This window comes from Silurus aristotelis (assembly GCF_946808225.1).
Source record: "Silurus aristotelis genome assembly, chromosome: 23".
Classification (NCBI taxonomy): domain Eukaryota; kingdom Metazoa; phylum Chordata; class Actinopteri; order Siluriformes; family Siluridae; genus Silurus; species Silurus aristotelis.
The window spans coordinates 12,779,057-12,909,056 of NC_139596.1; the positions used below are offsets into that span (position 1 = coordinate 12,779,057).

General features: G+C 37.4%; 8 protein-coding genes across 9 annotated transcripts in view; 5 read left to right on the plus strand and 3 right to left on the minus strand.

Annotated features, from left to right (window-relative positions):
- Nucleotides 1–356: 356 nt before the first annotated feature.
- On the plus strand, nucleotides 357–10,628 carry cdk7 (cyclin-dependent kinase 7). The gene is made up of 12 exons (XM_083526645.1): nucleotides 357–514; nucleotides 2,128–2,187; nucleotides 4,403–4,436; nucleotides 4,543–4,610; nucleotides 5,508–5,576; nucleotides 6,353–6,463; nucleotides 6,655–6,773; nucleotides 6,906–7,005; nucleotides 7,687–7,773; nucleotides 8,274–8,423; nucleotides 9,310–9,454; nucleotides 10,383–10,628. The coding sequence occupies exons 1-12, from the start codon at nucleotides 449–451 to the stop codon at nucleotides 10,409–10,411; spliced, it is 1,038 nt and encodes a 345-aa protein (XP_083382771.1). The 5' UTR covers nucleotides 357–448; the 3' UTR covers nucleotides 10,412–10,628.
- A 2,574-nt stretch (nucleotides 10,629–13,202) lies between these two features.
- serinc5 (serine incorporator 5) lies at nucleotides 13,203–32,549 on the plus strand. The gene is made up of 12 exons (XM_083526638.1): nucleotides 13,203–13,396; nucleotides 20,464–20,631; nucleotides 23,122–23,300; nucleotides 23,909–23,991; nucleotides 24,854–24,947; nucleotides 26,648–26,859; nucleotides 28,475–28,567; nucleotides 28,819–28,942; nucleotides 29,864–29,933; nucleotides 30,251–30,287; nucleotides 30,470–30,617; nucleotides 32,024–32,549. The coding sequence occupies exons 1-12, from the start codon at nucleotides 13,370–13,372 to the stop codon at nucleotides 32,166–32,168; spliced, it is 1,380 nt and encodes a 459-aa protein (XP_083382764.1). The 5' UTR covers nucleotides 13,203–13,369; the 3' UTR covers nucleotides 32,169–32,549.
- Nucleotides 32,550–34,166: 1,617 nt separating this feature from the next.
- thbs4a (thrombospondin 4a) lies at nucleotides 34,167–46,141 on the minus strand. Its single transcript, XM_083526633.1, has 21 exons — nucleotides 45,925–46,141; nucleotides 45,222–45,419; nucleotides 44,845–45,092; nucleotides 44,652–44,754; nucleotides 44,481–44,563; nucleotides 44,265–44,316; nucleotides 44,008–44,162; nucleotides 42,641–42,778; nucleotides 42,147–42,224; nucleotides 41,864–42,049; nucleotides 41,677–41,781; nucleotides 41,169–41,276; nucleotides 40,932–41,091; nucleotides 39,005–39,123; nucleotides 37,447–37,499; nucleotides 37,172–37,353; nucleotides 36,847–37,074; nucleotides 36,461–36,657; nucleotides 36,059–36,231; nucleotides 35,121–35,260; nucleotides 34,167–35,033 (listed from the first exon to the last, which is right to left on the minus strand). Exons 1-21 carry the CDS (start codon nucleotides 46,001–46,003, stop codon nucleotides 34,951–34,953), a joined length of 2,868 nt encoding a protein of 955 aa, XP_083382759.1. The 5' UTR covers nucleotides 46,004–46,141; the 3' UTR covers nucleotides 34,167–34,950.
- Nucleotides 46,142–50,980: 4,839 nt separating this feature from the next.
- mtx3 (metaxin 3) lies at nucleotides 50,981–61,413 on the plus strand. Its single transcript, XM_083526646.1, has 9 exons — nucleotides 50,981–51,123; nucleotides 51,711–51,780; nucleotides 53,134–53,210; nucleotides 55,570–55,662; nucleotides 55,751–55,933; nucleotides 57,096–57,172; nucleotides 57,400–57,557; nucleotides 58,196–58,284; nucleotides 60,307–61,413. The coding sequence occupies exons 1-9, from the start codon at nucleotides 51,043–51,045 to the stop codon at nucleotides 60,412–60,414; spliced, it is 936 nt and encodes a 311-aa protein (XP_083382772.1). The 5' UTR covers nucleotides 50,981–51,042; the 3' UTR covers nucleotides 60,415–61,413.
- A 921-nt stretch (nucleotides 61,414–62,334) lies between these two features.
- Nucleotides 62,335–75,777, minus strand: cmya5 (cardiomyopathy associated 5). Its single transcript, XM_083526612.1, has 13 exons — nucleotides 75,529–75,777; nucleotides 71,529–75,093; nucleotides 70,862–70,957; nucleotides 70,536–70,769; nucleotides 70,028–70,050; nucleotides 69,512–69,633; nucleotides 69,216–69,350; nucleotides 68,393–68,539; nucleotides 67,420–67,567; nucleotides 66,119–66,252; nucleotides 65,502–65,616; nucleotides 64,645–64,821; nucleotides 62,335–64,531 (listed from the first exon to the last, which is right to left on the minus strand). The coding sequence occupies exons 1-13, from the start codon at nucleotides 75,636–75,638 to the stop codon at nucleotides 64,279–64,281; spliced, it is 5,259 nt and encodes a 1,752-aa protein (XP_083382738.1). The 5' UTR covers nucleotides 75,639–75,777; the 3' UTR covers nucleotides 62,335–64,278.
- A 3,041-nt stretch (nucleotides 75,778–78,818) lies between these two features.
- tent2 (terminal nucleotidyltransferase 2) lies at nucleotides 78,819–85,817 on the minus strand. Of its 2 annotated transcripts, none has more exons than XM_083526637.1 (15): nucleotides 85,754–85,817; nucleotides 85,189–85,351; nucleotides 84,988–85,086; nucleotides 84,640–84,892; nucleotides 84,444–84,558; nucleotides 84,278–84,369; nucleotides 84,128–84,191; nucleotides 83,975–84,041; nucleotides 83,203–83,279; nucleotides 81,664–81,792; nucleotides 80,617–80,660; nucleotides 80,385–80,521; nucleotides 79,752–79,843; nucleotides 79,552–79,631; nucleotides 78,819–79,420 (listed from the first exon to the last, which is right to left on the minus strand). In XM_083526637.1, exons 2-15 carry the CDS (start codon nucleotides 85,317–85,319, stop codon nucleotides 79,346–79,348), a joined length of 1,455 nt encoding a protein of 484 aa, XP_083382763.1. In that variant the 5' UTR covers nucleotides 85,320–85,351; nucleotides 85,754–85,817; the 3' UTR covers nucleotides 78,819–79,345. The 2 variants fall into 2 exon arrangements, with proteins under 2 accessions (XP_083382763.1, XP_083382762.1); XM_083526636.1 differs by having other exon boundaries at nucleotides 85,675–85,793.
- Nucleotides 85,818–86,666: 849 nt separating this feature from the next.
- Nucleotides 86,667–114,587, plus strand: homer1b (homer scaffold protein 1b). Its single transcript, XM_083526644.1, has 8 exons — nucleotides 86,667–87,103; nucleotides 91,372–91,528; nucleotides 97,380–97,511; nucleotides 100,020–100,112; nucleotides 100,636–100,793; nucleotides 110,677–110,833; nucleotides 111,904–112,095; nucleotides 112,222–114,587. Exons 1-8 carry the CDS (start codon nucleotides 87,099–87,101, stop codon nucleotides 112,408–112,410), a joined length of 1,083 nt encoding a protein of 360 aa, XP_083382770.1. The 5' UTR covers nucleotides 86,667–87,098; the 3' UTR covers nucleotides 112,411–114,587.
- Nucleotides 114,588–124,415: 9,828 nt separating this feature from the next.
- Nucleotides 124,416–130,000, plus strand: part of lhfpl2b (LHFPL tetraspan subfamily member 2b) — a 14,005-nt gene continuing 8,420 nt past the window's right edge. Inside the window, exon 1 of the mRNA XM_083526674.1 lies at nucleotides 124,416–124,592. The gene's annotated coding sequence lies outside the window, so the exon portion shown is untranslated. The remainder of the gene's footprint in view (nucleotides 124,593–130,000) is intronic.

Here is a 130,000-nt window from a genome sequence, read left to right on the forward strand (position 1 = left end):
GTATATTTTATTTTTTTTATATTCATATATTACTCTAATGTATTGATTTGAAATTATATCAAAGTTTTATAATGTATTTTTAACTACCCTGATTTTGAATGTAACTTTAAAATCAAATGTTTTTGTTGCGTCTAGAACCCGTTCCGCGTGCCTTTTGTTTCACCCGGAAGTATTAGGAAAACTTTCAAACGTTTGAATTTATATAATTTTTTTAATTTATATATGTCTAACTCGAATTTCTGAAATTATATCAGAGTTTTTAGGGTGTACTTTTTAATAACATTGATTTGGAAATTTAACTTTAGAATCACATGTTTGTGTCGCTTTAAAAAAATAAAAAAAAATTAAAAAAAAACTGTTCCGCAGGACTCTTGTTTTACCCGGAAATATTTGGAGAGCTTTAACTTAACAGTAGGTCGGCGTTTAACAAAGAGCTGAAACGGAAAACATGGCTTTGGATGTCAGATCCAGGGCGAAACGATACGAAAAGTTGGACTTTCTCGGAGAGGGTCAGGTAAATGGCATTGTTGGCAGGAGGGTGTGCTTAATTTGCTTTCCAGAATGGCTTCTGTGCAGTGATAGCGTGTAATTGGGTACATTAGATATTATTAGCTTAGCAGTGGAGCTACATAATAAACTCCATAAACAGATAGAGAGATAGAGATATGGAGATTTTCTCATTTATTAAGTCCTGCAGTGTGACTTGAGGGCATTTGTTAAGAAACAGAACAGCTTTCCAAATTATGGGAAGATTTTGAATGAACAGGTAAAACTTAAATCTGATGCAGCATGAAAATATCCAAGGTTTCTATAGAAATATAACTATCATGGGATTAGTTGCCACAAGTTTGTTTGTTTGTTTGTGTGTGTGTGGTGTGTGTGTGTGTGTGTGTGTGTGTGTGTGTGTGTGTGTGTGTGTGTGTGTGTTTGATAAACAAATTTATTTAACATTTCCATTTTTCATAATTCCCCACTTCTCAAGCGAGATATAATCAAATATATGATTATTATTGTTAATAACAATAATAATTAAGAATTTACACACCAAATCTGGCATTCATAAATAAATATTAATTTCCTTTTCTGTTTGAGTGTATGCATATACGTATTTACTTTAAAATCACATAATTCGCTTGTATCTTTTAATGGTTTAATATACAGTATTAATTTAATATCTGAAATATATTGTTGAGTTTCGACTGTGTTTTAAAGAATTTGGAAGATACGTTGATCCAGAATGATTTATTCTTGGGTTCTTGGGTCTCTAATGGGACCACTGAAAATATTAATTAATTAAAGGTTATGAAGAGGGGGGAAAAAAAGCAAGCTAGTCATTTTCAAGCAAATTATTGTTCATTTATGAAGGAACTGTATGGATAAAAGTTTGTGGACACTTGACCATAAGATTGTTGAACATCCCATTCTTCTTTTTGTCCCCTTTTACTGTTATAATAGCTCTCACTGTTATGTGGAAAATGTTCCACTGGATTTTGGAGTGTACTTGTGGAGGTTTGTGCTCATTCAGCCGCAAGGATGTTTGTGAAGTCAGGTACTGATGTAGGTGAGGTGAGGAGACCTGGAGTGCAGTCAGCATTTCAGTTCATCCCAAAAGGTGTTCGTAAAGGCTGGAGGTCAGAAATCTATAGCAGGCCATTCAAGATCTTACACTCCAAACCATGTAAAGCAGATCTTCATGGAACTGGCTTTGTGCACGTTGTCATTCTGGAACAGATTTCGGTCTTCTTGTTCAACTGAACTAATACTAATATTAGTGCATCCAAAAACATCCTTTACAGTTGTTTGTCTCCAGCTTTGTGGTAAGCTAGGAAAAGAACCACATATGCCTGGAAAAGTCAGGTGTCCCAATACTTTTGTCCTTATAGTGTATCTTTGTGAGGAATATTGTTAGAAAACTGAATGTAAGAAAGCCTGTGAAAGGAATTAATAAAAAAAAACACACATTAAATAGTAATCCTCGGAAAATGTTCATATATAACGTAATTGTCATATCATTTTTTCCCCACTATGTCACCGGTTAGAATCAAATTCTGATCAGATGATCACGAAGGTTGTTTCCTCTCAGTGTATTTTTGTTTTACAATGTCTGCTGTTTTGTATCTTTTACAGTTTGCAACAGTTTACAAGGCGAGAGACAAAACAAACAACACCATTGTTGCGATTAAAAAGGTAAAAACATTACACACTATGTGGCTGTGTTTACTTTAAGTTTCATTGTAGTCGTGACAAGGTCAATGAGGCATAAACCCTCATGTAGGTTGCTGTGAGCAGCTTTTGTATGACTTTCAGCAAAATGATCATCTTGTGATTGTGACCCCCAAAGTCACATGTTTGCCCTTTACTTACTTGTAGAACCGTCATCATTTTTATTTCTTGTGAAAGAAATATCATTATCAGGGCTCTGAACATATCCTGATGGAGGACCCAAACATAAAGATGAAAATCGCTCAAATGCACCACATGGAAAGTAAAGAAGTCAAATCAAAAATCGAATAATTTACGTATAGTCCTTGATAGGCTTGGAAGATATAATGATATATTGTCCCAATGCTGTATCCAAGTTGGAGGTTTTATAGTTGATTTTGCAAATTTACCAGACCTGACATCTCGTACGTCCACCGATCAGGCATAACATTATGACCACCTGCCTAATATTGTGTTGCTCCCCTTTTGCTGCCATAACAGTCCTGACCAGTCGAGCAGCAACAGCGTAGACTTCTTCAGCAGTTTAACTTACAGGACCTCGTTTGTTGGATCAGACCTTCGCTCCCCACATACATCAATGAGCCTCGTCCACCAATGACCCTGTCGCCTGTTCACCACTGCTCCTTTCTTGGACCACTTTCGATTGATAACTGACTAGTGCAGACCGAGAACATCCCACAAGAGCTGCAGGTTTGGAGATTCTCTGACCCAGTCGTCCAGACATCCCAATTTGTCAAACTCGCTCTTCCTTGCGCTTGCCCATTTTTCCTGCTTCTAAAACATCAACTTTGTGTTAGACCCCAGTGTTCTCTTACGTTTAAGAGAAATATGTTAATACTTCAGTGCAGTGCATTATGGATACTGTTTTTTTTTTTTTGTTGTTGTTGTTTTTTATGTTCACTGCCTCTCTGTACAATCCCCAAAATTTCCACAATGCAACCCAGAATTTGTGATTGCTCTCTTTGAGCCTCTTTGCTTCTATGTGCTGTTTTGTTGATGATTTGACTTATGCTACTGCAGTAATGGCACCGATTTTGCTGTAATAAGCCAGAAAAGGAAGAATACGTTTTCTTTTTCTTTTATCAGCAGCCGCAGCCATGCCTGCAGTTTACATCACTCCTTCTGCACTTGCATCGTGAATAGTCAGCAGTTTCCCCCTAGTCTGAAATGTCTACTTCACACCTTTCTGTTAGCATTACGACTGCTTTTATCACTGATCACATCCATCATCCAACTCTTTTTACAATCAGCTTTACCAGCCAGTTTCGCCAGTTTCTTCTGGATTTGCAGTATCCACATTTCTACATGCTGATCAAATAATCTGCCACGTGCCTGTTGTACTGACAGTCAGATATTGAAATTAAGAGTCAGTGATTGCTGTCACTAAGAAGGTGAACTCGTCTGATTAAGCTGATTTATCTTTAATTACTATATTTACCTATGTTGATTAGCAAGAAAGGATTTGAGCTTAACTACTCAAAATGAGGTGAGCAAGAAAAGGATGAACGTTGCATCCAAGGGTTCAAAGGTCACGGTCAGGAGGTGACAGATTGATACTCATCAAAATCCATCAATCTATTAGTTCTGAAGGAAGTCACAAACCACAATAGTTGGAAGAATTTTTACTGGAAAAAATTGCAGCAAGGGTAAAAAAAAAAAAAAAACCCAAATATATAAAACAAAGCTAAAATTATTTCTAATATTTGTAATATTTTAAGCTATGCCTTTTATTTATTTTAATAAATACCCGTTTTTTTGTTTTTTAAAACAATGACAGGACTGAAAAATGTGCAAAAGAACTTACATCGATTACATGTTGAAATGATCATTTTTGGGATAAAGGTATACAAACATTTTTACACAAGTGTACACCGATGTTAACTTAAACTTACTTATAAAGAACATATTCAATTTTATTTACCACATTACCTGTGTAAAGCTACTTAAAGACAATGTTCATTGTTAAAAGCGCTATACAAAAAAATTGAATTGAATTGTTAACAAAAGCCATGAGTTTGTGTAATCAAAGACTTTGGTAGTCCTTCCCGAATATTGAATATTCTTCTGAAGTTGCAAAGAAAGTATGTTGTGGAATTAGTGATTATTTGAGTGAACAGTCCATGTACATGGCGAGAGAATTATTTTAAACCCTGCATGATTATTTTTTTCCTTCTCACAGATTAAAGTCGGACACAGAACAGAGGCAAAAGATGGTTTGTGCATTGAGCGAACTTATCTGCTTGAAATATTCAATATAGAAATATAACCGTCAGGCGTTATATCAAAAATATAACAAATATACATTCTGTCTTTCATCAGGAATCAACAGAACAGCCCTCCGAGAAATCAAGCTGCTGCAGGAGTTGAGTCATCCCAATATTATTGGAGTAAGTGCATGTATACGTTTTCACTGACACCGAAAATATATAACCAATAAATCACTTCACCTGTAATAGGATCCATTGGTGTTGAATCCTCAGTTCAGATTATTTCCCAAAAACTGTAGTTTAATTGTCTTATAAAACAGTGCTTCGCCAGCGACTACAATTAAGTTAGTCACTGAAAGATATCAAGCTGTTTGGTTATCTACATTACATGCTATTAAAGTTCTGCTAAAAAATTCCTCTTATCACCGAGATTATTGCAGCAAAAGAGTTTTTTTTTTTTTCTTCTCTTTATTTTCTCTCCTATCCGGTTCCCTGGTGGTCTAGTGGTTAGGATGAGGCGCTCTCACCGCTCACCCGGGTTCGAGCCCCGGTCAGGGAACCAACCCCAGCCATTAGGGTTGCACAAGCCTTAGTGCCGGTCCCAAGCCCGGATAAATGGGGAGGGTTGCGTAAGGAAGGGCATCCAGCGTAAAAACGTGCCAAATAATACATGCGGATGGTCCGCTGTGGCGACCCCTAATGGGAGAAGCCGAAAGAAAGTTTATTTTCTCTCCTATCCTGAAGACTTTGCCTTGCAACCTCTTTCTATAAATGCTATATGAATGACCTTCAACAGCAACCTTAAACTTTAAATGAAACACTTTGTGTGGATGTATTGCTAGTGTACAAGTGATAGCACGAGTACAGGCGCATCAACACGAGTTATTCCCGTTCGAGGCAGATTTCTCGTTAGAGCTGCAGTCTTCCCGTAAGTCTGCAGTGTTGAATCGAACGGTGCTGTGGAGTAGATGCATTATAGCAAAATCCTGGGGGTTTGTTGATGTGGGGTTGTACAGTACGTATCATACGACTGACATTTTTTGTTTATAAAGCCTCAATCTTTTCACATCTCTGCAGCTCCTCGATGCCTTTGGTCACAAATCCAACATCAGTCTTGTGTTTGACTACATGGAGACTGACCTGGAGGTAAATAAACGTTTTTTTGTTTTTTTTTTGTGTGTGTGCATGCCAATTTCTTGATCATCCTAAATATTGCTGGCTATTGTATAATCATATTCTAAGAAAGTGACCCTCTCAGACTTCAGCCTAAGTCCTAATTGGATTTTAGCAGGAGCACAGAGAAGGCAAATAGTTTCCTAATAGCACTTTAAAAATCAATCAATTTTATATTTCAGTTGTTATGAGTCTAGAGGACAGATTTTGAAAGCAGGCATTTGATGTGATGTGCCTCCTTTATTTATGTATAAACTTTGAATTATAGTTATGGTTGGTTTGTGTGAAAAAAATGCTTTCATGAATTTTTATTTTGTGTAGTGGACAAAAATAGCAAATCACTGTTTTATATTTTATTTATAGGCAAATATATCCTAGAATTGCACATTACGCTGTTTGTGACGCAGTTAAAAAAAAAAAATTTATACAGTCATGCATATACATATAATTTTTTTTTTTTCCAGTTTATAAATGTGTGGTTTTCAACCAAACGTCTTCCCTTTCCGTGTTAAATAATAGATGTGCAATATATCATCTGATGGTTTAAGATCAGGTTTGCTGACTTTGTCACTATCAGAGTACAAAATCAGATACAAAGAAATGCCGTATCCAAGCAGTAGTGCAAGTGAAATGAAACTAGTGCAACTAAATGAAATATTAATGGTGTAATAGTAATTATAGCATTGTACAGTTTAAGGTAAACAGTATGATGCATGCTATTTAATAAAAATGGCAATTTTCTGTTTCAGGTCATAATAAAGGACACAAGTCTTGTACTTACACCAGCCAACATTAAAGCCTACATCCTGATGACACTGCAGGGTCTGGAGTACTTACACCATCACTGGATCTTACACAGGGTCCGCACAAACATTTATTCAAACTTAAGGGTGAAAACTCGCTCTTCTTTCTGTTGGCCCACATCATACCAACGTTCTCACCGATGATTTCCCCCTAATGTTTCATACTGTCATGATTCGTTGCTTTGTTTTTGTGTATCTCTTAGTTAGACCACACACTTTAAAGTAACTGTTCCTGTCTGCTTTTTCAGGATCTGAAGCCAAATAATTTACTGCTAGATGAATCTGGGGTTCTGAAACTTGCTGATTTTGGATTGGCTAAAGCATTTGGGAGTCCTAACAGAGTTTATACACATCAAGTTGTGACCAGGTACATACCAAGATATGTTTATCAAATTGTATCATAAGTCTCCCCATTTTCACACTGATGGATGTAAAGATATTGTTTTAATTAAACTGTTTAGATGTGATCATTAGAATCAAGTTCAAAATCTTGTTTCAGATGGTACCGTGCCCCAGAGCTGCTCTTCGGGGCCAGGATGTACGGGGTGGGTGTGGATATGTGGGCTGTGGGCTGCATCCTTGCAGAGCTCTTGCTCCGGGTAAGTCACAGGGTGTTGTTCATTTGTTGTTCAGCGATTGTGTATCGTCATAGTAATGGGTGTTTTCACTTACGGTTCATCAGTTCAGTAAATGTTTCATTTCACTGTTCATGTTCTATAACTACATCTAGACCAACTTCTAATATTTAATCTTTAATAAGGATAACCGTGTTAATGAAATCCTGATGGGATTAAATCAATAGCTACTGAAATGAAAACAGCTTTGTGAGATGAGGCCTTCTATTTTCATTATATATTCATAAATGATTTTCATAGCTCACGATGGAAGAGGATTCAAGAAGTTTGGGCGTACAGTGAAAATCAGGGCTGCACATTTTTTAGTATGCTGCATTGTAGCAAAAAAACAGGAAAGCTTGTTGCAGTGATATAGATCAGTGGTCCCCAACCCCCGGGCCACGGACCGGCACCGGCACACGACTCTTAGTGAGTCTAAGACTCACTCTTGATTCATGTCATGATGCCTCAGTCACATGTCTCACCAACATCCGCTACCTTCTTAAAGGGGCTGCTCCGGCCACTAACACATAATACAATAGCCCTAAATTCAAACCCCCAAGCGAGCAAAATGACCAAAACAATGTTTGTCTATTTGGACACATTTAAGCTGGAATGTTTAGCACATTTTATTGTCTGTATTAAATTGAAATGTTATGTTTTAAGCTCCCCTTTCTTGCTGGAGATTCCGACCTGGATCAGCTGACGAAGATATTTGAAACACTGGGGACTCCAACAGAAGAGAACTGGCCTGTAAATGCATTAAGTCATCACCGTGCTACCCTTATAGAACCAAACTTTACATTGTGTGCACACTTGACCATTACACCCATATGTTGTTGTTCTTCATCTGTTGCCACATATATGGAAGTGCACAAGTCCCAATAATATCCTTACATGCTATGTGATTTAGAGTTTTTCCCAGGATGTAAGAAACTTAAACCTGTTTTGAGCATGTTGGTGCACCCGTACACTAAGATTAGAGTGCCTCAGGCTTTTTCACTTGAATTCACTAATGCTTTTGTGGCTGAACGAGCAAATTCCCACAGCTACGCTCCAGAATCTAGTGGAAAGCCTTCTCAGAAGAGCTGAGCTTCCTGTAACAGCAGCTTTGGAACATGTTCAGCAAGCATAGAGTTGTAATGGTCGTGTCCACAAACTGTTGTCTGTTTTTCCTTTCAATATATATATATATATTTTAGACGTAAATATCAAACATGGTCTAACTGCTTCACTGTGCTGCATTGTTCTAGGGGATGACCAATCTACCAGATTACATTTCATTTAAAATGTTTCCTGGCACACCATTGGAGCACATTTTCAGTGCGGCGAGCGACGACCTGTTGGACCTCCTGAAGGGCTTGTTTACCTTTAACCCCTGCGCTCGTCTCACAGCCTCAAGGGTAACCATCACAGAGCTGCTTTCATTGCCTCAGATTAAGAGATGGTCTAAATTTTTAGTGTCCCTTGATCTCATTTCTATAACTGCATCAGCTGTTCTTATGCACACTGCATGACTTTTAAAATCCCAGAATTGCTGTTGCATTCAAACTACGTGACTAGAATCGCTTGGGATCGGATGTTTGAGTGTGCACACGCTGTCCAAATGCGTTGGGTTACTTGTAGTAATTGGGGCACTTCTTTCTAAAACCCTTATGGTAGTTTTGTGTAGAAACAATTAGCAACTAATGGCGTTCCTACATGTTTTGGCCCCTAATTTGTAAAACAGTGAAACACTTTCCTGCACAGATTCACTTTTTCGAAATCACAAATGAGCTTATAAATCTAACAAATTACTGCAGCCACGATGATAACGAACCGTTCGCAAGTCTATGCAAACGTAAATGGAGATGCCTACCTGGATGGCGAGACAAAATATGTCGCCTATCTGAGAAATGGAACTGCATGATGGGAAGAAGTCAATCAATACTCCCACTGAATGAAAGTTCACACCAGAATTCACACTTTTTCCTGAAGGAATGAAGAGTCTCCTCTAATAGGAAAGAAATTAGGATCCATTTATGCTCGATCATTTGTATTTGCATCACTTCGCAACCCTTTCTATGAATCTCTCGCTCTCGCTCTCTCTCTCTCTCCCTCTCTCTCTCTCTTTGTGTTTGTGTGTACTGCTTATAAATGTGGCTTATTCAGCTTTTTTGTTGTTGTATATAAAGAAGGCGGTTAGTGAATCAAGAGAAAAGCATGTGTTGTATTATTTTGGATTGTGATCGTATCCTGTTTGTGTGTTCAAGTATTTACAACCAATTTTTCCTCGCTATTTTTTTCAAGGCCTTGAAGATGCAATACTTCAGCCAAAAACCAGCGCCTACCCCGGGTTCTCAGCTTCCCCGCCCGAACTGTTCAGCAGAAGCCCTAAAAGAAAAAGAAAATCTCGCCATCGGCATTAAAAGAAAACGCGATGGTATTGAACAAGGTGAGTGACTGAAAGGTTTGCTTTTATAACAAATATTTGTTTTTTTTATTGTAAGTAGCTTTAGATGTAGATGCTCCGTCAGCTAACATGCCAAAGTGTATCTATAAGAATTGTGACCGTAACCTGTTCAATTCTCAAATCTGATTAGTCAGAATGTGTTGGGTCAGTTTTCTGTTATGTCATGATTTCTATGGGAACACTATTGCTAAAATAATGTACAAGACTAAAAATAAAAACGATTGTGGTTTTTTTTTTAAAATTTATTAAGAAAAACACAAACATTTACACACTAAATGGAAATATTTACACTGTATGACTGTTCCAGCCGTATGTGGTTCTTCCCCAAACTGTTATCACAAAGTTGGCTTTAGATGTGGTATCATTACATTTTCCCTGCACTCGAACAAGGAAACCTAAACATGTTCCAGCATGACAAAGCCCCTGTGCACAAAGCCAGCTCCATAAAGATATGCTTTATGTGAGTTTGAGTGGAAGATCTTGAGTGGGCTGCTATAGAGCTCTGACCTCAAACCTACTAAACACCTTTGGAATTAATTGGAACACTGACTGCACCCCAAGTCTCCTCACCTCACCTACATCAGTACCTGACTTTACTAACACTCTTGTAGCTGAATGAACAAATCTCCACCTGCACACTCCAGTCTAGTGGAACATTTTCCAAGAGTGAAGGTGGTTATAACAGCAAACTGGGCCTACATGTGGCATGGGATGTTCAAAAAACACATGAATCTTATAGCCAGGTTTCCACAACCTTCTGTCCTTATATTGTACCTTGCATTTAGGGAAAGGATGGTTCAATGTCTGTGCTTGTAATAGTTAGTAAGTTCGATTTCTTTTGTAGATCTTTTGTAAATGGTTTTTCGAACAATGACTTATTTCTATCTTGTTTATTTATTTCTTTTTCTAGGAACCCTGAAGAAAAAGTTGGTGTTTTAGGTGACGTGGTTTGGAGACCCTTGCCTGGTTTTTGCGTCATGTGACCCGTAGTGCTGCTGCAGACATCCACTAATAAATAATAATGCATTGGTCAACCTTTCATGTAATTAAGTGTGACTGCTGGAACGGACATATTTATGTTTTGATTGAACTTTTTTTTTTTTTTCCTCTCGTTATTTTTATACACAGGGTATGTAATTAAATTATGCTGATGACATGCTGGCTTTTGGTTTATTGATTGAATTTTAAAAGTTTGACAGCACAAGCGTAATTTATTCAGACACAGATCAAGTAAAATAATTTATTTATTATTATTTTATGGCTTTCTCAATTGTTCGTTGAGTTCATAGATATCAAGACAATAGAATATTATATTGAATTGTGTATTGTTTTTGTTTGTCTTGCACTGGTATTTATTTTCCTGCAGATGAGATTTCTTATCCTGCGTAATTAGATTTGATTTGGATCTTATATAATTCATGATACAGACTGTCTTCCAGGGAAAATTAGGTTTGACTCTTGGGGGATTTTTTATTCTTTTATCGAAAATCAACATTCAATGACATTTTGTCAACGATTTGAACTTTCAGCCTTCGGATCGGTAGCACAGGAACTTTTTCCAACCAAAAGACTTCCAAGCGCCATTTGCATTTATGGTATTTGACAGGCGCTCTTATCCAGAGCAACTTACAATAAGTAGTTTAGGGGTAAGGGGCTTTGCTCAAGTCCCCAGCAGTGGCAGCTTGGTGGAGCTGGGATTTGAACTTGTGACCACCTGCTTCAGAGACTAACGTAACCACTGAACTATAAACTCACAGATAAATGTCTAAAATCTTTCAGGTAAACACTTCTAATAAATATGTGGAATAGAATTCTACACTTCTCAGAAGCTAAACGTGCTCTAAAATTCAGTTCAAATTCACTACAATAATAAATACCATTATAGAAATGTTCACTAAAGACATACACAACGACCAGGCATGGCATAATGACATAACATTATGACAGGTGAAGTGAATGACACTGATTATCTCTTCATCATGGCACCTGTTAGTGGGTGTGATATATCAGGCAGCATGTAAAGATTTTGTCCTCAAAGGTAATTTGTTGAAAGTAGGAAAATGGATTATGGATTTGAGTGAGTTTGACAAGGGACAAAATGTGATAGCTAGACAACTGGGTCAGAGTGTCTCCAAAACTGCAGCTCTTTAAAGGAATCTATCAAAAGTGGCCCAAGGAAGGAACAGTGGTAAACCGGCGACAGGGTTAACCAAGGCCAATGCACGTAGGGAGCAAAGGTGGTCCAATCCAACCGACTGTAGCTCATATTGTTGAAGTTACTGGTGTTAATGCTCAATGAGTCAGGAATGTTTTGGCAGCAAAAGACGACTAACACAATATTAGGCAATTTCCTGATACAATTTACGGGTTCTAATGAATAAACCAAAGATGACAATGATAATGAAAGTCTCCTCAAGACCATTTCGAAGTCTTTTAGAGGATCCAGACTCCAAACTGAACCCGGTGTTCTCTGGGTCAGACAGAATTCAATGGTTTATAAATCAGATGAGAACAGGGTTGTATTTATATCATCAAACAATTCTTAGCTGCAAGTGCACAGCATGATGGATGAACATGTACTTTTTAAAAATGAATCATTTACATGTCTAAATTAAGGTTTCAGATCTAATCAAATCTATCTCAAAAATGAAAGAAAAACTTCCTTGATGCACTGCCTGTCACTCAGTTTATTGCTGCTAGTTATGTAAACATTTCCACACTGATTCATTACTTGGCAGTAAATCCCTTAAGGGAGGTGCTGTTCTACACCAGACACCATCTCATTTGCCAGATAAGTGTTGGGCTTGACGCAGATTTTCATCACATCCTGATGTGAAGGGCATCCAAAAAAAGAACAACAGCAATACACTAGATTGTGGCTGGCGGCTCTCCTCTACCTCTGCATTTTTTTTTTCTCAAGGACATCTGACTGGCACTGAATAGAAAACCATTTTCACAAGCAAACATTGCCACTTTCCATTCCTTCACTGGCCTCATGTTGAAATATGTGTCCTTTATGAGACCTTAGTACAGTAATTGAGCATTGCAGAAATCACATTACAGTTACAGGTTTTCCATATATGAAGAAATTATGGTTCTTTTTTACCTTATTGTGTGTTTCTGTCATGCATGAAATGCATATTTTCTGGTATAAAACCAAGTCAGCACATTCAAGGAAGCACTTAATGAGTAATTAGAATCAGCACACTTAAAGCAGTCATGAGCACAACATATTTTGAGGGGTGAGAAAGGATATATGAAGACTATGTGCTGACTGTGCTTTTTGATACCTGCATGTCACTGCCTGGCTTTATTTCTGCTGAATACAGTCTTCTCCTTTGACACAACAACCCCAGATCCTGAACTTGGTTCATTTCTTTTTATATTATTTTCACTATGTTATTGGATTTGTTGCAATTCATAATAATTGGCCATGGATATAAATAATGCAATGGATAATAACAGTAGGGAGAAAAAAAAAAACATCGTTTAAAGTTGGTCCAGATCTTAAAACTTGCTTTAATATAGTACACAAATAAAAGAAAAACAACATCAACCAATTGCAGGTTACAAACAATACTAGAAAAAAAATGCTCTAACGTAGACCAATATGTCTGAATTATGGCTGAGTTCTATTGTCTCACGATTAAGAGTTTAAGCGCCCTAAATAGGGTGCACACTCCATACACCTAAACGCGCTTATATAGGGAACACGCAGCTATTTGGAATCGAGCCCGGGAATCTCCAGCTCACCGGTGGTTTATTGTGTGCTGTTGGAGGAGAAACGAGGGCGTTCAGCTGGTGGAGCGCTGCTGTACTCTACTGTACTCTGGATTTTCATTTTTCGGGGACGAACATCTGTATATGTGAAAGCTAAATTTTGGTTTTATTTTCAAGATGTGTACCCCTTGCTGTTTAACCCAGGTGAGTGTCAGGCATGTTTTCTGCGTGGTTCAGTGATTTGTACGGTGTGTTTCAGGAAGCGAGAAGCCGCAGCGTGCTCCAGGAGCCTTCACCCGCTGGATCAGCTGTATTATATATTTGTTTGTTTGTTTGTTTGGAATTCAATACGACCGTTTTAAACATCTCGTCTCGGTCCTTATGTGTAGTTGTTGTGGACAAACCCCGAGCTGGAGGTGGTGTTGTCATTGTCCTGGACGACATCCAGGCTTGGGAAGTTGTCTCATCACACCAGGCTTTTGTTCGGTTAGGAAATGAAAATGGAGTTGGATTGCTCTTAGCCTGTTGGCTAACAAGCCGTGGTGGCGTTTTTATATACGTACAGATATAAAAGATTGACTTTGTAATTATTATTTGATTTAGTGTTAATGGGGTTTGCTGAACAGACTTCGAGCAGCTCCTTCTTCATCTCCATTCCACTTTGAGGACTTTGTTTACAGCCAGATGTTACTGCTGCTGTTTCAAACACATCCTCACAAACAAAAGATATGAACACTTCAGTTTATTACAACCCTCTGTTTTAATTAAGAGACTGGTATTGTTGTGTTCAGACCTCATTTGACTGATACCATCTCCTATGGATCTCCATCTGAAGCCAAAAATGATCAATTGGAATCTATATTTCTATAATCACAGATTATCTATCTATCTATCTATCTATCTATCTGTCTGTCTGTCTGTCTGTCTGTCTGTCTAATCATATATCTCTATCACTGTGTCCTGCTTTAATCGACACCAAGTGGAAGCTCTTTTTTTTTTCTGTTTCCTTTTTCAGAGGTCATTACAGGAAGCACAATTAGGCAACATTCAACTTAAGACCCAAGCAAAAGCCCTCTGAAAAGCGAGAACAAAACATTTGTCAACATGGTCTAACCACGTTCTCGGTGTGCTAATTTCTGCCTCGAGTGGCCCACATTTGCTTGTAGCTCCCTATTGTGTGTTGCGGGGTCTGCGGGTGGTCTTTTCATTTCCTTGTTGGGTCCATGAGGCTGCTTGTTTGCATTAGATTAGCTGTGGAGAACCGTGGGGCTGGCAGGCCTGGCTCATTAAAAGCTAAGCCTGTCAGGAGTCACCGGGCCACAGACGCCGGAGACGCCGGAGCCACTGCTTTACGAGGCAATGATGGGATCAACCCGGACCCTTTTTGTGCTTGTTCACATGATGTCTCGGAAACACTTTTCTTTAAAAAAGGAAAGCAAAAGGTTAGAGATGTCTTTTAGACTTAAACTTCACTGTGGAAAAGAATGCATACGGATTAGTTTTGAATAAGATGAGCGCCTTTGTTTAAACCTCTTTTTCTTTCGGCTGCTCCCGTTAGGATTATCCATCTCCATACCCCCTGTCCTCTACATCTGCCTCTTTCACACCAACTACCCGCATGTCTTCCTTCACCACGTCCATAAACCTCCTCCTTGGTCTTCCTCTTTTCCTCCTTCCTGGTGGCTCCATAATCAGCATTCTCCTGCTGTTATACCCCATGTCCCTCCTCTGCAAACAATCTCAATCGGGCTTCTCTAACTTTGTCCCCTAAACGTCCTACATGCGCTGTCCCTCTAATAAACTCGTTTCTACTCCTGTCCATCGTCGTCACTCCCAACGAAAATCTCGTCTTTTTGTTTAAAACAAAAAAAAAACCCAAAACAAAGCCATGAACCATGAAACCAGACCTGACGTGTCACTTTTTTCTTTTTTTTGATTTGTGGCTGCGTGACATTCAGGTTAGACTGTAGACATTACATCCTGTTTTTCAAACAAACAAACAAACCAGCATGTTCTCGGTGTCCTTTTGAGAACTGCGTTGCTGGCGATGAGTTGTTGTCTACTTCGTGATTCAGACACCGAGTGATGCAATCTGCATACAACAGCGAGATCTCGCAGGCCAGTGAAATTTCAGTGCTGGTTTTGAAAGAGATTTGTTAAGATTGTGATCCAAGAATTGTTGTTTTAGATACACATTACTGGAAACACTGTATGAAGGATCGTATTGAGTAGTGGCATTTATATAAAGCAACTTGAGTACAAGGAAAGCAAGTAACCTGGAAATGGCGAGAACCGGTTTATAGCCATTATCAGTTAAAAGTGATCGTTTTGCTGAACAGCTGTGCTTCATGTTGCCACCGTGACTAGTGCCATTGACAGATAAGCTAATACACACACAAACTACAGTCAATCAGTTGATCACCCCCTTTTTAGACATTTAGTTGTTACGATCACAATGAGCAAATACTCCTTGGTTAAAAAGCAGTTTTATATTTTCTAGTATATTATATAGTTTTATTATTTAATCAGGAATGATTCTAAATGGCTGATGAAATGGCATGAAATGTGGCCCTGCACTTTAGTATAAGATTTAATGGGTTGATTGCAAAATTACATTAGTCCCTTATTGTAGTATGTGTTTGTATGGCCTAGTGTTACTGGTCGTGTGTGTGTGTGTGTGTGTGTGTGTGTGTGTGTGTGTGTGTGTGTGTGTGTGTGTAAAACACATTTAGACCAGGGAAAGTCTTTTAGATCGACTGTAGTGTGGTAGTAACACCTCTACAGCAGTGGTTTGGGAAAGCATTGTGAAAATGCAATCTGTTGTCAGCCTGCTGTGCATTTCACACACATTAGCACCTCTCAGCTACGTGAGGCCACAGACAGAAGTCTGACGGTGAAAGAAAATCGTTTCTCTCTAACGCTTCCCATTTGCAACTGAAAACACCGTCAAACAAACGAGTGCAGACCAAACTCTATCCATCCATCAACGTCTTTTAACCCATTGATCAGGCTCTGAGGTGGTTGCTTGAATGTTTGGTGTAACTATGGCCTCTGAAACAGAGGAAAGTGTGTGTGTTGTGTGTAAACGGCGAAGTAATAAGTTTTTCACAGAGCTGTGTCCTTTCCCAAATAACATGCCGGGGAGGTTCTTGTTTCATTACTAGGTTTAAAGTTTTTTATGCGATAAGAATTTGTGTTTGGGGGCATTTACTAAAAAGAAATTGTAGTTTCCATGTGTTTTATTCAAATTTTTATTTAAATGTATTTAAATTTTAGTCACATGCATACGACATGCAGTGAAATGCTTTACACGACTGTCCAACATTTAAACATGAAAACAATAAAGTTTTGTCTTTGGGGCATTCTTTCCAAAGGTTTGTTTAATTAGTAGCACCCTGTCTGGAAAGAGAAGAAACTGACTGCTTTGAATTATTTGGAAAAGTTTGTTTCTATTGTTATTTCTAGGCATGAAATGAACCAAAAAAATGTTTTTGGTTTTTACATGGAAACGCCGTCTTTTAAATTTTTCCGGATAATCGGATAAGGATATTGGAGACTGCATTATTCCATCTTGTTGCTGGTTCTTGTAAGTTGCATTGATTAGTGTTTTGTTTTTTTTTTTAATGGAAAAAACTATTAAATAGCTCAGTTTAAAAAAGAAAAGAAGATTTTTGTTTAATATTTAAAATATACCTCATTTATAGTTTCTTCTCATCTTATATATTAACTTTTAAAACATTTCGTTTTATGGGTTGACCTGAATGTGAAATCATCCAGCGGCACAAAATCCATCAGTGTCTTCATCAAATATTCTGGCTTCGCTCCAAAAAGTTACCACAGATCGCTTTGTGCTCTTTAAACGGAATGACGGTAAAAGGGAGTTCGACACGTTCTCTTCTTGCAATGTTCTGCAGAAAATCTTTGGACACTCATAGCAGAACCACGCCAACCCTTAAACTACTGATTTTCAACTGCGTTTTTATTTCTTGCTACATTACGTTACAGTGGTACAACCGAAAATACCCTTCTCTTAATTCGAAGCGAACCCTTTCTTTGCGCATGTTCTGTTTAAACACAATGTGCTTCTTCATGGTGCGAGTTCTGTAACCACAGGGTTTCCTATTTCGAATCCCACCACCTGCTTTACAACTCACATTAATCTGACTTAAGAAATATAATTTGTGCAAATGTGAAGAGAACCACCACACCACAGTTTATAGCTAAAATCTCCACTAATGACTTGAAAGTGTAAAGATGATATATTTAAAAACTTCACTAGAAGGCAGTAATGATTGAATGATAGTTAGTTTTTAGTTTAGTTTCCAGGTTAGAGTCTGAATGGGTTCCTAATTGACAAAAAAAATGGGGTCTTTTTACATAAATTTTTTAAGAATAGTACTTTATTGATCACACAGGGAATTTATTTAATCTCATATCCCAGCGATGTAGGAAGCTGAGGTCAGAGCATAGGGTCAGCCATGTTACAGCACTCCTGGGGCACAAATGGTTTAGGGTTTAAGGGCCCCAGGAGTGGCAGCTTGGTGATACTGGTGCTTGAACCCCGGACCTTCTAATCAGTCACTCGGAGCCTTAAACACTGAGCCACCACATCAAGACAATTTGGACATTTTGATTTCACCATTCCTGACGTACTTCTCCCAGAGCAAACGTGTCTTTAGTGCCGTTTTAGCCTAAAGAGGAGCAGCTTATAATCTGACGGTCAACATACCGAGAGAATCACATTGTGGACAAAAACAGTGTTCTCCACCAAACAGAGAGACAGTGTAGAACATTTCAGCAAATGGTAACTTCAAAGTGAAATCATGATTTCAGTCATAAATTTTCTGGAATTCTGGAAGTCGTTATTCTCCCTCAAACTTTTTGTTCTGTCCAGTTGTATAAATTTCAGCGCAAACAAACGATACATAGAACCTCGGACATGTGAAGCTCTCAGGCTTCATTGTGTAGAAGTCAGCGTGCAGGTTATCGGCCCCGTCACCTTTAACCCCAACCTCTTTGGACAAAGAGCTGGAAAGCACAAAAGGTTTGGGAAAGGGCTTTGTAAGGGTTTTATTACTGTCTCAGTCGGAGGTAGGGGGGGGGGGGGTCTTGGGCTGTCTCAAGGACAAACAAGCCTCTTCTGAGCAGGGTTTGATTCTTCATAGCTTTTGAAAGACAAGCTGAGACTGAGGAAGGTCTTTCAGACCAGCCACCTGTCATTGTTAGGAGAGGAAGACACTATCAGGTTTTCTAAACGCTCTTCGGGTCACATTACTTTGGAATTTCTTTCCCCCTTTGCGGCACTTGTTGGATTCTCGTTCCACATGGATTAGATCCTTAGCACTCCGATAAACCTGTGATTTTTAAGGAGAGATGCAGGTAAATACCTTTCTGTCAGTTCTTAGTACAAGATCTTTCTCCAAGTTAGTTCTTTCTATAACTTTTTTATTAAGTTTTTACGCTTGGGATTTGTGTGTGGGTTGTGTGTTTTTATTTATAATCGCAATACATAAAGGTCTTTTCTATATAACTTGTTGTTATTTTTATGTTAACAAAGCGATGCTCCATGTGTCAGAAGTTCTCATTTAAATCAGTAATAATTCAACATGAGTCAACTCAACACCAGTTCTATTCGAATCCGGCATTAACAATAGGTTCCAGTCGAGTTTTTTACTTTTAGGGAAGTGTTCAGGACGGAGGAGTGGATACTTTTTGGTTAATGTGACCAGCTGCATCTTTTTCTTATTAACACTTGGTAACGGAAAGAACTATGTATAACTGTAATGCACATAATAACAGGAACTGACCATCCCGGTTGTGTTTTATATTGCTAGTTTAACAAAAAGCACTTTTTGTCAAGATTTTCCTGTCGAAATTTAAGTTCAAACCAAAGTATTTCCAAACGTTTGAATTGGTGCTTTGCTCCCCCATCAATCACAGCAAAGCATGGGAGTAGTTCAACAAGATGTGGTTGGGTGGCTTTACGTGTCTCGGAGAAAACATGCGATTAGATTTTTTCCTCCTCTGGTTGATAGCCGCCGTATGATAGGGGAACGCGAAATTCTGGGAATCGGCCAATTAGGAACAAAATTCTGAGGATAAAATATATAAGCTTGCAGAAGAAATGTGCGCCTCTTGACCACACAACCCTTCATTGGAAATGTAACATGATGGTGAGGGACCCGTGACCCTGCCTCACATGGATTTTGGCTCCAATCTCTCTAACAGGATGATTGTCTTGATTAAGACTGAGGGAAGTAATTATAGAACCCTCAAAACATTTATTCATAAAATCAACTATTTGTTCGATGCATTTCTAAGCCCTTGTATGGCAGTGTTCGTGTTTTGATCTGAAAAAACAAAGACTTTTCTGCTATTTGTTTGATTTGAATTCTATTTTAAATCTTGAAAAAAAATTTAATACATTCAAGCATCTATAGGAAGGTTTTTTTTTTTGTTTGTTTTAAGGATTTGCTTTATTACATGTCTAGACGGACGTTACAGATAAAGCTAAAACGCTTATCTGTCGTTGGCCAATTAGCTAAACTTAGCTAAACTTAGCTAAGCTGATGAATATTGCTGGTGTTTGTTTCTTTAAGATAAACACCATGGAGTCATATCTAGTCTTCTTTCCGCTCCTCAACAACTTCTGCCCTTCCCTGTCTGCAGACAAGAGATAAACAGCACACTCCCAGACCGCATACTGTGTATACTGATCATAAAAGCACTTAGCTGTATGTAATGGTGTTTCAGGCTTTCAGTTTGTGTGTGAACTCTCTGTGCTGATGATCTCAGGTTCATAGTAACAGCCTTGTCCTAGTGTGGCTCATCTGTCCAATAGGAGCTCACTATTTCTGCTACTAGGAGGGATAGCAACCAATGAGGTGTTCTCGTGTGTGTGTGTGTGCGCGTGCGTGCGTGCGTGCGTGCGTGCGCACACGTGTTCTCAGCACTATAATACTGCTGCTGAATTTAGAAACCGGTTTAGCTGATTATTAGAAAAAAAATTCATAATTTAAAGCAGAATATCTCAGGAGATGGAGATCAGCCTGGACTGGACTCTTCATATTATTAGTCTTTGTTGAATCCTAAGTGGAAAATGGTAAAGAATTTCAGGTTGAGCACCAGGGTTCTGGAGGAACCTTGTCTCGCTTTTACTGTGTACCACTGTTTATAGTAGAAATGACAATAAAAGCCTTTTGACTTGACAAACCAAACAATTACTATGCCTGAATTCAAAGCTGACATGTCTTCTGTCTTCCTTCCTGTAGCTGGCCTGCTGCTGCGGCTCGGCCGCATGCTCGTTCTGCTGCTCCTGCTGTCCCAAGATCAAGCAATCAACAGGGACGCGCTTCATGTACGCTCTCTACTTCATGCTGGTCACCATCACCTGCGTGATCATGATGTCCCCCACCGTGGAGATGCAAATGCGTGATAATGTGAGTTTTTCAGGTCTTTCGAGCACTTATCACTCCATCCCCATGCTGTGATTTGAACATCCAAACATCATATGCTTTCAGAAAGACAACCTTTGGTCTTGTAGATAGATCTATGAAAATACCTGAACGTGAAAAAAGGTGCGTGGCCGACCGCTTGTGGCCACATGCACTTATCGCTATACACTTTCCTCATCCTGCTTTCACAGATATACAGAATTGTTTTTTTTTTTTATTAGACCACGTCATAAAACCTTCCATAAAAACATATTATCACATCAGGTTCTGATGTAGGTGAGGAGACCTGGGGTGCAGTCAGCTTTCCAATTCATCTCAAAAGGTGTTCAGTAGGGATGAGATCAGAGCTCTATAGCAGGCCACTCAAGATCTTCCTCTCCAAAGCATGTAAACCAGATCTTCAAGGAGCTCACTTTGTGCACAAGCGCATTGCCATGCTGGAAAAGATTTTGGGTTTCCAAGTTCAAGTGAATACATCATTATTTATAGCGCATCTAAAGACGTCCTGTATAATTGAGTGCCTTCAGCTTTGTGGTAAAAGTTTGGAGAAGAACCACATACAGCAGGAGAGGTCAGGTGACCCAATACTTTTGGAAATATAGTGTTTGTTGATTGTGTATTTCTCTCTCACATATTCCCTTCGTTGCAGGTATTTATTGGATGGCGTGTATCTGAAAGTGTGGGAAAAATGGGTCTCTTTCCTTAAGCAAAAGATAAACTAATTAATAATAATAAAGAAAACACTGTTGCTATGGCCTTTTAAGACCCTCATGAGGAAGACTAGCTTCAGACATGTGAAGTCTTTATCTACAGCCAGACAGTACAGCAATCCAAACCACAGCAGGCTGCAGAACTGTACAGCACTACAGGAGCCTAAAAGGCATAGTGACGCTCGTAGAGCCGGCAGCATAACGCCACGAGTATGAATTTTTAGACTTTACAATGTACACAGAACAGACTGCTTATTATTTTCTTCCCTCTACACTGAAACTGGGATGAATCCATGCCAGCGCAGTGTAATGTGGACCCAGCCATTATATTCTGGCCAAGCCTCTCTTTTTGTCCTTCCACTCGCCCTTTCACTGCCCGCTGTGTAAATGCCAAGCAAGAACAAGAACCAGGGGGGGTGGAGAGTCGAGCTCGGCTGAAGGCTGCCTTTTGTAAAAAGCATCAAACGAGTTTCGAGGTGGTTGAATTGATAAAAGAATGAGAAACCGATCTCCTGAATGTGTTTAAGGAATATTAAAAGCTAAAAATACAGAGCAAATTACAGTAATGTAGAAAGTGTTTCGTTTCACAGACCACAAGTAGGAAACTAAAATATAGAGCCGCACCCAGCGTAGCTTTTATCTAGATAAAAATGTTTATAGTGCTTATTCTCTTAGGACCCGACACTACAACGGCTGCTTGTATGGTTATTTCTAAAATGTATCGTGACCCTCAGTGTTAATGGATGTGTCTTGTCAAAGGGTAGAGCATGATTCATTCATTCACATTGATTCTTCATTCATCATTCATTTTTTTTTTTTTGCTTGCAAATGAACAAGTCGAGAACAAAAGCGTTGGGAGGTAGACAAGCTTTACAAAAGAAATTCATCCCGATCCAATTTCTGTTATCAAATAATGTGTATTTTATACACACACACACACACACACACACACACACACACACACACACACACACACACACACACACACACACACACACACATTAATACACATTATTTTATATAATATAATTATATAAATATGAATTATATTATATTATAAATTAAATATAGATAGATAGATAGATAGATAGATAGATAGATAGATAGATAGATAGATAGATAGATAGATAGATAGATCTTTTTATACATTTTTATAATTTTTTTTATTACTAAATACAAAATATTGTATACAGGATTTCGATTTGTTTTAGTCTATTTTATTGTTTATTTGATCGTATTTATATCTCTTACATCATTAGAAGATGTGTGTGTGTGTGTGTGTGTGTATGTATGTATATATATATATATATATATATATATATATATATATATATATAAAATATATAATTTTCTTTTCTTTAATCCCTGATAAGTTTAAGATTTAACACAGATGACACACATTCTTAAATCTTTATTGTTTTGTTTTTACATTTTTAAACAAAACAGTTTAACATTGACATTAAAACATTTTTATTCTTCCTGTTCAGAGTGATGAGCACTGTGCCGTGTTCATTTCAGATGATTATCCTCTTAAACTTCTTTATAGTATAATAGAATAAAAATGTAATATAGAGTTTATATGAAAAAAATTTCATTTATGCTGTAGTTAGTTTATTTATAACTATTTCAACTGATGAATTTATGTTTATGAACAAGAGTTTTTAAAGTATGTATTATCCTGCAGTAAAGTGTAATTGACTTGAGCATATCCAAAATATTGTTCTTGTTCTTTACCACCAGTAATTTTGTATCATTCTGTTTTTAGATTCCATATTACTCAGAGATTTGTAAGAAGCTGAATGCTGGCGAGAACTGCAGCACCCTGGTCGGATACTCGGCCGTCTACAAAGTTTGTTTTGGCATGGCATGCTTCTTCTTCTTCTTCTTCGTGTTCACCATACGAATACGGAGCAGCACAGGGTGTCGGGCGGCCATACACAACGGGTAAGCAGTACAATCGTGTTTTCTCTACAAGCTTGTCTTGTTTTTCCTTGGCCCCCTGCAGCCATCTTAGTTTTACAGGAGGTTTGCAAGGCCATGTGTCATTTGGCCGTTTTTTTTTACTTTCACTCCCCATGGGCACTGTGCTGTTCCATGCTCCTCCTTAAACACCATTACCCACCCACTCCCACTGCACTGAATAGTGGTGTTAATTAAAAGCCCAGTCCAGAGGAAATTTCATTAGGAAGTGAGCTTTATTCTCCTAAAGCGCAATGGTTTAGGTCCCAGCAAGAGCCCTTCACTCTGCCATAATCAGATCTTTGTGTTGTATGCAAATGATGTGAAGAAGAGGAGGAACTCGCTGAAGTGCAGGAAAGAACAGCGTAAAAGCCTGCTCTTCTAAACATTCATTCAGAACAGAACTCTGCCTTTCTAAACCTTTTACCCAAATGCATGTCGAAGTAAACAAGTACAGGAAATACTCACTAACAGAGAGTTTACGGAGTAAAACCAGGCAACTGGATATTAAAACATAGCAGTGTAAATGTAAATTTTTTTTCTTTTCCCTTTCTTTCTTTAATTTTTTTTCCACTTTCTCTTTGTCCATCCAGATTCTGGTTCTTGAAATTTTTGGCTTTGCTAGCCTGCTGTGCAGGAGGCTTCTACCTGCCTGGAGAAGAAAAGTTTCTCGAAGGTATAGTATAGCTCAGTTACATCCTGTTCTCTCATAGCCGCATTGCATCGCATGCAACTTTCTCTTGATTTGAGCCCGGCGAGAAAAGAGATACCCGTGGGCCTGAACTGAGATCTTGAGTTTCAAGAGTTCAGAAAGGCCTTTGAAGTGTGCATGAAACCATTTGATTCAAACATCTGTGCTCTGAACCGTCCATAACAACTCCACCCTGTGACTAAAGAGAAAAAGGGGAAACTCATTTATTTTTTTTATTTTTTTTTTCTCATGCTTGCTCATGTTCACATTAAGATTTTAACTGGAATAATAGACTTTGACATCTAATTTACCTCAGTGCTGTCGATTTCTCGATTTCTGTTTTGTCACAAGATGGTTCTGGTTCTGTCAAAACTTAATTCTATGACGGCTTAAGTCCATCTTCAAGATGGATTTAACGCATCATTGTTTCTGTGCTAAATCGCAGTACCACTGTAGTGAATACACAGGATATTAAAGTGTATTGAAGCCTGAAGGAACGTTTAGTTTTAATGTAACATGGCATAGTTTGTCCTGCTTTTTAAACATCAAACTAGCAGCACCTTCAGGGCACTCGTGTGATACTTCATGTCAGAACGTCTCCTTGGCTTGTTTCTGTGCGAGTTTTATGCAGTTATTTGGACGTTGAATCGTGTAGTTGTTGTCAGCGGAACCGAGCAGCAACAGTCTGGAGAGCTGCCATCTACACAGAAAGATGACTGTCTGTGGGAGTCACAGAAATAAAGGAACTGTTGAGGATGACAGCTCAATGTTCCTTCATACACACACTCTCACTCCCTCTCCCCCTCCTCCCTCTTTCTATCCATCACTCTCTTTCGCTATTCTACAGTGTGGCGTTATGTGGGAGCTGCCGGAGGCTTCCTCTTCCTCGTAATCCAGCTCATGCTCCTAGTTCAGTTTGCTCACAGATGGAACCAGAACTGGTAAGACGAATCTTTGGCTCCATCCAACATTGCCATTGTTTTCTAATTCTCTCTCAGACATGCCATATTGATGACTAAAAAGAATTCACTGGGAACATGATTGGATTTTTCTGTTTCCATCTCTGCATCCAATTTTTTTTATTATTATTTCTTTTGGAAACATAGGCTGCAGGCACAACTGGAATTCATTACAGACAGTAGAGATCCAGCCAGCCATCATTTCCATAGTAATAAAGTCCGTTGCCTCTCCAGGTGGTCTGGTTTTATACAGCATATTTTATAAACGTAGAATGTATAAAGCTGTAATAAGTGAGGGGGGAACAACTTGCTTGTAAACCGAACTTTAAGAATACTGAAGTACTTTAGGAGCAGTGTCCGAGCACTTTGTGTTGCGGCGTATGAGGCATAAAAAATTGGAATAAGGAAAAAGGTCAAAGTAGGAGCCAGGAACCAGCTCCACGAACATATGGTTTACATAGGTTAGAGTAGAAGATCTTGTGTGGCCTGTTATAGAGCTCTGACTTTAACCCCACTGGACACTTTCAGATTAATTAGAATGCCGGTTGCACCCCAGGCCTCCTCACACTTTTCCTTGAAGAGGATATTATAAGGGCAAATGGCAACCTAACGTCGAATAGGATTTTCTAAAAGCGCGCGCGAACCTTATGGTGAGATGCCCACAAACTTTTGTACAATATTCGACGTGAGAGACATTCGTGTCTCTGATAAAGACTACGGCAGAATCGTCTCCAACACTGGACTTTATATACTTGTTTGTCTCTGGATGAATGCACTTCTAGGTCTCTCTGTATACAACGGTTAGGTTTCCAGGCAACCAAAACATGGAGCTGGGCATCACACTAGAGCGTTTACTTGCCCGATTGACAAGATGATGGATTTATGATTTGTTCAGCCCGTCAGTGCATAGCCTATTTCAGGAATCCGCTTGATATGATGAATATGAGTAGCCACTATAAATAGTACTGTACATTAACCACAGGTTCCTCAGACTGAACAGTTTCCTAATTATTTAATTTAATTACAACATTTTAGCTCTCATTTCTGTTCACTGAAGCATTACGTTCTCCCGTGGGACTTTTGCAGCCATACCAAGTGTTTCTGGGTAATGTCTGTTTACTTTTATTACATCGCAATACATGTGGCCAAGTTAGGATTGTTTTTACCGATGCCTTTTAGTAGAACCTGAGGAGGGCAGCTAAAAAAAACAGACAAAGAAATAGAGGAAGTGGAAGCATATGAACCAAAGGGCAGACTGGTTTCCTCTCCTAAAGTTTACAATAAGCAAATCAAAACTCAATGTGGCAAAAATACTCCCGTTCCTGAGCGAATGTGTTGGAAGACGGCTGTACACCGTGTCTCCCTGTGTGAGAAAAGGACAGTGCGGATATGCTGTAAAATAAAGCAGACACTTCATGTAAACACTGCTAAAAGGATTTCTTTTAGCCACCGGATGCCTGTAAGTGGCTGTATATTTGAGCACCCTGTAACTGGTTTGGGTTTTGTGGTGCAAAGTTCAGGATTTGTTTGATTGCTCGAGTAAATATTTGTTGTAGCATAAAAAAAAGGCCCAAATTTCCATTTGCTAGATTATGTTCATAAAATAAATGTATAAAAAGATACACAAGAAAAAAGTAAGAAGAACTTCATGAATAAATAATTTTCTTCCTTTTCCTCTGCAGGAGTGCAGGTGTAGACCACAACAAGCTTTGGTACGCAGCACTATCCCTGGCTGCTTTGGTGCTCTTCTCCATTGCAGTGGGCGCTCTGATCTTTATGGCCATTTACTACACGCATTCTCAGGCCTGCTTCCTCAACAAGATCTTTTTGGGTTTGAACTCGGGTTTATGCTTCATCGTTTCACTGCTGGCCATTTCACCCTGCATTCAGACATGTGAGTCAATGTGATGGCAATTCCCAGCATTCACTTCTTTTTTTTTTTTTTTTTTCTTTTTCCTTCCTTTTTTTAATTTTTGTATTATTGTTTTTTTTTTTTTACATTTATTTTGGCGGTTTGCATGTTTGAATAGTTCTTATAGCGAAACTAATACCATTTACCTGTTTGACATGACCAAAAGTTTGTTTAGAGTAATTTATTACTATGTGAATCTTCCAGATGAAGATTTGGTGTAAGGGTTGATGGCTCAAGTCCCACATGCCATTTCTGGAGCGATAACATCAGATTACAGTAATCCTTCCTTTGTTGAGCATGTTTTGGGTTCCCATGATACAGTTCCCTTTTCCCTTGTTAAATTTATGGGTAATAACTTATGGGTCAGCAGCTTTGGAAGTTTTGAAAAACTTAAGGGGATTTTTTTTAAAACTAAAAATCCACCGCCCAAATATGTGCAACCTATTGGCAGGTTTATATCTGATTTGTTGTAAGAGACACAAAGATGTGCGAGATGGAAATTAACTCCCACCCTGACTATACATAAAGAGTGTAAGTGTGTAAGACTATACATAAAGAGTGTAAGTGGACACGTACTGATCAGAAATTGTTCAATTTCGGAGAGAGGCTGATGCCAGAAATATACATCAAGGTTTAATCTCTGTTCTCCTTGTTTAGTTAATTGGACTAAACTATTAATTAATTTTTGTGATCGAATTACTCGAAGAATCATTACAGCCCTATTCCATAGTAATAAATGCTATTGGTTACCTGTGTGGTCCGGTTTTATACAGTTATTTTATTTTATTTTTCTTTTATAGGTATCGCACATATATAAAGCTGTAATAAATGGGGCTTGTAAAATGAGCTTTCAAAAAGCTGAGCCTTAAATATGGCGCGGTAAAAGTGTTGTCTGAAATCTTCAAGTGTGTGAGGCTGAGGATGGTCATTTACAGAATATAAACACACAAATACTTCCTGTTTGGTGTAACGTTTATGATGCATGAGAAACAGAATGAGGGACAATTTGAACTAGGAGACCCAAACCTGTTAAAGCATGATGCACAAATCAGAGCTCCATTAAGATATAGTTTATATGGTTTCGACTAGAAGATCTTGAGTGGGCTTGCTGTAGAGCTCTGACCTCAACCCTAGTGAACACCTTTGTGATGAATTAGAATGCTGACTGCAGGTTTCCTCAAACTAGTGGAACATCTTTCTAGAAGACTAAAGGTGGTTATAACAGCAAACAGGAACTAAACTAGGAATGGGCTCTCCAAATGTCCACCACCCTTTGTCCATATAGTTTCCGGAGATACCCTTCTAAATTCTTACACAGCAGGCAAAGTTTAGCACGAGGCAGAGGCGCTTTCTACTCGACTGCAAGTCTAACCCAGGCAGTGCACAGTTCCAAGAGGCAAACATCAATGACGGTCAACACAATGCGGAAACAAAGAAACCAGCCGTAGACTAGAATATCTAAGCGTTTCAATTCCAGAGTCGTCTAAAAAAAAGAAAGAAAGAAAATGTTTCAAAGGCACATGGTGTAACTGAATGTTGTTTCGTGGTAGGTTTACTTCAAGTAAAATTAAACATGTTTCATGTGTTGTTCTTGCAGTCCAACCTACCTCAGGCCTTCTCCAGCCAGCCATCATCAGCGTCTACGTCATGTACCTCACCTTCTCAGCCCTGTCTAGCAAGCCTATTGAAAGTAAGTGTGTGTGTGTGTGTGTGTGTGTGTGTGTGTGTGTGTGTGTGTGTGTGTGTGTGTGTGTGTGTGTGTGCTATCTTTCTTTCACTGTGTGTACGCTTTTGCAGTGGGATCATTTTTCTGTGTGTGTGTGTGTGTGTGTGTGTGTGTGTGTGTGTAAATGGAGATGTAAATGGAGTTTAATAGAATCTCTTTTGCCACCTCTTTCCACATTAAATCTCCTGTCTTTCCCTCTGCTGTCTATCTCTCAGTGGTGGAGCAGGATGGAAAGAACATCACTGTCTGCGTACTTCCTTTCTCCGGATCAGAGGGCGACAGAAAAATCGCGACAGGAGTAGGAACGGCCATTTTGTTCGGCTGCGTGCTTTATTCATGGTATTGTTATCAGAGTTCCTTTTTTTTTTTTTCATTCAAATGCTCCTTTCCATTTTTGCTCCTTTGCCATTTTCATCCCCGTCGTAACGACCATGAATTTCTGCTATTAAAGCAAATCCCCTCACAAAACTACCAGGTGGTTTAAAAGGGTGTGTCAAGAGACCAGTCCCAGAAGGACTATAAACATGCAATTATCTGGTTAAGACTGTGTGATCATTTGGACATAAAAAAAGGTATCCCTGCTTTAGCCGAGGCACAGATTAAAGCCTTCTTCATTTAGCTCGTACAAAATGGAGGCGCCTTACATGTGTTTCCCATTAAGAACAGACATGTCTATTCAAGATGTCTCGGAGGCCTGAGCTTCCATTTACACACACACACACACACACACACACACACACACACACACACACACACACACACACACACACACACGGTATTGGTGGAGACATGCGTATATACTCGGCTCAAACTCAAAATGATTTTTCCAATGTGTTTCCAGGGTGTTTTTTTTCCACCCACAAAATGCAGAGGGGAAATATACTTCAACAGAAAGAATACTTCAACTAGGGCTGTTATAAAGGTTTCCTGACACCATAGAGCATAAAAGGCCTAAATTCAGAAGAATGGTCGAAACAATTCTGATTATTTTTGTTGTTAAAGATAAGAACAATGTTCAGCACTGATACCATGAACATATGGTGAACAAACGAGCAACCCTGAGGAGACTGTGGCATTAAAAAAAAAATTGAAGTACCCTTGAAAGGAACCGAATAAACAAAAGAATTACAAGTATTTTGACTTGGCCTGCGTTTTAATGAAATTTCATTTTGAGATTTATTTATTTATTTATTTATTTATTTATTTATTTATTTATTTATTTATTTATTTATTTTTAATAAACTCTGGCTTTGATTGCAGTTTGACCTCAACAACGAAGAGGAGCTCAGCAGCGTTACGAGTGTACAGAAACTCCATGCAAGAAAATGAGGTCTGTATTCTTTCCCATAGAAAATGTATTGTGTATGAAAATACCGGTGCTTTGGATTAAATACTGCAACTATATAATGGGAGGTGGTAGATTAGTGGTTAAGGTATTGAACTTTTAAACTGAACGTCATGAGTTCAAATCCTAACCATACCACCTGCCACTTCTGGGCTCCTGAGAAAGGCCCTCAACCCTACTGCTGCTTAGTTGTATGAATGAGATAAATGTAAGTCGCTCTGAATAAGGGCGTCTGCCAAATTCCATAAATGTGACTGTTTAATTAAACATGACTTATTTTTTCTTTTTCATCATCCTTTTAGAGGGCCCGCTGCTGCTTCTGCTGCGCCGACTTTGCAGGTCAGAATTAATTGATTATTTCTTTAGTCATTCATTTTTATCTATTTTTTCTGCAAGAAAAACAAAAGACCTACGATTTTCTAACAGACCGTGCCAGAAAGCTCGATGGTGCTTCCTGGTGGTCATGTCGGGATATTACACCCTTCATTTTGACTGCTTAATGCATTTTGGATTTGTTACAGATGATGCAGATGACGAGGAGAAGACCGCAGGAGGACAGAACGTCATTTACGACGAGCAAGAGGGCACGGTCTACAGCTATACCTACTTTCATTTCGTCTTCTTCCTTGGCTCACTCTATGTTATGATGACCGTCACAAACTGGTTCCAGTGAGTTATTTCCCAAGGAACTTTATTACAGATTTCATTTATTGGATTGTTTTTTAAGCACGAAACATCAAATCAACATATAACAACTGAATTAATATTTCATGCTATTAAAATCCCCCAGAAGAAAAAAAACGTCCTCAAAGAAATACCTACAACCGAGCCCATAAAAACAATAATATTAATGCCCTAGAAAACAAAGGAGAAAGGAATTTTATTCTGTTCTCATCACCGCAGTCTGAATTTATCTTTCATTGTGTGTGGATGTGAAGGTAAAGTCTAGGCTATTTTCGACTACAGTCTCTCTATTACATAACAGTGTAATCTCAATAAGCAAAATCGGTTCCATTTTGATTTGTATAGCACTTTTACCAATAGACATCGTCCCATTTTGCCATAAAAAAACCCCTATGATGTAAATGACTTGCTTAGCCCATTCGAAATTTGCACTGAGCAGCTGCTTCAACATATTTGCTGCTCCTGTATAATGTTTTCTCCTGCTAAGCATTGCACTGATGTTGCAGACCATCATGCTTAAGACATTAACACCATTTAGCAGCAGACATTTCTCAGTGGACAGCTTTTTTGCCCGGTGCCGTCAATGTTGACTGGGAAACAGCAGTGTTTCCCAAACAGGAGATAATTTAGGCTGTTCCAGCTCAGCTTTACATTCCTCTATCATTATTTCAGAGAACTGAGCTAATCAACTAATGCTTTCCTGAAATTAAAGAATTTATTTAAATTATTAGTGTAAGTATGAACAGATTTCAGTCTTTTTTTTTTTTTCTTGGCTATTTCTATAATTTTCATGTGTTTTTTTAATATCAAAATTAACATTAACAACATTATGAGTGGTGAGTGAATAACAGTGATTATCTCATGGCACCTGTTAGTGGGTGGGATTTATTTGGCAGTTACTGAACATTTTGTCCCCAAATTTGATGTGTTAGAAGCAGGAAAAATGGGCAAGTTTAAGGATGTGAGCGAGTTTGACAAATGCCAAATTGTGATGTCTAGACGTCTGGGTCAGAACATCTCCAAAACTGCAGCTCTTGTGGGATGTTCCCAGTCTGCAGTGATCAGAATCTATCAAAAGTGCTCCAAGGGAGGAACAGTGATAAACCGGGGACAGGGTCACGGGCGGATGAGGCTCATTGCTGCACGTGAGGAATGAAGGCTGGACCATGTGAGATCCTGTAGCTCACATTACTGAAGAAGTTAATGCTGTTAATGTTCTATGGGTCAGGACTGATTTGGTAGCAAAAGGGGGTCCAACACAATATTAGGCAGGTGGTCATAATGTTATGCCTGTTTATTCTTGAATGTGCACAGTATTGTGAACACTATTGTAATAAACGCTTTGAGACACATGTGCCCTGATTTCCTGTGCAATCTGTGTTTCTTTGCAGTTATGACAACGCTAAGATTGAGAGATTGCTGGAAGGGAGCTGGTCAGTGTTCTGGATCAAGATGGCATCTTGTTGGGTTTGTCTCTTCCTCTACATGTGGACTCTGGTGGCCCCAGTGCTCTTTCCAAAGAGATTTGAAGCATAAAGCCAGTACACGTCCAAATACATCGCTCTCTCCTAAAACTATTATGTCTAGTAGATTTCATGTTACTGTTCCTTCAAAAGGTTTAACTTGTGTGTAAGGCATAAACCACCTGACACTCTAATGACAGATCAGTGGAGATTCGTTACGTCATTTTGATTACTTGGTGATCTTTTTCTTTTTTGTTTATATAAAGGACTAGAAAACATAAAGGTGTAAAAGCAGATCATTGCTCAGGCTCATTTTACTTTTACTGTCTTGTGTGTGTTCACATATTTTGATCAATATAGTATTCTATGCAAGTCAAACAATAGCATGGTGGTAATTCCAATGTGTATTTTTTTTTTTTCCCCTCGTAGTTTTTTTTTTTTTTTACACATAACAAACATTTGTTTATAATATTTTCAATATTATATACTGTTCACACCAAAATAATAGCTATCTATGAAGAACATTATTTCACAAATGGATTAGCGATGTCTTAGCTTAGCCTAATAGATTCAAACGATTGTTTGGGAACGCGAACATTCCTGCTGCACTCTCCCTTTAATTTTAGGTTTAGGAAATTGTAGGCTTGTGAACAATGCAAAAGAAAAGAACTAATTAAAAAAAAAAAAAAAAAAAAAAAAGAAAGAAAATGAAAAGAAAAGAAAAAAAGCATGAATATAGTTAGCTTGGTGGTGATCATGTTCTTTCTATTATTATTATTATTATTAGTCCAAATGTGCCTTGAATGCTCTACATTTGTTTTGAATGTATTAGAGCCGTGCTCATGCTCCAGACTTGCATGGATCCATCTCAGTGTAAATAATTCACTTCACACTGCCGTGTACGGTCAGTTTACACAAACTGTTCCAAAGTTGTTAGCTTTGTCACTTTTTTCTAATTTGTAAGAAATAATAATAAAAAAAAAGGTTTATTATTATTATATATTTGTTGTTAAACTGTGCACTTCAAGGGTTATGTTGCATTAACTTTTTTTTTGTTACTTGTTTATTATTGGAGAAAAATGTGTTCTAAAGAACTGGATTTGTTTTAATGGTTAAAACTTTTACAATCTGAAAGAAAAAAAAACACTTATTTTGCTTTTTATCGAACACGCATGTAACATACCGGATTGGAACACAAGCATCATCTCTAATAATCAAATAATAGGAACAATTTGTGATCTTTTGCTATTTGCCTTAAACACAGCGTGAAGCAGCTCAAAATACAAAGCAATGTGAACTGCCTTTTTCTTTAGGTAAAATTATATAAACACTGTATTCAATTTGATCTCAATATTAGTATAAACTAATGAATCAGAAAATCAAACGCAAGCTAAAACATATATTAAATTGTGTACGCTTTGCTTTGTGTAATAACATTTTGTTACTTAACTTTTTCCTTACAACAGTATTAAGGAATTGCTGTCAGTATCCATGACCACAAAGAACACACAGGTTTTAGTTTAAAACCTCAGTTGATACAGATGCTGAAAAAACCATGCAATTCCTGATTTCTGAGTAACAATAACTCTGACAAAATATGTGCAGACTTACTTTATTCTCTTTCGACATGTATATCTGTGAATAATTTGGTGCTCTATATTGTGATATTTGTGTCTAAAAAAATGTTCTAGATGAAGGCTAGATCTTTGAAGAAAAAAAAAATCTTATTTTTATTTAAGTTTTTTAAGTTTTCTTTTATTGTTTAAAGAGGACCACTATACACGTTCACCCTATTTACAATGCTGTAATTTCTCGTTTTCCTCTGATTCTACTAATGTTGCATGCCATAATTGTATGTTATTTGTTTTTTTTCCCCTTTTCCAAAAGTGTACATATGTTTACAAAAATCTGACCATCATTTTAAAATATACCTTTTTATGTTGTTTTCTTACCTGGTGAAGATTTTCAGATAATTATAAAAGGACTCGAGCCTAACTGTGTGAACCTGTACTTTTGAGGTTTAAACTTTTAAATTAAAAACAAAAAAAAAAAAAACTAAATGTTATGATCATTTTCTGTGGAAAAAGGCTTTTAATTGCATTTTGGTTCATCATGACACTGAACTGGTTTAAAAAAAAAAGTGAGGAAAAGATTCGATAATGTTTTTTGAAGCTAGAACAGTCATAAAATTGAATATTTTCTCTTTTTTAGACCAATTTTTTCATGTATACAGATAAAACAACCACCAATAACAACAAACTTTGGATCTTTTACAACAGAATTTGACATGTACACAGACAGACTGCTCTAAACATGAATTTCTTCAATTTCATTTTCCTTATATAGCATTCAACCCTATAAACCCCTAGCATATTAGTCAACATTCATCTTAAAGCATATTATTCAGCAACTATTCTGTATTATTATTATAATTACTATTAATAGGGATTATTAATTCATTAATTACTAATAATTGTGTACAAGATTCTCATGTCCCAAAGTGACCATTAGTTACTGTCAAGCTCACTGACTGTTTGTTTTCTACTGAACACTGAATACATCTATTATGTGAGTAAACACAATGAAGTATTTCTGCTCACTTGAACTCCGTAGCTGACTCATAGCTGACTCGTTTTGTAACCTAAAGCAGACTTTACCAAAGAATTCTTCCAAAGCAACTGCAGCTTGGTTATCATACTCTTACATAACTGGTTTATTTGTAGCCTGCTTAATTATAAGGGACAATATTATGATTATTAAATAAACACTAACCAGCTCATTATATTTAACCAACACACCCTTTTGCTTCCCTCAAACGATTGGCCACATAAGATTTTCTTAGCCATTCCGCTGTGTTACTGTGCAGTATTATCCTGTGTATCCTCTTTCCTGGTGGAGTTCTGTGTAGTGTAATCCTGGTAGTCTTCAGGGATTGTGTCTGTAATTGCAACATGTATGTTCTATTAAATATTCAGTTCCTTCAGGAAATCCGAGGTGCCGAATTGTTCAAAAGCAGTTCGCTTACCGTTGCAGCGATATTTCAGGTTGGACCAGATGATGTTTTCCTGAGAGAAGCAGAACACTCCGAGACGGCCACCTCTCATGCTTGTGTCGATGACCACGCCGGAGTCAGCCACCAGGTTGGCGCCTTCATAAAAACGCACCCTTTCCAGAAAAAAAAAATCAAGGATGTGGTTGATAAAAGACATTATTTCTACCAAATGGTGTGTAAAAGTATTGATAGTTTTTCAGGGTTGCGTACGTTGTTGAAAAGGTCTGCTGTCATGATAAAAAGCGTCCTCTGGAGGCGAATCAGTGGAAAGAGCACGGTGCATGGAGAGCACTATGTATTATTAGGTATAATTGATAGTTTATATCTTTATATTTAGTAATAAAAATGGTCATATTTATTTCATTTAGCACATTTTCATGTTTTTTTTATTTTGTAATTTTTGTAATAAAATTCAGTACTAGTTTACATGGAGTTTTTTTTCTTTTTATCCCATTTTAAAAATTAAATAATCATTTGTGTAATTGGTTATTAGCAATCCAACCTAGCTATCGGTATCAGTAAAATCCACTATCGGTCGACTTTTATAAGTTCAATCTTATATCACAATAAAACATCCAGCTCAGAGAGCAATTTCACTGAATGTTTTTATTTTAGACTTCAAAAAACATTGACTTCTCCTTTGTGTTCTCTTTAAAGCAGATGCACATGTGCTTTCCAAACCACTTGAACGCTGGTTTCAGAAGAGAACCTATCTGATTGACAAAAAAACTGACCGGTTGGGATTCAAGTTCGTTAGTTTAGACTAGTTTACAGAAGCTTGGGTTCAAACAGATATGAATTTTCCATTGATGTAACTATTTCATGAGTAAATGTCACAATTTTCAATATTACAAAATTGTACTGACCTAAAAAACATTGAGACCTTGTACTTCATGGCTGAGCCTTCTTACCTGATGTATCCAACTTGAGGTCGATGCTGCAGGTTCCAGCGGTATGAGACCTTGTCCTTCCAGCCCACATTGCGAGGATCTTTCCACAGCAGCTGCACTTGATCCTTGGTGTTTCCCGTGTGCCACAGAGAATTCCTCAAAAATTCACCCGGCCCAGTTTTGGATTTCACAGCCTTGGTGGAAAAAGAAGACATATTAATCTAAATCCCTATATTTATCGTTGGCAAATATTATTTTGTTTACTCTGAGTTGTACTGCACATCATTTAAGGTCAGTACTCAAGCTCTGAAATTAATAATAGTTAATAATAATAATCACAGAGACTGATGATATTCCCAGCATTGTAATTATAATTTCATGTCAAAAGCTAATGGAAATGTAAGTGAGGGACAGCCGCGGAACCTTGAGCTGGATGCCAGGTTCAGCCACGGCTCTGAACGGCACAGCCTGCCAGTAGGTCTGCTCGGTCTGCTTCCACATAACCACATAAAAACTGGACGAGTCCTGGTAGCCAAAGATGAATCCAGCGTAATCATCATCAGTCACAGTGTTCACATGGAAAGTTCCCTCGAAATCCACACCACTGAAGGCTGTGTAACCTGAGAGGAGCATCAAGAACAACCTGAAGTGTTTTATTTAGATTATCTTGACATTTTATTGCTGCCATTTAAAAAAGCTGCTCTCACTGATTTATGATATTCTTACTGCTCTATTTTACTCAACATAATTAATCCCTGCTGTGGTTCACATTGTGTATTTTGTATTTGATTAATGCCAGCCAGACCTACCCACAGCGAGTCCTGGATCGCTGTTCATCGTCTGAACGATCTCCATGCCCTGATTGAGAACAACCCAGTTGGGGTCAATCTGAGCCTCGCCTTCTGGGTCAAGCACCACAGTCTGATACGCTCTGAAGTCCGTTAATGTGATCTCGGCATTTTCAGGACATGGGTCGATCCTGTCAATCATCCGGTCTTGGTCGTAGTCTCCAGTACAGGCATCTCCTATACTGTCATCTAGTCAGGGTACAGAAAAACAGAACTACATACCAAGAGAAAATGTATAATGAGGGGTAAACATATACATACATAATCCATATTGTTGTTTATGTACTGTCTTTATCAGCTTGGTCTGGATTGGGCACCAGTCTGCAGTTGTCTACGTTATCCGGAATGCCATCGTTATCATCATCATCATCGCATTCGTCTCCAAGCCCATCCTTATCTGTGTCTAACTGAGCACTATTGATGACTGTAGGGCAATTATCTTTGGTGTTCTGGTGTCCATCCCCATCACTGCAATCACATGTAGTTTTAGGAATGGTGTATAAACAGAGAAACAGCCAAAAGTCAATTCACAATATGGTAAATCTACAGTAATTGCTTTACCTGTCAGTATTCGTATCACAAGTGTCTCCTACAAGGTCATCGTCCACATCTGACTAGAAGACCAAGCAACCAAAAGCAGTGAGTATAACAACCAAGTGAAGTTTTTCTCCATCCCATTTCATTTTTTTTTACTTGTGCAAATAAAAGTTCGTTTCACATACAATCGTGTATTGGTCAAAAAGTGCAGGATCCTTAACAGTAACTAGAATAAAGACAATAGCAGGGTGTACAGCATTTTACAACAAATCATCTAACTTGACCTAGAAACTGCCACTGTTATCATAAAGGATATGATGCTCATCCTAAACATCATCTCAACATGGTAAGTACTTTATGACTACTTAAATTAATGTTTTTCTTTTCTACTGTTGAATCTTGCCTTATATTTTATATACCAAGACTATTATACTGCACCTTTGCACTGCCAAACTTTTATATACCCTGCACTAATTGTACAGTCAATGTCTTTATTTTTATTTCTTACTTTATTACTTCATTTGTTTTTTCCTAGTTTTTATAGCACCAGCACACCATGACAAATTCATTGTACATGCAGTGGTGGATAAAGTACACAAAGCATGTACTTGAGTTACAATAGAGATACACCTAGTGCTCCTTTCACTTGAATAACAGTACAAAAGTATTTGCATTCAAATGTACTTAAGTATCCAAAGTACTATAATTTATTATGGCTAAAATTTCCGTCCTTATAATGGTTTTCACAAGTCTCTTGCTTAATGTAAAAATATGTTTGTTATCCTTAACACACCGATCTAGTAATAGAATGATATTTATGAGTCAAACACTGATTGATATTTATTACAATTATCATGAACCCAAAACCTTTTGAACTACAAAGAGGTCACGGGTGATGTGGCAAGTTCAGTCATGAGTTTTCTTCTTCATTTATTCCTCTCAGAATGATCTGTTTGCTGTTGAACTGATGCAAACTGTATGTAAGTGTAAGTAGATACACCAAGCGCCAATCAAAACAAGTTTACAACAGAGCGTGTGCCTGATTGGTGGCTTGATGTTTGACTGATGTTTGATGTTTGACTGATTTCGCCAAATGTATTTGAGTAAAAAGTAAGATATTAGGCCTTGAAATGTAGTGAAGTTAACATAAAAGTTTCCCTAAATTGAAATACTTTAGTCAAATATCAATGCATGAAAAGGCTTCTTAAGTATGTAAGTAAATAGATGTGTACATGTGTCTACATGTAACCCGCGAATAAAGGTAATTCTGATTTCTGAGTGTAGAATTCTAAATCTACACTAAGACTATAAGAATACTACGCACCCTAAACCTCTAAAATGCCTATTGTTTAAAGTTAGACATTATCTATTGTTAAAAGTGCTATACCTAAATGCCGAATTGTATTGATCGTGTATCATCTGGAACCAAAACATCTGGAACCAGAGCATTCCTAGATTTCTTTTCTGAATTTTAAGCCCAACTGTTTTCCAGGAACTTTATAAGCGCTATACAGATAAAAAAAATTTATTGAATTGAATAATGGCACTACTTAAAGCAACTATGAAGTGGAGTGTATTGTACCTGGTTGGGGTTGTGTGCATCAGGGCAGCTGTCACAGGAATCTCCCACACCATCATTATCCCTGTCAAGCTGGTCATAATTGGGAACTCTTGGGCAGTTGTCCAAAATATTTTTTATCCCTACCCCCCAAAAAAACACACACATGCAAACACAGTTAAACGTGAATTCCTCAAATAAATGGATGGTGCAAACGGATAAGAATTTTGGTGTACACAGCACAATAATGCCTTGTGTATGTGTTGCATATTTCAAGCCATGTGTCACAAGGTGGCAATGTTTCCATTAGACCTTTTCCAAAAATAGTTTCCACTGGTCATTAGCTCCTGGCTAGGCTTCAGGGTGAAAATGTGGTTTGTGCCCACAGAGACATGACCAGCATGTGAAAGATCGAGTCAAGTGTCTGGAGTCAGGCCTTTATGAACAGACTATAAATGTCGAGCTCTGCCTGGGCTTTACTATCGCTGTGCTTCAGAGGCGCTTTATCGATACAGCACTTAAAATGGATTGGCAGTAAAATTGCCCCTTAGGCTAACTGAAAATTTAATAAGGAACCTCTTGAGGGGAAAAAAGTTACTTCTAATTGGAGTTTTGAAGTATGCAGTTGCAGTGTTTCTTTTATTTTAACTCCACAAAAATGACAAGGAAGTGCAAATCTGTAGGGGGGGATAACAGGCTGACAGAAAGAAGGTATTATAAAACACAGTTTCTGTGTCTAAAAGAAAACAAATGTGCCTGGAAAAAATGAGCAGGAGCTGTGTGTTTCTGTAGCAGCACATTTAAACCCTTCACATGCTCAAATGTCGACTCGAAAACGTTGTGTAGTTCTAAAAACCTGAGTTAAATAGATGAATTGTACATGTAAAGTACAGAAGTAAAGTTATACCCGAGTTAATAAATTCCCCTAAAAGTAAATGAGGTTTATACATTTACAGGTTACATTTTACAGGCTTGTTTCCAATTCCACGGAATAATTATCCTAATAATCAAATCTATTTATAAAAACACACCCTGACATATTAAAAGCACCTTAACTTTACAATAGGAATACTTTCTCATGTTATCATCACTACTAAAGACTGTAGAAAGGACATTATTTATAATCTTACACTCCAGTGCTCATGTTAGATCTCACTCTCCAGTGTTCTGTGTTGTTTTAAAGACTATAATCAGACTCTTGATGTCACTCAAATGAGGATGGGTTTCCCTTTTGAGTCTGGTTCCTCTCCAGGTTTCTTCCTCATAACATCTAAGGGAGTTTTTTCTTGCCACAGTCGCCATGGCTGCTCATCAGGGATAAATACACATTGTTCACCTTTACTCTTAAATTCTGTAAAGCTGCTTTGAGACAATGTCTGTTGTGAAAAGCGCTATAGAAATAAACTTGACTTGACTTGACTACTACTCTGTCTCATCTCCTAAGGTAAAAATAAGTCATGACAGTTTAACATGAGTCTCATCACCTATTAACCTGACTGATCTCTGTACACACTAATATTTTTGAGGAGATCATTTCTCATGAATTATTATTTGTACATTTGAAACCTACTGTTGTCTATAATTGTAATGAGTAGAAAGTGCACTTCTCTGGTTGATAATGACAACTAAAAGGATGTGACAGCTCATTATTATTACGGGAATTCTGAAAGCTGGTATATGATTAGAAATGGAATTAATTGTTTATTTCCTTTTTTGCTTTTGGCTCTGATCAATCATGATTATTTAGCTTGTGGGGGTAAAAAAAAAAATCACTCTTGGTAGCTTATGAGGTCTGTTTGTTTAACTGGCTCCTAAAAGAGGCTACAAGACATTTTTACTTGCTCTACCCACAGTATAGAAAAAACATACATCCAAGCAGACAGCAGCAGATCTCTGTTGTCCTAATCAGGTTTCTAAATGTGCCTTAGATCGCAGTGTGCAGCTTTATTACCATCGCCATCCATATCATCATCACAACTATCTCCCCGTCCATCCTGGTCCGTGTCCCGCTGGTCTGGGTTATTTACATTTCTGCAATTGTCACATGCGTCACCATGAACATCTTCGTCACTGTTTTTTTGGTTTATGTTTGGGGTCAACCAGCAATTGTCCTGTTTTGTAGAAGAAACATTCATTTAAAAGGTAACAAAATCTGCTGTATTAGGAGGAGATGATTACTGGTGTATACCTTCTCATTGATGATCCCATCGCTGTCTGCGTCTTCATCGCAGGTGTCGCCTTTTCCATCACCGTCTGCATCTTCCTGGCCTGAATTTGGTACATACATACAGTTGTCCTGGAAACAACAACATTAATGTGATCAGTCATTCACATAGAAGAAGCTAAAAATTAAGAGAAGCCCATATTTAATTTCAATCACATGCACAACCATGCATTTAATGACTAGTGTGGTGAGATAAAATGTAATATAAATGTAGAAAAGATAAAAGTTAAACAGTAAAAATGACAATTATTTTTAATTTACAAATACAATGAGAAGAATGAAATATAATTTCAACTATAACAAAACTGGAAAATGGAACGAAGTAAAATAAAAAAAAAAATAGGAATAGAATTTACATACAAAGCAGCATTTACATTCAAGAATGAAAAAACAATATGCAGCTGTGCAAGATCTGAAGACATGATATTATTTGTGCAGTAGTATGAAATAGAGAATGCCCAATATTGTTCACCTTTTTACAGTATGTATCCTGGCAAGGAAGTTTCGTGTCAGGGTAAGCGTCGATGTCCGTATCCTTTCCACACACGTAGCCATTACCAGCCCAGCCGATGTTGCACTGATTTAAGAGACAGATATTACAAAATGCCTGCTTTAAACGAGGCTAATTCACACCACTGCCACTGATCTGAACACCTCACCAAACAACTGATGCTTCCATCTCTCTCCACGATACACTCTGCGTTAATGTCACAGGGGTTGTGCTGACCGTTTGCACACAGCCTTGTAGACAGTCCAGCAGGATGATCAGGATCAGTGATCTGCCTGCAGCCATTGTTTTGGTCTCCAGTGAAACCAGGCTTGCACACTCCACAGTAGAATGAACCCTAAAATTGGCTTGTTTGATTTATTAACACTGTGTGCAGGAGGAAAACAAAATATAGACCGAATCATGATTAGTGAGATGATCTGTATATATCTTACCATCGTATTGTGGCAATAGGAATTAGGAGTGCAGCCTCCGTTGTCCACACTTTGGCATTCTTCTATATCGTTACACACCTGACGCATAGATTCATAGATGCATAGAAGGTAATGTTTTTGCAAGAGCCAAAATATAACAGGATTTTTGATAGACAGTGGATTGAACAGCAATAAATAAATAAATAAAAATACCCTCTGTTGAACTTTGCATGTCTGATTGTGGAATTGCAGTGGCCTTAAATCCAGGAAGGAGTGCAGAATTAAAAAATTATATCAATTGTCCAGAAATTTACTTCTAACCCCTGAGTGGTTCTTTTGTTTGTCAACTGATATAAACTTGATAAAAGTTTTTCCCTTTCAAAAAACTTTTGAGTGAATGATCATTGGGTTGTGCATCACTCATATCAAAACCTCAGCTGAGAAATAATTAATTGTTTTTCTTTAGAAATAGTTCCAAACATGTGTATGAAGTTGCACAGTAACAATTTCCTCACCTGCTTACGTAACTGAGCCTGCTCGATGCCTGCACCGTGCAATTCCGGCCCACTGTATCCACTGGGGCATTTTTCACACCGGAACCCTGGGACCGTGTTAATGCACCGCACACCAGTGAAACAAGGGCTGTACTGACACTACAAGCACACAAACCACAAGACACCAAAAAGAAAATCTCTATATATCTTCATTTGATTACAGCATGCCAGTATTTAAATGAGTGTGTTTGGAAGTGATTTGCACTTGTAGAGAGAGATTAACTTAATCGTTCATAAAAATCTCTTTTAAATCCAAATTGCTCGACTCAAACAATGACTGTCTTAATGAAGCGCAAATGTAGTCATAATAAAGTGCTATTATGTTGGTTTTATTGAAAGGTTTGTTTGTTCCCCTGAAGCAGAGCCATGAGAGGTAGCATAGCATTCTGCTGTGTAATGGAAAGAACACTGAATAACCGTTTGATCACTTACGCCGCTTACGAGAGAAAACTGGTGTGCAACGAATCTTTTCAAATCAAGATTATATCAAATCAAGTCCTATCTTTTTAAAGACGGACTTGATTTGATATATTCATGTATAATGGGGTGTAGCATAATGCACAATTCTCTTTTTCTGTATCTGTGTAGTGCTTCAAAAATTACTTCTGGTTTCCAATTTAAACCTGACTAGGTGTGGCCTAAACCAGTAAGGTTTTATTAAATTTTTTTGTATACAGACATGTGCAGTTACCGCCCCTCGCCCCCTTTTCCCTGTCATATTTGAGCTAATAAAAAACATAAACAATGAATATGAAAGATTTAGAAAGTCATTACTAAGGATGAATTACATGAACGTCTTAAAGTTTATTAATCACTCGCAGCCACAAACTACAAATCTGAGTGCTCACCTGCATAAACATAAAAACCTCTTACCCATGTGTGATGCCAAGTAACCCTTTATTTCTCTTTTTTAAACAAAATTATCAGTGTATTTGTATTAGATTGTAACATAGAATTAGTTTATAGCATTCATATTTAGTTACATGTCAAGTGAATTATAACCAACACACCAAGGTCTACAGTCTCCTTCTTTTTTCGGCTGCTCCTATTAGGGGGTCACCACAGTGGATCATCCGTCTCCATACCCCCCCTGTCCTCTACATCTGCCTCTTTCAAATCAACCACCTGCATGTCTTCCCTCACCACATCCATAAACCTCCTACTTGTTTTTTGTGGGTGTCACTACAATTTAAAGAGGCTGACAAAACATTTACATTCTGCTCCTGTTAATATTGTAATACTGATCACAATATCATAATCACAATAAAATGATTGCAATCATTTTTATGCAGCATTTTGTATTTTCTTGGAAATTTTGAAAGTTTTACCTCATCCACATCCTCACAGTGGACTCCATCACCAGTATAGCCTTCAGGACATGGGTCACACTTGGCACCATGCTCTGTGTCAGTACACATACTTTGCTGGAAGCAGACTCCTGGACCACACTTGGTTGATGTGTCTGTCTCTGGGTTCTGCCCATCTATATATGAACCCGACACATAAGATTGCAAACGCGTATATCACTGGATTGAGTGGATGCAATTGAGCATATGACTGTATCAGGTCTGTGCAAAAGACTTACCACATGGAACACACTCCATAATTATTCTCCTTAAATTTGCAGTCTCCTGGAGCTGGAAAAATAATAATAATAATAATAATAATAATAATAATAATAATAATAATGTAAAAAAGAACAAAAAGGCGAAGAAAAGGAAGAATCTAGACAATCATTCTATTTGTGTCTATTTTTTTTACATTCAAGGTCTTAATATATACTTCTCAAAAAACATGCCACCTGACGGTCCATTTTCTCTTTCAGTTCTTGGATCATCTGTACAAGCTCAAACATGGGGCCTGGCTCCAGCTTTGATGAGAGGCCTGTTGGAATCATTGGGCTATTATAATGCTTTTCCTTCATGCTATAATGGCAGATCAGAAACTAATGACACCATAAAAAGCCACTCACCTACAAGCTGCAGTGTTTCACCCTGCTGCAGAGAACAATCTTGAAGCTCCACGACATTCTCTATGGATTCACCCAGGACTAGCTTAAGGTCTGACACACTATCCTGAAATAATGGCATTTGGCATTTGGAAATATAAGGTCAAACCAGTCAGTATCAACAATTAATATTCAGACCTAAAAGATAAAGGTTTACCTCTGATGTAGTGGGCATGGTTTTTAGTGCCACTCGATTATGGCCAGAAGGTAGTGTCTTAAACGCAGCTGGCAGTTCATTTACTATCTCCACCAACCTACAGTCCACATACAGAGCCATGCGAGGAGTGCCATGTGTCAGCCCACTGAAGTGCAGCAGCACGTTGTGTGTCTGACCATCAGCCAACAGCACTTTAATGAAGCTGGCTGTACCTATCTTTCCATTACTTTTCAGATACCTCAGAGAGACTGAAAGCAAGAAACAGAGAGTTCTGAATGTGTCCAGACATTTGAATTTATCATAAAGACTATGAAAAATTTCAACAATTCCCAACTAGTACTTTTTTTATAAAAACCCAAATGATAAAGCAAAGTTACCTTTGTTGAATTTTCCATGTACAGTGAATTCAAAAAGATCGCTGTTATCTGAAGGGTTGTAAATATGAAAAACGCGCACGGGAGCTTTATTCTGGACCTGAAAAGTTGTCAGGATGTAAGCGTCATTCACGTTCTTATTCTTCAATCCTCCTTGCAGTAGATCAGGCAAACAATCAGGAGACACCAGAAGATCATAGACTGCACATACAGAGATCTGATTATTCTCATTTTCCAGAGTAGATAACCATAAGGTAATGCAACAAAATACAGACTATTTAATTCAGTTTCAATTTAGTTTTCACTTTGCTGAAACAAAAAAAGTAAAAAAAAAAAAGCCCTATATTTATGGGCTAATTCAGGTCTGAACTTTCATATTGTACTTTCATAAGAAATGCTGTGTTTGCAAATGTGCCTCATTTCAGTGGAATGCATGTGAAATATACAACCACTGCTCACTTCTAGGTTTGCATTGAGTTCTTTAAGCCATTTTTAATTCTCACCAATCAGGTTCAGATGGAATATTCCTGAATATTTTCCTATCAATTATTAGACTTTTTATTCTATAAAATATCTAATAATAGCACAAGAAAGAGCACAGCATTGTATTTCTGCGGTTCTTAATACCATTCCTTATAACTAAAACTGTTCTAGACTGGGCATAACTTCAACAAGAAAATATAAAATGTTAAAGTCATTCACTTACTAATTCCTTGGGAAGTCACAATATGGGTTAGCTGCATAACCACATTTACACTGAACAATACTTTTGCCCATATGACCATCTTGATGATTCACGTGGATAGAATAGAAGAAATGTTGCCTTTCCAGTCCAGTGAATCGAGATCCTACAGAAGTCTCAGCTGCAGCATCCGCATATGTGGAGTAGCACTCAAAACAGCAGTGTTTTTTCCTTTGGATCACTGCAGCCCAGCTGCTGAATAAGAACCAGATAGGTGCCTGGGAGATTTATGCTTTTCAGATGACATTCAACATGGAAGGTGTGACCAAGTACCTCCTCCAGTAGGTTCTCCAGCTCTTTTTCCCAGGATGTATCCATTTTACAGAAAGGCTTGCATCCTGAAAAGAGATTTTAAACTAGGATTAGTTTATCATGAGGTTTAAATGATCTGATTAAATATCCCTGTATTTAAAATTCATATTATTTATCAAAACTAAAATTGAGAGTTAAATATAGTTCATCTGAAAATGTATTTGGTTAAACTAATATAATTTTACTGTTACGTGTAACTCTAAAGAAAGAGGACAAATGCAGTTTATCCCTGTACTTTCCACTATTAAACTTAATACTAGATAGTTGCTAGTATGGTGGTATTTAGACCATGTAGTAGCAAAACTATGTTTTGTTAAAAAAAAAAATCTGTTGGAATCTGGCTCACAGATATCATTTGACTTTGTGCCTTGTACTCTGAAGTCTGCTTTAACTATCTGTTAAAGGCAGACAAATATAATAGATATCTTTGAATAATTGCCACACAGACTTGTTACTTGCCATTTGGCAATTGGCAATTCTTCTATGAAATGCACCATTTCTAGTGAGTAATGTCATTTTAATTAGCATAAGCTGTACCCCTTTATTTAAGCAATACAGCAGCTATACTGCACAAGCATATTATATACTTATATCATTTGAAAGTGAGTTGAATATGGTGGTTATTGACATTAAATGCACTTAAAATACATATGATTTAGATGTGTACTTACCCAGTAGTGAACTATTAACAATCCTTTTTTTTTTCAGCAAAAGGAAATAAATAAAATATCGAATATAATGTATTTGCACAAACAAAAAATTGTGAGATTACTCTTCATTCAAGCAACAAATGTGGGTTAAATGGTTCATTTAAAGTTTGTCTGGAGGTGGACATTTAATTTAATCTTAAAAAAAATAAATGTAAACTATTGGGCATCACACTGTTCAACAGCAATTTAACACACTATAAAAAAAGGCTTTAAGGGGACAAGCAGATTAACATACATTTAATGAAGTAGCCCAGTCCATATATTCCAATTTATTCTTCTTTTTCTATCTTTATTTATCTTTAATAATCTCATACATCAATCTAAACAGTGTTTCAGTATTCTTGCTGGATGGGAAATGCAACAAAATTGGAAGATCCCACTGGCATATGACGGCCAGATGTGTCCCTTTTCCCTTTTATTTGACCTTTTGGTTTTTATATTGTAGTTAAATTTAGCCCTCTGTACCTGGCAAATTTAGTAGGTAAACGTAAAGTCTAGCTCATAAAGATTTTTATAGGAGTGAGCAAAAAAAGGTGGTAACAAAACCCTGGCTTTAGAGAAACTCTCCCAACTGTGAATCTTTTTTGTAGACACTGTTAATCACCTGGAGTTAATGAAACAGATGCCCATTACTTTGTGTTTACAAAGAGATAAGGATGAAAATTCATTGTGAAAAGTGGCATTTTTACCGCAAAAGAAAGACAAAAGTAAATGCGCATACTTAGTCATTTATTTGTATATGTATCTCATTTGTATTATTCTAGCCCTACTTGTATCATAAACCGGAATTTTTTATTTTGTATAAATAAACAGCAAAATTGATTATTTCATATTTCTAATAGTATCCAGATCCAGGTTTTGTCTTGCACCACATATTATTTAAGATTATATCTTCAGATCGTCAGAATCATTTTTGTGTAGTATAGAACTACTAGGGTAGTTTTGTTTGTAACTAAGGTTGGATTTCCAAATGCTCATTTTCACTGAAAATTCAGTATCTTGAAATGAGCCCAAAGGGGGAGACTGTAAAAGGTTATCATTATATGATGTTTGACTCTCACTAGTCTAAATAAACCAGGTCTGGTAATGGAAAACTTAAAGTAATAGAAAGAGTTTTTTATGAAACCTTCCTTTCTACTCTGCTAAAACCAGGGGAGAAATTATTTAGCATCTGTATAGCAATGTTGTTAGAAAGGTGACCTGTCACGTAAAAATGTAACACACTTATGAATTAGTTAGAGACATAGTTAGAGAATGTTTTTATTGATATTAATAATCAGTAGAAAGAAATAGCATTCTCCGAGGCTTTGATGCAATTTTACAGAGGCAACAGGCAGCAGTGTACATGAAAAATTCTTATCTTTTTTTCAATGAGGATTTAAATGGCTCAGAATTGATACCCTACTGGAAATGAGAAATACTTAAACTCACAATAAAAAACATCTGGCAATTTAAACGATAAACTCCAGGTCACCACTTCTCTTTTTTTTCTCTTCAAAATAAGTTAAGCTTTCTGAATATTGTGTTTTGTGGGTGATTCAACTTCAGTTTCATGGTAAGAGCATTGCAGCACATTTTCTAATCGTCAGGATGCTCTGATGGTGGGCCTTTTACACGAGTGGGCTTAATAAGGAAATGAGAAGCAGCGAGTGCAGGAGGGTGTGTCTCTGTATATAAGGCAGCTGTAGTTACTTCTTCGAGAGTCGAGTTTGAACTTGAACAAAATTAGCAAAGAATAAAGGATTACGGTGCTGTACAAAGTGTTTGGCTTTGAATCCAAGAGAATGAGAACGTACTGGTGGTTGTGTTTATGGCTGTGGGTTCAAGACATGATTTTGTAAAATGTGCTTGGCAAGAGGCTGAGCAGACAAGATCATTACACAAAAAGGGAAAAGAGAAGTGAAAAGCCAGAGAAATAAATTAAAAACTACAAGGGAAAAGTAAAATAAAATGGAAAGTTAGGCATGGATTATAGGGATGTGCATCTCCATAAATGACGACGAAATGATTCTTATCTCGATGCATAGCCAACGATACGATACATTCAAGATACATATGAAGCGATGTGATACGATTTATACCTTTTAGAATGCAGTGTGATCCAACCCAGCCATTATGGATGCACAAGCCAGTGCACTCTTAGTGCCGGTCCCAAGCCCAGATAAATGGGGAGGGTTGTGTTAGGAAGGGCATCCAGCGTAAAACATGTGCCAAATCAAATATGCAGATCACAAATGAGAATTTCATACCGGATCGGTCGAGGCCCGGGTTAACAATGATTGCCACAGGTATCGTTAGCCGACAGGGTACCGGTGGAAATTGGGCTACTGTTGGCCGAAGGAGGAGAAGGAGAGGAGGAAGATGTCTACAGAGACAGCAGGGAAAGGAGCAGTGTAGGAGAGTAGAGGTTCGGGTTGGTACTTTAAATGTTGGTACTATGACGGGTAAAGGGAGAGAGGTAGCTGATATGATGGAGAGAAGAAAGGTAGATATGTTGTGTGTTCAGGAGACCAAGTGGAAAGGGAGTAAGGCCAGGAACATTGGAGGTGGGTTTAAACTGTTCTATCATGGTGTGGATGGAAAGAGAAATGTTGTAGGGGTGATTCTGAAGGAAGAGTACAGTAAGAGTGTAGTGGAGGTGAAGAGAGTTTCTGATAGGGTGATGATCGTGAAGGTGGAAGTTAAAGGGATGATGATAAATGTCATCAGTGCCTATGCTCCACAAGTTGGCTGTGAGATGGAGGAGAAGGAAAAATTCTGGAGTGAATTAGATGAAGTGGTAGATGGTGTACCTAGGAAAGAACGATTGGTGATTGGGGCAGACTTTAATGGGCATGTAGGTGAAGGGAACAGAAGTATGAGGATGTTGATGGAGAAGTATAAAGAAGGACAGAAGGAATTGCATTGTGGATTTGTGGATTTAGAGAAAGCGTACGACAGGGTGCCGAGAGAGAAGCTGTGGTACTGTATGAGGAAGTCAGGTGTGGCAGAGAAGTATGTGAGGGTGGTGCAGGACATGTATGAGGACAGTGTGACAGCAGTGAAGTGTGCAGTAGGAACGACAGACTGGTTCAGGGTGCGGGTTGGACTACATCAAGGATCAGCCCTGAGCCCTTTCCTGTTTGCAATGGTGATGAACAGGTTGACGGACAGATGTAGAGGACAGGCTGGTATGGAGACGGATGATCCGCTGTGGCGACCCCTAATGGGAGCAGCCGAAAGAAGAAGAAGAAGAAGAATGCAGTGTGATCCGATTCCATTCGATTTGATTCAACACAATGTGATTCAATGCAATACGATAAATTGCATAAAAATGATGCTATGCAACTTAATATGGTACAGATAATTCCCTTTATTTCTTTGGTCCAAACAGACAGCAAATTATAAAAAAAGTGCCGTCTGACCTCTAACGTATGGCCTTTCACAAACAGGCCTTTGTATCGCAAAAAAAAGAAAAGAAAAGAAAAAAGACGTTCTTTTCTTGTTCTGTCTTCAGGAAGATGCAGCTCTACCTCTGCCATGTTAATCAATACGGACACACCTCCATAGTGTTGTGATAAGTCATATTCACGTAGCAGCAGTGGTTCTAAGAGAACACGCTTGAGAAACAGTTTAGCAAGGAGAAATCAAGTCAAGTCACCAATTTTTGGTCACTTTCCGAATAATATAAGTATAGCATTTGCTAATAATGATATATAAATTAATCGTTTATATTTTTATTTTAAGTTGTATCCGATGCACACGGTTTTAAATCGATGCATCATATCGTTAAATTGTATACTGATGCCAGAAGCAAATCGGTAAATCTCACCATCCCTGGTGGATAGGGAAAGAAATGGGGGCAATACAATATTCATTGGTACAAAGAACAATGTCTAAAGTCTGCATGCATTTATTAAATTGTATTTGGTTTCATAGGTGTGCATTTATTTGCCACTATATTATTTTAATATAACAGTTTTAGCATTTTCTAAACATTTCTGTTTATATACAGCTCTCCGAGGTTGGAAAAACGGGGCGGGGCTCCGTCTGTTGTCATTGGTGTTCCAGCCAAACAAACATGGCGGCACCCATGGAGCTGTTGTGCTGGGGAGGCGACTGGGACTTGCCTTCTGTACACGCGGAATCGTTAATAGTGCTGGTAACTGACTTAATATCTATAAAGTCTGACATTTGTATTTGCAATATAGCAGCTAATGAGACCACTTTTTCGATCCGATTTTGCAAGATTTCCGCTAAATCGCTGAGTAGCTAGCATTATTGCTATTACCTGTAACAATCACATCGTTCATTTTCTTTGCTGAAGTCTCTAATATCGAGTGTTTCTTTCTATTAAATAACTACAAATCACTCAAACACGTGATTAGCGATACCTAGCTATTCGTTTTTATGTTCTGGGACATTATATCGGATACATTTTGATCAGGTTGTTGTGTAAATAAAAGCTTTTGTGCAGCTTTTCCCTGCTCAAGGTCAGATTATATTGGCTGGATGGAGACTTGGTAGGTTTAAAGCTTCTGAGTCTTCACTATATTTCTTTTGCCATTTATTTTTACTTTGTTGTGTTGAAGTAGAAATGTAGGCAGATAACTAGACCTTGTTCGAGTATTAATCCCCTCCAAGTGCATATTTGATTGTATTATAAGTCTTATTATTGACTGAAAGGTTTTCTAACTTTACAGTGTACTGCTCATCTCAAATATGTCTGGTATCAATGCTTCACTGTAGGCATATGCTAAATTTGCTGGTGCCAAACTTACAGTCAAGCTAGTGGACTGGACATGGAGGACTCTCACAGGTAACCCTTTAATTACACCTGGATGATTTAAAGATTAAAGAGTTTCTATGTCTTTCTCTGTTACACCATATACCAACCAGGCATAACTTTACACAACACGATCAGGCATTATGACCCCCTGCATTCTATTGTGTTGTTCCCCTTTTTGCTGCCAAAACATTCCTGACCTGTCGTAATTTGAGCTACAAGAGCTTGTCTTTTGGATCAGACCACACGGTCCAACCTTCACTCCCCCACGTACATCAATGACCCTTGGCTGCTTATGACCCTGCTGCCGGTTCACTACTGTTCCTTCCTTGGAACGCTTTTAATAGATACTGACCAGTGCAGACTGGGAACATCCCACAAGAGCTGCAGTTTTGGAGATGCTCTGACAGTCGTCTAGCCATCACAATTTGGTCTTTGTCAAACTCACTCAAATAGGTTTATGTTGAAATATTTGTTAGCCTCTCATACATAGTGTATATGTATATTAGTTTTTATTGTTCGTTCCTCCAAACCAAAGGGCAAGAGCACATTTTTCAGCAGTATTTACTATCATGTTGATGAGAAATAGTTGGGCTTACATTTTTAATTACAGTTGACACAATTGAGTTGCTGAGCGACATGATTTGATGCATTGATCTGCTGACACAGGAGTCGCTGAATGGGTAATTAATCCACATGCACACTCATTCAGAATGAGAGTGTTTAGATGCTTCAACATTACTGAAAAGACACTAGTTAGTTAGGCTAGTTAGTAATAGACAGGAAGACAGTAACACACTGGTGTTACACATGAAATGTTAAATCTGTGGGAGCTGAGTGTCTAGATGAGGACATTAGAGAGGCGGATGACTAAAGGAGTAAAGCACTGCTGCATCACTTTCTCTGGATAGCGATGAAGCAAGAGCTGGTACAGCATTGGTGACTCTGTTAGCAAGTAGTCCCACATGTAGAAAAAGTTTCAGTACAGCTCCATAAAAAATCTAAAGTTAACTATCAACATTACCATGCATGTCATCCAGTCATGGACCAGTCCTTAAGAAAGCAGTCGCATTCATGATGTATAAACTACTTTCAACTCTTTTAATCTGAATATATGCACATTAGTTTCTTTTTCTTGTTTTCAGTCTATTAACCATCACAGTCAGCTCACATTATATTCAAATGCATGGATTTTGCACTATGTAGGCTTTATTGTATAAAAGTCTTTCTTTTCAAATATAATTGGATGGTGTAAAACATGGCTTAACACGCATGCCTTTGTTTTCCGTGCTGGAATTGTATATGTTGGCACTGATTATAAAGGTATAGATTATACATTGTTTCCTAAAGCTGTCACAGTTGTGTTTTTAAACTCTACTTTGACAGCCACCATTCCACAACTGTACTATGAGGGATCTTCAGTAACAGAACCTACACAGATTCTCAACTTTCTGAGGCAAAATGTAAGTCACAGCTGAAACAGACATATTCTAAAATTATTTTACATGTACACTTGTGGTAGATGCCCTTAGATGCATTCGGTAGACACTTGGTGGTCCTGGGATTTGAAAACACTAAGCTGTTACTTCCTCTGCAGATTTATTATTACCACAGATCAAGACATTGTTCATGATGTTTTATGCCAAATTTTTTATCATGTATTTATCCTAAGAAAGGATTTGTTTGTAGAACTAACTTTTTACACACTCCCTCTCAGGCCTTTGTTACCAATATCAAACCTCTATTTGAATGAGAGACTTTAAGTTCTCCACATTATAAAAATGATAAATGAATTGTACAAAAAAAGTCGAGACCTGCCTTGAACTACATTAGCTGCACATTAGCTGAAAATAAATCCATACTGTAGAAAGACACCAAATCAGATAAACCATGCTGTGGTAAAGAAGGGAATTAATCATGTAATTAACGCTGGGTGGCAAGTAGACCTTTTCAGTTTGCATGTTTTTAAGCTTTAATGCCTTCTTACTTCCCACAGATTTTGATATTTACTTTTAAATTTGGGTAAAACTCCAGAAATGGGAATTGTATAGCTGTTAAAAAGACATTGTGTGGATTAGTGTGTGTGATTGATCAGCTCAGTGTGGTGCATTTACTTATAACAGACAGAGTTCTATCTGGGTGGCAAATCTGCCTTTGCTGTGTAATTATATTTAATATTTTTACAGTAGATTGTCATAAAGCAGCTTCACCCAGTTTTTTTAAGAGACACGTTTATGTTCCTTTCGTTTCTATGCAGCAAGGTAATTTAACATTGTGGACATTTACTTTGACCAAACACAAATAAATGCACAGATGTTAACCAGATGTTAAATGTACAAGATGCTTATTTTCATTTCATCCTTCCTTTAGCATGAATAACAGCTTTACGCACGTTTGGATGCTGGACAGTTTGTTTCTCCAAATATTCAGCTGAAATACTTTGCCATGCCTCTCGCAAAACTTGCCAAAGGTGTTTTACACTAGTTTGTTTCTGACCTCGTGATCCGAGAGCAATTCAATAGGATTTGGATCCAGTCACTGAGCCGGCCAATCCACGATAGATAACATCCAGCCGACTATTTACTTTTTTAAAATAACGGTTACAGAGCTCGGACATATGCTTCAGTTCATTGTCTTGTATGGTGAATTTGGTTCCAATGAGCCGCAATACAGACGGAATTGCATGGAAGTATGGAATGGCAGCCATGTTGGTTCAGGATTTCTTTCAGCCTGAATAAGTTTTCAACCTTCCCTGCTTCAAAAAACCCCCAATCTATTAATCTCCCACCTCCATGTTGGACTGTGGGTGTGAGGCAGTCTGCTAACATCTGTTCTCTGTCTCACATAGGTTCTTCTGTTATGTCAAAATTTGACTCCTTTGTCCATGGAACTTTCTTTCAGTCATTTACTGTCCAATTCTTGCATGTTTGTGTATTTTGTGTGTCTTATGTGTCTTAAAAACAATAAAACAGTGGTCCCCAGTACCAGCATGCCGGTCCGCGGGTTAATCGGTACCGGGCCGCACAGAAAGTATACATAAGCTACATTATTTCCGTTTGATTTATTATCTGATACTGAACGATGTTTTATTTTGGAAAATCACCAGATTCTCTCTGCCACATCTGTCTATGACTCAATCTTGATGCATGTCATGATGCCTCGGTCACATGTCTTACCTCCATCTGCTACCTTCTTAAAGGGACTGCTCCGGCCGCTAACACATAATACATTACCGCTAAATTGAAACCCCCAAGCTAACGAAATGAACAAAAAACAACATAGTGGATTCACGTTTATTATTATGTTTAGAAAATACCAGTTTTTATGGTCGTATCATTTTATTTAGTTGTATTTATCCCCCACAGGCCGGTCCGTGAAAATGTACATGTCTGATGTTAATCCGGTCTGTGGTGCAAAAAAGGCTGGGGACCACTGCAATAAAAGACTAGGTGTTCCCAGACACTGTAGAACTTTTTTTCAGACACTGTAGATAATCAAGTTGACAATAGGAGGTAAAACCCTCTCTCAGATGCCATGTATCTTTGAGAGAAAGAACTCAAAATGGAGTGATTATACGTCGTTATTCTTTTACAACAGTACAACGTGAAATAGTAATAAATATGCTGAAAGGTTGTTCACTATAAATAGATTGTGTGGAGGAGAAATAGGATTAACACAGGACGGTCTTAAAATTTATAGCAGCAGTATATTAATGCAAGTCCAAAGATTATCTGAAGCAAGTCTTGTGCATAAACTTTTTGAGATCAGCCACTGACACTGAATAAACGTATTAACCACGAGCTCTGTTTATTCCCTGAAAAGAGATTCAACGCAGATTACGAGCTTTCCGCTAAGCAGGGAGCTGACACAATGGCCTACATTGCTCTCCTGGAGGAAAAACTGCGTCCAGCTTTGGTTAATACATTTGCAATTCCTAAACCAATTCCTCAATTCTAATCTCATTCTGTTGTGTGGAGACTTTAACTGCCATGTGTTTTTACAGCTCCATACATTCTGGGTGGATGCGGAGAACTACGCCAACCTGACAAGGCCTTGGTTTGCTTCTCGCTCTCCATTCCCTCTCAACTTTTTTGTCCCAGCTCGCCAGGCGAGCGTGGCTCTCTCCAGGATCCTCCTGACCAAAGCGGAAGCTCCACTGCATTCAGTTGCAGAGGTGGAAGGAAAGGTAGTGCCGATTACAGTTTAGTTGCTTTGGAGCGAATCTTTCTCGAAAAGAGCATTTCTGAAAACAATTTGTACAAAAACAGCACATTGGACACATTGGATTTCTTGCAAAAGCCTGTACTTTTCCCAAAATCTTTAGTTCATCTCTCAAACGTATGTATTTGCATCAATGAACATCTCATTGCCATCAGAATAACAAGTCATTGGTTGACAAGCAAGATCTTCCAAATGTTTAGTCATGTCAGTATGATGCCCCATCATTAGTGAAATTCAAGATTCATCTGCACACGTCATCATCTCAAGACACAATTACAAAAAAAAAAGTGTAATAGAAATGTGAAGCTTGACAGGTTATGACAACTGGTTTAACAATTTTGACTGCAATGACTTATGCAATGAACCAAAGCCTAGATGTTTTTAAACTATTCAGGTGAGATCCAGTATAATCTATTTTGATCAACATGACAAACAATTGATAATGTAGGAATCAACAGAAAATTGTACACAATCAATTTTAAACAAATGTACCAAAGCATTCACAATTTGTTAAAAGCAACGATATATATATATATATATATATATATATATTATACATACAGTGAGGAAAATAAGTATTTGAACACCCTGCTATTTTGCAAGTTCTCCCACTTAGAAATCATGGAGGGGTCTGAAATTGTCATCGTAGGTGCATGTCCACTGTGAGAGACATAATCTAAAAAAAATAATCCAGAAATCATATATATATATATTGTGTGTGTGTGTGTGTGTGTGTGTTATATGTATATGTCATTTTTAATATGATTAGATTTGGGAATGTTTAAATTCAGCCTAAAACCACTCTTTAGCTAAAGAGACAAGCAGGTCTATTCTAAACGAACTCCACTAATCGAGTAACATTTGATTTGATGGGAGTCTGCTTTTAAACGTCTCCCGGGCTGTCGGCGTTCTGTCTGCGGTTTCCAAGAAGCAGATGGAAAATAGTTTAGCACCCTTAGGATTGCAGCTACTGCTGCTTTGTGCTCAAAGCAGCCCGAATTTTTTTGCACCTCCGAATCCTGCCAACTCCATACGACTGTAGAAGACATTGTGATCCGAGTCCAGCAGTCTGTGTATTTTCTTTGTTAATTGTGTCTGGTTTGTCGACGTTGTGATTTTGTGTGCAGATCTACAGTGAAGCCAAGGAGTGTCTGAATTTGCTTTCACACAGATTAGGGTCTTCAAACTTCTTCTTTGGAAACACGTAAGTTAAAGTGGGCGCCAGCATTCATGTGCAGCAGCGGCTCGGCTTTTAAACCTGAGCAGGATTTTATGGACATACGTGTTTATACACATCATCATCTATCTTTTATTCACTTTGACCTCAAGCTTTCCTGTGACATTGAGCACGTGCATTGAGTGTGAACGACTGAAATAAGAATGACACACTGTTGTGATATATTAAACTTTCCTCTGTTTGCTGTCCTGTAGGCCTACAAGTTTGGATGCCTTTGTTTTTGGCTACCTTGCACCACTCCATAAGGCCAATCTGCCCAGTGCTCAGCTCCAGCAGCACTTAAAACAGCTTCACAATCTCTGCCAGTTCTGCACTAACATCCTTAAAAACTACTTTTCCGAAGCCACCTCTGGTAAGACAACAGCTTGTGGTTTTGTTTTGGCACTTGAACTTTTTATTAAGCTTTTAGACAGACATATAGATGGCATTATAAACACTCTATGAACACCAACAGCGCTGTCTATGTATCCAAAGTCTGTGTATGTTTTAAACATTGAAAATGTATGAATATTTAGGATTGACAGATTCTGCAAAAAGCATTAATGATAAAAATGTGTGAGTATTTGCAGTGAACCAGTTTTAGGGTGTATTTATTGATAGAGACTTCTGTAAGAATTGGAATAAGGTCATATAACTATTGGCATAAATGAAAATGCAGGAAAACAAATATCAATAGACGATATAAAACTAATTGAAAGTTCAAACTTAAAGGTAGTGAAATACCTCATTTGTTGCTTGCGATACCTCCATTCTAAAAAATGTCATGTTGCTGGATCTCGACCATCAAAAGCCTGATACCTCATTGTCCTAAGAAGCACAAAGTTTACTTCCTTGTCATGATTCACAACTACTTCCTTTCATGTGCACTATTCATAGATGAGTACATGGGGATTCTTTCTACTAACATTTCTTCCATGTGATTAAAGTGTACTTTCACTCACAATTTCAAGCTTCTTTCTTCTTCTCTGCCTGTCTCCATCCTCTTGCTAGGCTCTTCTTCTGCTAGCCAGGATGCAGTCGATGCAAACCTCCAGAAACTGACGCAGCTTGTTAACAAAGAGTCCAACCTTATTGAAAAGGTCCTGCTTAAACCTGCTTGTACTTTACTTTTAAATTGTTTGGAGCATTAAAGCAAACAAGCTGTATGTTCATGTCTGTACATGACTCGTCACAATACACAATGTGTGTGTATTAAAGCTGACAAAAATATTCACAGCGCTTATGATCCCATGGTTTAAATTTAGTAACCTACGAAATCCTTTAACTTTTTTCCATTTACATGTATTAGTTAAATAAAATATTTTATTTAGTGAACAACAGATTTTTATTTTTATTTATAATTTTTTTTTTATAGTATCTGTAGTTATAGTTACCTGCATATATCCCAGCAACAACCTGTGCAGCTCTGGTGAATTCCATGCCCACTTGTTATGTTCACTTAGGATATAGTCACATAGTCACTTTTAGACAATAATGGCTATATGTTGTTATTTTTAGAGGACAGTAAATCTGTACTGCTGTACAAGCTGCACATTGACTACTCTAAAATATATCAAATTTTAATTTCTATAGTATTGTCCCTTTAGAAAAAATACTAAAATAGGTACTAAAGTACTGTAAGGGGGGAACTTACTTTAGTGAGATACTGTAGATTTATATTTATATATATAATTTAGTATATATAAACTGTGTGTGTGTGTGTGTGTGTGTGTGTGTGTGTGTGTGTGTGTGTGTGTGTGTGTGTGTGTGTGTGTGTGTGTGAAATATATATATATGTGTGTGTGTGTGTGTGTGTGTGTGTGTGTGTGTGTGTGTGTGTGTGTGTGTGTGTGTGTGTGTGAGAGAGAGAGAAATATGTATATATATTATATTATACAGGTAGTCCCAGACTTACGGTGGAGTTGACCCCAATGTAACCTAAAAATTGGCCTTAAAGAATGTTGATTAGTATGGGGTAGTATAGTATAGTTAATAATTTAACAAATTACAGCACATAATTTAGCAAAACAGACAATTTACAGTACCGTAACGTATAACCTATTCAGAATATATGTATGTGGCAGTGGATGTGTGGATGCGCACCCGTTTGCGAGTGGAGGGCGGAGCATATGCTGCTATATTTGTCTGCCAAGCAAAATGTAAATATTTGTATAATTTTGTTGTATCGTTATCATCATCGTATGATCGCAAATTCGCTAGTCGAACCATCATAACTCAGGGATCATCTGTGTATGTGTGTATGTAGACTATATTTCCAAAATATGGGTCACCTGGTCATCAGTAGGGTATGTGATTTTTATTTTTTTTTTGAGCATTGCATTCCACATTTAGTCCCAACTTGCTCTTATAATTCCCTCCAATCTTCTGAGAAGATGTTCCACTAGATTTTGGATTGTGCTAATGGATATTTGTGTTCATCTGCCACAAGGGTATTATGAGGGCAGGTAATGATGTAGGTAAGGAGACCTGGGGTGCAGCCAGCGATCCAATTCATCCCAAAGGTGTTCAGTAGGGATGAGATCAGAGCTCTATAGCAGACCACTCAAGATCTTCCTCTCCAAAGAATGTAAACCATGTTCAAGGAGCTCACTTTGTGCACAGGGGCACTGCCATGCTGGAACAGTGAAGTCAAGTGAATGCAAAAATGGTATTATAGCACATCTAAAGATGTCCTGTACAATTATGTCCCTCCAGCTTTGTAGTAACAGTTTGGAGAAGGACCACATATAGCAGGAAAGGTCAGGTGACCCAATACTTTTGGAAATGTAGTTTGTGTGTGTTCAATAGTCAATATCACAAGAAGTTTCACAAGAAATGGACCACTACTAAACAGGTATTATTCATAGGACTGTGTGACGATGGCCTGTGTGTATCTCAATCACTCAGTCAATGTTCCTGGAGTCGATTCTGGAGTCAAAAAACGAACCACTATTGAAGAAATGGAATGGGCCAGTCAATAACAATATATACAATATGATATACATCTATGTTTCATTTATTAAAATGACCATTCAGTGTATTAGACTTAGGCATATAAAGTGGCAACTACTCACATATAGCCCTTTTATTGTGTCTCAATGACAGTTTCATGTGTTTGACAGATGGATGATAATCTGCGCAGTAGCCCGCAGCACAGGCCCAGACGGCCCCATAAACCTGAAACCAAACCTCCATCTCTGGCCACTGAGAGGAACTTGACCCCCGCTTGAAAACCTCACGTGGTATCATTCTTTATCTATTTATGCTCTGATTATCCAAGTGGCACTAAAATGAGCATGTACGCAAAAGTTATACGTTTCCTCAATCACTGTATATTTATACACATTCGTTGAACAAAGGTAGTAATTATTGAATGTTTTTTTTTTTTTCTCTTACTGAGTTATATTATTGTCCTGATCTATAAGATTGTGTTTATACATCAGTAATAAATCATTGGTGGTTAGCCAAATACTAATCACAGCAATGAAATATCATTGTCTGTTGCCATGACTAACACACTTTGCCATTAGTGAAATTATATATTTTGTAATACGCGCTGTGTACACACATATCTGATAACATCTTCCCATCATCGGTGTGTCAAAACAGATTCTTTGAGACGTGTTAATACGTGTCGAACCTGATTTACCATTCATTTTGTTCAGCTTCTCATTTTTTTCCAGTTTTTATTTTTTATTTTTTATTATGGCTGTCATTATATATTAAGGGTTGGGCTTAAACAGTTCGCACCACATCATAACAGTTAATCAATGTGTCGGCGCGTCACAGTCAGAAATCATCAGCCAGTGGCAAGTTAAATATAACACAATTATAGCTTCTCCATTCAGGTAAAAATATAGTTCAGCTTTAAGCTCCTGAACACATCAACACAAACAGTAACTAACATATATGGACTATTCTGTTTTTTTTATTATTGTTATTATTATTATTATTATTATTGTTGCACACCGCTTCTATTATTGATTTTTGTATATTTTTTGTTATAAACTGCTATATTTTAAACCAAACTGATCTCTTTTTTGTTGTTTTTTTTGTATACGTGCCTTTCCTAATATCCAATATCCAAATGTAATTTCATGACCATGAACATGGTTAAAATGAAATGAGAATATTTTCACATTGTGAGCATGCCAGAAGTGCTCAGGCGATGCACTGCACAGTTTATTGTACTGAAGAAATAAATTCATTAAAACTATAAATTCACTTCACCATGCACATGCAACTGGGTCCAGTTTTTTTTTCTTTTTCTTTTTCATTTTACATAATCACTTTGTATGCTTGTAAACTTTTGTTATGAAATCATGTATCCAGAATTCCTTTATTTATGACATTTTTTTAAAGGCTCACCATAATTTACCAGGATCACCATCCTTTAAAAATGTCAAGCAAAGGAATGTAATAAAATTGGAGTTTATAATTGTTTTGGTTCTGAAGAGTCCACTGTTGAAGAGAGTGCTGCAAAAAGTCAAGAATATGAACAAACAGGATTGTAGGGACAGTAGAATAAAACCCTCAAGCAATGTCCTTTTAATTGGTTTTCTCTTTTAACCTTTTTTTCCCTCTCCTATGATGTTTGCATGAGCCACCCAGCTCGAAAAGCACACGAGCCCTTGTAACGTTGCCTGTCCTGTTTTTCTTACTCCTTAAGTATTTTCACATCTTCGTTCTTTACCAGGAATGAGGTGACGGCAGAAATGTCAGGTATGAGAAGATGCTCAGAACAATCACCAAATTATTCTCGAAGTACTGCAAGTGATTCTGGGAAACGAAAACACGTCTTACATTTACAGACAGACGAGCATACTTGTATGTTTTAATAAACTTGCAAATTTAGCAAAAGGACAAACAGTTCTAAGGAGAATCAAGAGCTGTTCTTTGGAAGAACTGAGATGATTACCATTAGGAATTTCTTTGTCTCTTTCAAAAGCCTGGCAGTGTTTTGAAGGCGCAGGGCAACCTGTTTTTGACTGTAAAGCAGATGTCTAATTCCTCTGCTCATAAAATGACTTTTTTTTTTCCTTGTTTTTTTTTTTTTTTACTGACTGAGGTTCTGTGTTGCAGGCTAGAAAACACATTTTGTTCATTTCTCCGGTTTGTGTAAAGGCATTCAAAGGAACAAAAAGAAGAACTGAATTACTGCGTGTGGTTTTTATTCTGTTTTTGCTATATGTGCACATTTCACTAGGGACAATCACTGAGTAAATCCAAGTGTGCTTTCAATTCAGATATTTCTCAGCCTGTAAACTGCTCTCAAAGCTGTGATCTCAGATTTCTGCTTGCACATGGCTTGGAGCTTATATTATTCCAAATGTAGAAGTCATTAGTGAAAATCAAGGCTCATTAACAAAACAGTGAATTAAAGCCTACTTTTTAAGGGCCCACATTATGCACAATGACCTCTTGTGGTAAATAGAATGGTAGTTTAACACGCTATAAACCTGCAATTATACTGTAAAACTATAAAAAGGGAAGTATAGAACTGCTCTGAAATTAATCCCTCTGAATCACAAACAACATATAAATATACAATCTATAATCCATGTGAAACAATTTAAATTCGTATTTTTAAGCGTTTTCAAGCTGTCAATGAAACGGATCACTTTTAGTCTGTTTTTGCTTCAAACAGTTACAAAGAAATAAAGAGAAAAATACCTTTACAAATTGACGATTAATAACAGCTGGTTACAAGAAAAGAAAATGTTGGGTTTATGAACAATATAATACATTGTGTATGCAAAAAAGGGAATATTAGTAATCAAATCACTAAAAAGAATAAATATAAATAAAATCTGTATTCTTGTTTGTTGGAAATGTACATTCGGACGTCTTATCTTGAATCTGTAAAACGAACTTTGACTAAATCACTGTCAATACAGAAATAAAGACCGGCATAGCCAGGCTTCAACATGCAAAAACACTTCAAGAACATTTTAATGTATAGGTGAACAGGAAAAACTATTCGAAATTCGAGATTTGGGGTGAAAATACGAAAAACGAAGTGGCGTTCAAACTAAATGCTAAAAGTATCCACTCCACTTTTTGTGTATTAAAGACATCTAGAAAATATAAGGCAGTAATCATTTTAGAGCCATATCTGCAAAATAAAAAGATTATATATGGGACTGCAATCAAATGTTGCTAAAGAACAAAAAAGACAGTAGGAATTAGCGAGTGAGAAATTTGCCCCTGAACAGAGCAGAAGGACAAAAATAACAACTGCAAAGACCACAGCAGCATCTACTGGTCAGCTATGATGTCAATGGTGCAGGCAAAAGATAGTGATCGTGATTAGCTGTGCAATATAATCCTGTACAATTATATACTATAATACTACTACCCTATAACACTATACTCCAGCAAACTATTCTATACACTACACATACTATAGTATACACCTTACACTACATTGCTTTTAGTAATGCTAATGCTACAAGATGCATCTAGTAATAATAAATGATAGAATAGATAGTATACATTCCCCTTCTCCTTATTTACAACACAGAAAACAAAAAAAGTAATAAACCCTTATACCACATTAATCAATAAAACAAAATAACAAATAGCAATTTTTGAAAACAATACAAAAGTGAGAAGAATTGCTTTGCACTGTAAAACTATATAAATCCTTTGCGGGAACCTCTAATAAAAATCTCCCTCCCAAGAGTTTTGGTATAAAATGATTCATGTCATGTTTTGAATTTGTGTTATATATTTGCATAGAATTAAACAAGAACCTTATGGCTTCTATTATGAAGTTGTTGGTTTTTTTTATTTTAAAAGAAGGTTCCTTTTTGTCAGAACAATAAATAATTTAACACTAAAGATTATTGTTAATTCCAGGCAATTGGTTTTTCGTTCTTGTCCCAGTACAATTCTTTGTTTAGATAAAGATTAGGTTGATTTTTTCCAAATACTGTATATCATGTACAAAGAGAGAAACCTTGAGAAAACGCAAAATCTCTAATTTCTTTCCAAGAACCTAATAAAAATTACACACACACAGTGTAACAGATTGCAGATCCCAAGGCCAAGAAGATAAATATGGATTGTCCAGAAATCCAGCGTTGTCTGTGCTACCAGTGCTTGGCAAACTCTGGGACCTCCGTGGTCATCTTAAGCTCCAGGTTGCCAGGTCTCTCCAGGGTAAATACAGGGTAGCAGGGCTGGCTGAAGGCTTGCTGGAATGAGCCCAGACACTGGCCATTCAGAGCGTTGAAGAAGACCAAGCGGCCCTGTGTGAAGTCCAGCAGAGTGCCGATACGAGCAGGAACGTTCGTCACAAAGATATCCGATTCCACGTTGTCATGCAGCAGCTCGAACCTACAGCTTTGAAAATGAACAAGGAAGTGGAATGAGGATAGAGAAACACTCGCATTTCAGCTAAAATAATGATGATGATGATGATGATGATGATTGCGGCATGGGTGCAAGTATCAAACCTGATGGATGTGGGCACACAGTGCAGACACCAGGAGGTGCTGCTGTCACCTACAGTGCTGTCTTGTGGTTCTGTCTGATAGGCAACACCAACGCGGTAGGCTGTACAGCCAGCTACCACTGTTTCCCAGTAGTGATATCCAACATGCGGCAGGAGCTCGCCCCTCACTGCTGGACATCTGTCAAGAATAGTGAATATGGAAAGAACAGCAATCAATTTCTTAAATGTTACATTCCTATTTACTCATTTACCTTTAAACTCATATAGAAATAAAGTCTAAAGGTAGCTGTTTAATCCTGAAAATGTGACTATGTGACTATAGGTGTTAAGGCCAATTGTTAACAACGTATTTGTGTTTGTCTTTGATACCACATTTTCTTAAATGTAATATAATTTACTATACACTATTTTTAAAGAATATTAAAGAATCACTTGTAAACATACAACACCAAAGTAGACTTCTAATACACACTAAGTGTGTTCTGGAAAAACATCAAATTTCTTTGTCCCTGGTAATCACTCATGCTAATTTTACATTTACTACATTTAGCAGACATCCTTATCCAGACCATCTTCCAGAAGCACTTAGCGAAGAAGTCCAGATCTTCGTGATAGTATAAATAGATCAGGATCTAAGAATACTATCAGCTAAAATTATATTAGCAAGGAATTCTTTTCAGTTTGTACAGCAATGAAAATCATAAAATTCATCTTTTTTTCATTTGTTTGTTTGGTCTTTTAGGTAGTTCTTTTAAACAAAAAAAAATTGACCAGTGGTAAATACATGTTAGATAAAAACCAATAAGCATGGAAGGAGCTATTGCTTAAAAATAAAGTCAAATAAATGTTAGCTCTTACTCGATAAGGGTGGGCATCTTATTGTAGGATTTCACAGGATACTGCACAGAGTTCTTGTCCTCAGAAATTTTAAGCACAATATTAGCTGTTTCACTCAGTAAGTGGAACCTGGTACCTTAACAGTAAAAAAAATAAAAATAAATAAATAAAACCAGACTGAAAATTTTGCATCGACACAGAGACTCATGGGACAACAATTCATTATATCTATTAATCTGTCTATATTCTATATGCAGCAAAGTTTGTGGACACCAGACAATAAGCTTCTTATATGCGTTTCAAACAGTTTATTAACAGATTGAGCCACAGGGGTGTTAAAGTCAGGTACTGATGAAGGATGAAGATGTCTGGGGTGCAATCAAAATTCCAATTCATCCTAAAGATGTTTAATAGGGTTGAGCTCAGAGCTCAAGATCTTTCACATCAAACCATGTAAACCATATCCACATGGAGACCGCTTTGTGAACAGGGGTATGTATATGTATATGTATGTATGTATGTATGTATGTATGTATGTATGTATGTATGTATGTGTGCATGTGCATAGTATATGAAACAACAACACAAACACCGATAACGTTAAAGAAATAAAATACTGAGATGGTCTCAGCTCTAACCTCGTGTCGAGATGAGAGCTGCCTCGCTCTGGTCACTGGCTCCGGCCCTGTTCACTGATTTGATGTAAAAGAGGAAGTTCTCATTGGGCTGCAAGAGGACCTTGTGCTCATAGCCTTTTATCCCAGACACAGACCTGTGAGGAAAGAAGATGATTATCAGTCAGCATCATCTTATTCTAAAGTATCCAATTATGTATGCTGTTTGAGGCATAACTGCAAATAGCAGTAGTCCTGACTCATAGATGTCAATAGGTTTCGCTTGACACAGTTAGGTCAGAAAGTCTATTATATATATGTCTGTATTTGTTAGTACTTTATAGGGCAATACCTATGAACAGCAAGACATTGTTAAAAAAAAATCCTAATAGTATAAACCAAATTATATTTTAAAAAGTATTAAAATTAGTATAATGCAAATATGTAATATATACTGCAGAATATTTTTTTTCTTCTTTCTACTCCATATATAATGTTACCACCACAAAGTAGATATTTTTTTAGCATGTCCGGACTTTTCTATTTTTCTTATACCACAGCAAATTGCCAACAACTGTTTTTTTTTAGATATGTTAATGAATGACAATTTCTTTTTTTTTTTTTTTTTATCATTTATACAGACATATAAAGTTTGTTTAATCATTTACATCATAGCATTTTTTTAATTATATTCCCTCACTCATTTTTTCTCTCTCAAATTTGCTACAAAAAAAAAAAAACCTTGTCATGTTAACGACTCTATTTTGCTTTTGTTTCCATGAAAGTTTTAAATTGATGAAATTCATCCCTTCAGACACAGGAGTCATTTTTCAGCCTTCCCAATGGCCAGCATAGACTGGCCCTGCGTCAATACCACAAATAGAAAATGTTTTGACATTTGAGTGCCATCCACTTTTGCAAAAAAAAATACAACTAGAATTTTTTTTTTTTTTTACTTTATTTGAAAAGTTGGGGCAAAAACCCTGTAAGAAAAGGATCTCTCAACTCTGTCATTTCTCATTCTCTCATTTCTGTCTCATCTTGAGTGCTACTGAGTGTACTATAATTTTATATTATAAAGTATACAGTGTAATCATGTAATTTCAACATTTGTTCATTTCTTACATTTCCATTATAGATGAGAACTCTGCATACAGTTCTCACTCCTGGAAAACATTTTTGTCATTCACACTATCACATACTCCCCAGAACCAACAGACTGAGAATACGTAGAAAAAGACTGAAGTATTGTTTAACAAGAATCGTATGGGTGAATCTTTCCGGTTCATGATGAGTAGCTATAGAGTGTAGTATTTTAAATGTACCTGAGACCCTCTCCCTCAAGGGCATATTGGCGGCAATACTCTAGTGTGAAACTCTCTGCAGCACTGGGCTGAGATGAGCTCCAGCGGATTGTAGCAGAGTCCCACAATACTGTGCAAGCTTCTGGGTTAATCACTGGAACAGATGGGGCTGTCCAGACAAAAAGAGAAGGATTAACAGTACTCTAAATAAATGGATAAGAAAATACAGTATTAAGTATTACTAATTTGCATTAACAGATTTCTATAATATACGGTATACATATTCAATCAGTATATAGTGTTGTGACACTATTTGTGTGTGTGTGTATATATACGAAAAGTAAGGTTTTTCACAAACCTACAACCTGTCAATCACAATGTGTTTATATTCCTGTTATATCTGTTTATATTTATAGAATGGAATAGAGTTTATTTGTCACATATACATTACAGCACAGTTAAAATCTTTACTTCACATAAACCTGGGGTCAGCCATGATACAGCACACCTGTATTTACTCTACTGTAAAGGATTTTCTTTCACAACCCCACAACTGCAGTTGGGCAGATTGGCTATAATATACTGCCCCCTGCAGAATTAATGCAGTAAATTGTTTACTGAAAAGGTAAATTTGCAATAGTTGCTCTGTGTCTTTTTTGTATATTATGGTCTCTAACATCTCTCTGGCTTCTACCATTTCCACAGAAAAATGACTGAAACACGCCCTACAATGCTATTTCTAGAAGAGCTCTCAGACTCGAAGCATTTACTTTTAATGCAGAATAAATATTTGACTATATTTGACTTGACTAGTGTCCTAAAAATATGACTATTGAGAAGACTTTTGCAGTATTGTGTATATTTGTTGGACTGCATCTCTTCTAATGTCAGATTGAATTTTATTTTAAATACATTAGCAATTACCATTTTAGATAATTTTCTATAAAAATAATTAGCATGAATAAGTACAACTTATACTGTACACCCCACTGACCTGTTCTGAAAGAAAGTCTTGTGCTGGGCAGACTGCATCCAGTGTAGTTCACTGCCATCACCCACACCTTATAGCACTTATCTGGCTCCAGCTCTTCTAGATTACAGTGACTCTCCTTCACCGTCACTCTGTATTCCTCAGAGATGGCTACAGGTAATAATGACATAAAATGACCAAAACAACCAGAACAGCCATCTAATTAATTTTAAACAAATATAACTTTATCTAATAATAGGTAGTGGTTCAGAAAGGAACAGAACACAATGGGGGAAAATATTCCATATTTTCCATTAGTTAAAGTTCCTACTAGAACATTCTTGATCATTTGTTTTATTTAACAGCACAAAACAACTCATTAGGACAGCACACTGTACAACTTATCCACTTATAATTACATTTGATGTTACTAAACATCTATGAAACATGTTATTATAAGCCTTATAAGCCTTTTTTTTTTTCATCTTAAATGTGTATCACGTGAAAATTGTGCTAAGTTCCAAGAAAAATAAACCCAAGTACAATATAAATGCAAAATGTAAGTATTAAAGGCGAAGATTTTTTTTTTGAAAGGAAATGCTGTGTAAATAAAATATGTTTTGAGAGTTAATGTCCAGAAACAGCTCATTAACTCTCTGAACCAATAAATTAATAATTCTTTGCATTAAACTCAATCATAGCAGTTATAAGCTAGTAGCAATTTCCATATTCACTATCTAGTCCTAGGACATCTAACTAGTTCTCATCCAATTTCCTTCAGACAAGAGCAAACACTGGTAAAGCATGTCAGTAGTGTTGCTATAAATTTGATGTCACACTGTCGTACCTCCTTGAGGCTCTTCCATGCAGTAGACCTGAAAACAGTCAATGATGTCTCCTTCATTTACTGTCCAGTACACAGTGACGGAGGTGCTTGTGGCAGAATTAGCCTCCTGTAGCTGAAGATGGGGTTGCTGGGGCACTATTAATAGCAGAAGCAAACAGAATGTTCACAATCTGATAGATTGATAGCATGTTGGGTTAAACTGGAATAAGTAGATTTAGTTTTTCCTTTTTAATAACAATGTTATATCTTTGCTCAAGTCATGATTCAAGAGAGTCTATGGTATATTAAGAACATACCTGGAATCACTTGACGGTTTTTCTTCTCATTTCCAGTGGTGCCTTTGGCATAATCTTCAAATACAAGCAAGCCTCGTGGGCCAAGCTCTAGAGACATGGCCGAGTCTAAAGCTGTTTTTAACCTGCCATAAATCAATAACACATTTAAGTATAAAAAGTTATTTATTTACAGTATATAAATGTGTATTATCCTGCATGGCTCTCACATGCTGTATAATTATTAACTCACATGCTCACATTTCTAATTCTAAAATACAGTGTAAACTCCCACATTCATTTTAGCTTCTGAACTACAGTGCTGTATTTACATGCAGAATAGAAAAATCAAAAAAGGAAAAATAAACCCCGAGCAAATAATTAGACACATCAGAAAAGCTGCAATAAAAGACATCAGCAAACACTTCATTTTCTTTACTGCAGACATTTCAAATTTGAAACATATTGTATTCATAATATATCAAGCACTGTGACAGAGTTTACTGAGATCAATCCAAGTGCAACACACTCATTAGTTACCTCATTTCAATGTTTTTGTATGACTGGGGATGGAAGAAAAAGACATCTGATTTAATACAGTTCCTTCTGATGAATTAATTTCACATCCAGCAATATGATAATCAAATCAGTTCTATGTTATTCTTTTACGCAATATCAGGGAGATCATTTTACAAGAAAATGACCAAACTACACAGTGTTGGCAGAGCTTAAAGGTGCAGGCTACTAGAGCAAACCTGCAAAATATGTAGAATATGGTTTACAAAAATCATTATTTTGTACTATGTGGCTGAGAAAACCATATGTGAAAGTGTTATAGTCCATATTGCATGTACTGTATGTTGGTACATGGGTGTCTGTTTCATAGACCAAAAGAAAAACAATTAAGAAAAATTAATGTTGCCTCATTATTCTCTAAGCTAAATAGCAGCATTTAAAGTATATTGAATATTGGTGATATAATTAAGCATGGCTTGAAATATTAACTAATTATTAAGTAAATTATACCAATTAAAATGAAAACACTCACCAACAAAAATGCTAACTCATCTGTCTCTTCCATCTCCTTTGTTGTCATCTCCATTGCCTCTTTGGCAGAGTCATTGTTCTCTTGGAAAGACACAATTTGATCGTAAAGCTGCTCAAGTTTGGCCTTCTTTTCCTCTTCCATACTCAGCGACATTTCATTGTACCTCTCCATCACTAGCTTTAATGTCTCCTCATTTTGCTCATCTAAGACTTTCTCACCATCCTTGCACTTATCCTTTGTGACAAGACATTGACACATTTACATCTATTTGGTCTTTGCTACGATCAAAGGTTTTTAATATTAACTCAGCATTTAAATAAATATACCTCCACAGAGTTGTACGCCAGCTCAAGTTCAGATACCATATCCTCAATATTTTCTGATCTTTCTTGTAAAACTGAGATCCAGTTACTCAACTGATCCTAGAAATAGAATAAAATAATAAAAAATACTTTTCATATCTTGATATTAACATACACAGTTTTACATAGTCACCATATCCTTCTTGGATGTGGGACGTTTCTGTGCTTTTTAAAGATCAAAATCTTCAAAATCAAGACAAAATCTTCTGACAGACAAAATCTGTTTGTTTTCAAAGATGAATTATATATGTCTATTTCTGCAATGTGTTTCCTCAGAACTTACTGAGTTATGTTAACAGTATTTTAAAAACTATCAACAGGCATTGAAATGAAAAGTAAGTAATAAATACTGCATGTAAGTTGTTCTGTCAAGTTATACAAGGCTTTAAATGTGAAGAGTCACTGGCTCTGCATCAAAAGAAATAACTGTTGGTGAATTCATGATCCAAGTTTTCCCAAGAGAACTCGATATAGATCAGATTTCAGCCTGCTGTCAAGAGATGATGTCATGGAGGACCATGGAGGAACATTCCTACCGATATACACCATAATTTCCATCGGGTTATGATCATATCACGGTGAAAACAATTGGGTGTATAGGTAGGAATGTTTGAAGTGAAAAGGAACTTACCTTAATGTCTTCGAATGCTTTGTCCAGTGTTGACACCTTATGATTTTCATGGCCGCCATCACTCACTAATATCGGGCAATGGCAGACAAGGCAGAATGCATCCATTGGCTGTATTTCTTTTTTTTCCTCCAGTTGCTTGAGCTCTGATATTTGGGTATCATCCAAGTCCTCGATAAACTCATAGTCTGTTTCAGTTGTTGGCACAAGAGCTTGATCCTGAAAGCGTTTCTTATATTCTTTACCTGCAGTTACTTCAGACTCTGATTGTCTTGCATCTTGCTCAGTGACCACCTCATAATCTAGCTCCTCGTATATTTCCTTTTGCAATTCTGGCTCTGCCAAATCTTGGCAAAACCCAGAGAGGTCTTCCAGTGGACTGAAACTACGTAACGTTGAAAATCCTTTATCCATTTTTTTGTTTAGCTCCAGAGCAAAGTTATCATTTTCTTTAATGTATTTAACTTCTTCTAAAGGTGAAGTTCTCATTGTTAAGTCTTCTTTTTCCATTGGAGGGGAAGGACTTGCAGACTCCAGAGTTCTCCATAACTCTTCTTTGTGTGTATCCTTTAGAAGTATTTTTTTCGATTTACTTTTACTTTTTCCCTTCACCTCTTGTACCACTTTAGAGACCCCATCTACTTTTTCTACAGCTACTGGATACAGAGGTTTAAGGGCCTCAACGGTGGTCTCTAAGTTTCTTCTGCCTGTTGCTACCTCCCTCATCTCACCGTCCGGTTCCTTTCGTACAGGTGGTGGCGCAATAACATGGCATGAGTCATCTGTTTTTGTAGCAGGAACGGGTGAAATCATCTTAATTTCAGCATGTGAGTTTAAAATACAGATATCTGTCAACTTAAGGTTTTCTTCCTTGCTTACTTCCCCATCGACCACTGCTGCTGCCACATCTCTTTCTGTGATTTCTGGAACAGGACATGCTACAGAAATTTCTTGTTTTATTGTTACAACATCGCTTTCAGCCTCCTTGGGTTCTCCATAGATCGCTATGAATTTATCATTACTTGTTGGTATCTCTGAGCTTTTCTCCAATTTATCAAACTTTTTAGTTTTAACGACAAATTTGGCTGCATTATTTGAACTTTCCACCGCTGAGGCTGGATCTATGGTTTCTGTGCTCTCTCTTGTTACATTGTCTGAAATCTTTCTATCAAACACTATGTCTTTTTTAGTCCGTTCTTTTATATTTTCTGTGGCTTCAACCTTGATTTCTTGAACTTTCTCTTTACTTCTAGCTGCGTCGCTTACCAGTAATTCCTCCAAAACTTTCTGTTCACTTATAGTTTTAATATCAGTTTTGATGTCACTGTCCAGAGCTCCTCTTGCATCATCGCCTTTTGTCTCTTGTACTATGCTTTTGTCAGTGACTTTCTCCTGCTTCTTACTTTCAGGGAAAATGGACTGGGCCACATTATCTTTCGGGCCTTCCACTACATCAGGTGTTATCTTACTTTTGAGAACTTCAGATTTGCTTTCTGGTTCTGCTTTAAGAACTTTCACTTGTTCAGGAATTGTTTCACCAGAGTGCTTGGTCACATCTTCACTTTTTACTAGTTTGCAGATCTTTTCTTGATGTACACATTCAGTTTCTTCAGCTAAAGTTGTTGCTGATGTATCTTTTACATGTTCATGTATATCATTCACTAAATTAGGTTTAGCTATATCTTGTGTTGTAGATGAAACTTGCTGACCCTGGTCTGATGCTTCTTCCTTGTTGATAATAATGGTATCTTGAAGTTCAGCTATCTTATCAGTCACTTTTTTTTCGTAATTTTTTACTGGCTGTTCCTGCAGGACCTCAGGTTTATCATGCAAATCAGTCTCTGCTTTGTTTACCAAACTTCTAAAACCCTGTTTCTCCATGAGCTTTATTTCTTGAACTTTGCTCTGTTTTCCATCTCCAATTGACATAATTTTATCTGATTCCCTATATGCTTTTAAAGGAATTTTGTCAGATAAGACAATTTTTGGGAATTTACAGCCAGTTTTCATATCACAATCTTCACATCCCTCCAAAGTTTCACATTTAACTGCCATACAACCAGTCTTCAGTCCCTTACAACCTTCACAGTCCTGTGCAGAATATGAAGGCTGGCATTCATCTTTAATAACATCTTTGCTCTCTATCTCCACTTGATTGGCACCAGCATCCTCTTCTTGAGGAGCATCATCTTCCTTAACACGTATTAAACATCCAGTGATTTCAAATTTATTTTGTGGCCAAATTACTCGGTCACCCTCTGGAGTATCCACGTCATGTAGGTCTTCGACCACTGGAGTGTCATCTTTCAATATGAATTTCTCCAGGTAGCCATCACCATCATCTGAATCAGAAAAGCGTCTTTTAAATGACTTTTCAGAAACAACACTTTCGACGTCAGAGGAATCTTCATCCCTTTTTATGGTTCCAGTGGCATCCTCATACAGGTCTGAGTAATGGAAGGACATGGCTCTTGGCTCATCGAGGAGATCTTGATCTATGATCTTGGGTGGACCAGGAGGAAGGAAAATAGGAGTAAGGATAGTCTCCTGGCTATCGAATAAATCTGAACCACACTCTTTGAGTTTTTTTACACTTCTACTTGCATGTTCCTTGTCTTCTTTATGGTGTGATTGATATTCAGGTTCTGCATTGCAACTTGCTCCATAAAACACTTCATCGAGATGATCATCTGCAATTTCGACCTCAGTGACAATGACAAAGGTATCCTCATCAACTGAGTCCTCTGCCTCTTGTTCTTCTGCAGGCATCTGTGTTTCGTCTTGCTCTGTACCTTGTGTAGACTCAGCCCTCTTAGACTTACCATCTGCTGCACGTTGATCAAGCAGTGTGAATTTCTCTAAGTAGTCCATATCAGTTTCATCTTTCTTTAGCTGCTTATTAGCAGGGGTCTGAGATAAGCCGCTTTGACGATCATCTTGAATTTCCTGATTGTCTATGACCTCAGGAATGGTGGTGGGTACTCGCCTTTGATGTTTGCATTTAGTTTTGATCTTTGGTGTGTCCTCCAAGTAGGACAAATTATCCGCCAATTCTGTACTGCATTCCTCGTCCACTGTAGGAAGTTTAGAAGGTACTACAATATTGAGGATTTCAAAGCCCTCAGAAATCAGGTTAAAAAGCTCTTGATCCTTGTCTGGTTTTCCCTCTGCTGTTTGACCATCCTCTGAATCTTCACATCTTATATTTGGCAATGACACCTCAATCATTGCAGGTCTCTCCTCTCCTATTGCAGTGCCTGACAATCTGGAGCCTGGGCGGCGAAACCTGTCTCCCAGCTTCCCTCTGCTGCTGGTTTTTTTCCTTCTTCTCACCTTGTCTTCATCCATAATGATAACTATATTACCCTGTGTCCCCGAACCCTCCAGGCTGAATGAATCTGATGGAGAGCTTGCTTCTGAGGCCCATGGTGTTGAACATCTGCTTGATGCAGTCTCCCAAACAATCCCGCTGTCCTCACTCTGCACCGTCACCATGGAGAATGATGGGTCCACCATCAGACACTGAAACTTTGGTTTTACAGCTGGATCTTGGACAACTTCCTTTAAACTGTTTAAAAGCAAAGCAGGGGTTATAACACATGTTCACTATGATGTGAAAAGGTATGTTGGAGAACATGGTACAGCAACTTGAGAACATTTTGAGTGACGAGCGGTTAACTAAACGTGTTGCGACACTGAAATTTGTATCTCTGCAAAACATTAGATATTTTGCTGGCTAAAAAATAGATTATTATAATATTTACATACAGTAATGCCCTATTTGTGTTCTATTATGGATAACAGGTGTTGTATGAGACGTAAGAGATATAAGTTGGGTTGTGTTTCATTTTCCTTAATTAATTGATAATTTTTGAAATAACAATTTGAAACAAATATTTAAACCAAATTCATTAATAAATAGTTAAATCTAGGGTTTTGTTTGTAGCCTACCCATAGTTTTTAATGTTTTTCAATGAAGCTAGAAACATGCATCAGTCACTACCTGTTGTGAAGTTCCTCAACCTCTTCGTCGACTATATTGGAAGCCTCTGTCCCATCGTCCTGAATCTCTGGATCAATCCGGTCTCCGTCTTCTTGCATACGAGACTCCATTTTGTCAGCCAAAAAAAATAATAAAATGTAAAAAACCCAGTGGAAGTTATTTAACTTTTTTATTTAAAGGAGTGCAGCTTCGTGTCGGGACCATCGCAAGTAGAGTGCGGTTCGCCTTACTCAGCGTGAGCTCGAAATAGAATGCAGTGTATTCTTGAGAGCTCGGCGCACGCAGTGTGGGGGAATCAAAACCAAGGAAGAAACCTTATTCCTTTTTCAGAAGAGTTTTCAGACCAGCTGGGTCTTCTCACGTGTTTTTAATACAGCAAAATAAGCTAAATGATGAGGAGCGATGTTTAGAGGATAAAGTAGAAGGGTGCTATGGTGTGTAATATGACACTGGTTGGACTCTTCCATGTTTTGGGGAAGGCCTGGCACTGCACTGCCAGGAGCTAATTTTACACCACAAACTCTTTACTCAGATTCCCCAGAATACACTCAGTGCTTAAACCACAATCCAGTGTGTCATTTCATTACACTCGAAAAACTGTAGTTCAATTCGGTTTCATTCACCACAAAAAAAATAAAATAAATACAAAAAATTCCATTCAAAGTACCAGTACTACTAAAAATGTTTGATTTGTTTTAAAGTAACATTTCACTAAACATTCTACAGTGGTCCCCTATGTGACACCAAAAACGTTTCTTCAAAGGCATGAACTCCACAAGGCCTCAGAAGGTGTGCTGTGGTATCTGGCACCAATACATTAACAGCTTCTCTAATTCCTAAGTTGCGAAGTGAGGGCTTTGGGAATTGGACCTGTCTGTCCAGCACATAGTACAGATACCTGATCAAATTGAAATCTGAAGAACATGGAGGTCAAGTCAACAACTTGAACTCTTTGTTATATTCCTCAAACAATTCTAGAACAATGTTTTGAGCATGGGGACGACATTATCCTGCTAAAAGAGGCCGCTGCCTTGGGGTCTGCATGTTTAAACAGGTGGTGTGTCTCAAAGCAACATCCATATGAATATCAGTAGCCCAGTTTTCCTATAGGAACATTTCCTATAGTGAGTCATGGTGCCTGGCATTTCCCAGACGAGCAAATCGCACACCCCAAAATCAAAAGAAAATGCAGAAAATCTAATTCGCCCTCTGCCTTTAGAATTGCACACTGAAATAGGATGTGAGGCAGCGATTGGAGGAAAAAAAAAATGTGTTTATTGGATATTGTTGGCATTTGTATTGCAATGCATCGTCTTAAACATATCATTAAATTTTTTGTATTTTATATAATTAGTAGTAAATGCACTATAGTTTTATTAATTCAGAAAATGACCAATATTTTATTGATTTCTCCTCGCTAAACAGTGTCTCAAGCGTTTCTCTCAGAACCACTACTGAATATGAAGCATCACAGCACCACGGAGGCCGAGGCAAAGCCTGAGAGTCACATAGAATAGAGATCAACATGGCAGAGGTAGAGCTGCTTCTTCCTACAGACAGGACAGTAAAACAACCTCTGGCTTTATTGAATCTTTACTTTTCATTACAAGGGCCTGTTTGTGGGAATGGCCACGTGTTAGTCAGAAGGCACTTTAGTAAATTTATGATTTGCTGTTTGTTTGAACCAAAGAAATAAAAGCTGTACCATAGTGATCTGAATAGCTTCATATTTTTCCCATTGCATTGAATCACATTGCGGTCAATCAAATCGAATCTCACTGCATCTTAATAGAGGAGACTCGTAACGCATAACACCAGTGGCTGCTTCATATGAATTTTTATGTATCGTAGGCAACACTTTAAGATGTGAATCACATTGCATACTTGTGATTAATCGCATGTTTGTCAAGAGTTAACTGGTGATTAAGTGCAAAATTTACCTCAAATTAATACTTTTTTAAGTTTTTAATACTTTAATCAACATGGGCATGGATGAATAGGGATGCAAATGTATGTTTATTATTAGTGTTGCTTTGAAGGTTTTAATTTTACTTTTATATTTATTTATTTATATGTTTAATAAAAAAATGAAGCTTCAGAAGAGGCATCTTTCCGGGACGACGGCTATGCAAACCAACTTGTTGCAGTGTGGGCTTATGGTCTGAGCACTGACAGGCGGACCTTTCGCTTCTGCAACCTCTAAAGCAATGCTGCAGCACTCATGCATCTGTTTTTTAAATCAGCTTCTGCACCTGACGCACAGCACGAGGATTCGACTTCTTTGATGGACTATTGCGAAACCCATCTTGGAAAACTTGTATGGCCCTGGCCACTGTACATTCACTCAGTTTCAGGATGTTACTGATCTTCTTATAGCCTCAGCCATCTTTGTAGAGAGCAACTATTCTAATTCTTAAATCCTCAGAGTTCTTTGCCATGAGGTGCCATATTGAACATCCAGTGATCAGTATGAGAGAATCATACTCAAAGCAAATTTTAACTGCTCTAATACACAATACACAAATTTCTGTGATCCTGTCAAGCAGACAAAAACATGAACATGATGAATTGGACATGTGGCTTTGCCTGGATACACAACATACAGCTGTTATCACTGTTATCAGGGTGTACTCACTTTTGTTACCAGCTATAGATAATGGCTGTATGTCAAGTTATTTTCAAAGGACAGTAAATCTGTACTGCTCTACAAGCTGCACATTGACTACTCTACTATAGAAATAAAACTTGGATATATTTTATTGTCCCTTGAGATCTACTAAAGTGGTTGCTGAAATGTGAGGGTGTACTTACCTTTGTGAGATACTGTACATAAACTTACTAAGAACAAACGATTAAATTTTTATCTTAATCCATCCCAGAGGTGTTCAGCGGGGCAGAGGTTAAAGCTCTATAGCAGGTTACTCCATATAATAAAATGAATATGCATTTTTATTTTTTATTTTACCCAATTTCTTTTTTGCCGCGAAAGCATGTTTTACCTGATCATTTTCAGAATAATACAGAGAAATCCTTACAAAATATTAAATTATTGTTGTATTTTATATTTGTCTATAAATGCCATAACATATTTCCTCTTAATCCAAAATGATTTACCTGTAAAGGTTTTTAATTTAAGTGTCTTCATAGTGAAACACAATTTCTAAACATTAAAAAAAACTTACTATAGAAAAATGTGATATAAACTATTACCTGTAGTGTTATAGTGTTTCTTCTCTTCCATATTTTTCTTGTCCTTGTAACAAGAAAATGTAACAAGATGGCCAACATGATCACGTTTAAATTAGGAAATTTTTATTCTTTAAATAAACATTAAAAAGACTGTGCAGAATGTACAAGAAGTGATAGAACAAAGCAAGAAAAGCCAACATGACCTATTTCCTAATGCTTGGCTTTAAGAAGTCAAGTATCAAAGTATCAAAAGACAGATGTCAATTAAGAGATTGTGTGTTAATTAAATGTCACTGAAGAAAGACAGAACGGATTACTGAAACATGGCCAGTTTGGGGAGAAAACCCTCAGGAGCTACTATGCCTCAGGAGACATAGAGCACAACCTCATCTACACATAGTTGACACTCCAGCATTTCTTTGTTAATCTTGAGCAATTTGTGGCTTGTATTGCGATGAAACCCGATCCCCCAATCTTTGCAACAAAATACAGATCGGATTATTCTTCAACCACTGTAGGTGCAGTGTAGATGAGGTGGGGAAAAATGGTGGACGTCATACTTCAAGCTCTTGAAAATGGTTCGGCATTCTTAATAAAAAGAGGATTATCATTGCAGCCAGGGCTCGTGTTATCTTTTCAGGATTGTTTCTCTGATGGGTAAAATGTAGTTCAGATCCTTCCTCACTTGCAGCACCTGCCAGGACTATAAAGAGTTGCACAGTCAGAACAGGCTGACATTTAAAGTGTTCGGATTATTTAATAAATAAATCTTAATCAAGGGGAAAACAGCAGTGTGCGAAGAAATCTCGTAAGTACTTCGACCCAGTTAAATACCTCTGCAAACACGGCTTTGATGGCATCAAACTTCATTTTCTCATGAACGGCTCTGGCTGTGTTCGAGCCGTCAAACGGTTCTGAAAACACAAACGAGCGATTACAGAAGGAAAAATAAGGAGCTGTAAAATGCTGCGCTTTTTAGGACATCAAAAGAAACACCGTTTTAAGGACACGGAGAAGAAGAAACGTCGAGTCACCTTCCACATAAAGGAACTTGCTTCTCCAATCCCAGCAGTTTGCTCTAGGCAGCGCTTTCGCTTCACGAACTGAGATGATGTTCTTGTCCCATCTGCAACACAAACAGCGATAGGTGGAATTCAGAGCTGGCGCCGTGATGCCCGCACGTGTGCGTTTCTTTATACAGTTTTTGCACATTGTTCATTTTTAAGATAATAAATAAGCAGTAGGCTCAGTCAGGGCCTCTGAAAGGGGAAAAGTCACACCTGTTGCAGTCATTCAACCGGTTGAATGAAACAAGAGCCTGACAGCCTGGAAGATTTGTGGGACATGCAGCAGGGAAAAACACTAGAGCTTAAAGACTAAACCAGTGGCATTTATGTTCACGCATTCAGTGTGTCTGAACTGAATGAGAGTAAAAACATTGGTACTCATATAAAAAGGAAGCGACGAATTAATTACCTGAAAGCAGGAACTAAAGCTGAAGTCGTTTTACAAACTTGAAATGCAAGTTTATCAATAAAGACAAAAAATGACAATACACTATGTGGTTGAATTCCTCCTTTTAAATACCAGGAGCTCTGGATATGAATATAATGTTGAACACAAAAATGCCTAAAAACATTGTGTGAAAACAAAAAACAAGCGCTCACTTGAAAACCGCGGCGTAGTATTTCAGAAAGCCGAGGAGCAAGTCACCGAGAGACGATGCGTTCTTCGACACAAAAGGAGGAATGTTCTTCGGTCCGTCTGGTACGAGATGTAAATCCATTACAGGGCTAAAACACTCCTGCGGAAATATTGCTATCATGTTATCGGGTCTCACACCACCGTAATCGATCGGAACCCTGGTGTTAACCAAGCACACGGATGAGCAAAACTTACTGGATAATCTTTTTGAAGGCAAGGAAGGACAGGATCTGGAAGAGCTGAACAAGACAAGGGGTTTCATCAGTTCAGGCTTGTGTTAATAAACAAGCATAAAAGATAAAACTATAAGATGTATTGTGTAGAACTCAACAGTGGTGTGATATATTTAAGGAAATAAGTAAAACTCTCTCAACGTTCTAGTTTTAGTGAGTATTAAAGATATAAGCAACTTTTACTCACTTCTACTCCACTAGATTTTAACTGACTATGATCTTTACCAATCACATTTAGCATCTCTGTTAAAGAGGTCGTTAAGCCTCAACACTCCTATCTGTATCTGCTGCCCGTGAGGGACTATTTTTTTTTATCACTGATGGCCTCATTTTCAGTCCAAAACGAGAGCATTTCAAATAGTTTGAGAACCAGCTTTTGCTGAAGTTGTTTAAAAATATTGCCCCTCTATGAGACTGAGTGGTGCATCAATCACAGTCAGCTCTGAATATGTGGTTTTACTTTATCAAAAAAATTATTGTCCAGTGATTATTAATGGTATTTTGTGACAGGATACTGAAATTTCATTTGATCATTAAGGACACCTTTTTGAAATATTGCTTTACTCCCTTTTTTAAAAAATTATTATTTATTTATTTATTTATTTTTTATTTTTTTAAACTTACCTCACAAAAACCAAAACTGTTTTCACTAACGTGTGTCTGAGGACTGGTGAATCTTTGAGCCTATGTTCATTATGAGTAAAATACTAGAGTACTGTTGAAATCAGATACTTTTACTCACGACATATTGGAATTTGTGACTAACTTGTAAAGGAGTAAGTGTAGAAGTAAGGTATCAGTAAGTATGATTTTCAGGTACTCTTTACACCTCGGAAGTAGTACGCCTGATCGTAACACTAGCTGCACTGGAACATCACTAATGTTAATGAAGACGTTTAGGTTTGAGAACAGAAGATGGTTTGATTGGATTTGATCTCAAAACCCAAATGTCTTCAAGTTCGCTGATGAAAGTGGATTTGTTGAGCATATTTTTGTAACTGGCACTTACTCTGGAGGTAATGTAGAACCATCAGGACAAGTGTGTAGCTGCTCAGGGTTCCACGGCTTGCATCATTGATTTTGTGATGACTAGCCCACTTCTTGATCACAAGGATGATGGGACGAACACGCTTTTCAACTAATAGGCAGGACACAGATGCAGGTATATTAACAGGGGAAATGCTGTATGTTTCTTTTAAAGCCGGTGAGTTTGCTGTGTTTCGTTCCATTGTCTTTTTTATAGCATTTGTCTATGACAACTGTAACTCGTCTGTTTTCAGATTTACTGTGGCTTTACTGCGTTCAAACGCTTGTTTTCAGTGTTTGTATATTTGATTTATGCATATATTTCATTTCATTATTATACAAAATTAAATGAATGATATTCTAGATGCTTATATCTTTACAACTAAACAAAATGTCTGTATTTTTTGCACAATTTACACCTTGCATATTCAAATGTTGTTGTTTTGTTTTTTACAGAAAGAAACAACCAAGCATGAGTGAATTTGAAAAACTGAGAAATCCCTCATGCACTCCTCAACAAGCAGCCACTATAAGCTTTAAAATGTCTTAATTAAAGCTAGTTAAACTCAATATCTGTCTTTTGCCATTTTTTTAAAGTACACTTTTATACATAAATACCCTGAAATGGGATTCTACATAGTTATAATCAGCAAAACAGTGTATTCATTTTATTTACTTTTTTTTTTTACTTTTAACTGATTAATCGATTATCAAAAGAATCGTTAGTCCTAATTATTAAAACAATTATATTTATTTGAATAATTGTTAGCCCTAATAACACAAGAACCCTTTCATTTTTGGGGTTCAGTCCATTTACACTCACTCACTAAGCATTATGGGAAAACTTGTTCAGGCTGAACAGCATAATATTAATGCATTTTTAAGCTACATTTCTATCATTATTATGTAACTACAGGTAGTCGTTGACTTACGACCACGATTGGGACCGACAGACCGGTCGTAACACGATTTGGTCGTAAGTGGAGAAGGCTACATGTACAGTACTGTGAAATGATGCCAGAAGCCGGTACGCACTGTCGTACGCCGCGGCTAGCGATTGGGGTCATAAGTCGACGACTACCTGTACTATTTATATCAATTCATTCACAATAGAATAGCAAAATAAAATCTGTCATTTCACAGGCTGCCTTAACAATCACAGCACAGGTTTTATTTAATGTACTTAAAGACAAAGACAAACCATATTTAAGATCTGAATGCAAGCCATTTTAATATTTCAATCATTTATCAGCTTCATCAGCTTTTTGAAAATAATATTTATTACATTGTATATATATATCTGCGTTTTAGTTGTTGACTTAAAATCCAAACAAATAGCCCAATTCGTCTGTTTTTATTTTGTTATTATAGTTAAATAGCCATTTGTAGTGCTCTCCCTCTCCTCTCTCTCTCTCTCTCTCTCTCTCTCTCTCTCTCTCTCTCTCTCTCTCCCTCTCTCTCTCTCTCTCTCTCTCACACACACACATCATACAAACATCATGAGAATGCGGCATGCACTTACGGTAAGCGTACGTCCGCAGCAGGAAAGTGTTTCTGATTCCCACCGTGTTGTTAACATTTAAATCAAACTCCACGCCACTGCAATAAGACACAGGATGATCGAAAGATTTTATACTTTATTATTTCAAGTCTTAAAATGATAAATTCTGTATAAAAGCTCGGCTTGAAAATAAACCTTCACTAAGTGAGGGATAATCCATGGCTAGGTGTGCAGGTGTGTCTCCGCTGAGGGGATTAAATGGAATAAACGACTAAACAAATAATTTGCCTCAATGCTTTTTGTATTTGGATTCCTTGAGGAATCGTTTCAGTCCTGCTTTGGTTGTTTGCAAGCATTAGCAATTTGAAGATAGCTTATGATGCAAACCCGAATTAATGTTAAAAGCAGTTAGTGTAGATACATAACAAGGACAATGTAACATTTATCCTGGCAATAATGTGATGGTATTTCATTTAGGGCCTACACCTCTTAACACCTGAGCAGCTAAGGGTTCGCTTTAAGGCCCCAGCAGTGGTAGCTTGGTGGTGCTGGGATTTGAACTCATGACCTTCCGATCCGAAGTCCAATGCCTTAACCACTGAGCTACCACCTCCCCCTGATATGTTTCTTATACAGCTCTGGAGTGCAAGCAACTGATGATATAAAATATCACACAATGATTTGATGCTGGAAAATAAACCAATATCACCAAGAGACACAGGCAGACTACTACAATGTAATCAAACAAACATGGAATAACATGATGCTTTGTGTTTCTTGTCCGATTTCATACCTGATTCGGTCTCTGAACTTCAGTATTGGCACTTTTGCTCGGATGAGTTGAGGTCTCTCGATGTAAGCTGTGGACCAAAAAACCATTTGATCAAAATCTGACCCTCGCACAGGTTACAGCTCGGCTTTATAAACGCCAGAACAATGGACTTACACAGTTTGTATAACAGCTTCTGCACAAGGCTAAGTATATACACTGCGTCAGTTTTCTGATTAATCTATAAAACATAAAAAAATAAGCAACATAAATAAGCAATAAAAACATCTTAAGCTGATTTCCTCCTAATGTTATACATGTACTTACTGGAGCCTCATGAACAACAAGACATAAATCAGCATCACTGGTACGACTGCCGAAACCGTTCAGAGACGAGCCTGCCAGGAAAATCCTCGAGCCTGTGAGAGACAGCGTCGTTTCAATCTTTACAGCGCATATGAGCAGAGTGAACGGAGGTTGAAAGCTGACATACATGGAAAGAGTCTCTGAATGTCCATCTGCAACTGTGTACGGCAGAATTCCTTTTTCTCCAAGTCCTCGCTCTGCTGCTCGCAAGTGAGGAACAGATCCAGAATCTGCTGGCTGAGCTGAATCACATTTTTTAACAAATTAGTTGACTTCGTTATATATATAATATAAATATAATAAAAGATGGCGAGTCGAAATACCTTATCCTTGATAGCATGTGATGGCAGGGAACTCTGACTGGACTCCTCCTTTAAAAATGGCACGCTGCAAGAAGGATTAGAGGAGACCGAAGGGCGCGATGGAGATGGAGTAGGAGAGCGGGCATCCTTCACAAAGCCGCTGGTTTGCCCCTGCTCACCCTGCGGCAGTGATTTGGCAGGTGGTCCATAGGGATGGGAAGAACCGAATCGCTGCCTTTTGAGGTCCCGCTGAGCATTTCCATCACTTTTCCTCCTAAAAGAATTGCATTAAATGCTCATTAACGTCTACATGTGAAACATATAACATCCATGGTTCTGTGTAAAGATAATCCTAAAAGTAAGGCTTACTTCCTGGATCTGTTGGAATTGGTGTAAGGAATTCCCGGCACACCTTTCCACTGGTATTTTGGGATAAGAGGGAATACATTCAAAGGATGCCCATGCAAGCTGGGGGGGAAAAGATATCAAACAAATCACATCTTCTGTTTTTATTAAGGACTAAAACCTGACGTTTGGACATTAAAGAAGTCAAACGAATCAGAAACTTACATTGTGTTATTTAGGTTCCGATGGGGTTCAGAACGGTACTGCTGTGAGGAGGAATGGTGTATAATCTGCTGGGGGAATAAACCATTAACCTGCCCAGGTTTGTAGGGGAAGACTGGAGACCTCGGAAACATGTTTTTTGGAAAGGAGAGCAAACATCTGATCCCTGAGAATCCACAGGACAAAAGGAAAGCTGAGCTTACAAATAATTGTTTTTATATTAATAATTCTGGTGTATTATAGAACACTGGGTAAACGAATACTGGAAATAGGGTTATTGTCGTAAACAATAAACAAAATATATGGGAGATATAAGACAGCTAACCCCAGCCAGTCCCTTATGGAGCTAGCTATATGTCGAACTATCGAGCGAACTCTTAATAGTTTCTCTCGGTATAATAATCTAAAGAAAATTAATGATAACATTTGTAATCTCTCAGGAAATACAATATGTGCTTCATTATATAAATGACAATAGGGGAAACTTACAGTCAGGAAGGGCAAATGCTACTGTTTAGCCACTGAGCTAAAAATACAGCAGCTCAGGAAAATAAATCAAGCGACATACATGGGTGGTGTTTTGCTTTCACTTCCGGGTTACAACTTCCGCTCTGCGTGCGCGCAGGTTTGTGTGCGCGTGTGTGGGTTTGAAAAAAGTCTTCGAGATAATAATAATAATAATAATAATAATAATAATGATAATAATAATAATAATAATAATAACCATCATCATCATCATCATCATCATCATCATCATTAACATTAAATAAAAAAGAAATCATAAAAAGTAAAAAGTGAATAACAAAGTAAAAATAAAATCTGTGTGTATAAAGATAGATAGATAGATAGATAGATAGATAGATAGATAGATAGATAGATAGATAGATAGATAGATAGATAGATAAAATAAATAAATAAAAAACAATGACGATATGAGCGTCTATCTATATATCTACAAAATGTACAAAATCAATAAAATGTATATATAGATAGCTAGATAGATAGATAGATAGATAGATAGATAGATAGATAGATAGATAGATAGATAGATAGATAGATAGATAGATAGAAAGAGAGAGAGAGAGAGAGAGAGAGAGAGAGAGAGAGAGGAAAAGAGATTTTTATAATGTAATTTACAATAATTAAAGAAAAAAAAAGTTTATATATATATATATATATATATATATATATATATATATATATATATATATATATATATATATATATATATATATATATATATATATATATACATACATAGTGGAGTGCATATTTAACAGTGATTAATTGAATGTTTGGTTTTATTATTGTTGTTGTTTATTGTTTGTGAACAATAACGCTAGCAGGGTTGTACTCTACAGTTCCAGTTCTGCTTAGCGATTGGCAGCAGATTCCTCTTCATCCTCATCCTCTCCTTTCGTCTCCATTCATTCAGCTCCTGGTGGTTGGCAGAGGCTTTTTGTGCTCCACACTCTGCCTATACACTGAAGCTCTGTTCGGTTCTTTTCGGTTCTGTTCGGTTCTACTCGTGTAGCTAAAGATAGAAATGATGACAGATCCGTGTGCCTCTTCCTCAGGTAAGGTAGGCAGGTTCAGTGGGTAAATTCACGGTGGGATTGAACTGACACACTGCCCACACAGCGTCGGCCAGCACCGCTGCATGCGTGTGCGTGTGTGTGTGTGAGTGAGTGCGTGAGTGCGTGCGTGTGAATATGCCGCCGTGCGGAATGGCAGCGCGCGCGGAGGAGCCACGGCTCCCGCACTGATGGACACGTTACGGACACGGTTCATTTAATCTCGACGCGAGAAGGCCATTCAGACGAGACCGGGAGAAACAAAATAAATCGGTTTTAAATCTGCATTCTGCCTCAGGATCACTCGGAGAAGAAGGAGGAAGGGAAAAAAAATCCAGCATGGGGTAAGTTAATAACTGCGAATGGATTTAATCAGGAATGGACCTACAGACTGGGGATGGATTGTCACTAATATCTTGTGCTGATCATCCAATCTGGATTTGGCAGAAATCCTGGGGTTTAATTAGACATCTCCACCCAGATGCCTGGGAACTTATCTCCCAGATGGCTGCATACAGTAAGAAGAATGAACCCTCAAAGCCAGAAGCCAGAATTGATTTGTATAGATACTGTAATATATATATATATATAAGCACCAACTTTCAATTCTCTGAAAGCCTCTCTGATGTAATGGGTGTAGGATGCAATCCTGAGATGCAGATCCTAAATCTCTGTTTCATGCAATTCATGAGATGTTCATATCATCTCTGTGTGTTACAATGCAGTGGCTCGGGTTAGTAACAGTTCCAAGGTAACATTATAATATTGCATGCCAACACTGTCAGTGAGTTCTGTCGGATTTTATTGTCAAACAAACAGCTCAGCATTTCGTCCTTATGGATGGCTACAGCTCGAGTAGATGAGCTTTAAACACATTCCCCCTTGCACACAATTGGCTGTCTGCTTTTCTTCTTGAATAAAGAAGGGCAAACCAATGAGATAATTTGGGTTCATTGGGTTCTGCTTGAAAAATGGAGGTTTTACCTTGAAGTTATTGAGTAATTGGAGTTACAAGAGGAGAGCTGTTATTGAAGAAATAAAACATGTATACATTAGTATGAAATGATTATGGTTATGGCCACTACTGAGATATTTTATCGACTAAGTGTATTTCATTAAATGAATAGATTTCCTCTGTAATTATGCTCCCCTGCTTCAACAGATTCAGTTTATTTGCTGAGGAATTACCCCGGTATCAAATGTTGCTCTCTTGTCATTTAAACATTTTTATTTTGAAGCAGCATTTTGTGTATAAATTTCACTGTTTTTATAAAATAATTACGTTATAAAAATGGAAACTCTGAGGTATTCTGCCGCCTCGCAACTCCACGATCCTGTGGGTTTCCTCCAGGTTTTCTGGTTTCCTGCAACATTCTAAGTAGGTTAATTAGCCATGCCAGATTGCCCCAGGTGTGGCATGGAGTATATGGTGTTTTCACTTCAGATTACTGAACATGAATAATTTAATGAATGAATGTGATTATTGAACGTGAATAAATGAATGAATCGTATTTGGGCAAACCCACAGAAGAAGCCTGCAGTTCCTCAATCCTGTCTGAAAAAAGCTTTTACGCTTTTATATTGTTTGAGCCATATCCAAGTATTAAATTAGATGAATCCAGCTTTTTGCATTATTGAAGTCAAATATTAAGGCAGGGGGGTGTGTATGCTGTATGAGTAATATTGGGTAGAGTAAAGAGCAGAGTATGTTTGCCAATTTATTTTACTTTGTACATTTTGTACTGTTTAGAACAACATTACCATCTGATTTGCTGGTCTGGATGAAGAGGCCACTAGATGAAGAGGCAGATTAACTTTGAGGATTTGAGACCAATCTGAAACCAAAACCATATGCACTCGACCACTGAAGAAGGATTAATTCCTGACCATTTCCTTAGTTTGAAATGATGTATGGGAGCACTATTAGACAAAGGTGAACAATTTTATCTTTGGTTTCTGACTGGTTATAGGAAGCAAGAAGTGTGAAATGGTCTTTATCACACCAGAGGTACTACTATCACTCCTCTGAGGTAAATGCAGATTAGTTGATGACTGCAGTGAGACCAGGGATTCAGATGTCAAGGTGATTCCATGAATGTCTTCACAAATCACAACGGTAATTAAATGGTTAAGCAAATCTAAAAGCATTAAAATAGTTAGGCTAGAAATCACTGACATAAGCTTCTCACGAAGAAGACTCAAATCTTCCTACACAACGTAAGCACTTATTTTAATATAGATATCGAGGCAGATAAAACAGACATACTAAAACGTTCAGAGCTGAATAAACATAGACAACATTCAGTATTCATGTCCATAAAGAACAGTAGGATATTGAATAACTAAAGCTAGACTACGCTTTTTCTGCAGCCGTTACTATCACTATGATTGCCGCTGAATTTTAATGGTAATTATGCAATGCGCCTTTGATGTTGTTCAAAGATTTTTAAGCCCCTGGGTGCAGCGTAAGCTCGATGTTCCAAATGCACCCTCTCTTTCCCTTTTCATGCATACACATTTCTGTACATAAACCCAGCAGCAGCTGATTAGAAGAGCACCAATGGTGATTAGACACCCTATGAATAATTCTTACAAAAAACCCCTCTTTGTCTGGTTTCTCTTGGTTTCTCTTATTTTGCTTTGTTAGAGTCTGTGATTTGATTATGGTGGAACTGTATGTAGATTTAAAGTGCTTTTACTGGGGGAAGGGGTTATCCCTGAAATTAGGTCACATGTAAGTACAGTCTTATGATGATATAGGAAAACTATAGGATGGTTGTAGAAGCTGTACTGAAGTACAGATTTATGGCTGGCTGGACTGATCTTCTGTGGAGACTTGATTGATGATTAATGATAGTCCTGGAACATTGGAAATTCTTCCCAGAGTGAAAGCGATGAAAAGGATATGGAATACCATTACTCAAATATGTTTCATTTGTACAGCAGATTTAACAATAGGCACTGGCAGCTTTACTGAAACCCAGATGCAGACTAGATCTGTCATGAGCAAGCCAGAGATGATGTTGGCAAAGAAAATCTTCCTGAGATGACATGAGAAGAAACCTCTAGAAGAACCAGACCCAAAAGAGATTCCTAATACTAAATTATTAGCATATTGTGAATAAGAATCCTGGCATAAGAGCAGACTTTATGATTACCATTTTTAAGTACAGATCTACTATATACAGTAGAAATTATTAAACAGAGTAGAGGTAAGATTTATCCAAGTGACAACCAATGACTATGAAACCACATTTTGACTTTCCGAGCTGATAGAGTCCCACTTGCAATCCACATAGACCGGTGTGTCTGCATGGTTTCATTCCAAGAACGCAAGAGCACACTTGTTTTATTAGTAAGTCAAAGTGTTTAAACTGATAAGCTAAATCAGCTATGCAGCCATACTGGCTTAAACAAAGATTTAGATCTGTAATTAAAAAAATCATATTTGATGGTGGATAGCAAAATCTCCTGAGATGTAGTGTGGAAGAAATGTTTTATAGGAACCATACTCAAAAGGGACTTATAATCTTCTAGATTTTCATATACATACATTATATATATATATATATATATATATATATATATATATATATATATATATATATATATATATATACTATATATAATGTATGTATATGAAAATCTAGAAGATTATAAGTCCCTTTTGAGTATGGTCCCTAAGTCCCTTTTTTTTTTTTTTTATCCCCCCCCCCCCCCATATACTTATATATTGCACTTGCCCAAACCAGTGTTTTGAATAAAAGTGCCTTCATGATTTACAGCATTGTGCATGAGCTTATATACTAAAACACAGAAGACACATGAGACTGTGGGATGTGAAAATCTTTAAGGTATCAATGTGGGACTACCCACAGCAGCAGAATGTAGCGTTTCTGTAAATTGTACAATAAGTAGTTGTATATACAATATATTTGTGCAAAGAACAGATGCAACAGTTAAACTAAATCCTAATGCAGAAGCCGCACTTAATTGAACTGTGACTGTATGTCACAATGATTAATATCATATAACACCAGTATTTATGATTTTATTTATAAACACATATTAGTAGCAGTTCCCTTTAAAAGGTTGATGTTTTTTTTAAAGCTCAACAAACCACAACCCTTTTAGATATTAATGAAAATCGGAATCACATCATCTTTTATATATTTTTTAACCGGAGTTATCCCCAAACTATATCTTTGATTCAAATGTTTTATAAGAACTAAATCCACTCTTGTTTTACAGCAAACACTAGCACAGGAGTAACAGTGTAGCTCATGAGACTGTGACAGATTACCTACTTCAATACTATATTTAGTCTTTACCCTCGACTCTCCCCCACCAGACCCCTGCCAAACAGCTGGCATTTCCATCTTAGCTGAGCGACTCGTGTCTGCTTGTCTAACGCGCCGTAAAAGCAGGACACCTATGTATCTGGCTGGGTTGGTGGGTCCACCTGAGTTTCTCTGGTTCCTTCTGAGAGCAAGATGGAGGCCAGAGAGATGGTTCTCAGACTCCCGGGTCGTGCAACTTCATCCAGTGGCTTTGGTCAGACCACGGTGCTGCGGCACAAAGAAGTTCACCATTTCTTTTTTGTCCCATTTAGGGAGCAGCCTATCTACAGCACACGGGCGCATGTCTTCCAGATCGATCCGAATACTAAGAAGAACTGGATGCCCACCAGCAAGCATGCCGTCACCGTTTCCTACTTCTATGACAGCACCAGGAATGTGTACAGGATCATCAGCCTGGATGGGTCAAAGGTAAATGAACTTCTGCTGATCTTGCAGGTTTCTGTTTATTCTTTTTTGGGAAAGAAAAAATGTCTTTGGTGTTGTTTGCTTTTTCTTTTATATTTAACTGTTACTTCGTTATTTGTCTGTGTTGTTTTTGCAAATTGCATTTTTTGACACTCAACACACTCAAAACATGTTTGCAAGCACTATTCTGATGTATTTCAATAACTCAACATAGATATAAATAAAAAAAAGTACAACGCACATTTGATATAGTCACCTATTTGGCCAGTCGACTCTTTACATTCTGTGTAATGTTCTTGTCACATGCAGCTCTACAGCGGCGTTACGATACTAACACATTGATTTCATATGGAGCCTATTTTGGTGCACCAATCCTGCATCATAAGCCCTTAAGGGCAGCGAACATGATTAGTATTGGAATCACACTCCCTACATTCAGTGTGCAGCGAGCAGAATCCGAGACATTACTGCAATGCAAGGCATCCATATTCATCATGTGAAAAAAAATGCACACATTTTTATCATGCACTACATGTCTGCTCGGGTATGAACCGCTTAGATGAGATAAAACATTGCCATTCAGGCCACTGGCAATTCAAGCTACTCAATCCTAGTATCCTACCCCTTCTTGCAGAGAGAGCTCAGACTGGTTAAAATAGCTCACAGAAAAGTCTCTGTGTGTGTGTGTGTGTGTGTGTTAGTATATTAGAGTTCTCTGTACCTCATTTCCAGAGCTTCGGTGACAGAAATACCGTGTGAAGCGACCCCGGCATTCTGGAGTGGTTTTAACTGCTCAGGAGAGGGCTTTTACCGCTCACGTCGAACGCAGCGCCCAATACCACATCAAAACTATAAACACTGCTTCTTTTCACGCAAATGTCAGCTAAATTGATTTTAGCAAAAAAACAACAAAAAAAAAAAACACTTTGGCAGTAACGGCTTTAGCTGCTTTCAGTACATGTTTAGCTGTAAATTTGCCTCTGAATGTTGCTCTTGTAAGGCAACTGATGTATTGCAGTAAATATATTTTACATGTATTCTTTTGAGAAGCGAGGTGAGACTGGATCAATAAAATGAGGTCAGATGTAATAAGAGCACAGTCTTAAAGCCACACTGGGGAGCTGATAGTTCAGTTATGGCTGATGGCACATTAACAGGACGGTCCACTAATCCATTGGTTTATTTCACGCCTTGTCTGATATCTATGCTATAATAAACCACTCCTCTTATCTTACTCACAATATATGACTTCTATCAATTCCCATAGAAGTGTCACCATTGAATGCTCTTAAGCCTAGAACTACACTGATCTGACCTCGACTTGGAGAGTCAGGAGAATGGACCAACTATTGGACTAGTACATAAGACCTCCCTACTAAAAATTGTAATAAATTAAATATTATTATATTATCATTGTTATATATTATTTATATAATTTACTATTATAATCATTTTACATGCTTTCTATTACTGCCTATTGTAACATGCACTTAAATCAGGATGCAAGAACATGTCATCAGCGTGTGTTTCATTATTTACAATCAAAAATCCATTGGTGTGGTCAAAGAGAAAGGCAGCATAAACGAGAAACAGACTCAAAACCGGGTCTAAAAAATGGAGATAAGAATAGAAAATGGGGTCCAGTCAGAGACGGCAAAAGTATACACATCCTTCACTCAAGTAGAAGTACAGATAATCATGTTTTGAAAGACTGACTACACGTTTCACTTAATTTAAAGTAAAGAAGTTTGGGCTCTGACTTATACTTAAGTAAAACGTAGCCATTACTACTACCTGTTTTAGTGTCACGCTGGTAACTGGAACCCACATCATATTAATATATTAATACAAAATAATTTCAAATGATGTTACCTTATGAATGTATTCAGGCTGAACATCCACCATATAGAACACGAGCAGGGCAAAGATGATGATGATCAGGTGATCAGAAATGTCTCTGTTCTCAGTCATGTTATCATTGCAGGCAAGTTAATTAAGAACGGGTAAAGAAACCAATGACAAGACAGGGCAAAGAAAGGACTGAACCAAAACATAGTCACATGGTTGTGAATATAGCAAAAGTAAAACAATACTAGTGTTTTTTACGAGTGCAAATCTTTTTTAATGATAAAAATCAGTACTTAAAAGAGTCTTAGGTTAATATAATACTTAAAAAAAAAAAGGTTTACAATTTGTCTCAATGTTCAGACCAGTGTCTGAGTTATAAGCTGGGACAATGTGGTGCTTTCAATTGAACACTTTGATTTAGATCGGTTATTGTTGAATGATTGATTAGCTAACATTAGTTTTGATCGTCATCAGTAAATTAAGAGTTGATGAGCTGTCAACATAAATTCTGATCTCATTCAGTTATGTGTTTGACAGCACTACTGGCCACAAAGAATATTTGTGCTGGTATATAAATGTGTTCATGAGCCTGTAGGTACCATACATCTAATGTCGAATCAAAACTTAGACCTAGATTATAAGGATAAAAGTTTGTGGATACCTGACCATAAAATTTGTATTGTGTATACTTTTTGAACATCCCATTCCCCATACAGTCCCCATTTGCTGTAATAATTAACCTACACCCTTCTGGGAGAATGTAATGCTAGATTTCTGAGTGTGCTTTGTGCTTATTCAGCCATAAGGTCATTATTAAAGTCAGGTACTAATATACATATGTTTACACAAAATTTGTCAAAAAATATTTGTGATTTTATGAATTTTTCAGGTGAAATTCAAAATCTGTATACAGTAAACCATGGAAAACGGACGCCTCCCCAAACATGCTATTTTATGTATACAGTACTGTACTGTATTAAGATTTTACTTCATTTTATAAGTAATAATTATATTTTTAATAATACATTTCATTATTTCAACATAAAACTCCATAAAAACAATTCCCTATAAGTTTTTCCGCCTATCGTGCTATCGGCGAGAGACTGGGAAAATCATCTAAACAAATTAGTCATGTGGCAAATGCAATTCTGCGATAAACCGGGGGCGTGAGATTCGAACCGCGGTAAAGCAGGGGATTACTGTATTTAATCCTTTTAGAGACAGAATGCTTTTGTTTGTTATGTTTATACATATCTCCATACTCAGGTTTGGCCTTATGGTGGATAAATAGGACTAAACCTAAGGGGAAAGTGTAGTTAACCAGTATCGCATTGTGCCAGTGTTGGGGAAAAAAGACTACTTCAAAAAATTTCTGTCCTGATTCACATTACAAATATAATTTTTTTTTTCATAGTGAAATAAGTATGAGGTGCTTAGTGATTCATATAAAGTGGGCACAGCAGTGGGCTTAATATAATATATACAGCTTGTATATATACACAACACAGTCCAGGCTGGTGGGGGTTGTGAAATGGTGTGGTGAATGATATACCAATATATCATTGTTATACTGTATACCACACCCTATTTAAGTAAAGTTAGTGACTATGTATTTCTCTATGTGCATACATTTAAAATCTGTAAAAATTACCTGATGCAATTCAGTAAATTTGGACAAGAATCTCAACGAAAAAGTTTCCTACATCTTGTGTAATCCATGCTATGAAGAATCGAGCCTGTTTTTAGAGAAAAGGGAAGATCTTACCAATACTATTATAGTATTTTTTAATCAAGTGTTTGGTGAGCGTGTTTTTGTTTATTCCTGTCGAAAATTAGCCGTCATCTGCTACTGCATGTTAAGGCGCGAACACTGCTAGCACAGTTACAATGGTGTTTAATACTGTAGAAAATGCCATATATATGAAGTGGGGAATAAAAATGTTTTCTCATGCATTTTTTTAAGCTGAAAAAACTTCAGTTGCACCTCCCTCTATGAGCAGAATTTTAGTCTGATGAACAAGTGAAAACTGAGAAGCTAACTAACTAACTAACTAACTAACTAACTAACTAACTAACTAACTAACTAACTCTAACCTGCATATTATCTTGACTTTGTCAGTAAGTCAGCTGCAGCCTGATTTGGGAAAGTGTCCAAAAAATAAGGAGCAGTTTCATGTCACTGGTATTAGAAGCATGTAGCTGCATTACTTATGGCTTGAATAGCTAAATTAGGCATTAAACCCTATTGTACTATATTCAGTTTCACTGAATTAGAAATAGTTTTAAGCAAAAATCTATTGATTAAGCATAGTAATATTTTCTCTGTTTAGTTTCTGTTATTCCTAAATATTATGGATTCTTAAAATAAATTGGTATAATAATTCTACGCTCCATAGCAAAAAAGCTTGTGCACCTCTGCTGTAAAACAAGTGATCTCTGGCATCTCTTCTTCTAATGTATTAGCTTGAAAAACAACAATCATCTTACTTACCGACAACAAATCTGGTTTAGAAGTAGTGGGAACAGCGTACATTGGAATGCAGCTCTACATCTTGGCTGATAAGAAGTATGAGTATAAATGAGTAATAAAGGACTAAAGCGCTGATGCATTTTTTTCTTTAGATGGTAATGAAGTGAGGAAAGATTGACCTCAGGTCACTACATTGTCAGGTCACCTGCAACTGCATTGTGGGTAGCGCAGGAACCTAAAAATATGGTAACGCAGAACATAAAAAATAAACAAAATATATCTTGGATGTGGCTGAATATCACATGTTAATCAGATAAAGAGTGATATTCAAGGTCTTTAAAAGCATTCTCTGATGTTTGTTACATCACTATATCAAGGTCAGTAGATACACATGTTGTAGTCAGGTCTTCTAAAACATTTATTTATTCAATTCAGTGACTGTCTTTATGCATCCATTGTAAGTGATTAAAGATGAAAGTTTTTTCTTTTTTTTCAGTACAGAAAAACAAGTTACTAGCAGGGACAGTCAGTAGGAGTCATTACTCCATGTGAGAAAACTCCTCCATGTGAGAGAGGAGAACAGGGGACAGAGATGAGAACTCTCTCACTGCCTACTGCTCAGATTGTATAACATTTGTTACACAAGCAAATCTGAAGCCCACTGCCAGTTATCCTCTATGAAATCATGTAATGCAGTTATATGGTTATCCTATGATTTCAGATGTGTGTGGGAGTATGGAGATCCAAATCCTTTTATCCTGCATACACGTCTAAACATTGAGTCACTTTTCTGGACGGTTTCTGATCAGGATACCTGGAAAGCTTGTCTAAGGGATAAATGTATTTCCTGTGTTAATGAAGAATTTAGTGTCATTTTTACCTTTGATGAGCCTGAGCTGTTGCATTTTACTATCATTTTTATCTTTCTTCCATTCTCCCTGCTCTTTTTCCCACCCTCTCTTTCCGTCTCTGCTCTCTGTGCATGATCGGAGCGCCTTTCAGATTTACGCCCACACAAACACATTCGCTTGCAGTAACTCCGGTCATTCCATTGCTCGCATTTCACTGTCTTCGAAAGTCAGCAATGGCTTAAGGTTTAGCGGGAGCTATTAAGTGTTTATCGCTGGTCATTTCAGTCATAATCCATCACTTGGATCAAGACGTTTAAAAAAAACAGACACGGGATTTATTACAAGATTATGTTTAGAAAGAGCACGTTTTATTGTTCACTGTAGTGTTCGGATTCACATGGGAGCTCTCTGTTGCATATGAAGGTATTCTGTTACCCGATTGATACACATGCATTATTTCCTTAAAAGTACCTGACCGCACTCTATGGACTCTTTTATGTCCCGCCGATGATCAATCGATTCATAATAAATCAATGCCACACACAATTATGATGATGCCATCCACAGCACAGCCTTGAGAACTCCCTGTCTGCTCACTAAGGCTCATTTTCCCACCTGTATTCTCACGTTTGCACGTTTTCTGTGGGTTGTGTAGAATAACGCTTTTCTTTGTAATTGCTCATAGGCTATAATAAACAGCACCATCACCCCGAACATGAGCTTCACGAAGACGTCGCAGAAGTTCGGGCAGTGGGCAGATAGCCGCGCCAACACGGTGTATGGATTGGGGTTCTCCTCAGAGCACCATCTGTCTAAGGTGGGTGGAATTCTGCTCCACTCTGCTCCGCTCTGCTCTGCTCTGCTCTGCCTCGCTCAGTTTCTCTATGTGCATCTTGGTGCTGGGGAACACCTACACACTGTGCCCTAATGAGCAGCTGTACAGTCATCAGTGTGTGGGAGGCTTCTTCTGCGTGGTCCTTTCCTCTCCCCTTTCTCTTTCTCTCTTTCAGAATTTTTCTCTCTTGGTTTTTCTCACTCAGTTTCTCTCTCGCTCTCGCTCTCGCTCTCTCTCTCTCTCTCTCTCTCTCTCTCTCTCTCTCTCTCTCTCTCTCTCTCTATCCTCCACATAATGATTAAGTTCTGTCACACATCGGGGGTGGAAACCAGCAAGGCCTCACTATCAGGCTTATGCAAGAGAGACATCATGCCTTCACACCCTTATAAACAGACCACTCTTTTATGATCTTTCTTTCCCCCATAAGTGTTTCGCTTGCATTAAATAGGCATGATTCGTTCTTCATAATGTCCATTTGACCAGGTGCAGTTTTCTGACTTGTAAAGGCTTATCTTCAAGAATATATTCTTTCTCAGAATATGTCATTCAAGTTATAAGTTTGATTTCTCTTCTCTCTCTCAGTCATATGTAAATATCAAAGTAAATGTGTGGTACAATAATATACAATAATTATTTTTTAAATATATACATGGCCTTCCTCTATTTGCATGGACATACAAAGGGCCATGTTTACCAAAGCAATAATTACAGCTGTTTTAGCAACCATTTGCTCTACTGGGATGGCCAGTTTCAAAATGTGCTTGTAAATAAACACAAGCACACTCTTAATTAGCATAAAGCGAGCAAAATATAAACCAGTTTCTTTTTTTTTGTCTACATGCTCTCTTGTTAGCAACCAAATTGGTAGACTTGAGGTATTCCAGCATCATTGTTATTTATTAGAGTTGAAACCTAAAAGATCATGATCATGATTCGCTCCATTATGCACTTGTAATAAGGCAAGAGCTATACACATCAGTGACTGCCCCTCAATCTTGTGATAGGTTCTGGAAATGTAATGTTATGAACCCTGTGTCTTATGACTAATCCATTGGTTTGGCAGGACTAGACAGTCGTCTACTCAGACAGCCAGTCTATGTTTTTAGTGTTTGCACTCAAAAAGATCTACAATGGGACTGTTGTATTCTATGTATTACACATCCATAAACTGTTCAGGGGCTTAGAGTAACTCAAAAAATGCATGTAAATAGTCACCAGAATCTCTGGATATGGAACATCATATCTCGAACATTACTTCATTTTGTTTGGGAGTTTAATAGACCACTGTCAATATAAGATAAATTTGATACATATGGCATTGTCAATTCAGAAGAAAAAGCAAGAAAGAAAGAAAGCAAGAAAGCAAGAAAGAAAGAAAGAAAGAAAGAAAGAAAGAAAGAAAGAAAGAAAGAAAGAAAGAAAGGGGCTTGTCACATACTCATACTTGTCACATGTGCTTTTACATCATATCCCAGTGATGTTAGGAGCTGGGATCAAGAGCGCAGTGTCAGCCATGATACAGCGACCCTGGAACACTGAGGGTTAAAGATCTTGCTCAGAGGCCCCAAGACTGCCAGATTGGCAGTGCCAGGGCTTAAACACCTGATATTGGCTCTTTGCTTCTGTTTCCAATATTGAGGCTTGAAACTTGAGTTGGGTCACTGTACATGTTTTTCACTGTGGGTTTCTTTTGGGTTCTCTGGTTTCCTCCCACCTTCAAAAAACAAGAACTTTAAGTATGTGATTATGTGTGTTTTGGCTTGTATCATCATTTAAACAATGAACCAACTCTACCAAAATTGCGACACAACCCTATAATCCAGCATGACTTGAATTTCATTCCCAAGCCCTTCAGTTGCTCCCTAAGCTTTAATCAAATGCATGCACATGTGTGATTTGTGATAGGAATTTTTTTTTTTTATGTTTTATTACACTTTAAAAAATGAAGAATTACAAACACTTTTGATCAACTAACTTCTGGGGCAGCAAAATCTCAAGATGACTGGGTTCAGATGATCATTAAATGGTAAAAGTACTTGCCACAATGGCTGTTATATTGTGCATGTGAATATAAAGCAAGATTGTCACTATGGCAACTTATTTAGCTGAGCTGTTAGACACACTCTAGTTTCCGTCCTCTTTCTTTGTATCTACAGAGAATATTCTGTGCTGAAAATAACTCACAATGAGCCGTTAAGAAATAAGAAATGACATGGACCGCCATTATTGTTTTTTATTTTGTATTTGTGTGGACAACATGCTACACTGAAAAGCACAACCTTACTGGCTTTGCTCGAATTTTGTGTTGAAAAATCAGCAAGCGATTGCAGGGGACAAAACCAAAGTTATACCTGATTAGTAGATATGAGCTTAAGCGCTAACAATGTCTTTTGTCACCCAATGCACACATACAACCACTGGTTCTTTTGAGTGTATTCATTGCATACTCAGAGCTTGTACATGCAAATCTGACCTTAAGTATCTTCTCAGTTTGCCGACAAGTTTATGGAGTATAAAGAAGCAGCCCGCTTGGCCAAGGAGAAGTCCCTCGAGAAGATGGAGTTGGCGAGCTCTCCCTCTCAGGTGGGGATGTTTAATTTTCATGAGAAGATCTCTACTCGTCTAAGTCTTTCAACACGCTTCATTACAACCCACTTGATTCAGTTTGATTCCTTTGAGAGTGAAATTTCCTCGTTGTAGGTTTCAATCTAAAACAGACTCCCCAGGGCTTTGCACTTGGGCATGTTGGATTAATTAACAGTTTTTCATGCTGTTTAGTTAAAATCTTGCAGCGCTTGAGTACCGCTGTTTTTTCTTATCCGTACGGAAGCCCGAGGCTTCTTACTGTAAATGATGTATTGTTAGTTGACAATTGGGGAGCCGTAATAAGTAATTGGTGTGGCTCCGTTTAATTTCCACTTGATGATTCGTGTGTTATCAGTAAACAAAAATAAATCACGAGAGGAGGCTCCGCAGACCAACATGCAGAGGAAACGACTACTTTTATATAATATATATTATATACATTTTTAAAAATTTTTTTTTTATAAATAGATAAATAAATATAAATGTATATATAAGCTAGCATGTTTGTGGCCCCTTACAGGAATCGCCTGCTGACATTCACTCGCCTCTGACCCCTCCTGTCTCTGCCGACCTCTGCCGAATCAACGGCACAGGCGATGATGCCACCTTGTCAGACACATCGCCTAATTCGGAGCTCCAATCAGACCTCTCCCCAACCACCCCGACCCTTGCGCACAGGTAACTAAGTGGGTTTTTGTTTGTTTTTTGTTTGTTTGTTTGCGTGTACGTGTGTATGTTTGTCTTTGTGTGTGTATGTATATGTGTGTGTACAAATACAGATCTCTAAAAGTGCTCAATTCAGTTACATAATCTTAGATTTTTATGCATTGGACTTCCGCCAAAAAAACATCTTGGGATAAAATAACACCTATGTGCAGTAGCAATAAATGCTGACTCCTTAACATTTTTATATTATAACACACACACACACACACACACACACACACACACACACACACACACACACACACACACACACACACACACACACTCACAATTTTTTTGTGGATACCTGACCTTTTGGAAAATCCCATTTTAGATTTAGCCCCCATTTGCTGTTATAATAACCTTCATTCTTCTGGGAAGATGCTCCATTAGATTTGTTTGTGGAAATTTGTGGTCATTCACAAATTTGGTCAGTACTGATGTAGGGTGAGGAGGCCTGGGGTGCGGTCAGCGCTTCCACTTCTTCCACTTTAACCATGTTAAACATATCTTCATAGCTGGCTTTGTGCACAGGGGCATTGTCTTGCTGAAACAGAATTGAGTCTCCAAGTTCAGGTTAAGGGAAAATGTAATGCTACTGTATCACATCCAAAGGCATCATATACAATTATGTGCCTCCAACTTTGTAACAGTTTGGGGAAGAACCACATATGGCCGGAAAAGTCAGGTGTCCCAATACTTTTGTCACTCACACACATATTGCTTTATATAGCATATTTTATTTAGCTTGATAAGTTCAGATCATAACTGAGAAAAAAAATTAAACACAGGACCCTTTTGGGCTGCATACAGTATGGTGCATTGTCAATGCCAAGTAGATCTTGTTAATTAGTTTGAAGTATGCGTCATCTGTTTTTATGTTTCTCTTGAGTCATACAGTTGAGTCAGCAGTGCCTCAGTGGTCCACAATATAATTGAGGGTAATCTCAAAATTTCTAAGTTTTTAAATGCATTCTTTTTTTTTTTATCTTTTTTCTTTTTCCAGAGACGTGTTTCAAACATGTCAGGTCTTCTCTTTCTGATAAACCCATTTCTGCTGCTTGTGATTAAAGCCAACGCGTTGTTGCTGACACGCGCATTTTTCGCTGAAACACACACAGCACACAGGGCTGCGTTTCTGACGCTACTGGATTTTTTCCGTAATGCAGTGCTTCTATATGCATCTTTATTCCACTGGTGCGCAGGGATTGCATTCCTCTAACGTTTCTGTAGCTACCTGGAAGGACTCTGTTTAAGCCTGTCATTATTTCAGTTCCTGTAAGGATCATATTTTTTTTTTTTGTTCTTTGACGATACTCTGTACACTTCTTGTGACTTTGTGACTGTTGGAATGCACTCGCATATTGTAATTCGAAAATAATGATGCAAATGCAAAGTATTTTATTTTCTGTATTTATTAAATATTGCATCTTTTTTGGTTTCTGATGTTTTTCCAAATATCGAGTTGTTATTATTCTATATTTTATACTTTCATTTCATAATTGTTTTAGATAATCGTAGACTTGGTGAAGGGCCATATAATAAGTTGCCGAAGATATGACTTTTAGGTGTAATTTGAGTAGGGCTACGCCGATGCTTTAAGACAATTTCTAGGGCACTTCATTCAGGTGATGCACTTCACCCGTGTGTCGGTTATACTGCCAAAGTTGCCACACTTATTCAATAACACTCACACCTTCAACTTTTAACCACACACACACACACACACACACACACACACACACACACACACACACACACACACACACACATACACCCCTGCACAAAAAAACTGATTGTAGGATGTCAAATGTAATGCGATGTATTCCTTGAGATAAGAAATGCCTCAAGTTATTCTGCTGTCTGAAATAAATGTGAAAAAGAAAAATCTAGATTGATTTCTTTGTGGACTTTAAAGACATCATACAATTAATGAATTAATAGTGATGACATTTCGGTGTAACGAAATTTTATTGTTAGATTAAACTGAGATAATAATGCAGGGCTTAATATTGCTCTCTGCTTGGCCAATATTGTGCAGGAAAACTGTCAGGCTAATACATCACTAATTGTGCATCTCCCCTACACAATTCTCTCACGGCTTCTCTCTAGCTTTTAAATCCATAGTCTAAATACAAATCTGCACGATTTTGATATGAAATCCTTACAATGAGAATTGTGGATATGATCCTGGTGTAGTTCTTTTTTTTGCGTTGTGAAAAATCACCTTATATTTTCCTTATTTATTAAAATCTCCATCATTTTAGAAAGAAACCGAGCTCGGTGCTGTTAGACTGCGTCATCTTGGAGTTGTAGTTATTATGTGTGCACGTCTGGTGTGTTTGGAGTGTGTGGGCGGTGAATTCACTCTTCTCGCAGTCACTTCTCGCAGCACATGAGTCAGTCAGATGGCCTGTTATGTCAGATTGCTGGAGAAAAGAAAAAAGCTGGAATGCATGATGTTTAGATTTTAGGTTAAAGATTATACAGATTTTGGCTGGAGGAATAATGGAGTGTTGCGCTGACACTTTGAGCGCTGATGAAATCGGTGCCATCTTTGTGTATTTCTACATACACTTGGTAGAAATAAATACACTGAAAAGCGAGTTGTGTAATGTGCAACGTGCTGCACTGTTTAGTGAACCGACAGTAAACCGTTATGTGGAGTTGTTTATTGATTTAGTTTCTGGTTTGCTTTGGGGAATTTAGTCAGCTTGTGGAGATGAACATTTCGCTCAAATGTTATTTCCTGTGAGGAGATGAAGAACATGGTTGGTTTATATCGCTATATAAGCGTTCTGACATTATTTATTCAGGAGGTAGAGAAACAAAGCACAGTGTTTCATGTGTAGGGTATTGGAAAGTTTATTTCAGTACTGTTGAAGGGTTCACATATGCAATAAAAATATGTATAAAAAGTGCTGTGTATGATTTAAAACAATGATTTTCTGACTGAAACGATAAAACACAAAAGTCTGTACAACAACAAAACATTTCGTCAAAACATTCTTCGTAAATTTATAATAACCGTAGGATTTTTACAGTAGAGGAAAATAATCGTTCAAGGATGTTGGTTGGTAATGAAACAAATAAACAGTCGAGTAGTCAAGTAGAATGTAAATGTCAAAAGTAGGAATTGTAAAAGTGGCCTAGATGTGTGGGAAAAGAAAAGTCCATGACAAAAAAATCAAATTGGTGTTAATCACAAAAAATTACACTTTTAATATTGGCATATCATATATCTTCAAGTCACCGAATCACATGCTCAATAGTTACTAAAAGTAATCACTCCCTTAATTCAGATATAGCTAGAAATGAAGTAATGATTAGTGATCAATCGCAAAAGGATTTTAAAGTCACAGTTGTATAAAAGCATCTCTATTTTGCTGCTCTGTTAAATCCAGAATGTTCAGATGCATCTTTAGCCCTAACGCACCTGATATACCTGGTCCATATCTGAAGAAGTGAATCGGGTGTGTTAGAGCATCAAAACTCCCAAACAGTTTGGGCCTCCAGCCTTAAAGTGCAATGCTCAGTACTTCAGTACTTTAGCAAAATGGTTATTTACAGTATTTCATATTAGATTTTTACATTGTTGTGGACTGGTATTGGAATCACTTAGAATAATTACAACCTTTCCCCTAAAGAACAAATAATATTATTGAAAACTTATAAATATCAAAAAACAACAGACAACTTACCACAAAGAGGGCTGACTACAAGGTCTTCTTTAAGTGAAGACACTATCTTCAGTACCTCTACAAGACAGCACTTCTTCTCTCTCTGACAAACACAGTGTCTAGTTGAGGCCCAGCCTCGCTCGCTCGCTCGTCTGAGGAGCTTTATAAGCATGTGTGGCACCTTCTCGTGTCCTCGGTAGGTGTCAGGATGTGGGCTGAGGATCTGTCAGTCAGAGTGGCAGTCATGAAGGAAAGGTGGCTCTGACGTCAGCACTGCAGGCATGGCATCGTGGGGGATGAAAGTGAAATAGAATCAGGCCTCTTGGGCCTGCAGCGTAGGCACTGAGCTCGCTGGAGTGCTTAGACTGGAGTGGTGTGTGCTACGCATTACCGTGTGGGTGGGTGAGAGGGAGAAGGGAAAAGGAGGATGTGCTGGGAAAAAAAGATGACAACTCGTTAACCACTCTGTAAAGTGTGGGGGACGAGAGAGGGAATTCTGTGGGTTGTAATCTGCGTTGGTGGCAGAATTTCTAAATGTTTCATAGTTTTTTTTTACTGAGTAGAAGATTTAAACTTGCTAGTGCATCCGTTGGGGGAACAGATTATTATATGTTTTATAATAAAATGTATAAAGAATTTCTATTAAAGTATAAATCTATACTTGCATTTATACAATTGTCTATGCTTGAATTGTATGGGGTTATTAAATTTAATAAATAAGCTCTTAACTAATAGCAATTAAAACATAAAAAAGCACGTCTAGGAAACTTCTTTTCATTTTTTACACAGCTATTAATCTGAAAGTACTTTATTCAGTAACTATATTAAATATGTAGTCATTACAATAAAATTAGATCACATAGTGTTTGTATTACTATGATGACCCACGCTACACGGCGACCACTTAAAGTGTTTGGTGAAATCAAATCGTAAAAAATCGACAGTAGAACTCACGACTATGTTTAATAGTGAAAGGAAAAAGCATTTCCACACGCACAATGCGATGGGAACTTAAGGGATTGGACTAAACAGCTGTGTAGCCTCAAGAAAACTACTTATCAGTAAGGCTAATTGGAGAAAAGGCTTCAATTTGCTAGGAAGCATAACGATTATACTCTGAAGCAATGGTCATGTGGTCTGATGAGTCCAGATTTACCCTTTTCCAGAGGGATGGGTGCATCAGGGTAAGAAAGGAGACGGATGAACTGATGCAACCATCATGCCTAGTGCCTGCCGTACAAGCCTATGGGGGCAGTGCTATGATCTGGGGTTGCTGTAGTTCAGGGGTGGCCAACCAGTCAGAGACCGAGAGCCACATTTTTTACTATGTTACCGCAAAGAGCCACATCGTACACATGGGCACACATGAACATCACCCATCCCTTTCTCTTACACACACACACACACACACACACACACACACACACACACACACACACACCTCTGCTCAGCCAGATTTATTGTTAATGTCACACACCAACATAATGACAGAAATTGACTCCTACAGTTCTAAGACCACAGGACAGTCATTTTCAACAATGAACACTGCACTGCCTCACACACACAAACTCTTAGTTTAACCAAGTCCACAAACAAAATTATAATAATTTACAATAGCCTTTGTCTTTTACTATGCATGTTACTTAGTGGGACATTATATTGGCATTCCTTGCCTTGAACAATCCCCTTCAAATCTGCCTCGTATTCCGTTGTTGCTACTCAAAGCAATTCTTTCACATGAGTGTCAGTCAGAACAGATCGATGCTTTGATTTCACGTGTTTCAGGGTAGAAAACGAAGACTTTGTAGGGTTTTTTTTTTATGTGCGTGTTCACTTCGCTTGAGTTCAATACGGTATTTTCGTCAAATGCGCATGTGCGTGAGATGAATATACCGCAGGGGTGGGCAATTAATTTTTTACAAGGGGCCACAAGAGAAACCTGAATTGTGTCAGAGGGCCACACCAACGATAATATTTTAGGGATGTACCGAAATGAAAATTCAATTCAAAAGGCAATGAAATCCATAATTTTTTGTGTTATGCCTTTTGCCTCGGCACCATCACTGGAAAACTTTCTTGCCTTTTCAAAAACGTCCACTACAAACGGAGTGCGCATGCTCGGATTGACTTTACTTTCCTGCGCCGCGTTCTTCTCATATTTAGAAGGCAATCGGGATGTTTGGATTTCAGGTGATAAATTAAACCCGACTTGGAGAAACTCTTTATAGATACACCCCCTCTTGAAATTTCAGCATTGCATGTTTTGCAAATCGCTCTCCGCACACCGCAGACATGTTGCTCTTATCCAGATAACCGTGTGCTGCTGCGCTTTTTTATTGCGTCATTACAATTGTGTTTCGTCTGATATACCGCAAAGTTTCCTAGTAGGGGCAAGCTCATTTAAGTCTTAAAATACCGTATTGAACTCAAGCGAAGTGAACACGCACATTAAAAAAACAAAAACAAACACAAACTGCGATATGAACGTAAGAGCCGCATGAAACCAGCCAAAGAGCCGGTTGGCGACCCCTGCTGTAGTTGGTCAGGTCTAGGTTCAGCAATGTGTGCCAATATTATTATAATAAATATTTTCTGAAATATCGTTGCTGTAGCATAAGTAGTAAAATTTTATTATGAATCATAGTACTGCTACATATACTACCGGGTAAAGAAATGGCCCAAGCCCAAAATGGTAAAATATTGTGCTTTTAAAAGTGGCGGGTGGTCAGGGCCAAAGCCTTTTCTGCTGGCCTAAACACCGTCAGAAGCACTGAGCTACATTTACAACCTAAATTCTAATATTTGTTTAATTAAATTGTATTAATTTATTTCCAACAGTTTATTCTCTTCACTACGTAGCGTTTCTCTTGGCTACACTGCTTCCAGTACATGTATGCGGATGTTAGATTTTTTTGTCCAATCGGATTGCAGCCTCTATGTGCTGCCATGTCAATCTATTCTGCCCAGGGCCTTCAAAGTCAGTACTGCTGGCCTTTATACCATAGTCTCTAATAGAAATGAGTTTCTTTAACCGTTATAGCCAAGTTCGACTGGCAAAACACGTCTGTAGCACGCTGCACACATTAATACATCTGAGTTAGACTTTTTTATGCCTACGGAGGAAAAGAAATAAATTTTGTCTCGGACATACATAAAAATAAATTTTTAAGAAAAGCTAGTCATTGTGTGGAGAGAAGCTAGCTAGTTGTCTCAGCCCTAACCCACTTTCAGACTAGTGAATGTGAGCAATACCACTAGATTACAGCCTCTGAGGAGCAGTGCAAATTATGAGTAACGTAATTTCCGGACTATTAAGCGCACCCAAATAGGATTTTTATTTTGAACATAAATAAGCCGCACCTGTCTATCAGCCGCAGTCTACACTGAAACTAATAAACTTTACACAGGCTTTAAGGAAAGTCTGTTACACGGCTTGGATCTAATCAGTAGCCTACCAAGAAAGTCATTGTATACTGTCTTCCTCCTTCCTTTCACAACAATTTCTCTCGAGAGTTTTTCTTTTGGCATCGTAGTGCGTTTAAAAATCACCATCGGTAAATCTTATCTCCTGATGCCGTGCAGCTCAGAACACAGGTGAAGTGCGTTTTTTCATGCCCGGTTGTTTTCAACGTGACGAATGATTCGCATTTCCTGTTGACAGTCCAAGTGAGTGGCAGGTCAAATGTCAGAGGAACATCATCCATATTTATGATGTGGTGTGGCCCGATTCAGTGGGAGTGCATCTAATTTAATATAAAGAATTTCATTGGTTCACCTGAACTTCTGTCTTATGTTATGGGGCTCAGTTTTTTGGCTTGAATCTTGTGAAACCGGGAAAAACCCTGGAAAAATCCATAAATTAGCCGCTTCATTGTTTAAACCGTGGGGTTCAAATCGTGGGAAAAAAGTAGCGGCTTATAGTCCGGAAAATATGGTATGCATCTCTGGTGAGTAGGTTGTATTTTATTTAAATGTTTTATGTTTTTGTCATGTTATTAGCAGATATTGATTCTGAACTGCTCCATATGATGTGGGTGGCACAGTTGCGGTTGTAGTGTAGAGGTTTGGAGCGTGCTTTAGTAAAATGGTATTCACCCTCCATATGTGAAATGCTTCTCTCTCTGTAATCCTACGCGTTGTTATATTGCGTTTTTGTATGGTATTGATGGTTTCTATGATAGTGGTGGTATTAAGAGGTGTATTAAGTCGGGTAAGTCCCCACTGAAGGCCCAGGTACCAAATGCACAGCCGGCCACTGGCTTTTAATGACCTTAAGAACAAATCATTGGTCAGGAAACGTGCACAATAGATGTTGAACATTGTTGCAGTGGATGTTGATTAAAATTTGGGATTGAACCAATAGGTTTTTATAGGTAAGCAAGTAAATATATAAATATACATTTAAGGTATTATGATAATTGTCGTTAAGTATCTGAATATAATATTTTCACCTTATCGTACAAATCTAGTAAATAGTTGGGAGTGTGACAAATGTAATCCTGGACATGCTAATGGCTCTTTGCTGGTTAAAGAGGATGTAATAGTAATTGAATATTTTATTTTTACATGCATAAAAATCTAATTGTGCAGCAAATAGCCTTATAGGGCTCTTTACAGCTCTGCTGTCCCTGCTTTAATACTGAACTCAGGTCTGGTATTTTTTTATATCTGTGATTTCCTATTGAGTGTATTCATCGGACCTTGCGTTGAACTGGTTTGCGTTGAAACCATGTCACCCTGAGGTTGAACTGGTTTCCTTTAAACGTTATGCTTTCAATGCACATCTGCTTTGACAGACAGTCCAAATTAAAGAGCACTTATAGTTACCCAGAACAGCTTTGTAATTACACGTAGTCTTAAATAGACTTTTTTTGCCTTTTGGACTTGACTGAGAGTAACCATGCCCCTGAGCCTTTTTCTGGTTTATTTGTACAAGTACAAAATGCCAGTAGAAAAAAATATCTAATCAGTAATCGGAAAAACAGTGTTTATATAGATCATTGATACTTATTTTGTACGGTTTACTACTAACCATCATTGCAATTGTTTATGTAATATTATGGATTTCTAGCACATTTTCTGTATAACCAGGAAGTCTAAAAACTCCGTCTATATAATGATTCTTATCTTTCATTAGAAGCAATTATAGAGAGCCTATAAGCCAACAGAGGGTCAGAGTATATCTGAGTTTTCAAAAAGTACAGCACGGTGCAAAAGTGCACTGGTGGATAAAGTACACTATTCCGGCACTTGAGCAAAACTATTTTCACTTTTAAGGAGAGAGTTTTCTATTGTTAAAGGCACACAGTTCGAACCTTAGTCTATGGAAACTCTCACGTGAATCGTGAGATACGATTGCGGTCTCATAAAATGTTTTTGAAATGTAGTAAAGTTAAATGTTATTACTAAATTACTATGCATTAAAATGTAGTAAAGTAAATGGTTCCCAAAATAGAAATACATGAGTGAAATACGGATACTTTAAAAATGTGTATAAATCCACCAGAGATTGTGAGTTCTGATGATTCCACAGTCATCTGAGGGCCTGGAGAGCAAATCTGACCATGTTCTCATTGTGTGGATCTGATGTTTAAGGTGGCTTTAAGATCTATTCCCTGTCAATCATAGCAAGACTAGCAAATCAGGGGCATCTGTGAGCTCAAGTATGTCGAAGAGGGTAGTTATGTTGCCCAGTGATTGAACATGAGCTACAGTTCTCTAGTCTTTCTGTTTCATAGGTGTTGAATGATAGGTTTGTATGATTGCTACGGGTTGGAAATTGGAGAAAAAAAGGCAAATAGTTGACATCTATTGATTATACAGAGACATGAATATTACTATACAGTAATATAAATATATAAACCAAATCAATATTCCATCGTGAACTCCTGGATCAGTTCTCCTAGGTGCAGTTTTATAAGGTAATCGGCTGGTAAGTTTTTCAGTGCATATATGAGAACCTGGTACAGTCCTTCTAAAGACTGTGGCTAATGCACCTGCTTCTAATTTGCTGAATTATTAGCAACTCACATTACAAACAATATCCTGAGGTAACATGCACCACAAAAATGCCTTCAAATATTATAACACAATGGTTTGCCATATTACCCATCCTGACTTCACAGTATCAATTGATCTGTTGTTTATTTTCATGGGTATTGTTTTTGTCACGACAGTCCAACTACCACCAAGCACTGGGAAGCTGAATTGGCAGCTCTGAAGAGCAACAATGCCAAACTTACAGCGGCGTTGCTGGAGTCCACTGCCAACGTCAAGCAGTGGAAACAACAGCTGGCTGCTTACCAGGAAGAGGCTGAGAGGCTTCATAAAAGGGTGAGAATCAGAAAAGCATTTACATCGCAAGAAAGGACAATGCAATTGAATAGCATAGAAGTGACTTAATATATTAGGAATTGCACAAAAATAAATCTCAATTTTATGACAGTCTGTTTGGCTGGCATACTTGACTTTAAACTTAACACCAGACTCTATAAAGAGTACAGTTATTACTCTGATTGGCTAGTCCTGATTCTAATTATAACATCTGTAAACCGGTAACTGACGTCACAGTGGTTGTCACTGAAAATGTGGTTAAATGTAGAATTAAATGGGTACTAATTAAGTTTTTTTAACAGGATAGATAGATAGATAGATAGATAGATAGATAGATAGATAGATAGATAGATAGATAGATAGATAGATAGATAGATAGATAGATAGATAGATAGATAGATAGTGCATAATATGTTAAGGAAATAAATGAAAGTATATTGTGATAAGCACCATTTTTATAGAGAAATGTGGGATATATACATTTACAATATGAGACATGTACATTGTGTGTACAACTAAAGAAAGTTATATATGGGGTATATGCAGATGATATATAGATATGTTCAAGATAATCTAGGATATTTTATGATTTAGAATTATAAAATATAATATAGCGAATGTACAGAGTGGAGCAGAACTGCATAATGGTTACTGGAAGTGAAATCAGTAAAGCATCAGTAAGCCATCAAAGTCTAAGCGTATAGTGTAGAGTTCAGTAGGGTGATGGTAAATGGAAAAATAAAGCATGCAACATAGGTCACTGAGGTGCAGTGGTGTGTGATTAGTCCAGGTCCAAAATCTGGACAATTAAATCATACCTTTTAATCGGTTTATAGTTGTGTATCATTATAGAATGTCAAAGAAACAACTTTAAAATGGTACTCAACATACTGTAATATCATGGCATGGATTTTGTTTGCTGTGTTCATGTAAATGAATAACAATTTGGAGGTGTATTAAAGTTTTTGAGGTGTTTAAACCCAAAGTTTAAATCCAGATACACATCTGGTCCTGACAGCGATCTTATTAATGACTTTTGTAATTCTTTTTGGGGGGTGGGGGGCATACAGGTGTCTGAGCTGGAGAGCCAAAGTAGTCAAGCCAATGCGATCAAGTGTCAGAAAACAGAGCTTAACAAAACCATAGAGGAGTTGGAAGCCACATTGAAGTCTAAAGAAGAGGAAATGGACCGTCTAAGAGAGGAAGTGGAGAAAGCCAAGCAGCTACAGTCACAGAAAGAGACACTGGAACAGAAACTAATGGTAATATTTGTATAATCTTAGTTTACAGGCAGTTCCATTGTATATGAAACAGGTTTTATATTAAAAGAATGCATTAGCATCTTGCTCCACATCTCACAGCACATTTGTGTCAAACCCACACTCTAGGCCACGGATGCCAGGAACAAGGACCTGGAAGAACAGTTAGCTGATGTGGAGCAGCGTCTGGAGACGAGCCAGCTGGAGCAGGAGAACTTCCGCAAGAGCCTCAAAACGCTGCTTGAGATCCTGGACAGCAAGATCTTCGAGCTGACAGAGATGAGAGACAACCTGGCCAAACTCATAGAGGACAGTTAGAACACGCTGCTTTCGCCTCTGCCTCAGAAAACGTGGACTTGCCGAGGTACATGGTGACAAGAACGAAACGCACAGCTCTTCTGCCCAGACCTCGTCGTGTACTTTTACACTTTTAAAGCCTTCTTGACTAGAGGAATCGCATTATTATTATTATTATTATTATTATTATTGAATTATATGGTAACGATAAGCATTCAGTTGCACTTGAATTTGTACTTTTTAGGTGAATAATCTTTCTTCAGTGCCACTGCAACCTACTAGGTGATAATCAGCCGTATAATGCTCCCCGTCCTTTTCTTATTATTAATTGAATATTATTCGAATTGTTTTTCCTTAATTGTACACAGGTAGTGTAGAGAAAGTAGGCAGCCTACAAAGACGAACGCTGCTGCACATAGGCTCTTCCTTTCTACGGTGCTGGTTTAGCGTGCCTGGTTTATTTGCAATTAAAGGACATCTGCTATGCTGCTGAGGACACTCGAATCAATCACACCCACCGGATCGTCCGTTCCGAGCCATATGCTGTAGCCAGACCGTGTCGGCTTGCCTCGTCACCTTCAAGGAAACTGCCTCAATGTTCAGTCAGAGCTTCAGGATACTTTACCATCGACTTCCTGACAAGAACAAAAGACACCCTGTGAAGTCTGAACATTTAGATACAGGTGTGGCGTATTGGCCTGTAATGTACAATGAGCAATATTCAAAACAGTCTTTATGTCACCTCAGTGTATTTATCAGGTATTCCAACTTTGGACTAATCTGTGGACTAACATTGTTTAGTAGATGTTCCCCTGCCTGATAGTTCTCCTCAGAGCAGTCCGTAGTGCTTTCAGATTGTTTTGGCCTTAGAGTATAACATTCTGCACTGGATATCAGACTCGATGAGGAATTTCCTCGTTTTTGGATTTTTTTTTTCCGTCTGCATTAGCAAATGCAGTGTTCAATTTACAATTCGAAATGATGTGTTATTATGAAATATATATGCTGATGGATACGATACATAGAGCACTGTTAATTTGATTGTATTTATAGATGGGAACGTTCAATAAAAAAAATCCCATTAATAAGATAAAGAAATATCAATGAAATAATGCTTTAGAATAGAGAAAGTATTTGTGTGCTCTCAGCCTGATAATAACAGTCTGTAGTAAAGGGTTTCATTTTTGTTATATTACCGCAGCTTGCCATACTCTTGCTAGAGTGCCATCCAAATTATACTCCTGCTAGATTCTTATCCAGGGTGTCTGTGGGGTTCTGAGATAGGCCCTGGGTCCACCACAACTCAGCCAGTAAAAAATTGTTCACTGAATGAATGAAGACTGCTTTTGGGCAATTCAAAACGACCTTTATGGTTGTAAAACGTGCATAAAAAAGATGTGGGAAGGCGCTTTACATTGGGGGCTTATGAAATTTAAATATTATGTAAGCTATGAAATGCATGACTTTGACTGGTCACTTTGGTTCAATGGAAAAAATTTTTTTTTTACCTTTTGTGAAATTGCGGTTACATTTACGGTTACATTTATATATGTCAAAATTAACACATTAATAATGCATTAGTGCAAATTCATTTTATCGGCACAGATTTTTCCTAATGCGCGATTCATGCAGTGCATTTCTTTATTAACAATATAAATAAATATAAAATAGGCTAAATTAAAACCTTCAATGAAACACACATTTATTGATGACACCCTTTCTTTACTTAGATATAATAAAAAATAACCCCACAGAAAGACCTTTTTAAATCACTCAAAATAAATACTCAATACTAAAAATATTATTTTTATTATTACTATTACTACTATTTTACTACTAAAGCTGCTCCAGAAAACAAAGTTACAGCTTTACCTCAGTCTGTTACAAGCACTGGTAGTGGACACTGCATTCAAAAATGTGAAATGATTGTTTCTTCACAGAACGCTTTACCAAATCAACAGCACATTTGACTCTACAGGAACAGTAATAGAACAGTAGATTAATATAATTTGTCAGAGCTGCTGTTATAGAGAATTATCATCTTTTTGTCACAATTGAGAATTAAACAGCACCATGGCATGACATTTTTAATACACTTCTTACAGACTGATAAAGCGTAGACTATTGAGCTTCTCAGTTGATGTTCCTACTTGTTTAAAACTAGGAATTATTAAAAAATAAACCCCTGAATGATGCTATGTGGCTTTATTTGTGAATGATTAATGCTGAGTCGAAGGAGCTTAAACTGCTTACTATCCCAGCTTAAACACTGTGTGCCAAGACTACTGCAGAATTGCTGTTATTTTAGGGCAGTGACATACACTTACACTCACACTCTTTCACACAAACACACACACACACACACACACACACACACACACACACACACACACACACACACACACACACACACACCCCACTCACACACACACATATACACACACACAGAAACAGTTGCACATCAGTGCCCTTTTGTGTTCAGGATTTAAAGTAATGCTGTAAAAATGCAATCATAATTCATTATTACAGCTATTTTTGTGCATGCAGCTGAACATTCCAGCAAATAAAGGACTCAGTGGTGCTGCACAGAGATGCGCCAGTGCCACCCACACACTCCTGGAGTAAAGGGCTTGTGGGAAAAATAACTATATGAAGAGGGAGACACCTTGTGGTCCACAAGGAAGGAGCAGCACATGAGGAGGCTTGTTTAGTATTACCTTCATTTCTTTTAAAGAAATGAGGTTTAACTGAGGACAAACAATTAAAAGCCGAACATAATCGGTTACTAAAAAAACTAGTAAGTAATTTCAAATGGTACCAACATTATTAGGATCTAATTTTTTTTTGATGCCATCAGCTTTTGGATAATCTATTGGCAGCTCGTCCGTAGCGGCAGAGTCCCACCCTATTAGCTGGTCAAAAGGTTCTCATGTTTGTGCAGTTTAAACTTCATTGAAATTTTAAATGGACTCTTTAGAGTGACCAAAATTTTTGTTTTTACAGTATCTCTCCTGACTGATTCATCTTGATGCCCTACATGTGAAAGGAGACCTTATCATTTGGAAAACATTCACTTTTGTGGAGGATGACCCTCACATAGACACCTGAGATTACTACTAGATAGAACTACTTAGATATCTTTGGAGTGCAATTACAAACAGATTAGCTACTGTGCCTTGGTTTGGGACTAAGAAAATCCTTTTATTCTTTCGGCTTCTCCCATTAGGGGTCGCCACAGCGGATCATCCATCTCCATACCGTCTGTCTCCATCCGTCTCCCTCGTCCACCCATAAACCTCCTCCTTGGCCTCCCCGTCTTCCTCTTTTCCTGCTTCCAGGTGGCTCCATACTCAGCATTCTCCTACCGGTATACCCCATGTCTATCCTCTGCACATGTCCAAACCATCTCAATCTCGCCTCCTTTACCTTGTCTTCAAAACGTCCAACATGCGCTGTCCCTCTTATATAAACTAATTTCTTATCTTGTCCATCCTCGTCACTCCCAACGAAAACCTCAACATATTCAGCGCTGCTACCTCCAGCTCCACCTCCTGTCTTTTACTCAATGCCACTGTCTCTAAACCATACAACATCGCAGGTCTCACCACAGTCCTATAAACTTTCCCTTTCACTCTTGCAGATACTCTTTTATCACAAATCACTCCTGTCACTCTTCTCCACCCACTCCACCCTGCCTGCACTCTTTTCTTCACTTTTCCAACACACTCTCCATTACTTTGCACTGTTGACATTAGGTACCTGAACTCCTCCACCTTCTCCACCTCTTCTCCCTGCAACCGCACCACTCCCCTGCCCTCCCTCTCATTTACACACGTACTCTGTCTTACTTCTACTGACTTTCATTCCCGTTCTCTCCAGTGAGTTCCTCCACCTCTCCAGGCTCTTCTCAACATGCTCCGTACTTTTACCACAAATCACAATATCATCTTTCATTTCTGACCTAGTCCTTCAACCTGTCCATCACCATTGCAAACCGGAAAGGGCTCAGAGCCGAACCAGTCTGTCGTTCCTACTGCACACTTCACTGCTGTCACACTGTCCTCATACATGTCCTGCACCACCCTCACATACTTCTCTGACACACCTGACTTCCTCATACAGTACCACAACTCCTCTCCGCACTCTGCCGTACGCTTTCTCTAAATCCACAAACACACAATACAACTCCTTCTGACCTTCTCTATACTTCTCCATCAACATTCTCAAAGCAAATAATGCATCTGTGGTACTCTTCCTTGGCATTAAACCATACTGTTGCTCACAGATGGTCACCCCTTCTCTCAGCCTGGCTTTCACTACTCTTTCCCATAGTTACTGCAGGTCTGCACATCTCCCTTATGATTAAAGATCAGTACCAGCACACTCCTTCTCCATTCCTCAGGCATCCTCCCACCTTCCAGAATCATGTTAAACAATCTGGGTAAAAACTCCACTGCCATCTCTCCTAAACATCTCCACGCTTCTACAGGTATGTCATCTGGTCCAACCGACTTTCCACTCTTCATCCTCAATCCTATCCACTTCCTGCTTCACAATATCCACACCATCCAACCTTCACTCTCTCATTTTCCTTAGCTGCTCAAAATACTCCCTCCATCTTCTCAACACACTCTCCTCACTAGTTCAACACATTTTCATCTCCATTACCTTTGCTCTAACTTGCAGTACATCCTTCCCAGCTCGGTCCCTCTGCCTGGCCAATCGGTACAAATCCTTTTCTCCTTCCTTAGTGTCCAAATTTGGGTCTAAGAAAATATGAGACTATAACTATAATGAATATCCTGGTTATACAAGTGCAAATTTGAACAATATAGTACACAGTTGTAGATAAGAATTATTTATAATATAAATCTAAAGTCAAAGAGATGCCGATGATTTCTTCTGAGCTTGATTTCTTCCTCATCTCGTCCTATTTTTTTTCCCTTGACAGTCACTTCTGCCTCACTCATTATGAAAGATTTACAGGAATAAATTGAACTCGATTGTACGTATGTCATTGAAGTTGCTTTGTGACATTATTCATTGTTATTCAAAGTGCTTTTGATATAAAAATTATTTGTGCGCCAGTGTTTCTTTGATTATAAAATTATAACAAGCAATTCCAGAGGCCCATTGTGACAAGAATCACGCCGCCTCGTGATCCCTCTATAAATATTTTCACTGGTGGCAGAAGAGCAACGAACAGGATTTGCACGGTGGGCCAAATTAAGCTAGTTTAAAAATACTCTATGGCTAACAAGATCTTAGATCTATTAAATAAAATAGATGATATACATTTTCACCAACTGGGACAAAGTCTAAGTGCAGACAGTGTTTTTAGGAAAGATACTTTGCATAAATTGGAACATTTAGAAGGGAAAATATGCCAGTACAGTATATTAGAAAAGATGTTTGCACCATGGTGACCATGTTTTTCCATGCAAAGGCTGAAAAAAAACTTTTTTAGTTGTTACAATGCCTGAACTTTTGAGCTAGTTGCAAGTCTTTTGTGCATGTTTTTTTAATGGAGTTATATTGTATGTAGTAATAGCTGGCACCTGGTTTGTTGAACACAGTTGGACAAAGGTGCTTAAAACAAGCTATAAGTCTGTACGCTGTCTAACTGTATGTTATCTCTTAACTGCATATTATAGGGTTATGCAATATATGTACTACACTGTTAAAGTACTATTATAGTCACTAGCTAAATGTTAACCTGTTCCTCCAAAATCTATTGTTAGGACTCAAAGTAATTTTTGAAATAAATTGTACAAATTGGTGGATATTTATACTGCAATGCAACAACACTACTGCCGTGATACTGTTCATCAAAAACAACAGTTTAATGTGTCAGTCTATCACAGGGCATCATTATGTTTCCCAGCGTGGGATAATGAAATGTGTAGTATATTCATTTGATTTGTTTTGGAATGAAAATGGATCAAACATCGAATCCTTATGAGAGCTTTTCAGCAGAGCTTTTTAACAACACAAGGAGCAACTAGGGGGAGCCAAAACCCAGTGAATACCAATATTTATCTTATATTTATCTTTTTGCTGTTACACATGAAAGTCTTTTTTCTTTTTCTTAGATAAAAAAGTTAAACAGAACCAGATAGTTCTCAGGTCAGACATACATGAATAAATCTAGTATTTGTTCAAAATGTACCTTTGTGAACGTGTGTGTCCATGAGTTCCTGGGCTCTTTTTCTACCATTTGATTCTTCAATGGAACAATTAAATGTCAGTTTTTCTGTAAAGAACAGTTTATACAAAGATTAAAAAAGACATATAAGTATAATCCACATTATGTAAGACAATAGGCAATAAAAAGAAACAATTTATAAAAAATTAAATTATATCGAACGTGCTCTATGATACCCTAAACTTTTGTTAACCATCATACACACACATATGTGCCAGAACTATTTTACCCTTTATTGTTACAGTAACCGCCACTCTTCTGGGAAAGTTTTCCTATAGATTTTTGGAGTGCAGCTGTGAGGATTTGTGTTCATTCAGCTACGAAAGCATTAATGAGGTCAGGCACTGATGTCAGACGAGGAGGCCTGGGGTGCATGCAGCGTTCCAATTCATCCCAAATGTGTTCAGTGGGGAGGAGAGTGAGAAGAGGACTGCTGTGAGGACAGCTTGAGGTCTTACACACCAGCCCTGACAAACTATGTCTTAATGGAGCTTATTTGGACACAGGTTCATTGTCACGCTGAAACAGCTTTCGGCCTTATAATTCTAGTTAAGGGAAACTGTAATGCTACAACATACAGTGTTTCATTCTACACAGTTTTGTGCTTTGTGGCAGCAATAGTTTCACACCATGGGAAGTTGTAGCTCAATAGTTAAGACATTGGACTTTGGATCGGAAGGTCACAAGTTCAAATTCAAAAAGCAAGACCTTTAATTATCATCTGCTCAGTTGTAAGTGGGCATCTGACATATTATACACACCATGTCCATCCAAGATTGTGTGTCTGGTCTAAAACCAGAGCATCGCAGTATTTCTGATTGTTCGGTTTAAATGAATATGGGTGTCTTGTGTCTAAAGACAAGCACTAAACTTTAATATGTCGTAGTCAGTTTCTAATTATTCGTTTAGCGTTCAGGGATTAGGTGTCAGGAATATACTGAATGGAGCACCGGTCATATGATTTGCATCAATAAATGTAAAGCATATATTTATTAGACTGATGTGCACTAAATTCCAACAGGTTTGCATATTCAGAAATGTGAACAAGAGTTAAATCTGGGAAAACTACATGTCAACTCTGAAAGACTTTTGCATGTTTCGTCATAGGATTCACAGAGATTTGGTAATGTTTGTCTTGAACCGGACTTCTGGCAGGTCAAGCCAACTTGGCAGCTTTATGTTTGGCATGTGATATAGTGTTGAATTGTGTAGTGAAATCTCTGAGCACTTCATTCCAGCACATCATGAGGTCATAACGTTGAAAGTTATTTTGTGTTTATTGAAGCGTTACTTATTACTAATTGAAGCGTATATATATATATATATATATATATATATATATATATATTGCTGAATAGATGCATGCTGAATGTTAACTACGATGTTGTTGAGAAAAGATATTGAAAGATGAGTGTTCGCTCTTTTCTACTTATTTGTTTTGGGACATTACAAGGAAAGGAGTAATGCTCTATCAGGAGCCACATTTCCTTTCTGAGTTACTTACGTATTCAAGTATGACACACACTTAATCTAAATATTTGTGCGCTGCTTGTAAACACACTCAGCTCAACTTGGCCTTATGGGGTCTTTTTTTCCCATATACCGAGGGAACATGTTGCCATGATCTATAAACCGTTCCTCAAACTATGAGCTCATCACATTCGTAACAGTTCAGCACACCAAGCGCAGTTCTCGGAGCTGACAGCAGACTGCGTTCCTTCAGGTCCAATTCAGATGATTGCTTCGACAAGATACATGCACTCTGTTTTATCTTTCTCCCTGGATCATAAAAAGAAAGACTTGTGCAATTTATCTTTACATAAATTAAACATAGGTGGATAAGACATCATACTCAAGACGGTTGATGATGGACATACAGGCATGGTCCAGATGGTTCGTAATATAAACGTTTTTTTCCCCTGACAGAAAAGCAATCAAATGTTAAACGGCCGTCTACAGGCAACAATTTCATTTCCCTGAAAAGTTCACCCATTATTCATTTTCCTGCAGATATTGTGGAATATATGCTTTAGGGTCTATGATAAACCTATTACTATTGTGTGCTGTTCTTTCATATATGATCAACGGCTTCTTGAAACATGTGTTTGATTGAACATATGATTGAAAAGAATAACAGGAAACTACAAAATTATAATGTAATGTGACTGCTCTCATCTTAATCAGATTATTTAATTTAATATAATAATAGACTTAAACATTTTACATTCTTGATTACGGAATAGCACAAATCATATACAGTGAGGAAAATAAGTATTTGAACACCCTGCTATTTTGCAAGTTCTCCCACTTAGAAATCATGGAGGGGTCTGAAATTGTCATCGTAGATGCATGTCCACTGTGAGAGACATAATCTAAAAAAAAAAATCCAGAAATCACAATATATGATTTTTAAACTATTTATTTGTATGATACAGCTGCAAATAAGTATTTGAACACCTGTCTATCAGCTAGAATTCTGACCCTCAAAGACCTGTTAGTCTGCCTTTAAAATGTCCACCTCCACTACATTTATTATCCTAAATTAAATGCACCTGTTTGAGGTCATTAGCTGCATAAAGACACCTGTCCACCCCATACAATCAGTAAGAATCCAACTACTAACGTGGCCAAGACCAAAGAGCTGTCCAAAGACACTAGAGACAAAATTGTACACCTCCACAAGGCTGGAAAGGGCTACGGGGAAATTGCCAAGCAGCTTGGTGAAAAAGGTCCACTGTTGGAGCAATCATTAGAAAATGGAAGAAGCTAAACATGACTGTCAATCTCCCTCGGATTGGGGCTCCATGCAAGATCTCACCTCGTGGGGTCTCAATGATCCTAAGTAAGGTGAGAAATCAGCCCAGAACTACACGGGAGGAGATGGTCAATGACCTGAAAAGAGCTGGGACCACCGTTTCCAAGGTTACTGTTGGTAATACACTAAGACGTCATGGTTTGAAATCATGCATGGCACGGAAGGTTCCCCTGCTTAAACCAGCATATGTCCAGGCACGTCTTAAGTTTGCCAATGACCATTTGGATGATCCAGAGGAGTCATGGGAGAAAGTCATGTGGTCAGATGCGACCAAAATAGAACTTTTGGGTCATAATTTCACTAAACGTGTTTGGAAGAAGAAGAATGATGAGTACCATCCCAAGAACAACATCCCTACTGTGAAGCATGAGGGTGGTAGCATCATGCTTTGGGGGTGTTTTTCTGCACATGGGACAGGGCGACTGCACTGTATTAAGGAGAGGATGACCGGGGCTATGTATTGCGAGATTTTGGGGAACAACCTCCTTCCATCAGTTAGAGCATTGAAGATGGGTCGAGGCTGGGTCTTCCAACATGACAATGACCCGAAGCACACAGCCAGGATAACCAAGGAGTGGCTCTGTAAGAAGCATATCAAGGTTCTGGCGTGGCCTAGCCAGTCTCCAGACCTAAACCCAATAGAGAATCTTTGGAGGGAGCTTAAACTCTGTGTTTCTCAGCGACAGGCCAGAAACCTGACTGATCTAGAGAAGATCTGTGTGGAGGAGTGGGCCAAAATCCCTCCTGCAGTGTGTGCAAACCTGGTGAAAAACTACAGGAAACGTTTGACCTCTGTAATTGCAAACAAAGGCTCCTGTACCAAATATTAACATTGACTTTCTCAGGTGTTCAAATACTTATTTGCAGCTGCATCATACAAATAAATAGTAAAAAAATCATACATTGTGATTTCTGGATTTTTTTTTTTAGATTATGTCTCTCACAGTGGACATGCACCTACGATGACTATTTCAGACCCCTCCATGATTTCTAAGTGGGAGAACTTGCAAAATAGCAGGGTGTTCAAATACTTATTTTCCTCACTGTATATATTTATAAATATATATATATGTGTGTGTGGGTATATATATAGTAAATGTAATGTACATACCCTAAACCTTCTTTTATGCTGTCTGCATTAGATTGCCAGGAAAAAAAGATATTTCTGCATATCACAAAAAAGTAACCTCAGTCAATTTCTTTTAGAACCTCAATAAATGTTTATAGACAAATTGTAATCAAAACAAATATGGATATGATTTTATTTTATTTTATGTTTAAAAACATATTAATTGTCAAGCATGGTGGTTTTAATGGGCTACCTCACAGCTCCCTCATTGGATCCTGGATATCTGCTTGTGTCTTTGTTTGTTCTAGTTGTGCTCATGTGAGTTTCTCCTGGGTTCTCTGGTTTTCTCCCATCACGAAAAAAAAAATTGACAGTACCTAGACTGAATACTAATTACTAAATTGCCTCTGAATGTTATAGTGTTGTGTATTGAGCTCAGATTGTGACGCAACTCAGAGCACAGTTTTGCCATGAGAAGCTCCATAAAGTGAAGGAGAATTAATTATTGTAAACTTTTTATTTTTATCATTTTTTTTAAAGCAATATATTTTACTTTGCACAGTACTGTATATGAGAACTGAGCTGTTTTTTTCAAGCAAATTGAAAGTGTGGGAAAAAAAAAATAAACAGTGCAAGCATTTAGCTGTAAAAGAAGCACCCATTAATACAAGCACTGCCATTTTCCACTAACTGGCCATAAACAAATGCAGGATAGTTTTGAGCAGAACAGAAGGCCCCAACTAATCATGAGAGCTAAAATCAGTGCTACAAACTTCAAATCAAAATACTATAAATGGCCCAATTGTTAAAGTGGGAAAGGACTAACGTTCTCTACAGTGTCGTGGACTTTCTGGAGTGTGTGCTTGTCAGTAAGGGTAAAGGTCAGTTACAAGCCTGTTATTCTCATGGTTTTATGTTTGCACACCAACTAACACTCATACAGGCTGCAACAGGAATAGGCTGTTTTAGAGTTTTAGGCTTAAAAACTAAAAGAAGTCTGTGTGGAGCTTAAGAGATCAGAGGAAGTAGGGAGAGAGTAAAGATTACTCTTATTGGCCTGTTTTCCCTGCAGTTTTGCAAGCTTTAAAATGTTCTAGGTATTTTTCATGATCATTGTATTCTTCATCTTCTTCTTATTATTATTATCATAACCACTCGTGATTTGTGCCCACTGTTTCTGAGAAGCAAAGGTAGTAACTTAAAGTCATTAAATAACTCCACAAACAAATCGTTTTTGTTATTGTTATTAGGGGGCCAAGCACTGAAAGCGTCTGGGTGCTCTATTGTTATTCCACCTTTTCGGCTTATTGTTCTAAAACACATCTTGGCTTTGGGCTGCCAACATTCTAGCGCCACTATCAGATGAAATTTGGTGATCGACAAGATCTCATGCAGGGTTTCATGCCATATGTTCATTGGATAGACTCTGGATCCACCCTAACCCTGACAAGGAAAAACTAGTCTTACTCACACACACACACACACACACACACACACACACACAGACTGTAAACTGAGTCCTTTAATTTAATTGAAGTCCTTTAATTAATCCTTTTATTGTGTGTGTGTGTGTGTGTGTGTGTGTGTGTGTGTGTGTGTGTGTGTGTGTGTGAGACACAGAAAAGTAAATGAAAAAGACTTAGATGTGGGAAAATGAAAAAAAAAAGACAGCATGAAGACAGAAAAGCAGAGTTGAAGGACTAAAAAGAGGTGATTATTGTAATGAAAAGGTAAAAGAGCTGAAGGAAAAAAGGGGGGAGAGTTAAATAGAAGGAAAGAGAAGGAAGGAAAAATATAAAAGAGTAGTTTAAAAGTAAAGGAATATATGGGGAGGGGGATTGGAGACTAAAATGGAGAAGAGACGAAGGAAAGAGAGCAGGAGGGGGAAGTGGGAAGAAGAATGATGAAGGGTGGGAAGGAAGACAAAAGAGACGGAAAGGAGAGGATGAAAAGTGTGTGTGTGTGTGTGTGTGTGTGTGTGTGAGAGAGAGAGAGAGAGAGAGAGAGAGAGAGAGAGGGGAAGATCCTGTTGAAGACTTCCTGAATGGGCCACAATGCCGGAGTGGAGAGGAACAACAGCGGGAGGAGAAGAATTAGACTTCTCCAGCACACAGGTCAGCTTTAGCTTCTTTTTTTTCTTCACTGCTCCACACCACTCCTCCATTTCTTCCCATTTTCCTGATCTACGTTTCAGGCACCTCCGCTTTTCTTTTCCCTTTGCACTATTTCTAGGCTCGTAAAATACTAAATGTTGCTGCACAAAGAAGTAGTTTGGTCTTCTCTCTGTGATCCATTACATTTTCCATTATCACGCTAAGGCTAAAGTCGACTTTGCCCTCCTTCATTCCTGCTCTCCTAAACGAATCTCTCTTAGATTTGTGTGTAGAGGAGCAGAGCGGAATCTACAGAAGGAGGACGAGTAATCGTGGATGGTGCTGTTTCATTGAAAGCTTGTGAAAGACACATGGATAAACTTTCGCAAAAAAAAAAAAAAAAAAAACACAGACTAGTTACTAATACAAATGTACTTATGTTGTACATTTTGGATAAAACCTTTAATGTAAATGTACCTAAATATGTGAAGAAATGTAGAAATCCGTAACTTAGACCTCCGTGTTTCTGTTCACGGGTACATGAAATAATAGTATGAATCCTACCGTACTACCTAGTATAGAACCTCCTGCAGTGAATTTGCACAAAACTCACTGTACTAAAGTATTTCACCTACTGTAGTGAATTAGTAAGAAACCTACTTTACCACATGGTGTTTACCCTCCTGCAGTAAAATACATTTATGATAAAAACCTATCATACTTAGTAGTTATTAACATCCTGCAGTGAATTAGTATAAAACCTACCGTACTACATAGTGTATATTCTCCTGCAGGGAAATAATAGTATGAAACCCACCATACTAAATAGTGTATAACTTACTGAAGTAAATTATTATGAAACTCACTGTACTACATAATGTATACCCTCCTGTAGGGACATAATAGTATGAAACCTTTCATACTTACTAGTGTATAACATCCTGCAGTAAAATAATAGGAAATCTACCGTACTAATACTTGAGCACTTGCAGGGAAATTATAGTATGAAATCTACTGCATTGAAATTGCATTACGAAACCTACCGTACTACATAGTGTACAACCTCCTGCAGTAAATAAGTATGGAACGTAGCGTACTAAATATTGTATAACCTCATGAAGTGAATTAGAAAGAAACCCAATGTGCCCTCCTTCGGTGAATTAGTATGAAACTTATTGTACTACTTATTATATAACCTCCTGCAGTGAATTAATAGTACAAAACCTGCTATGCTACATATTATAAAACCTCTTGAAGTATATAAGTTTGAAACTCACTGTACTACACAGTGTATCTCCTCCTGCTGTGAAATACAAATATGAAATCTACCATAGTTAGTGGTTTGTACCATCCTGCAGTGAATAAATAGCATGAAACCTATTGTAGTAAATAGTGTATCCTGATTTCAAATAGAGGGAAACACATTGTATTATATCGTGTATACCCTCCTGTACTGAATTAGTATGAAACCTATATGAACTCCTGCACTGAAATGATAATAAGCCTACTGTACTAAATAGCATCGATCATCCTGCAGTAAATTACTATAAAACCTGCCATACCCCCTGAAGTACATTAGAATGAAGCTCACTATACTACGAAATGTATTCCTGTTTTCAGTGAAATAGTATAAAATAAAAAAATAAACACACTGTTTTATATGCTATGAAACTACTGTACTAGTAATATATAAATTACTGCAGTAAAATAATAGTATGGAACTTACTTAACCATACTAAATACTGTATAACCTACTAAAGTGAATTTAAATATAAAATTTACTGAATTAAATAGGTTAACCCTCCTGTAGTGATATTACAGTATGAAAGCTACTATATTTAGTATTGTTTAACCTTCTACAGTGAATTATAATGAAAACTAAAGTACTAAGTAATATATAGACTCTTGCAAGAAATAATAGTATGAAACCTACCATACTACATAGGGTAGAACATTCTGAGATAAATTAGTATGAAACCTACTGTGCCAAATTTTCTGAAACCTTTTATCCTACATAGGGTTTAATCTTCTTTAGATCATTGGTATGAATCCTATCATACTAAATCGTGTATACCTTGCTAAATTGTACCACATAGTGTTAGTCCTGCAGTTAAATAAAAGTATGATAAAAAAAAAACTATTGTACTTAGTAGTTTTTAACATCTTTATAGAATGAATTTCATTCAATTGGAATGAAACCTACTGTACTAAATAGTCTGCATAGTGTAGAACCCCCTGCAGGAAATATCTGAAATCTGCTGTATTAAAGATTTTTTAACCTTCTAAAGTGAATTAGAAAGAATCCCATAGTATAGTATAAAACCCGAATGCAAGTCTTCTGAACATAGTTAAAATCCCTCAGGAACATATTAAGTGGCAGACTGCAAGTTTATTTAGTCTCCGCCTCCCACTTTGAGTGCATTTTTTATTAAAATTTAAACATACACAACAATGGTTGATCAAGCGCTTTGTATGCTTTGTTTAATGCATGCACAAAACAAATCTTAAAGTGACACTGTGCTTATTAGTTTCTATTTTATACCCCTGGCATTGTTGTGTATGTTTTACACAACATGTATGTGTATGTTTTATATGCTGATTACAGCGTTTAACCAACCAATAAAGTAGTATAAGCCTGCTGTACTTAGTAATATATAGCCAATGGTTAAAATACTATATTTAAATATTGTCGTAAACATATATATATATATATATATATATATATATATATATATATATATATATATATATATATATATATATATATATATATATTTATTTATTTATTTATAAATAACTAATATATTAGATAGCATATCACATACTGTACTACATATAATATCACAGACTTTACTAAATAATGCATAGCTTACTGTACATTATACCATGATCAGTCTGAACTTACAATTCTGATTAATTTGAAGTTGTGCGTTCCAGACAGTTTAATCACGGTTCTAAATAAATGCACTTATAAACAAATGTAACCATAGTTGCAATGTACTTATTGGTTGTATGCAGAGTGATGGTTGTATGCAGAGTGAGATAGCTATTGTAAAACCTTCCTAATTGCATTACGGTGCTAAATTGGTAATTTTTTTTACCCATGAAAGTTTAGCTATATTGTCCTAGACACAAGATTTTAGTATTAAAAAATCTAGTATAATTCTAGTATCTAGTAAAATTTAGTAACATTTTAAAATGAGAAGAAAAAAAACAGCACAAAGAATAAACCTCAACAGCTTCATTGTTAGTAGAGAACCAGCACAGATGCACCTAATTCACACATACTATCATACTTTCTCTTTTTCGCTTTTCTAAATGTACTTTAAATGAAAATATTTCAAGCTTTTAATACTCTAATCAACATTGAAATCCAATCAAATATGGATGCATAATGCAAATGTATGATTATTATTATTAGTAAAACGTACTCATTATAGAGCATGAAAACTAAATATTCTTGTAAATCTTTATAGTAATTATGATGTTTTAAATAAAGTAGATTATAAGAGCGCCAAACAGAACTTTACAGAAATGTTCACTGATTAAAAACTATTTACCCATTTATTATATAATTTTATCTGAGTGAAGAAAGGACCTTGTGAATAAACATGTGTTGCATTTAATTTAATATTTATTTATTTATTTATATATTTCTTTAAATAAAAAAGGTCAAACAGAAATGCGTGCTGCATTAGTCGTGCGATAATTAAAATTAGTGCCAATAAAATTAATTACATTATATATATATATATATATATATATATATATATATATATATATATATATATATATATATATATATATATACTAAAGCTTAACTTACAAGCTAGTGAATAACCTTAGCCAAATGTACTATTTAGTGTAAAACTTACTAAAATATTTATCGCTTACTGTTGTATATAGTGTGTCCTTTGCCATATTATATACAGTAGTGTATAGCATAGCGTATAAAAATGTGTAGATTTTGAACATACTAAACAGCATGCAGCTTTCTGAACAAAACGTTGTATATCTTACGCATAGCTGACCATACCAAGAAGTGTATTGTTTACAGTAAAAGGCTTTCTGTATAAATAGTACAGTTATTTTAGATGTAAAAGTTTTGAATGTATACCACACTATGTAATGCATATCTTACACTACTATATATTGTATAACAATACTATACTTTATAGCAGGGGTGCCCAATACGTCGATCGCAATCTACCGGTCGATCGCAAAGGTGTGTGGGTAGAAAAAAAATAGATTTTTATTTATGCATTTTTATAGTAGGTAGATTAGTTTGACTTGGTTGTTTTATAAGTAGCTTGCATGCAAAAAAAAGTGTGTGCACCCCTGCTATATAGTGTACAGTTTACTGTACTTTTTAATGCATAACCTACTCTACTAAATATTGTACAGTTTACTGGACTATATGGTGTATAGCTGACTGGGCTAAACAGTCGACAGGGAACTGTAGTAAAAACATATTATACCTTCCATATTAAATAGTGTGTAGCCAACGACTGACGTACTATATACATAACACAATCATTAACTAGTGGTAAAATAGCATTGAACTAGAGGTATCACAGCATTTCTGTATGGTAGTGTGCCACTCTGCACACTGTCCTATGTGCAAGTCATTGTTCAGTATTTTCTTTCTCAGATTACTTGAATGTTTTATTCTTGTCTTTGTTCAAGGATATGCAGTGGTTAAAGCTGCCCAATGTGGAGCTGCAGAAAGCCATACGAGTCTTCTACTAGAATGCTGACCGTGGAGTTTGGGATATTAAATAATGAGACCGGGTTTGGACTTCATTCTTCATTTGGCTTCGTTCACTTTAGAAAAAGATGCACTCAAGGATCACTTTTTAATTACATATGGTTTTGATTCAAAATACAGACTTAATCTGCGTAAACCAAACCAAACCTTGATGTTTTAGAAATATTGTGTCTAGTGTTTCACTGTTTAGAAACGTTATGTTGTTTGCTTTTAATATCAAATAATATTAATAATAATATTCAGAGAGAAACAAGGACGCATTCCAGTCCGTGTGCGACCGGTCTCTGAGGCAACATTTCTCCTTTCTGACTTTGAAGCAACATCTGTGTCTCTTTGATCCACATCACTGGGGGTCCGAGAGTCTGATCAGCGTCGTTTGAGGTCCATTCTGGGACCACGGCGTGAGACGCCATTGTCTCTACGCCTCTCAGCAACTCCTGGCCTGTGAAATTCCTCTCTGATGTCTCTGGAGAATCAGAGGCGCTCTGGCCTGCGTGCCTTTTATTGCAGGGAAGTCATGCGCTCTGATTTGATTAGATTGCTCTTGAGTAAATCTTCCTTCTGCGATTTCTGCTTTGGACACATGCGCCTGTCTAGGTAAATGGAATCACAGCATGACTGTGTATAATTGCTGTAAATAGGTTTCTCATATAGACAGCAG

Excerpts from the sequence above, each read along its gene's own strand:
- thbs4a (XM_083526633.1), bottom strand. The coding sequence starts at position 46,003 with ATGGTCATATGGGCAAAAGTATTGTTCAGTGTAAATGTGGTTATGCAG. Across the intron at positions 42,779-44,007 it reads ACTGTGAGGATGTGGATGAG|TGTCAGTACAGCCCTTGTTT; the intron begins GTAAAACTTTCA and ends GTGTGCTTGTAG. Across the intron at positions 41,092-41,168 it reads ATGGGATCATCAATGAGAAG|GACAATTGCTGGTTGACCCC; the intron begins GTATACACCAGT and ends TCTACAAAACAG.
- cdk7 (XM_083526645.1), top strand. The coding sequence starts at position 449 with ATGGCTTTGGATGTCAGATCCAGGGCGAAACGATACGAAAAGTTGGAC. Across the intron at positions 4,437-4,542 it reads CAGAACAGAGGCAAAAGATG|GAATCAACAGAACAGCCCTC; the intron begins GTTTGTGCATTG and ends GTCTTTCATCAG. Across the intron at positions 8,424-9,309 it reads CTCGTCTCACAGCCTCAAGG|GCCTTGAAGATGCAATACTT; the intron begins GTAACCATCACA and ends ATTTTTTTCAAG.
- mtx3 (XM_083526646.1), top strand. The coding sequence starts at position 51,043 with ATGGCGGCACCCATGGAGCTGTTGTGCTGGGGAGGCGACTGGGACTTG. Across the intron at positions 51,781-53,133 it reads GACATGGAGGACTCTCACAG|CCACCATTCCACAACTGTAC; the intron begins GTAACCCTTTAA and ends CTACTTTGACAG. Across the intron at positions 57,558-58,195 it reads CTTTTCCGAAGCCACCTCTG|GCTCTTCTTCTGCTAGCCAG; the intron begins GTAAGACAACAG and ends TCCTCTTGCTAG.
- cmya5 (XM_083526612.1), bottom strand. The coding sequence starts at position 75,638 with ATGGAGTCTCGTATGCAAGAAGACGGAGACCGGATTGATCCAGAGATT. Across the intron at positions 75,094-75,528 it reads GTTGAGGAACTTCACAACAG|TTTAAAGGAAGTTGTCCAAG; the intron begins GTAGTGACTGAT and ends GCTTTTAAACAG. Across the intron at positions 66,253-67,419 it reads CTTGAGGGAGAGGGTCTCAG|GTCTGTGTCTGGGATAAAAG; the intron begins GTACATTTAAAA and ends CTTTCCTCACAG.
- serinc5 (XM_083526638.1), top strand. The coding sequence starts at position 13,370 with ATGTGTACCCCTTGCTGTTTAACCCAG. Across the intron at positions 13,397-20,463 it reads CCCCTTGCTGTTTAACCCAG|CTGGCCTGCTGCTGCGGCTC; the intron begins GTGAGTGTCAGG and ends TCCTTCCTGTAG. Across the intron at positions 28,943-29,863 it reads GGCTGCGTGCTTTATTCATG|TTTGACCTCAACAACGAAGA; the intron begins GTATTGTTATCA and ends CTTTGATTGCAG.
- homer1b (XM_083526644.1), top strand. Across the intron at positions 100,794-110,676 it reads ACCCCGACCCTTGCGCACAG|TCCAACTACCACCAAGCACT; the intron begins GTAACTAAGTGG and ends TTGTCACGACAG. Across the intron at positions 110,834-111,903 it reads CTGAGAGGCTTCATAAAAGG|GTGTCTGAGCTGGAGAGCCA; the intron begins GTGAGAATCAGA and ends GGGGGCATACAG.
- tent2 (XM_083526637.1), bottom strand. The coding sequence starts at position 85,319 with ATGTTTCCGAGGTCTCCAGTCTTCCCCTACAAACCTGGGCAGGTTAAT. Across the intron at positions 83,280-83,974 it reads AAGTTCAGAGACCGAATCAG|TGGCGTGGAGTTTGATTTAA; the intron begins GTATGAAATCGG and ends GTCTTATTGCAG. Across the intron at positions 79,844-80,384 it reads TACTACGCCGCGGTTTTCAA|ATGGGACAAGAACATCATCT; the intron begins GTGAGCGCTTGT and ends TTTGTGTTGCAG.